This window comes from Phoca vitulina, unplaced genomic scaffold (assembly GCF_004348235.1).
Source record: "Phoca vitulina isolate PV1807 unplaced genomic scaffold, GSC_HSeal_1.0 scaffold2, whole genome shotgun sequence".
Taxonomy (NCBI): Eukaryota; Metazoa; Chordata; class Mammalia; order Carnivora; family Phocidae; genus Phoca; species Phoca vitulina.
In genome coordinates this window covers 77,595,732-77,723,915 of record NW_022589705.1, presented here as the reverse complement: position 1 = coordinate 77,723,915, position 128,184 = coordinate 77,595,732, and the positions used below count along the sequence as shown (strand labels likewise).

Genomic DNA, 128,184 nt, shown 5'->3' with positions numbered 1-128,184 from the left:
CTGGATCTCATTGCTCAAGAGATTTTATAGAGTTCAGTCCACAGGGCCTCCTCAACCAGGTCTTCCCACTTGATCTTAGCCAAAAGGCCGAGAAGCGATCTCAACCAGGTCTTCCCAGAGATGAGTGCGAGCAGCTGAAAGTTTCCCCTCTTATCACTTGGTCTGTCTGGTGACCAGCCCCATCCTGAGTCTGTTGGGAGTCCCATCCTAAGGTCCCCTCCTAAGTCCCCTCATTAGAAAAAATGTAGATGTGATCCAAGGGGACTCAGAAATAACAAAAGGCAATCCTATCACTGAGGCAATTCCAGGAGTTTTAGGAAATCTCAGAAATGGAGACAAAGACCAAATATATTTTATATGATATCACAATAGCTTACGTCTCTTAAGCATTCTGGGTCCTGTTCTGAGTGATTTTCTCTGCAGTAACTCATCAAACCTCCCAACACACCTTTAAGGTAGGTGCTATCATCATCATCATCCCCTTTTTCCAGATGGGGAAACTGAGGCTCAGAGAGGTTGGAGCACTTGTCCAGGGTCACACACACAACAGGGACATGACAGAATCAAGATTTGTCCCCAGGCAGAACTACTAGACCTGTAATATTCCTGTTTCGTTCCTTGCGTTTTTCAAGCTTTTCTTTTTTACAGAACCTGTTCTTCCAAAGAAATCATACATTTCTAAAACAACAAAGTGGAACTGCTCTGGTGTGTTTGGGGAAAGAGAATCAGCAGCCTGCTCTGTCGGTCTGTCCTCACATCCTGCGAAGGCCTCCAAATCAGCACCTCAATCCAAGGTCTCTCAGGGACAACGTGGGAAGACTGCTGGCCTGGATGAGCTTCGAGGGGCTTTTTTGGAAGAGGGGAGAGACAAAGAAGGGGAGAACCTGAAGGGCAGAGGGGTTGTGTGAATTCTGTTAAGCCACACAGCACATTAAGAGAGCTGGATCTCAAGACCTCTGGGTCAGGTCCATGACTGTGCCAGGCAGTGCCCTAGGAGCTCTGGAATTGAAAATGAAGAGGATAGGTGCCCCCAAGAATCCTCGGGATAAAGGTGTGGGGGTTAAGTTAGCACACTGGCCAACAGTGTGGCATCGTCTGCTGCTTCTTCTCTTTCTTCTTCTTTTTTTCTTAAGTAATCTCTACCCCCAACATGGGGCTCGAACTCACAACCCTGAGATCAAGAGTCAGGTGCTCCACCGACTGAGCCAGCCAGGCACCCCCTCTGCCTATCTTCTTAAACCCGGTGGTTTTGTCCACCTGCCTTCCCTCTCTGGCCCCTGACGGCACCTGAGTTTGTGACTCTTGGGCCTGTGGGGGAGGCAGGACAGACAAGCAGGTAGTTACTAGCGATGCGTAGAGCGGCAGAGCGCCTACAAGGTACAGAGACAGAATGGTGGAGAGAGTGGTTAACTCTGCTTGCGATTAGGTAGTGATAAAAAACGTCAGAGAAAGGATGGTGCTGACTCAGGTTTAGGCTGCCAGGCAGAAAAAGAAGTGCAGACACACAAGCGCCGAACAGCGAGGTGTGTTTCAGGAGCTATGACCCTTTCTTTTTTTTTTAACTTCTGCACATACTTTTGACCTCCTCTTGCCTCCTTACTGCCACCACTCCTCTCCAACCAACTGGCTTCAAAATCTCAGTTTTTCGAGCAACTCTTTTTTTTTTTAGAGCAACTCTTAAAAGGAAAAAAAAAAATCTCTGCTAAGAAGGGATGGTTGAGAGAAAAAGGAAGAGGATGGAACAAGGTGTCCGTGAACCGGCAGGGTATAGGTCAGGAGACCCCAAACAGCTCGTAGAAAGTGTCCTCTCCTTGTCTGGGGCAGTGGGGGTCCAGAACCCCTAGCACGGCCTCTGTGGACAGCCAAGACAGATCTCCCTTTCCACTAGCCCCTGGTAGCCACGTGGGCTTCTAGTTAAAGTCTGCCCTCGGGCCATCTGAGCTGGGGACAAGGCATGGCGAGATGGCCCCTCCAATCACCCCGTACTTCGTACTTCGCTGGGCCTTCAAGATGCTGTGCTGGAGGGGCGCCTGGGTGGCTCAGTCGTTAAGCATCTGCCTTCGGCTCAGGTCATGATCCCAGGGTTCTGAGATCGAGCCCCGCATCAGGCTCCTGCTTGGCGGGAAGCCTGCTTCTCCCTCTCCCACTCCCCCTGCTTGTGTTCCCTCTCTCGCTGTGTCTCTCTCTGCCAAATAAAGAAATAAAATCTTTAAAAAAAAAAAAAAAGATGCCGTGCTGGAGGCTGCACTTGTCCAGGGGCCCCCCGGGATAGCAAGACGGCAGGGTTAGCTCAGGCCTCCCGACCCCAGGCCCTAAGAGGATTCCCAGTCCCCTGCTGGCTCCCCACCCCTCACCCAGGCATCCTTTCACAACAAATGATGCACTGAACCCTAAAATTACCATCTTAGGGTCTGAGGCAAGGGCATCTACAATCATAGAACAGTGGAGCTGGAAAAGGGGTCTCTAATGGCGTGGCTCCCAGTGTTAGTGGGCAGACACCTGCACCTGGACCAGGGCCCCACACCAGCCCGGGCTCAGCCCCAGTCTCTGCAGCAGGACCTGCTTACAGGTACTTTGTCATAGACTCCCCAGAGACTCTATGAGCCGCTCGAGCCCTCTAAATCATTACAACACAGACATTTCTGAAATGGTCACCCAGCTTCTGCCTGCACACCTCCAGAGGGGAGGAACTCTGAATGGTGCCATCCGTGGGCAGCTCTGACTCAGTTGCTTTCTTTGTTGTGTGCGAATCTGCCTTCTTTTAGTCCACTTCGTCTGGGCTCTGTACTCTTGAAGCCTCCCAGAGTAAGAGCCTTTTCTCTTTTCCAGCGTGGCCATCTGATGTATGAAGACAGTGACCTGTCTTCCCTGGCTCCCACAACTGTTCCTCACAATGATCTTCTGAGAGGGTACCCAGAACAGGAAGCAAAGCCTCGTCAGGTATGGTCGTCCTCCTGTGCAGAGTAGGGAGAAACCTCAGCTGGCCCCCTTTCCGCAAAACCAGCCCAGAGCTGCCACCCTGACTTTCGTGACCCTTTGCAATCTGGCTCCAATTCTTTCCAAGGTTCCTACTCATCTGCCTGCCTGCCCCCTCGCCCCCGCAACATGCTATTACGGCCTTGTGCCGTGTGTCATTTTTGAACACAACCGATTTGTGGTTCCCACCATCTAGGCTGTACTTCCGGGCTCCCGGCTCCCTCCCCACGTTCTGATCCTCAGTAAAACTTACTCTAACTCCTCAGGCACTGCCTCCTGGCTTGTGGGTATGCCTCTGACAGTATGGATTAGATTCTATTTGAGTTGCTTATTTATATCTCTTCCTAAAACGAGGGCATGAGATGACACAAAGCGCAGATAAATGTGGTACCTTTTCCTGGAGTGTCAATTTTACTTGGTGCTCAGTCATTTAAAACATTTATTAATGTAAAACAAGCACAGCTACATTAGGAAGCGGCACACAAAACCACGTACATTTAAATAGTCAATTTCACTAGGAAAAAGGTAGGGGGACTGCTCTGAGTTAAGAGACACTAGAGAGACAGGATAGCCAGACACATGAAACCTGATTGATTCCAGATTGAAAAAATAGCTACAAAAGACATTTTTTAAAAAAAGATTTTATTTATTTGACAGAGAGAGACACAGCGAGAGAAGGAACACAAGCAGGGGGAGTGGGAGGAGAAGCAGGCTTCCCATGGAGCAGGGAGCCCGATGCGGGGCTCGATCCCAGGACCCTGGGATCATGACCCGAGCTGAAGGCAGACGCTTAACGACTGAGCCACCCAGATGCCGCTATAAAAGACATTTTTGATATGGAAGAAATTTTAATATGATCATTAGATGGTATTATGGAACTGCTGCTAATTTTCGTAGGTATGTTACTGTGGTTATGGAAAAAAATTCTTAGGAGATGCTTGCTGAAGTATTTGGGAATATTTGGGAGTGAAGAATTATGATGTCTCTTACTCTCAATAGTCATTGAAAGTGGTATATACATGTGTGTGACAGAGATAGAGATTATTGAGTTATTGAATATAGGTGGGACATATAGATTTTCACTATATTAATCTTTCAATTTTTGTTTGAAAATTTCAAAATAATAAGTTGATGGGGGGTCTTACATTTTAGATTTAAGGTAACATTTCAAAGTTATTTATTTTTATTTTATTTATTTTAAAGATTTTATTTATTTATTTGACAGAGAGAGACACAGCGAGAGAGGGAACACAAGCAGGGGGAGTGGGAGAGGGAGAAGCAGGCTTCCCGCGGAGCAGGGAGCCCGACGGGGGGCTCGATCCCAGGACCCTGGGATCATGACCTGAGCTGAAGGCAGCCGCTTAACGACTGAGCCACCCAGGTGCCCCCATTTCAAAGTTATTAATTTCAACTCTCTCCTTCTGCCCCAGTTCATTCTCTGCTGTTAAGGACACTGAAGGGGAAAAATTTGAGAGGCCCTGGCTTTTGTTTTTCTCCCCACCACTCTGCCCTGGGAACTCTCAAAGAAACTATTTCTGGGGTGCCTGGGTGGCTTCGGCTCAGGTTGTGGTCCTAGGGTCCTGGGATTGGGTCCCGCATCGGGCTCCTTGCTCCACGGGAAGCCTGCTTCTCCCTCTCCCACTCCCCCCTGCTTGTGTTCCCTCTCTGGCTGTGTCTCTCTGTCAAATAAATAAAATCTTAAAAAAAAAAAAAAACTGTATTTCTGTCATTTCTGTATTCTCAGAGCCTAGCACAGTGCCTGTCACAGAGGGGTGTTAAATAACTCCTTCCTGAGTGAGCAAAACCCCTGACTTAATAATATGCCCGTGATCTTGGGAAACCTGTACCTCCTCTCAGTTTTCCGTCCTATAAGTTGAGGTTGGACCTGATGACCTAAGCACCTGGAAGGCCCTTTATAGCTCTAGCACCTTTGGATGCTATCCCTGGGGTTCTGAAGGGAAGTCACAGGTCTTTTTTTCCTAAACAAAGCCCCAGGTTGTTAGGCAGAGATGATCACTGATTACAGTGGATCAACCTCTGCTCTCTGGCCAAGATCCAAAGTTTTAGCTCAGCCATGGGCTTGGGAGAAGTGGGTGTAAGCGCACACAGACCACATGTCCGAGCAGAGGTTTCCTGGAGAGCCAAGGGATGGCAGGGGAAGTCAATTTGGCTTTATGCTGCCCTCCTGGCTATTGCTGTAGCCATGGCTAATGCTAATGTCCTTAACCTTGATTTTATATTGCAATCACCTAAGGAACCTTTAAAAAATACTCATGCTCACCCCGGAGATTCTGATTTAACTGGCCTGGGGTATGATCTAAGCATCTGGAGTTTTAAAGACTCCCCAGCTGATTCTAATGTGCATTCAAGGTTAAAAGCCACTAAGGTTACCTTGTGGTGATGGGTAAGACCTTGAGCTAGGTTGACATTCTGGCTTTGCTACTTACTAGCTGGCTAATCTTGGGTGTTAATCTTGAACCTGTTGCCCCGTTTGTGACAATCAAATGAGATCATGCATGTAACAGCACTAAGCCAGAAAGAACCGCTAAACAAACACTTAGGGGCAGCTGTTAATGAGTAAACAGAAGTCTCTGTGGCTCTCCTAGGAAAGATTAAAACTCTCTGAGCCCGTGGAGCAGTGGCTTGCCAGCTTGCATCAGAAACACTTGCAGGGCTTGTGAAAACAAATTGCTGAAGACTTCCTTCCCCCTAAATTTCCGGTTCAGTGGGTCTCAGGTGGGGCTCTAGAATGTGCATTTCTAGCATGTTCTCAGGTGCTGCTGCTGCTGTCCCAGACAGCATGCTTCGAGAATCACTGTTCTGGAGCAGGGTTTTTCAAGAGCATCACTGACATTGCGGAGCACCTAATTCTTTGAGCAATTCTGGCCCCTACCCACTAGATGTGCATAGCATCCCTCCGCTTGTGATAATCAGAAGTCTCCAGACATTGCCAAATGTCCGTTGCGGGGAGGGGGGGGGTGGCAAAATTGCTGAGTTGAGAACTACTGATCTAGAGGATAAAAGTTAAAGATCTAAGAGTTTAGGCGGGTGTCAGAGGCAAGGGAGGAAAAGAAGTTGAAGCCTAGAAGAAAGGAAGAGAGTTTGGAATAGCTCAGGGCTTGATGCAGAGAGGGTGGGTCTGGGATACTGAGACAATTGAGCAGAGGGCAGAGGGCAGGCTCAGAGTTCAGACTTGGTTTCATTTAGTCCCACAGGAATAGGGGCTGTCTTTTAAGTCTGGCCCCTCCCTTTGTCCTGGGACACAGCTGTCAAGCCCTAAAGTCTCTCGGAAGGAGCAATTCTGTCCTAACTCAAATGGCCTAATGGCCTTTCCCTACGCCTCCACTGCCTGCAGCCCCAAATTGCTCAGCTCTCTCTCACACCTCAGTTTCCCGTCCCCGCACTGAGATATTAACAAGCAGCAGACTCCAGGTCTATCAGTGAGAAACGAATAACTGGAGTTTTGCTGTGAAGAAGCAACTCTGATAAGATTCCTGACCTGTTCAAATCCACCTCCCTCAGAGCTCAGCCCACAAAACTCAACCACCCAGCGGAAAAGACTTGGTTCTTTAAGTGCCAATGGTATTGAATGCGAGAGACTGTGGAAGTCATAAAGGGAAATTAACTGAAAACCAGAGATGCCATTACTCATTCGGGAGCAATCTATCTCCCCCAAAGTGAGAATACAATTTGCACCCTCTGGGGATGTTTTATACTCAAATCTTTATTCCCCAGGCTAGGGCTGCTATTCCCTTCAAATTCTAAATGGTGCTGCTATTTCCTGCTAATGGCTTCTATCCAGCCTTTGAAGAAGGCACTTGGGAGGGGCAAAGAGGCTGAGGTTAGAGGAAAGCCCTTGCAGTCTCCAGGGCCTTGGTTCCTCCTAGTCACAGCCAACTTCTCAAGGGACTGGTAGGCTTTGAAAGTGCAGTGTTAAGGTTCAAGTCTTGTTCTCCCCTAAGCCAAGAGAGAGACAGAGGATGGGGGAGGGGCCTGGTGCTTGAGAGGGATTTGGGAGTAAAGTCTGAGAGTGCTAGAGGTGTGAAGACTAGCTTGCAAACCATTTTTAGCCAAATCTGTTCTGGTTAAAGGCATAACCTTCTGTATAATTATTGCTCACGCCTGAAATCTGAGTCACCATTCCCTGTGAAGATCCCTCTATAGTTTGGTTGGGTTTTTTTTTTTTTTAGTATTTATTTGACAGAGAGAGAGAGCACAAGCAGGGGGAGTGGTAGGCAGAGGGAGAGGGAGAAGCAAGCTCCTCACTGAGCAAGGAGCCTGACGTGGGACTCAATCCCAGGACCCTGGGATCATGACCTGAGCCGAAGGCTGATGCTTAATCGACTGAGCCACCCAGGCGCCCCTTGAGTTTGTGTTTTAAAGGCTCTGAATAGTACTGCAGTAAAGCTGATTGCACTTTATTTAACCCAGTTCCCCCCCAAACTTATCTGAACATGGGATCTTTATGTCCTAATGTCCCTAACATATCGGGGAAACTGTTCTGTGGAATACACTTTAGGAAACCTTATCCTATAGGATCTAGTACATGAAGGACAAACTCTCCAGGACTTGGCTCCAACTTAACTCTGCAACTTTCCTGTCCCCACCTCTGACCAAGCTGAAGTTCTTTTGGTTCAGGAAATGCACAAAGCTTTCAAGCTTGTGCCTGTACTTTCTTGGAACACACATGTTCTTTGTCCACCTGGCAAGACCCCTACCCATTCTCTAAGTCCCAATCTGAGCATGATCCCATCACCTGTGAGACTTCCTGAACTCTGGCAGGCACAATAAATTACTTTGTTTCCAGTACACTTTATTCAAATTTCATTCACTCTATTAAAAGTAATTGGTTTGACAGCTTTACCATCCCGTTGGTTCCTTCATTAATGACTTAAATACATCCTGGATGTGTGCTCACTTAAAACTATCCTCTCTCTTACAACTTGAGATAAACAGATGACTCAGGTTTGGGAGCTATATGTATAAAACCAAACATGTTCCAAACAGGCGGCAGGTGTGAAGACCTCTGCGTTGAGACAGGAGGTTCTGAGAAGACACACACCACACCCCCATGCCAGATGGGATTCATCAGTGCCAGTGTGTGTGCTGGGCACAGTCAACCAGTGATCCAGGGAGGTAGTAACCTGTTTTGAGGGTAGAAAGCAACTAATAGCATTTCTTAATGTCCCTGTCAGTTTAGGAAAGACAGAAAAGGAAGCAGAAGCACAAAAAAGTCTCAGACGCTGTCATGGTCCAGTGACACCACAACTTCATCATATTCCTTCTGAGTTGACTTTGATGCAGCGTTCCAGCCGGCCACTCCTATTGGCTGAGGCTGCCCCCAATCTAATGCCCACTTCAGGGACCCTGACTGTAGGGCCCGCTGCTCAGAATAGTACTTTTGGCAGGAGGTAAAGTAGAAACAGACCCTGTTCATTAAAGATCATGTCAAAGTATACAAAAACTAGGTTCTTTTTTTTTAATCCTTTTTTTTTTTTTTAAGATTTTGTTTATTTATTTGACAGAGAGAGACACAGCGAGAGAGGGAACACAAGCAGGAGGAGTGGGAGAGGGAGAAGCAGGCTTCCCGCCGAGCAGGGAGCCCGATGCGGGGCTCGATCCCAGGACCCTGGGATCATGACCTGAGCCGAAGGCAGACGCTTAACGACTGAGCCACCTAGGCGCCCCACATCTTGGGAGTTTAAATGGATTGTATCCCCCTGGCCCCATCATGCCCAGCTCAGATTTACAACGATCAAGCTTCAAAGAAAAGACAGCAATAAATCCAATCCACATGGCTCTTGTAAAAAGGCATCTACTTGGTTTTTAATACAAAATGACTCAGAGAAACACAGAAAGAAAAATATACAAGCCAGTTATTGAATTAAAAAAAAAAGTCCCCAACAAACATATTTCAGTCACATTCCCTGTTTTTGGCCTGGATTAGGAAACAGGAAACTACAAACCAATCCATGTCTGTCTCTTTGAAGAAATCTTCCTTAAAAAAAAAAAGAGGAAAAAACCCAAACAGTCCCTGAAATCTGGCCGGTGGTTTTTAGAGGCTATTGTCAGCTTGCCTTATCATCCTGGTGGAATAGGATACCAGTGGTTGCTGGGATATGGCCACCTCCTCCTCGCTTTTTGCTAGGAATGATCTTCATCTGAGGGAGGCTGCTGGCCTGGGCACCGTTGGATGCCACTTATGCCACCTGAGGTCTCAGGGTCAAGCAGCCAGCGGGTCTTCCATTCCGTGTCTTCACTGAATCTCCCCCATATACAGTCTCTTGTCGCTGGATGCTGAGAGAACTGAGGTGAAGAGAATGGAGAAGATAACTGGAACTAATGAAGGCTCAAGGAGACTTGGTGCTCAAGGGCTCTTGTGTCAAGAGCCAATTTTGGTATAAAAGAGCAATTGGATTTAGCTTTTAAATTCCCCTCCTCTTCAACACTACTCACAGGAAACTGTAGCCTGGCTTTTCAATCCAAGTCCTCTTGAAACCACAAGGGTGGACTGTGCTATGGGAAATGCATTATCAGGGTCTAAACCCTGATGTCCCATGTCAGCCAAACCCTTTGAAAAAGACCTTCTCAGCCATTCTAGGGAAGAATCAATGTCTGTGCCAGTCATTTTATAAATGTATTTCTGCTTGTTATAGTTAGCCCTGGAGAAAGTTACATTCTCTCCTTAAATTCAAGGCCCATTGTTTAATTAGCTAGCCAATAAAATGTTAAGTTGTAATTTATAGCTGAATATTAAGAAATATTACTTATCCAAATACGTCACGGAAACACAGACTTGAAAGCATGTAAACTTAAGAGAACTAGAAATAGATTAACCAGGCTCCCTTTGAGATTAAGAAGAAGATGGAACATGTTCTTCCCGTCACCATTTAAAACCATGGCGAGACTGTCAATGGACAGCCATAAAGGCTACATGGAAATTCACATACAACAGATATCCACCTCTGCCTTTGTATTTTCAGGGCTCCTTTAGGGAGATTCCCACAGTTTCCCTTTCCCCAAAGTCAGGACAGACTTACTGATGGGCTCATCAGGGTGGAAAGCCACTTCATTGATGGAGCCAGCGTGTCCAGGCAGCTTATACAAAATCCTCCGGCTTGTGGTATCCCACACATACACGAACCTGCAAGGTATCATAAGGAGCAATGCTAAAGCTTCCTAGAGCTGAGGGGAGGGTAAAGGCATGGCTTTTTAAGAGAAATGGATGCAAAGATTTACTTATATACCCATATTTACTGAACTGTGTTCTGGCATTTGGAAACTAGAAATATAGATTCTGAATAAGGGATGGATCCTACCCCTGAATAACTGAACAGAGATATAGGAATAACTAAAACTATAAGCATTACTGGTATTTCAAACATAAGCTTTTTTTTTTTTTTTTAAGATTTTATTTATTTATTTGACAGAGAGAGAGACAGCAGGAAAGGGAACACAAGCAGGGGGAGTGGGAGAGGGAGAAGCAAGCTTCCTGCTGAGCAGGGAGCCCAACGTGGGGCTCAATCCCAGCACCTTGGGATCATGACTTGAGCCGAAGGCAGAAGCCCAACGACTGAGGCACCCAGGCGCTCCTCCAACATAAGCTTTTGAGATAGGAAAGAACATGGAGAAGAAAGACAGTTTTCCTACGGTCCCCACGCAGAAATCTTCAAAGAGCACCTGATACTCATCCAGGAGGTCTTTTTTTTTCTTTTTTTAAAGATTTTAATTATTCATTTGAGAGAGAGACAGAGACAGAGAGAGCACAGGCAGGGGGAGAGGGAGAAGCAGACTCCCTGCTGAGCTGGGAACCCAACATGGGGCTCGATCCCAGGACCTGGAGATCATGACCTAAGCTGAAGGCAGACGCTTAACCACCTGAGCCACCTAGGTGCCCCCGTCCAGGAGGTCTTACAGGTAATCCAACTTACGGCAGGCTGGGAGCCTAGGTTGCAGATCCACTGGAGCTTCTCAGTACTGCATTCAAATCACAGAGCCCAGAGAAGGGACAGAAAATTTCTGCGATATAAAACCACCCAAATATATACTTGACCCAATCTTGCACTGAACTCATGGGAATCCCATGACTAGACCAGCTAGTCTAAACTCATTTTACAGATAAGAAAGCTAAGGTGACACAGTTCATCAGTGGCTCAGTGGCAGAACTAAAACGAGAACTTTTAATATATTCCAGTATTCTCCTTTCTCCTACTACCCTCAAACATCTTCTATTTCCCCTGACCCCTCGGAAGTTCTTTTGACCTTCAACCTTGCTTGGGTCATTTTTGGCTGAAGGGTAAAATAAAGAGACATGATCTTCATATGACCATGCAAAAATAATCTGTTGGTAAATTTATTTATTTTTTTAAAAAGATTTTATTTATTTATTTTGACAGAGACACAGCGAGAGAGGGAACACAAGCAGGGGGAGTGGGAAAGGGAGAAGCAGGCTCCCCGTGGAGCAGGGAGCCCGATGTGGGGCTCGATCCCACGACCCTGGGATCATGACCTGAGCCGAAGGCAGACGCTTAACGACTGAGCCACCCAGGCTCAGTTGGTCTATCTATTGGTTGGTAAATTTAAAGGGCTGGTGGTTTTCGAGCAGGTTATAAACATTATTTACATATTTGTTTTGTTCAGTCAACACCTAAAAGGGTACAGTTACCAGTACTTGATTATAAAATGCCTGGTGCTGATGTGACATTACACTTTGGGTCTAAAATACAACTTAATATGAGCTTCTTATTTGCAATGTTTAGCTCTCAAGGACTAGACTCAATAGGAACTAAATAAAAGTTCCAAGCAAGATGGGAGGGAAACAGGAAGCCCATCTGTCTCCAGACTCCTTGGCTCTGATGTTCGTGCTCTCCCTACGGTCTTCCTTCTTGCTACACGCAAATAATGCCCTCATGAACCCAGCCCAGGATGATACAGCAGAGTAACAAAGTCTGAGCTCAGGAGTCCGAAAGACCCGGGCTCAAGTCTCATGCACCCATTTACTCATTAAGTAACCTTAGACAAGTATTTAACTTCTCTGAGCTCCTCTCTCCTTAACTGTGATGACGGAGACTACACTGATCCCGTAGCTTGGTTGAGAGAAATGATGAGATGATGAATGCGAAGCATTTGGGACAAGAACAACAGCTGTTGTTATGACGAATACATTCATCATCACAGGAGACGAACATGAAGACAATAGGCTAACTCACTCATGGCAGACAGACTGGCCAGTCTTCCCACAGTCCTGGATAGGAACTGTTGAAGGGTTTTGATTTTGAACATGAAGAGGGAGGTGATTTGCAAGTAGAGAGGAAACTTGCCAAATCCAGGCCAAGTTGAAAGGCAATTTTCTTTTCTTTCTTTTTTTAAGATTTTATTTATTTATTTGACAGAGAGAGACACAGTGAGAGAGGGACCACAAGCAGGGGGAGTGGGAGAGGGAGAAGCAGGCTTCCCACTGAGCAGGGAGCCCGATGCGGGGCTCGATCCCAGGACCCTGGAATCATGACCCGAGCCGAAGGCAGACGCTTAACAGCTGAGCCACCCAGGCGCCCCTGAAAAGCAATTTTCTGAAGATACATTTCCCAGGCACATAAAAGCCAGCAGAACCCCAGATCTCCAAGGGTTTACTTGAAGGCCTCACTCTCCATGGCCACCAATTAGATGCTAAATTTAGAGGGGTTCCTTGTCCTCCCCTTACTTTGGCACGGCCACATTCGGCAGGAACCAGGTTCCTTATATAACAGAGCTGCTTGTTGACTTGGGGCTAATTGGCAGGGTGGCCTGTGAAACGTGGCCAACCCCAGCAGGGAGACATACAGCCTGTGCCCAGGCCAGAGCCATGAGGCACACATGTAAGGTTTAAAGGAACAGCGGGGAGGGGAAGAGGACACTGAAAGAAAGGGCCAATGGCAGCAACAAACTGCTCAGAAGAAAAGCTTAGGCAAATATCACTTAAAAGCTTAACTACATAAAAAAAGAGATCTTTTCTGAAAACGATGTAAAAACACTTAGAATGGTTCTTACTCTGTCAGAATGCACTTTAGGCTGTGGGCCTGTTTCTTAAGGTCTTCCTTATCAACGTGACTACTGAAAATCCCTTAGATTCCCTCTGCAAGGCAGCTTTCTACACCACCAGGATGCAAACCATCAATGTGGCACTGTTTGACCTGGACCCTTGACCCCTAGAAAACACCCCACTACTTGACCTTTTATCTCAGCATTCAGAGTGCCTGAGGAAAAAAAAAAAAGTGGACTCTGGAATCTTCAGGTATGTTCAGCATTGTTCACAGGCAACAGGGTGTGGGAACAGACCAAGGTGAGGCTTCTCTATGGCTGCGCTAGGGCCCCAAATACAGGAGAAAATTCTGAGAGTCCAAGCTAGCCCAGGGAAGGCCTCATGTTTATAAGATGGTGCCTGTTTTAGAAGGGTAGTAAGGTAGTAGGAAAATCTCTAAACGGAGAGAAAGATGGGGTTAAGCTAAAAAGGGTTAAGACATCGCCCAACGGAAGCTAAACCCGGAGTCCGCCATCAGAGGGCCCTCTCATTCTTCGCCATTCTGCACCTGTGGGCCAACAGCCTAGGCATGGGCACCCGCATCTCCACCTCTGACTCCCTCCCAAGGACATAACACCATAGATAGACCAAATGCAGCAGCATTGGACAGAAGAATTCTCTCCCTTCTCTTTCTCTCTTTTTTTTAAAGATTTTATTTATTTATTTGAGAGAGAGCATGACAGAGACAGAGAGAGAGCATGAGCAGAGGGGAGGGGCAGAGGGAGAGGGAGAAGTAGACTCCCCACTGAGCAGGGAGCCTGATATGGGGCTGGATCCCAGGACCCTGGGATCACGACCCGAGCCGAAGGCAGACGCTTAATCGACTGAGCCATGTAGGTGCCTCATCTCCCTTCTCTTTCTAATTCATCACTGAATGGCTGAGCCAGTTTAAACTGACAGCTAGGAAAGTCTCATAGTCTCTGAATTCAGCCTGGGGTTGGAAAATACTTAGCTCACATGCTGACACAACGGGCATCTAGCAATCGTGGCACTTTTCCTATTGTACCCGCACCCTGCTCTGAATCCTCCTCGACACGGGCAGCCATTACCAATAGCCGAGTTGATATGTAGGCTAAGATTTGAGTGCTGTCCTTGAGTTAGGAATTCATTCATGTAATATTCACTAAGTGCTTAGAATAGGTCAAATACCGCTCTGGGTTCCAGATGACTAAGACTCATTCCCTGACCTCTGGGAGCAAATAATTTAGTGATGGTGCCCCACTCTGTTTGTCTTAGTGTTAGATGTAATGAATGCTGATAAAGGTTAGATGTGTAAGGTGTGACGACAGTGCAGAGTAGGGAGTGATTAGTGCTACCCCAAAGGAAAAGGAGAAACAGGGCCGGGGAAAGTTTATAGACAGAACACAGAGGTGATTTCGAGAGAGTTAAAGAAGTCTAGAGAACAGAGGAGAGGGGACAGGAGAGAGAAGCCTGGAGGCACAGGGGTGTTAGGACAGGGAAAGTTCCATGTGAGTGAAGCACTGTCGCAATGGTGGGGGAAGTGAGTACAACACGTATTTGAATGAACTGAAGCATAGGAGAAGAATCTGATGAGGGAAACTGGAGCCAGATTAGGAGCCTAGATTTTACTTTGATAGCAAAGGGAATCCAACAGAAGTAAAGAAAGTGTTTACCCTCCAGGTCAAAAATGAATCCACAGAGTGGAAATGATGTGCTTGTCTGATGTGATCTTCAGGCCCCTCACAATGCACACGGCTTCCTCTCTGAGGACAGCTATAACTCTATGTCTGCTCCAGCCTGGTATCTGCACTTAATGGATTACACACGACAAGGTACCTGCAGAGATCCATCATTCTTCACCTCACACCCAGTAATCCTTACCTGTCAGCTGAACCAGCTGCTATCTTGCTTCCATCAGGTGACCAAGAGCATCTCAGAAGATTCTATAAAGATGAATAAGCAGGAATTCAATGAATACAGTAATGTACCAAACCCCTCTTTATTAGACTATAAAATCACTGAAAGACTTTAAATTTCTTTCTTTTTTTCTTTTTTGAGGGGAGATGGGAAGAGGGAGAGAGAGCATCTTAAGCAGGCTCCACACGTAGTGCGGGGCCCAATGTGGGGCTTGATCCCACAACCCTGAGATCATCACCTGAGTCGAAATCAAGAGTTGGACGCTTAACCCACTGAACCACCCAGGCGCCCTGAGACTTTAAATTGCAATTACCTTATAGTCTGTGGCCTAAGACTGCATACTTTATTTCATATAACATACAAACGAACTGTAGAAAATGCTTAATTTACAGTAAATTAAGAGTGGACCTGGCAACAAAATTTTATTCTGCCTATAAATGGAGGTTCCCTTTGCTCCATTTATTTTGATCCTCAATTTTATCTTGAAGGAAAATAAAAATAAAACCAAATTCAACAAAAAATAAGATTTGATTTATTAAAAAAATTTTTTTTTAGATTTTATTTATTTATTTGGGAGACAGAGTGAGAGAGAGCGAGAGAACAAGTGGGGGGAGGGGCAGAGAGAGAAGCAGACTCCCTGCAGAGCAGGGAGTCTGATGTGGGGCTCGATGCCAGGACCCTGGGATCGTGACCTGAGCCAAAGGCAGATGCTTAACTGACTGAGCTACCCAGGCACCCTAAGATTTGATTTATAAAGTGAAACTGAATCAAATAGATTCTCAAAAGAAAAACATATGTCTCTATTAACAAATTATCTGGAGGAAAAGCTGCTATCAAGAGCTGACCTAGGACATGAGTACAGAAAAAATTTCTCTCAAACTTCGGGCCATGGTCCTTACTGAGGAGAGGGATGTAGTCTCAGGGCCCTAAGAGCTGGTCACTGGGAAGGTGAGGGAAGCCACCTGGGTAATAGCCAGGAAGTCTGGGTTCCATATGGAACACTGACCCGAGGGTCAAAGTTTCCAAGGAACTAAAAGGATAAGACTATCTTGTTGAAGTCAGAAATCTTAAGTTAATCTTAAAAACTTAAAAAAAGGGGATCCCATCACTACCTACCTATGTGACTGCCTTCCTCCCTATGCTTCCATTAGTTTTATTTCTGGCAAGAACAGTTTTGATGAAGAACAGTGTTAACTGGAATGCAACCCCTTCTTAGTAGAGCTACTGCCCTCTATCCTTAGCACCACTCCCCCTTTTCCCCCCTGAATCGAGATATAATTGACATAGAACATTGTTTTAGTTTTAGGTGTACAACATAATGATTTGATGTATGTAAATATTGGTCTCAGCACCATCTTAAATATATTTTTGACTCAAATGGACAGTAAAGCTCTTTTGCCATGCAGAACTCACCTTCTCAAAGTTGTGCACATTTCCTTGAAATATCTTCACACACCTCTCTTTAGGAGCAAATGGCCGGACATCCCAGACCCGCACTGCAAACAGAGCAAAACAGTTATGGGCCAGAGGCCTCCTTAGAACCCAGCTGGAATCAGTGTCATGTCAATGACAGATGCTGTTTCCTGGGTGAAGGAAAGCCAACATGGTATATTATAAGGTACATGGTGAGGCTCATTTTTTTTTTCTAACAGACATAAAATGCATTCAAATTCCATTAACAGTGTCTAAGGGCAAAGTGGAAAGCAGAGGGGAAAGGAAGGGGAAATGCCAAACACATTGCTGGGGGTCTGCAACAGAAAGTAGCTGGGTGTGACATTAATTTCAAAAAACATTGGCAAATGATTCCTCTGCCAACCCAAAAAAGCCATATTTAACAAAGCTTTGATATGACAATCTAAATACCACTGACTACTGTGACAATCAATCTATGAAAACCAAACTCAGGACTAATTTTGCTCATAGGGACACCTGACAATCTAAACTTGAGCAAGGTAAAATATATTGAGAGTATTATACTAATAATTAGAAAAAGTGAACTCTGATTCTCATTCTAGCTCTGTTATATATATATATATATGGGTGGTATCAGGTAAACAGTGAGGTGGTGATTTGGTCTCCTCTGTAAAATGAGAATACCACTTTTTCTTTTTCTTTTTTACAACAGTACTTTAAGGATCAAATAAGATAATACATGTGACAGGGCTTTAAAAGAGTAGAGGCAATAGACAAAAATTAGGATTTTGTCATTTTATTATATAGCCATAACAAAAAATTCTTTTTCTTTTTATTTTTTTCTTTTATTTTTTTTTAAAAAGATTTTATTTATTTATTTGAGAGAGAGAGAATGAGAGAGAACACATAAGAGGGGATAAGGTCAGAGGGCAAAGCAGACTCCCTGCCGAGCAGGGAGCCCGATGCGGGACTCGATCCAGGGACTCCAGGATCATGACCTGAGCCGAAGGCAGTCGCTTAACCAACTGAGCCACCCAGGCGCCCAAAATTCTTTTTATTTTAATAACCATTTAAGGAACCTTATCTTTTCTTACTGTGAGCAATGCTAGAATTAGTCAATGGTAAATACATCAAAATCAGGATATAAACACACATGATAAGCAGTGGCTACAGCTGTTAACAAATGCTGTATCAATACTGGAATTCAAGTGATGTCATTTTAACTGAGTGTAAGAAACATAACAATCCTAGGGTTCAGATAGGCATAGAAAGTGAAGGTAGGTGTGAAAGTTTGCTATTGAGCTGAGAATACAGTCAGAAAGTAAGGGTGTTCATTCATTCCAGAACTACTTATTCAGCACCCCCTGAGTGCTAAGCACTGTTTTCATTACAAAATGTCAGTGAAAGCATTTCAGTTTCTGACAAGCCTATGAACTTGTACACCAGAGGGGGGCCATCTCTAAGCTCTCTCCATACTAAGCATATAATCCACTTTCCTTTTTGCTATAGTAAACCCATCCTCCCATGTAGCAACTCAAAAACAAGCAGAGAAGAGTCTGTTTGTGTGAATGCAGAATGTCGCAATGTTTTACTGGGCACTTCCCATCCCATCAGTGTTTTGGACTGGGGAGGGAGGACACACTGGCGGAAAGAGTGCAACTCTACCAACAGCTTACTGGTCATTCAAGTTTGGTTCTCTCTACAATGCTCGAGAACTGCTTTGGCTGAATCTCAACAAACTAATAATCACCAAGAGTTTCTCGTACACTGCATGGCTCCACAGCATACCAGAGCTGAAACAGGTCTTAAAGGCTATATGCAAAGTTGCCTGGGGATTAGATGGCAGATCTGAGACTAGAATCCTGGCTTCTTGACCATCTTCTAAAGCTTTTTCTTTTTTTTTTAAAGATTTTATTTGTTTGACAGAGACACAGCGAGAGAGGGAACACAAGCAGGGGGAGAGGGAGAAGCAGGCTTCCCACTGAGCAGGGAGCCTGGTGTGGGGCTCGATCCCAGGACCCTGGGACCATGACCTGAGCCGAAGGCAGACGCTTAACGACTAAGCCACCCAGGCGCCCCTAAAGCTTTTTCTATTACAATGTGTTCTCCCAATTGCCCTGGCAGAAACATGCGAACCACCCTTGACTCTTTCCTTGTATCCACATTTATCCCAGTACACATTTCTAGCATCCAATGCCCACTTTCCTTGAGGTCCACAGTGTCTGCGCCCTTGGAGAGCTTTCCTTTCCATAGTTACCTGTATTGTCCATTGCATTGGACAAGAGATAAGAGCCTTCAGAACTTAAACTCAGGCCAGTCACTGAATCTGCATGGCCTCTCATGGTGTAGGTTAGCTTGTTTTGGCGCAAGTCCCAGACCTATAAAAACAAAAAGCTGTTCCCAGAAATCAAATGGAGAATAGCAAAGAAACATAGTTACTAAAGAGTCAACTGGTATGCCTTCTCAGTCTGGCTGTGGGCCCAGTATTTAGCACAAAATAGAGGATTTCTGTCAAGAGGAAAAAAACTCTTCTCTTTTTTAAAATATTTTTTTTTTTAGAGAGAGAGCACGAGCAGGGGTGGGGGTAGGGGCAGAGGGAGAGGGAAAGAGAGAATCTTTTTTTTTTTTTAAAGATTTTATTTATTTTTGAGAGAGCAAGCGCAAGCAGGGGGTGCGGCAGGCAGAGGGGAGAGGGAGAAGCAGGTTCCCCGCCGAGCAGGGAGCCCGAAGCAGGACTCTATCCCAGGACCCTGAGTTCATGACCTGAGCCAAAGGCAGATGCTCAACCGACTGAGCCACCTAGGTGCCCTGGAAAGAGAATCTTAAGCAGACTCCATACCCAGCACGGAGCTGGAGCCTGATGTGGGGCTCAATCTCACGACCCTGAGATCACGATCTGAGCCGAAATCAAGAGTCGGGGATGCTTAACTGAGCCACCCAGGCACCCCTCTTGTCTTTCTAAAAAGGGAATCAAACTTACTATGTCTGACTAAAGGGCTATAAACTTATATAACTTTTATATATATATATATAAAACATATAGTTTATATATTTAACTACATATAAATTATATATAATAAATGTATTTATTATATATAACATATTTATAATATAATAAAGTTTAACAAAAATTAAGAATTTGCAAGGGTTATTCTTAAATCATAACAAAATGTATTAGGAAGTAAAAAACTAAGTAGCATTTCAAATGCTTAAACTATGATTCTCATTCTAAGTAAACTATTAGAACTACAGAAAAACAAGTGAACACATCATTTGAAAAGGGCATTATGAGGGGCACCTGGGTGGCTCAGTCGTTAAGCGTCTGCCTTTGGGTCAGGTCATGATCCCAGGGTCCTGGGATCGAGCCCCACATCGGGCTCCTTGCTCGCAGGAAGCCTGCTTCTCCCTCCCCCACTCCCCCTGCTTGTGTTCCCTCTCTCACTGTATCTCTCTCTTTCAAATAAATAAATAAAATCTAAAAAAAAAAAAAAAGGCATTATGATTACATGGAAATATATATAAGAAGGTAATACACAGAAATACAACTGCTTAAAATTTTTCATTTAATGTCATTATATGTATACATATACACACATACACACACTATGGAAAAGCATATTTATTAAAAAGAAAGATAAATTATAGATTCATTGTTATCTGGGTGGGAAAGGTAAAAAAACAGTTTGGCTAAAAATAACCTAATGTCAAACAGGGAAAATAAATGGTTCATTAAGTTATGGCCCATAAACATACTGCAACACTATGGGATCTCATGCTAGAGATAGTAGAGCATGGGCACCTGGGTGGCTCAGTCAGTTAAGCGTCTGCCTTTGGCTCAGGTCATGAACCGAGGGTCCTGGGATGGAGTCCCCCTTCGGGCTCCCAGCTTGGTGGGGAGCCTGCTTCTCCCTCTCCCCTCTGCCTACCGCAACCTCTGCTTGTGCTCGCTCTCTCTCTCAAAAATAAATAAAATTTTTTTAAAAAAGAAAAAGATAGTAGAGCAGAGAAGAAAGAGTGAGGATTTAGGGTCAGACTGACCATGTCCTAAGAGTTATTCGGCCACTAACCCTCTCTAAGCCTGTTTCTGGTCTGTAAGATGGGGATAACAACATTTACTTCCTATGGCTGTTGGGAAGATTAGAAATAGAATGCTTAGCAGATGCCTGGTACACAGCAGGCCCTCAATAATTGGTAGCTATTATTAAGCAACTCCTAAAAATAACTCTGAAGACCAAATGTAAAAATGTTCCAAAAATAAGCTATTAAGCTAATAGGAAAATGCAAAACAGTATTTATGTTTACATAGACTGCAACTCTGTAAAAAAAAAAAAAATTAAAGCCAATAGGAATGGTCTGGAATGTCATACGGAAAAAGAACAGCAATTTTGTTAAGGTCATTGGTATAATACAGAATTTCCTCCAAATTTGATTTAATACTGCCATGTAGTTTTTCTTTTTTTTTCTTTTTTTCTTTTTAAAAGATTTTATTTATTTGACAGAGAGAGACACAGCGAGAGAGGGAACACAAGCAGGGGGAGTGGGAGAGGGAGAAGCAGGCTTCCCACGGAGCAGGGAGCCCGATGTGCGGCTCGATCCCAGGACTCTGGGATCATGATCTGAGCCGAAGGCAGACGCTTAACCGACTGAGCCACCCAGGCGCCCCGTGCCATGTAGTTTTTCTAAGTGAATTTTTTTTTTGCTGCCTGTTTAAGTAAGGCACTTTTCTTATCTAGAAATGAGTTTGGTGTTGTATGTCAAAGCAATACATAAGGCAGACAACTCCACTTTCCCCATCAATAACTCACTCATGTGTGGAACCCAACACACTTTATATACAATCATTTTTGTGTCAGGATGTTTGCTGCCTCAATAATCAGGAAAGCTTGAAATGGCTGACGTTTTTTGTTCAAGCTATTGTTCCTCCTCTTCAGAGAAGGCATTGTTGAAGTCTTTAGCTTTTTTAGGAGAGAATGCAATGTGCCATCCCTTACAGCACTTGGGCACCATTTCCAGACCTTCTTTCTTGAGGCCTGCACACACTGTTTGTGCACAGTCGATGTGTATCTGAGATTTGTGGCAGAAGAACTAATTTAAGCAAGGTATTTTGCAAGTGCCCAAATCAGTTTTCAGTGAATGTTTGGGCATCTGGTTAGTGGGCATCAACACTATGAGTTTTCATGCTAGAAACAGTATAGCAGAGTAGAAAGTTTTCCCAAGTTTTTGGAGTACTGTGTACATTCTAAAAAAAAAAAAAAATTTCCAGGGTGCCTGGGTGGCTCAGTAGGTTGAGCGTCTGCCTTTGGTTCAGGTCATGATCTCAGGGTCCTGGGATCGAGCCCTGCATAGGGCTCTCTGCTCAGCAAGGAGTCTGCTTCTCCCTCTCACTCTGCTCTCGCTCCCTCCCTCTCAAATAAATAAATAAAATCTTTAAAATTAGGGAAAAAAAAATTCCTGAAAACAAAGCACTGGCAGAAAAATTTGAGTATTTGTAGACGGAACAGACTTTATTTACTCATTTGCTTATTTATTTTCTTTTGAGAGAGAGATCGAATGCACACATGTGCGCACACAGGAGCTTGGGGGAGTGGTGGGGGTAGCAGATTCCCCACTGAGCAGGGAGACTGACTTGGGGCTCAATCCCAGGACCCTGGGACCATGACCAGAGATGAAGGCCAACACTTAACTGAGTCACCCAGGCGTCCTGCATGTGACTCTTGACCTAGGGGTCATGAGTTTGAGCCCTACATTGTATGTAGAGATTACAAAGAAATAAATAAACTTAAAAAAAAGAAAAAAGAAAAAAACAACATATAGGGTAAGTAGGAACTAATTCACCAAATTATACAGAACTAGAATCAGGGAACTTCTGAAAGAAATATGAAGGTCATTCATTCATTCATTTTCTAAGTAGGCTCCGCACCCAACATGGAGTCCAAAGCGGGGCTTGGACTCATGACACTGAGATCAAGACCTGAGCTGGGATCAGGAGTCAGATGCTCAACTGACTGAGCCACCCAGGTGCCCCTGAAGGACAACCTCTTAGAAAAAAGCTAGTGATATACGTAATTACTGTACTTATAGAACTCTACTTACACATTCTCTGTGAGAGAAATTTGGCTTTCAGAACAAAGCTGAGATTAGCTATCTGCAGAAATCACCTACCCTGAGAGGTGTAACATACAGTGTGTCTGAGAGGACATGGAAAACCTTCAAATCCTAAAAAGGGATCGGGTACACCTTAAGGACTATAGCATAATTAAATATATCTGTTTAGAGAAGTCTAGGATAAAGAACGTGGAATAAGCCACACTATATGTCATAAGAAGGCCTTCCCAGCACTAGAGTATTCTTTTTTTTTTTTTTAAAGATTATTTATTTATTTGACAGAGAGACAGCGAGAGAGGGAACACAAGCAGGGGGAGTGGGAGAGGGAGAAGCAGGATTCCCACGGAGCACGGAGCCCGATGTGGGGCTTGATCCCAGGACCCTGGGATCATGACCTGAGCCGAAGGCAGATGCTCAATGACTGAGCCACCCAGGCGCCCAACAAGAGTATTATTCTTAAGCTAGTCTATCCCCACAGCGGAGATGAGGGCATCACATTCTCAGACCTTAAATAAAAGAAGCAGTCTCAAAAGGTTACATACTGTATGATTCCATTTGTATGATATTCTAGAAAAAGGAACTATATAGAACAAAGAACAGATCAATGGTTGGAATGAGTTAGGAATGGAAAGAGGGTTTGACACAAGTGAACATTACAAAATTTTGGGGGTGATGGGAACTGTTCTATACCTTGTTTGTGGTAGCTACACAAATCTATGCAAGCATAAACATTCATAAAACTGTACACTAAGCAAAATTTATTTTGCCATATGTAAACTTTAATAATTATTTTACTATTTTTTTTTAAAGGGAATTCTTTTTTTTTTCTTTAATGTAACCTCTATGTCCAATGTTGGGGGCTTGAACTCATGACTCCGAGATCAAGAGTCGCATGCTCTACCAACTGAGCCAGCCAGGCATCCCTAATAATATATATATATTTATATATATATATATATATATATATATATATTTTTTTTTTTTTTTTTTTTTTTTTAAGATTTTATTTATTTATTTGACAGAGAGAGACACAGCCAGAGAGGGAACACAAGCAGGGGGAGTGGGAGAGGGAGAAGCAGGCTTCCCGTGGAGTAAGGAGCCCATTGTGGGACTCGATCCCAGGACCCTGGGATCATGACCTGAGCCGAAGGCAGACGTTTAACGACTGAGCCACCCAGGCGCCCCCTAATAATAATTTTAAAAGTATGAAAACTATAATAGCTTAATGACACTAACCTACTATCATGTGTATAAGATGCCCTCTAGTGATTCTAAAGCTAATGGGCTCCCAAACTTCTCTCTGGGAAATACTGCATTAGCTATTAAGATGATCTAATTAAGTTCCTATGCCCTGATTCAACATTCTCCATACAGTTATAAGGTAGAAAAGGGATGGGAAGTTAACTTTTGGAAATGGTCAATTTTCAAGTATTATGGGACATCCAAGTGGGGGAATGCCGAGAGGCTGGTTGTATACAGGGGTCTGGAGCTGAAGATCTGGGCCAGAAATATAGAATCAGCATAGAGATGTCAAAGTCACGGAATCAGATGAGAACTGTCCAGGGAAAAGGTATATATGAGAAGCACCTAGGAAAAGACCTTAGGGAATATAATGACATTTAAGGTATGTATAGAGAGAATGGCTCACAGAGGTATTTGAGAACGATATGCCAGAGAGGTAGGAGATTATGTTGTCACAACTATTAAAAGAAAAGAAAAGACTAAAAGGATCTACCGAATTTAGGAACAGGGAGGAGGATCACTGGTGACCTTGAAGAGAAGGGTCAATGAAATAACAGAGGCAGAAGCCAGACTGCTGAGGAGTGATCAGGAGACATGAGAGTGGAAGAATGAAATGGGGTGAGGAAATGAAGACAGCGAGTGTACAACAATCATCAGGGGGCATTTCTCATAGGTATTAAGAGCAGGACTCTGAAACCCGAGTCTGGGTTTTGCTGGGCTTCTCTTAATTCAGTTCCTTCGTCTGTAAAATGGCACTAATAGCATTTATTTCATAGGGTGCTGTGAAGCTTAAATGAGTAAGAGAAAGCTCAAAGAACAACGCCTGACACTGACAGTAAGTGTCCGATGGTAATGATAACATTATTATTGTCATCACCACAAAAGAAGTCTGGCTGTGAAGAGGAAGATGGACAGGGCAACAAGACGAAGCAGAATGAAAGGAAGACTCCCCCACCCCAACGCCAAGACCTGAGCATGATGGAGTGCTGATGAGAAGACAGCAGAAGAGCAGGTTGAAAACAAAGGATCTGGGAAAACAGATGGCATGAGGGCCCAGACAGGAAAAGGAGTTGAAATCCTTCCACTGAAGGGACTACCTTTAGACAAAAGCAAGGACATTTCATCCATAGTAGCAGCAAAGGAAGCAGGGAGGGAAGGGCACACAGCACAATTTTTAGGTAGGGACAGCAGGAAGCTGAATATTTATCCACCAGTTATTACTCTAAAGGTAAAACAGAAGGTAAGGTCAAAATCTTTGTAACACTTAAGGAAGCCAATATGTAAAGACAGACACAAATTGTGTAGCCCCCAAGACACTTCCCATCCACTGGCATTTGCTATGTCCAGAAACTCTGTTACGTGCTCTAATGCATTAGGTTCATTTAATCCCCACTACAACCCCATGAGGTAGACGTTATTGTGGTTATTAAGAGGCTGTTAAAGAACTTGCTTGCAGTACTAAGAAACCAGAAAATGACAGACTGGGATTAGAATCCAAGTCAATTAATCAAAAGCATGAGCTATGCTGTGCTGCTGTGTGGACCGCTGCCAACTCTCACAACACCGCCACCTTCCCTCTCTCTTGGTTGTGGACTCTCCAAAACTTCCTTTCCACAGTCTCAAAGAGAAAGACACACTGAGAGATCAGAGTTGAGAATCACAAGTTGATTCAATGCTATCTCAGCAGGCCAACAGAGTGAGGAAAAAAAAAAAGGTTGCAAATGTCTTTAGGCAGGGAACGCACTCTTCAGGTTCACAGACTCCACACATGGGGCCTCACACTTCACATGAACTGTCTGGTCCCTGACGGCATTTATATGAGCCATAATGCAACCCTTGACTTAGAAGTCAATGAGGATAGGACAGAAAGAAAACAAGATTTAAGTTACTATCTTCCTTGTAGTTGGTATAAAGTGCAAAGCTATCACAATCTCAGAAGTTTGAAAAGACTACCTCTGTGAGTGGAGACAGGTCAAAGGGAGATATAACACAAATACTAAACATACCTTGATATCGTTGTCTATTCCACCAGAAATAATCTGATCACTTGTATCATTGAAGGTCACAGCTAACACCTGGTAGGTGTTCTGAAATGTCTGGATGGCTGCTTTCTTCCGGATGTCCCACAGCTGAAGCAGAGGAATAGGAGGGTCTATAGTCAAACATCATTGTAAGTAATTGCATAGTATATCTTGAAGTCTAAGGACTTTGTGCAGGTAAATACATTTTTAACAAGGATCCCGTTCAGAAACTTGTCTGGATATTCTAGTAACATGGTGAGAAGTGACTATAATTTTGCCAACGTATCTGAAAGTTGGGAGAACAAATCACTTTGGTCGTATTTTCAGACTTCTTTGTTAAAGTATGAATAATCATAGTTCATCAACATGCCCTTAGGATGGAAATCCTCTACTTGCTTAGTTCATATGCTCTTCCCACAGCAAGGATGTTAGACCAGTGTTTTCAAACTGTAGATCCTAGCTCATTAATGGGCCATGGCTTACATTAGAAAATATACAGGGAGAGGTTACATCAGCAAAAATGGCAGAGTAGGGAATGCTAAAAGGTTGTACCTCTACAAAAGCAGAGAATTATGTGGCAAAAAAACTGGCAGAATCAACTTTATCAGAACTCTAGAAACTAATCAAAACTTTGTAGCAACCAGGCAAATGCTTAATGAGGAAAAAAACCCTCCTGAGTCTTAGTAAGAGAGTCTTGTAGTGTTTTAACTTACCCTGTCTCCATCTCCTGCTCAGCAAGAGCTTTGAGGACAATGGCCTATATTCCCAGTATAGGTTCCTAGTATCAGAGGGAGTAGAATGGACCTTATCCTCAAAGAATTGTGGTTGTTTTTAACTGTCTGGAGGCTCCCTGAAGGATAAACTTTAAGGGTTTGACTTTATTTTGCCTAACTTGGAACTCTGCCAGGGCAGAGGCATTTGTCTAAAACATTTAAAGGCAAATGCATTAGCCTCTGTTGTCTGTGGCCAGGGATGACAGTTGGGGCAAACCGTAGACAAACCAAAAAGCTTGGGAGGAAAGATGGGGAATGACACCATTTGGAGAAAAAGGGCTTTGAAAAGCTGACGTATTCCTAGGACTCTAGAAGGCCATTTGCATGCCCGTGTCTGGCACACGCTCAGAAAAGACCTGAGAAGGCCCTAAGCTCTACTCTCGCTGACCTGCACGGGCCGTGCACAAGCAGGAACTGAAGGCTAACACAAAGCTGTAAATTGCCTGGTAAAGGCAGACCTACGACACACACAGAGTGAATCTGCAAAGACTGGGGAGAGGTTTTTTTTTTTTTTCCTACAAGTGATTAAGAAAATCTGTCAAATCATTAGTGAGCCACCAAGCTAATAAAACAGAGATTTCAGTGGCTACACATGGCAAATAATTCAGACTTTACAAAATTAGTTCAGAAAATTCACTTATTAGGGGTGCCTGGGTGGCTCAGTTGGTTGTGTGGCTGACTCCTGGTTTCGGCTCGGGACATGGTCTCAGGGTCCTGGGATTGAGCCTCCTGTCGGGCTCTGCGCTTAGCGGGGAGTCTGCTTGAGATTCTCTCTCTTCTTTCTCTGCCTCTCCCCCTGCTCATGCTTTCTCTAATAATAAATAAATCTTAAAAAAAAAAAAGAAAAAGAGGGCGCCTGGGTGGCTCAGTCGTTAAGCGTCTGCCTTCGGCTCAGGTCATGATCCTGGGGTCCCGGGATCGAGTCCCACATCGGGCTCCCTGCTCGGCAGGAAGCCTGCTTCTCCCTCTCCCACTCCCCCTGCTTGTGTTCCTACTCTCGCTATCTCTCTCTGTCAAATAAATAAAATCTTTAAAAAAAAAAAAAAAGAAAAAGAAAATTCACTGAACAGCTACACCACCAATGCAGCAACAACAAACCCTTGGGGAGAATCTAATTTCCACAGTTACCACATTATAATATTCAAATGTCCAGTTTTCAAAGAGAAATTATGACATATGAAAAGAGGCAAAAAAGTATGGCCCATACAGAAGAATAAAACAGAAAAAAAAAGAAATTAAGTCTTTTCAAAAAACGATGATGGGACACCTGGATAACCAGAAAAATGAAGGCAGACCTTTATTTCATACCATATGGAAAAATGTACTCCATGTGGATCAAAGACCTAAATGTAAAAGTTAAAACTATGAAATTCTTAGAAGAAAACACAGGGGTAAATCTTCATAGCCTTGGATTTGGCAATGAATTACTAGATATGACACCAAAAGCACAAGTGACCAAAGAAAAAATAGATAAACTGATCTTCATAAAAATTAGAAACTTTTGTACGTCAAAGGATAGTGTCAAGAAAATGAGATGGGGGCGCCTGGGTGGCTCAGATGGTTACGCGTCTGCCTTCAGCTCAGGTCATGATCCTGGGGTCCTGGGATCGAGCCCCGCATCGGGCTCCTGGCTCGGCGGGGAGCCTGCTTCTCCCTCTCCCTCTGCCTCTCTCCCTGCTCATGCTCTCTCTCTCTCTCTCTATCTCTGTGTCTCAAATGAATAAAAAAAAAAAAAAAAAAAGAAAAAGAAAATGAGATGAGAAGATAACCAACAGTGGGAGAAATACTTGCAAATCACGTACCTGCTAAAGATCTAGTATCCAGAATAAAAAACCCATAGTTCAACAACAATGTTACAAATAGCCCAATAAATGGGCAAAGGCCCTGATAAAACATTCTTTTCAGGAGGTATAAGCATGAGAAAAGATGCTCAGCATCATAAATCATTTGGGAAATGCAAATCAAAACAATGATTTGAGATTGCTTCACACTCACTAGGATGGTTATAATTACCAAAAAAACCGAAACAAAAAAGGAACCAGAAACTAACGAATGATGGTGAGGAAAAATTGGAACCCTTGAACATCACTGGTAGGAATATAAAATGATGTGGCTGCTGTGGAAAAGCCTGATGTTCCCCAAAAAGTTAAAGTAGAATTACCATCTGACCCAGCAATCCTGCTCCTAGATATATACCCAAGAGAAATGAAACAAAAACTTGTGCACCAATTTTTGTAGCAGTGTTAAAAAGGAATGAAACATTAATACGTATTACAACAAGGGTGAAGCCTGAAAACATTAAGCTGAGTGAAAGAAACTGAACACAAAAAGGCCACTTATTATATGATTCTATTTATATGAAACGTCCAGGGGCTGGAAGGTAGGGAAAAAATACTGACTGCTAAATGCGTATGGGGTTTCTTTTTTGCCCTCCTTACCTTTGTCAGTCCCCATCTCCCTACAATGGGCTGCTCCCATCTTTTTCTAATTTTTATGGGGGGTTCTGTGGTATTGGATCATGGTGATGAGCACAAACAGTGAATGTGCTCATCTGTGAATGTACTAAAAGCCACTGACTTGTACACCTTTTAAAATGGTTAAAATGGTAAAATTTATTAAATTTTATGTTATGTGAATTTTACCCCAATTAAAAAAAAATATAGAAGAAAATGTCCCATACAGAAAGGGTTGGTTCATAAACACCGATGTACTGAGGGGAGTATATTCTGGGTCATAGTATAAAATGCATTGCTTAATGCAAATTGTGATTTAAAAAATGTTTAAAAGTTACTACGTTTAGGCCATCTAGTTTAATCCCAACTTTTATGGATGAACAAACTAAAGTGCAAAGCCGGAACTAACTTGATGAAAAACACCCAGCAGGTCAACAGCAAAACAATGACTAGAATTTAGTACTGTCTGATTCCATTACATTCATGTTGAATTTACTAAAATGTGTGTTAATTTCTTATAATTACTAAATATATGCTTGTTTTAAAAAATTAACATTTATTTTCAATGGCTGATTTATTAACAATAGAAGATAAAGATTAGGTACAACAACTCTAGAACCCTATACTCTAAACAATTAGGCTCTATTTAAAAAAAACTAAACTTATATAACATGGATCTACATTAAAAAAAAATTTTTTTTAAGTTTATTTTTAGTAATCTCTACACCCAACATGGGGCTCAAACTCACAACCCTGAGATCAAGATTTGCACAAGATGTGCAAGAGTCCCATGCTCTCACGATTGAGCCAGCCATGTGCCCCTAAAAGATTTTATTTTTAAGTAATCTCTATACCCAATGTGGGGCTTGAACTTACAACCCCGAGATCAGGAGTTGCATGCTCCACTGACTAAGCCAGCCAGGCACCCCCGAGTCAAATATTTTAGAATATTAGTTCCAGACAACCATCATTTTTGAAAGATTATTTTACTTTGAAATACAAAAAAGTTGGAAGTAAAAGAGAACATTTTTGTTGCCTGAATCATTTGAGAATTGCTGACCTAATACTCCATCATTCCTAAATACTTGAGTGTGCTTGTCCTATAAAGATATATATATTAGGGGTGCCTGGGTGGCTCAGTTGCTTAAGCGTCTACCTCTGGCTCCAGTCATGATCTTGGGGTCATGGGATCAAACCCCGCATCGGGCTCCCTGCTCAGTGGGGAGTCTGCTTCTCCTTCTCCCTCTGCCGCTCCCCCTCTCCCCAGCCCAGCTCATGAGCTCTCTCTCTCAAATAAGTAAATAAAATCTTTGGGGCGCCTGGGTGGCTCAGTTGGTTAAGTGACTGCCTTCGGCTCAGGTCATGGTTCCAGGGTCCTGGGATTGAGTCCCATATTGGGCTCCCTGCTCAGCGGGAAGCCTGCTTCTCCCTCGTCCTCTGCGCTTCCACCCCACTCATGCTCTCTCTCGCTATCTCTCTCTCAAAAAATAAACAAAATCTTAAAATAATCCTATATAATCTTAACCAATCAGAATGAAGAAATTAACACCAACACATTACTACCATCCAATCCTCAGATCCCATTCAAGTTTCACCACTTGAACCAGTACGTCTTTTATTGCAAAGAGATTCAGTTCAGATCATGTGTTGAATTTACGAGTCATGTTTCTTTAGCCTCCTTCAGCCTGGAAGAGTGTCTCAGACCTTTCCTGACCTTGATGCTTCTCAAAATTACAGAACAGTTATTTTGTAGAATGTCCCTCAGTTTGGGTTTGTCTGATGTTTCCTCATGATTAGAATCAAGTTATGCCTCTTTGGCAGGAATCTCACTGGAGTGATGCTGCATTTTCATTGTATTTTATTGAGTGGCTCAGGATTTTGATTTGTCCCATCATGGATAATGTTCAGTTTGAGCATTTGATTAAGATGTTCTTTTGACAAGCATTCTTGCACAAGATGTTCCAGGTTCATCTTGTACTTTCCCTGCCCAGTCCTAAAATAAGGAGTCCTGGTTTCTTTAGTGGAAAATGGTGTTTAAAGACCAAGATGTGCACAGGAGATGTGCTCATTGCTATTGGGGTATTGTTCCTAAACCCTCTCAGTGGACAGTTGCCAATATATGCACACACACATCTGTAAGCATACATTTATATCTATTGTTTTTTCTATACCTACCTGTTTATATGTTGAATGTCATGCATTCACACTGACACTTCCAGTTCAAAGCCAACAACACAAGATGCATTTTAGTTCTCTCTCCTGTATTGGTAACTCCTTTCTCTGCCTCCCGTTATACTTATTATACTTACCTGATCAAGCTTCCTGTATGTAATCATCTCCCACATCCTTTTCTACCCTTCTCCTGCATGGATGTCTTCCTTTCCCTGTTTGAACTGTGATCCCCATTCCCTATGTGGACCCCTTCCTCACCTCATTTGGGTTATCCCTTTGTATGAATGCCCCCTTCACTCTGCTCTGGCTCTAATATCCCTCTCCAGGCTGCCTTTCCTCAGGAATGCTAGCCTCAGACTCCCTACCTAAATTGTTCCCACCCCATGTGGACACTCTCAGCTCAAGCTCTGACACCCATACTTTCTCCCCCACCAATGTGTAGATGACCCTTTTACCCTGCTAGGGCATTGACTCTTCATGTTGGCCTGCTCCCCCCTCCAAATCCCCATACTGGACTACCTACTCTGTGTCATATGGATGCCATCCTTACCCTTGTCAGTCCCCATCTCCCTACAGTGGACTGCTCCCATCCTGCATGGATGCTCTCCTCACCTCACTTGGGCCCTGACACTCCACTTTGGGCCACGATGGGTTGTGTGTTCGAGCCCCAGGGTGGGTATAGAGATTACTTAAATAAATAAATAAATATTAAAAAAAAAAAGACTGGGGCACCTGGGTGGCTCAGTCGTTAGGTGTCTGCCTTCAGCTCGGGTCATGATCTCAGGGTCCTGGGATCGAGCCCCGCATCGGGCTCTTTGCTCAGCAGGAAGCCTGCTTCTCCCTCTCCCACTCCCCCTGCTTGTGTTCCCTCTCTATCTGTGTCTCTCTCTGTCAAATAAATAAATAAAATCTTTAAAAAAAAAAATTAAAAAAAAAAAAAGACTTACTATAAAGCTATAATAATCAAGACAGTGTGGTATTGGAGAAAGAATACATCAATGGAAGAGAATAGAGCCCAGAAATAGACCCCCATAAATACAGTCAACTGATCTTTGACAAAGGAGCAAAGGCAATGGAACAAATGAATTTCTTCAACCAATGGCACTGGAACAACCGGACACCCACAGGCAAAAAACATGCATCTAGACACAGATCTTGCACCTTTCACAAAAATTCCAAACTCAAAATGGATCACACACCTAAATGTTAAGTACAACTTCTAGAAGGTAACAGAAGAAAACACAGATGACCTTGGGTACGGCAATGACTTTTTAGATACAACACCAAAGGCACAATCCATGAAAGAAATAAATGATAAACTGGACTTCATTAAAACTAAAAACTTCTGCCTGCAAAAGACATTGTCAAGAGAATGAGAAGATAAACCACAAGACAGGGAGAAAATATTTGTGTATCTGATAAGGGACTATTATCCAAAATGTACAAAGAACTCTTAAAACTCAACAATAAGAAAACAAACAACATGATTAAAAAATGAGCTAAAGGGACGCCTGGGTGGTTCAGTCAGTTAAGCGTCTGCCTTCGGCTCGGGTTGTGATCTCAGGGTCCTGGGATCAAACCCCATGTTGGGCTCCCTGCTCAGTGGGGAGCCTGCTTCTCCCTCTCCCTCTGCCTGCTGCTCCCTCTGCTTGTGCTCTCTCCCTCTTCCTCTGACAAATAAATAAATAAATAAAATCTTAAAAAAAAAAAAAGAGCTAAAGATCTTAAGACACCTCACCAAAGAAGATACATAGATGACAAAAAGCATATGAAGAGATGCTTCACATCATATGTCATCAGGAAAATGTAAGTTAAACGTACAGTGAGGTACTACTACATACCTATTAGAGAAGCCAAAATCTGAAGCACTGACACCACCAAATGAGGATGTGCAGTAACAGGGATTCTCATTCATTGCTGGTGGGAATGCAAAATGGTACAGCTACTTTGGAAGACTCGTGGTTTCTTTTTTCTTTAAGATTTTATTTTTAAGTAATCACTACACCCAACGCGGGGCTCAAACTTACAACCCCAAGGGGTGCCTGGGAGGCTCAGTCAGTTAAGCAGCTGCCTTCAGCTCAGGTCATGATCTCAGGGTCCTGGGATCTAGCCCCACATCAGGCTTTCTGCTCAGCGGGGAGTCTGCTTCTCCCTCCCTCCCTGCTTATTCTCTGTCTCAAATAAATAAATATAATCTTTAAAAACAAACAAAAAAACCAAAAAACTTACAACCCCGGGATCAAGAGTTGCATACTCCATCAACTGAGCCAGCCAGGCACCCAGATCGGTGGTTTCTAAAAACTAAATATGCTCTTACCATATGATCTAGCAATCGTAGTCCTCAGTATTTACTCAAGAGAGTTGAAAAACTTAGGTCCACACAAAACTCCCACATGGATGTTTATAGCAACTTTATTCATAATTGCCAACTCTGGGAAGCAACCGAGATGTCCTTTAGTAGTGAATGGATAAATAAACTGTGGTACATCCAGACGATGGAATATTACTTGGCACTAAAAACAAATGAGCTGCCAAGCCACGGAAAGACGTGGAAGAATCTTTTTTTTTTTTTTTTTTTAAAGGAGATAGGAGTTTATTGAATACACTGCAAGGTAACTGTGGGCAGGACAGCAGAGGAGAGGCTGTCTGCAAGACATGAAAGAATCTTAAAATGCATATCACTAAGTAAAAGAAACCAATCTTAAAAGGCAAAACTATGGAGACAGTTAAAAAGATCAGTGGTTGTCAGGGGTGGGAGGGATGAATAGAAGGAGCACAGAGGATTTTTAGGGCAGCAAAAATACTCTGTATGATACCACTGTGATGGATACATGTCATTATATGTTTGTCCCAAACCACAGAATGTATAACATTAAATGTGAACCCTAATATAAACTATGGACTTGGGTGATTATGATGTGTCAATGTAGGTTTATCAACTGTAAAAGAATATACCACTCTGGTGGGGGATCATGGGATAGGCTGTGCATGTGTGGGGGCAGTGGGTATATGGGAAATCTCTGTATTTTCCCCTCAATTTTGCTGTGAACCTAAAACTGCTCTAAAAAAAAAAAGTCTTAATTTAAAAACAAAAATTCTCATTCTAGACCTACTGAACTAGAATCTGGGTATTTTTTTTTTTTAAAGATTTTATTTATTTGTCAGAGAGACAGAGAGCATAAGCAGGGGGAGCGGCAGGCAGAGGGAGAAGCAGGCTCCCTGCTGAGCAAGGAGCATGATGCGGGACTCGATCCCAGGACCTTGGGATCATGACCTGAGCTGAAGGCAGATGCTTAACCGACTGAGTCACCCAGGCATCCCGAATCTGGGTATTTTTTTTTTTTTAAAGATTTTATTTATTTATTTGACACAGAGAGAGAGAGAGAGAGAGAGACAACAAGAGAGGGAACACAAGCAGGCTTCCCGTGGAGCTTGGAGCCTGATGTGGGGCTCAATCCCAGGACCCTGGGATCATGACCTGAGCCAAAGGCAGACGCTTAATGACTGAGCCACCCAGGTGCCCCAAATCTGGGTATTTTTAACGGGTTCTTCAGGTAGTCTGACATGAAGACAAGTTGGAAATCACTGGACTAAATGACCCTGTTACTAAACCATATACTGATCTTTTCATATAGTGACTATACTTTTACAACAGCTTTGTAAGACATGTATATTACTGTCACTGTTCTAAAGACTGAGAAACAGGATCAGAAAAGTGAACTGCCTGAGATCACATAATTACGTTAACAGCTCAGTCAAGAATCCAACTCAGCTGGTCCATTTCATTCCAAGTCACAATGGTTCAACATGGTTCTAACATTCTACAAGATACTTAAAAATACTGTTATTTAAAAAGACCTCATTTTTTGGGGGTGCCTGGGTGGCCCAGTTGGTTGAGTGTCTGACTCTTGGTTTCGGCTCAGGTCATGATCTCAGGGTTATGAGACTGAGCCCTGCATTGGGCTCCACATGCAGCATGGAGTCTGCTTGTCTCTCTCCCTCCCAATCTTCCCCCCCCCCCCCCCCCCCCCCCCCCCGCTCGCCCCTAAAAAAAAAAAAAAAAAAAAAAGACCTCTGTTTTGGGAAATGACTGTTAAAACAAAGTTGTGGAGAGGAGGTTACACCATAGGTGGAAGGCAAAATAAGTTCACGTTATGGAACCTCAGAAACTGCAACATACAGACGGACAACACCCACCTTAACTGTCCCGTCATCGCTGCCAGTGCAGACAAGCTGGGGGCCCCTCCTGGCCGGATAACAGGAATTCACAAAGGAAGTGTGTCCTTTCAGCCTTTTAACCCTCTCGCCTGTTTCACTATCCCACACTGCCACAGTTTTATCTGTGGATGCGGAGAAGAGCATACTACAAGAAGAAGAACAAAAAACAAGTAAGTGAAGATGAACAATAACCATCCATCCTCCCCACTTGCCAAAATGTGCCAAACTCTTTAAGGCCACTGACGCGTTGTACTCTTGACAGTCTGACACATGATGTGGGCATGCCTCACCCTACCTACCCAAATCCTACTGGTTCTCTGCACCGGGTTACGAGGTCTACCCCATGAAAATGTAAAAAAAAGTCCTTCTGTCAGTCCCCATGATATATTCCAACCTAATACAGTAGTTTTGTCAATATCTTCCTCCTTGATAGACAACGCTTTAGACACTTTCCCATCTGGAAATGTTTAATCACTCCCTGCTACAGAGGGAAGACAGACTGTGGCAATTCCTGACCCAGTGACTCAGTAACTTTAACCCTTTCTCTAAAATTCAAAGTTTTTATTTCATCTCTGAAAATGATTTTTTTTTAAGTTTTATTATTTAAGTAATGTCTACACCCAACAAGGGGCTTAAACTCATGACCCTGAGCTCAAGAATCACATGCGCCTAGGACTGAGCCAGCTGGGCGCCCCTGACAATGATTTCTAAGTTATAATTGATTTTATAAGGCTATCTTTACTCAAATATTAACAGGAAAAATGTATACAAGGCTATGTACCAGTTGATTCAGGGACCTTATCATTTTAGAGATCAGAGGTATAAAATAATGAATGTTTACTGAAATACCTACTAGGACTAATTAACTTTGTATAATCACATTTCTATATTACATATAGTTACTGTAATTCATTATGCGATCATTAAAATGTTTATGATAAATGTATGTTATAATAAACGATATAGTAGGTGAATGTTAAAGGAAAAAAGCAGCAGAAAAGATCATACGTGAGCCTCTAATGTACATGTAAAACCAAACAGCTTTAAGTAGGAAAAAAACTTGAGAAAAATGTATCAAAATATTAACAGTGATTATCTTTGGAATGGTAGGAATATGGGTTATTTTTTTATTTATATGTTTTTGAGTTTCTCAAAATAAATATTTTATTGCTTGTATAGTAAAAATAGCTGATTTCTGCATATAAAATTACATTTTGTTTTATGTCTTAAAGAAACAAATTTGCCTGGCTGCTGATGTTAGATGATAGAGATGTATTTACAAATGCATACGTGGAACAAGAAATTGGGTTGACAGTGATAGGATAATAAAGTAGCTGCCCAAAATGCGGTAGTGTTTGACAGCAATGTCTCCTGAGAGAAAACTTAAGGATGAAATGTGAAAGGATGCCAAGAAAAATTAGTATGAGAAGCAGCTGTCATTCCATTATTCAGCCTACTTACTCACCTGCCATCAGTGTTATAATGCAGCTCCATCACTGCCCCACTGTGTCCCTTCAACGTAGCATAGTTATCACAGTCACCATAGACATTCCACAACACTGTTAGGAAGACAGGGGTTCTGTGATCATTACTACACAAAAGAAAACTCATCATCAGCCATAGAAAAGGTACTTAAAAATTTACCACAACAGTTTTGAGATTACACTCCCTTGGAACACTATTGGCTCTACTGACTGGACCAATTTTCCTGACACTAAAAATAAAAATAGTGCAATATTTTCATATTTCGTAAGGCTGAAAAAATTAGTTAATAGATATAATTTTGGGGGGTGCCTGGGTAGCTCAGTCAGCTAAGCATCTGCCTTTTACTCAGTTCATGATCCTGGGGTCCTGGGATTAAAACCCACGTCGGGTTCCCCACTCAGTGGGGAGTCTGCTTCTCCCTCTGCCCTTCCCCATCCGTGCTCTCTCTCTCTCAAATAATAAAAGCTTTAAAAAAAATAGATATATTTTTTTAAATCTTAAGATTTTTGCTGTAATGTTAAAAAAGTTGGTACTCACTACTACATGTTGGTTGAGTATAAAGAGACTGCAAAATGACAGCACTTACAGAAAACCCAGGAAGCTGGAACTGACTTGAAGGTCACATGGCAATGACTTTATACTACATTTACTCATTCCACATGTACCATATACCTATAACATGCCAGGTGCTAGGATAAAATGGGATAAATGAATAGACACAGTTTCTGTCCCCAGGGAACCTGGTCTAGCAAGCAATGAACTTTTATGAGTGTTACTAAGGAGCACCTCTATACATAATAAGGTACAGAAACATAGTAATTATTTTTCAGTTGATAAACTGTTTTTTGTTTGATGAAATAAGCTTATTGATTCAAGGATGTTCTGCAAAGACTGCAAGTCTTCCAGATGCTTGGCCACTGTTAAGCTTAAGGATCACAGAACTAGAACACCTAAATCAAGACAGCAAAGACAACTATCATCCACCCTGAGGTCCAGACTTACAAGCAAACAGCTAAATGACTCACTTCATTTCACAATGCAACAAACGATGCCAGAATAAAAGGCAGTCAGATGCTCCTGATATCTTTTCTCTTGCTTTTTCTCACGACTCTTCTAAAATAATTTTTTTTTCAATTTATTTCTCAAAAGTGGGTATTGCCAACTAGCAGCTGAGAATCGGGATGCAGATCTTTTTTTTTTTTTTTTAAGATTTTATTTTTAAGTAATCTCTACACCCAACATGGGGCTTGAACCCACAACCCCAAGATCAAGAGTTGTATGCTCTACTGACTGAGCCAGCCAGGCACCACTTGGATACAGATCCTAATGATCTACAAGTAAATTATCCAAGTGAGTTGCCACTTTATGGTCCTCCCCACCCTTCTTTCCCATATGCTAGGATTCTATAAGTGTATCAAGATGAAGGCCTCACATCTTTGGGAAAAGGAAAAGCTATTTCTCTCCTCATTATTCCATTAACCCAGTATGCCTAGATCTCCTGTCTGGCTACATCAGCTCAAGATTTGTCTCCATCAGGGGGAGGGGGGTGGGAGGATGGGTTAGCCTGGTGATGGGTATTGAGGAGGGCACGTTCTGCATGGAGCACTGGGTGTTATGCACAAACAATGAATCATGGAACACTATATCTAAAACTAATGATGTAATGTATGGGGATTAACATAACAATAAAAAAATTAAAAAAAAAAAAAGATTTGTCTCCATGAGGAAGATATTCTCAAAGTACGGCAACTCACTTTCCAACTAGTAACATAATCCCTTCTGTATTTACCACATGGACCTTGAGGTCTATATCCAAGATCATTCAACATTCTTATTATACTCTTTTAGCATGTTAGCTATGTAGCTTGTGATATGACCAATTCAGACTGGTACCTTCTGTGGCATTAAAGGTTTTTTAGCAGAGAGCAATTACTCCAACTTCAAAAACCCATCTCTTACATATCAGTCGATCAAATCCTGCAGATGCTAGGGTGGATCCATTGGGGTGAAACTTGCAGCAGTACACTTCCCCTTCATGTCCTGAGAGCAGCATGATTGGGGCTTGAAGGGAGGAACACCTTGGAGGTCCCTAAATAAAAGACAGAAGTACAGGGTAGTCACTACACACAGGCAAAGGAGGATGCAAAAGACATGGGAAACAATAACTGAGTGTACTTCTCCTGATTTAGAGAATGGCAACTCTTCTCATATTAACTTATGCCTCTAATTTAATCCCCTCCTGCTGAAGTGTCCAGTGTCTACCTGTTTACTAACTACTCCCTCACTTTCCTCCTGTCCCATATCCAACATTTTTTTTTTTTTTTTTTTTTTAAAGATTTTATTTATTTCCTTGACAGAGAGAGACACAGCGAGAGAGGGAACACAAGCAGGGGGAGTGGGAGAGGGAGAAGCAGGCTTCCTGCCGAGCAGGGAGCCCGATGTGAGGCTCGATCCCAGGACCTTGAGATCATGACCTGAGCCGAAGGCAGACGCTTAACGACTGAGCCACCCAGGCGCCCCTCCAACATTTTTTTTTTAAAGATTTTATTTATTTAATTGAGAGAGAGAACACGAGAGGCGGGAAGGGTCAGAGGGAGAAGGAGACTCCCTGCTGAGCAAGGAGCCCGATAGAGGACTCAATCCTGGGACTCCAGGATCATGACCTGAGCCGAAGGCAGCTGCTTAACCAACTGAGCCACCCAGGCGCCCCCCACGCCAGCCAACTCTGAATTGCTCAAACATGTTAAGCTCATTTCTGTCTGAGGATCTTTACATTTGTTGTTGCTCCTGACCAGAATCCTCTTCCCTTGATCTTCCCGTGTTTAGCTCCTTCCAATGTTTCCTCTTCAGAAAGTCTTTCCTTGATCACTCAAACTCAAGCAGCACCACACCTCCCCTCTGTATTCCATTAATCCTACTGTACTTCTTCATAGTACTTACCACTACCTGAAATTACCTTCCTTATGTATTTGTTTACACATTTTGTTCTTTTTCCCTGGTAGAAAAGCAGCCTTGTGAATGCAGGGACTCTGCTTGTGTCATTCAACACTGTTTTCCCAGTCTCTAGCTCATTTAATGAATGACTGAACTGTGCTTCCCACACCCTGCAGGGTACATATTACCCAGGAAAGTAGTTTTGATTATGGTCTCGATACTAAGCCTAGGCTTGGACAATTCAAAAAAACCCAGGCTGATATTCTTTTCAGAGAGAAGGACTGGTACACTATCAATAGTCCCCAAATGTCTTTAGTAGTTTCCAGTTTACTCATTTATTTAAAAAAATATTATGTGCCAGGCACTGTTCTAGGCACTGGAAAAATAGTACTGAACAAAATAAACAATGGAGTTTGTGTTCTAGTGGAAAGGAGGAAGAGGAGAGAGGGAGAAAGAAAACAAATAAAACATACAGTGGGTGGTAGGTGCTATAGAGAAAAAAAAGCAATGTGGATTAATGCATACGGGGTATTGCAACTTAAAACAGGGTAGTCAGGAAAGCCCTCACTGAAAAAATGATATCTGAACAAAGATTTGGAGGAGCTGAGTGTGTAAACCATGTGGATATTTTGAAGAAGAGCATTCTGGTAGAATGCAGCAAATGCAAAGGCTTTGAGGCAAGAGCATGGAAGCCAGGGTTAGCAGAGACTAGAGCAGGGTTAGCAATGGAAAATAGGTAGATCTGAGAGGTAAAGGGAAAACAAGCAAAAGATTGTAAGGATTTTGGTTTAACTCTGGGTGAAGTGGAAAGCCATCAAAAGTTTTCAGCAGAGGGTAACATGATCTGACCTTTAGCAAGATTCTCTGGCCGCTGGACTGAGAAAAGACTGATCACACAAGAGCAGAAACAGGACTACCAGTTAGGACCTCACTATAATAATGCCAGATGAGAAAACAATGGCTTAGACCAGGAGTTAGTGATGGAGGTGGCACAAGGGGTAGCAATTTGGTATATATTTTGAGGACAGTGCCAGCAGGATTTGCTCACCGGCTGGTGGAAAGGTTGAGAGAGGAGACACATGTATTTCTTGATCTGAGCCTAATAGCACAGGAAGAGAGATGTGATCATCACCTCCATCTTACAAGAAAAGCAGTTAAGAGCATGGATTCGGGGTTTAAAATATCTTTCTATCATTTATCAGGAAGAGTTTACAAAACACTACACTCAGAGTTCCTAACTCTTAGGCTGTTACCAAGATTAATGGAGTTTTCATACACAAAGCCCTTAGTACAGGGACTCAATGAATGTTAGCAATTGTTCGGTTGTTGTTAATAACAGTACTAGGGCTGAGAAAAAAAGGGGAGAGCAACTTGTCCAAAGTCCCAAAGCGAGCGGGTCTCATTCATTTCCTTCCGCCCCTCATTCATTCATTCTTTCATTCATTCATCCATCCGTTCTACAGACTTTTCTGAATGTTTATTCTACGCGCGATCCCTGTGGAAGATTAAGTATGAAAAAGCCCTGTTACCAGTTTTGAGTTCAAGGTCTTTAACTTCAATTCTAACGCCACCTCACAGGGTGGTCGAGACGCTGAAAACGGGCGTCCTACCGGGGAACGAATGGGGCATCCGCGGGGGTGTCGACCGCTTTCACAGTACTTCCCTACTTTAACTGCAGGTAGCTATTCGCGTTCCCTCTCCGCAGTGTGGGATCACCGGGTGCTAGGCTCTCAGAGAGGAAGATGAGCCGAGGGCCGAAAGCCGCCTGCTACTTCACTTACCGCTTGCAGCAAAGCGCCCGGCGCCGTCTGCTGCTGCCCCGCTCCGGGGCCCGACCCCGCCGCTCCCAACAGCAACTCATGCCGCTGCCGCTTGACTGGGACCAGTGGCAACTCTGGGCCTTTGCGCTTTTGCTGCTCTATCATGGCGGCAACCGCTCTCCTCGGCGCCGCCACTGACCGCGCCGACACCCTCAGGCAGCGCGCGATTGGTTCCAAATTAGTTCTTCCCCTAGTACTTCCGGCTTGGAGAAACCAATCGTTTTCCAGTAGTCCCCTCTGAACCGCCCCCTGAGTGCTCTTCTTTTATTGGTCAGCTCTTTTAGCGTCACGAGAGTACTGTGCCAGGATTGGTGGGTGGAGCCGGAGGCCCACCTAGGCGCGCTGTGTCTTGTGGGTGGGATCGCTGTCTGGTTTTGGCGTTTCGCGCAATGCTGCGGCGGGGAGACCCGGAGCTGACACAGAGTAAGTGGAGGGAAGGTCGGGGGTGGGTGGCTGCGGCATCTGGAGGCAGCGCCTTGGTTGTGTGGCCTGAGCCTGGCCCTTCTCAGTTGAAGGTTTTCAGGGGGCAAAGGCGGGCCCCGAGGTCCCAGCGCCGGCACGTAGCAGCCTAGGGTCCCCTTCTCGGCTGGAGCAGAGCGTTGGGGTCTCTGCGGCCGTCTGAGGCCCTCGACCGCTGACTTGTTCGTCCAGCATCTGCCGTGTCCAGCCCTGTGCCTTTGCCGGACGCCCCCAGGGAGGAAAGTCTTGGCTCCCAGCTCCACCAGGCTCCCCTCTGGCTGAGGAGGCCGACTTGTTTCTGCCACTGATGGTGCAGCCTTTTACTAGGGCCTGCTCTGTGCCTCGGAGAGAGAGCTGAGAGGAATATCCGACTCCTGCTTCTCCAGAGCACGGTCTTTTGAGAAATTTGGATTCATACTTGGGAACTAGGTCTTCTCCTTAATCGTCCAACTGGTATTTATTGGAAAGAGCCTTGAGGATACATTGTGAACCAAAGATGGTCCGTGACCTCAGGGGTTTGAGTCCGGGAGGGCAAACATGTTACACGGTGATCTCAAAGAACTGTAAAATACGTGCTGCCTAGGAGAGGTGCCTGATGCTATGAGTGCCTGAAATAAGCAGAAAGGCATCTGTGAGGAAAAGATGCCTGAATTGATACCTGAAGGAAGAATTCTAATTACTTGGGTCAAGGGAGGAAGGCAGAATATTCCATATAGAACAGCATGTGCAGGGGCCCTGTGGCAAATGGGAAGAAAATGACTAAAAGGCAAAAAGAGGCCACTGTGGCCAGTGCAGAGGGAATGAAGGAGAGTCTGGTACAGTTTGCAGCTGGAGGTGGGTAGAGGTGCAGGACTTCTACTTCAAGACTGATGAGAAACCACTGGGTTTTTTTGTTGTTGTTGGGGAAAAGAGCTGTGTGGGGGGAGAGATGGCTGTTCAGTCTCAGTAGCATGAACAGATTGGAGGAGAGATAGATGCAGATAGACCACTTAGGTGAGAGATATTAGCAATGAGGACTGAGGTATTGGTACAACTGCAGAGAACTGGACAGATTCTAGAGATAAGGAGGTAAAATCAGTAGAACTTAGTGGTGGATTGGATTCAGGGAGTGAAAGAGAAATCAAACATAACTCCTAGGTTTCTGGCTATGGGGTAGTTCTTTTTTTGGAAGGGGAAGGGAGAGGTCATTCATGACATCCAGGAGGCAGTTTGAAATACAGCTTTGGAACTCAGAGATGTTTTGGACAATATTTAGTTGGGCGTAATTTGCATGTAGGGGATAATTGAGCCATAGGTGTGGGTAAGATCAACTAAGAGAACCTTGAGTGGTCCCAACATGTATTGGCCAAGAACAGGAGCAGGAGTCCACAAGAGAAACAGAAGAGCTGGAGTGGAGGACCAGAGGAATGTTGTCTCAGCAGCAGGAAATGGTCTGTGTTAGAAAATCCTGGAATTTAAATATCATGAGAATTGAAAAATGTCTCTCGGCTTTATCTTCGTGGAGCTTATGGTGTCCTTCATGAGAATTGGTGTGGTGGGACCAGAAGCCAGATATAAGGCAAAGATTCAGAGAAGGAAATGGATGGAGGCAGTGAATCTAGAGTATTTTTCATACATATGATTGTAAAGGAGAGGAGAGGATGTGGAAGCTGAAGGAGATGAGAGGTCACCAAGGACTCAGTTGAGAGGGTGATGGAGAAATTGAAAACATAAGAGAGAAATTGGGTCATTGCTGAGAACATGGGAATGGATGGGGATCCAAACTACAGTTAGAACAATCTTAGGAAGATGGAAATGAAGGAAGTTTCTCCAGTTAATAGAAAGGAAGAATAAAATGAAGGCAATAGATACAGGTTGTTTGTGTGTTTTGTACTGGTAAAATGAGTTCCTTTCTCATGGCTTTTATTTTTTCTGGAAAGTATGTGATGGGATCATATACTTAGAATAAGAGGAGGTCAGAGATTTGAGAAGATTGTAGAAAGTGTGAAAGTCATTGTAGATTGTTGGAGAATGAGTAGACCAGAGAAATGTAGAATTGTCTTGCAGAATTAAGGGCCCATTTGAGGTTGGAGAGCATTTTTTTTTTTTTTTTTCTAGCAACATCAGGATGTTCAGTGTAGGCACGGAGAAAACATATCCAGGTATGGTGAGGACTGGGGATTTGACTTGCTCAGCACACTTTTCCACCTCTTAATGTGCCTTCTCTTACTGAAAAGTTTGGAATGCTAAAAATGATTTCCTAGGCTCCTTTGCACCTAAGGTGAGAATTGAATTTGAACTGAGTTAGATGTGGAGACAAAGAGGGTGAGAGCCATCCAGTTTTGCTGGCAAGTATCATAGCAGAGGCAGTGGATTTCTTTAGTCATCAACTTGCTGGTTAAGTGACTTTCTGCAATGATAGCCATAACTTTCTTGATCATGGGAAAGACTTATTTTGTGGGTTAAGACTTGTTCCTGTAAGTTCCAAGAGAGCCTTCTCCTGTAGCCTTTCAAGTAATTTTGTAAGCCATATAATACTTGGCAATAACTCTCTTTCTGCTTAACTTAGCTAGCATAGGTTCTGTTGTCTGCAGCTATACTCCATTCATGCCAGAAAGGTGAGATGTAAACACACGGGGTTAAAGGGAGGCCAGGGTATTATTGAAATGATGGGCTATGGAATCCAAGCTGGAGAGGGCTAATAGGTTGGAAGAAAGTAGAGTTCAATAGATTAGGGTTCTAATGAGGTCAAAGCACAGTATTCTCTGCTACAGGACTTCCATTTATCCTTAAAGTCATCCTATTCGGTTGTCACCTCTTAAACTTCCCTGTGTCCTCCAAATCCTTGCTCTCTCTTGTTTTCTCAGCACTTGAACCTAGCCACTATTTTAGTACTGATAACACTGCATTGTAATTGGTTACCATTATCCCTACCAGAGTAGAAAGTCTTTGAGAGATAGGGACTGTATTGAAAGAGGTGGTTTAGTGGCATGTGTGTGGCCCTCGGAATGGCCTAATATTTGTCTCTTTCTAGCTATGAGTTTTGGGCAAGTTACTTCATTTCCGTAAACAGGGGTATCTACTTCATAGAGTTGTTTTAAGGATTGAAAGGTTTATGAAGTGCCTAGCACGGGACCTGGCATAAGCATCAGTAAATGTGCTGAATTGATGAGTTAACTAACATTTTAAGACAGGATAAAATGAAGTACTTCAGTATCTGGTTATAAATTACAGTGTGCCTTATGCTGTGCTAGACGCTGGAGATTTGGGGAGGAGGGATATGATAATGTGTAACAAGTACATGCTTAGAAGAATTTCACAATCTAGAAAGGGAAGAAAAAATGTTCATTGGATTTGAATCTCATCTCCATCATTCATAGTTTTGTAATCTTAAGCAAATTACTTAGCTTCTCTCATGTCTTAGTTTCTTCATCTATAGAATGGCAATGATGATTGCTTATCTTGTAGCATGGTCAAAAAAAGAATTAGTTAAACAAACCATAAGAGACTCTTAATGTCAGGAAACAAACTGAGCGTTGCTGGAGTGGAGGGGGGTGGGATGGGGTGGCTGGGTGATGGACATTGGGGAGGGTATGTGCTATGGTGAGCGCTGTGAATTGTGTAAGACTGATGAATTACAGACCTGCATCCCTGAAACAAATAATACATTATATGTTAATAATAAAAAAAGAGGGGTGCCTGGGTGGCTCAGTCGTTAAGCGTCTGCCTTCGGCTCAGGTCATGATCCCAGGGTTCTGGGATCGAGCCCCACATCGGGCTCCCTCTCGGCAGGAAGTCTGCTTCTCTCTCTCCCTCTGCCCCTGCTTGTGTTCCCTTTCTCGCTGTGTCTCTCTCTGTCAAATAAATAAAATCTTTTAATAAAAAATAAATTTAAAAAATTAAAAAAATGAATTAGTTAAGACAAGTAAAGCTTTTAGGTTAACGCATGGCCAATAAACACTCAAATACTAGCTGTTGTTATCAGAGGTCTTGGAGAGGACCTCCAGGATTATTGATTTTAACAACAGTATGGGATAGGAGAGTACTGGTCATGGGGTCTAGTGCCAACATGGTTAACTATAAGCAGCCTTTGTCAAGTCACTTGACCTCTGTTAGCCTCATTTTCAGTTAGATAAAAGTAATGGGCTAAGTGAACTCCATTAATTCCTTTTCAGCTTTCACATTTTATGAGACCATTTTTGTGTGTGGTGTGGGGTTTTGTTTTTTGTTTTTTTCATTTTACTATTCTTTCTTTTTCCTGCTTTTGGACATTTTCTCAATTGATCCATGACTGAAGTTCAAAAGGAACAATCATCTATCTAAGATAGTCATTCTAGTAATTTGGTGGGAAGGAGGAAGTTTGGCTACTAGTCTCCCACCTTCTGATCTGACCAATATATTGGGCAGAACTCATTTCCTCTGCATTCTTTCGGCCAGAATGCTTTCTCCCTTTTTTCTCTACCTGTGTTTGGCACATAGTGAGGCTCTATTCACTCATTCAAAACAAAACAAAACAAAATAAAAAACAACTTTGAGTACCTACTGTATACCAGACACTGGGAACAGAAAACCAAATAAGAAATGGTCCTTGGTTACATGTTTGGATGAATGAATCCAGGCCCAGCTCATTACCTCCTCCATGAATGATGCCCTTAAGATGATGACTCCTCATTGGAATCTCAAATGTTGGGACTTAGTTTGTGTTAGAAATTCTTAAAAGATTTAGATATGCACTGCAAATTCTTTTTGAGGCAGTGTAGAATAGTGGTTGAGAATGCAGCCTCTGGAGTCATTATTCTTTTTTTTTTTTCTTTTAAAGATTTTATTTATTTATTTGACAGAGAGAGATAGCGAGAGCAGGAACACAGGCAGGGGGAGTGGGAGAGGGAGAAGCAGGCTTCCCGCCGAGCAGGGAGCCCAACGTGGGGCTCCATCCCAGGACCCTGGGATCATGACCTGAGCCGAAGGCAGATGCTTAATGACTGAGCCACCCAGGTGCCCCTGGAGTCATTATTCTGTCTTTGCTCATATCCCAGTATTTTTTCTTTTCAATGGATTCTCCTCGCAATTCTTATACACAGGTTAAAGATAAATTAGAATTCTTTTAACTCTCAGCGTTCTATCCAGTTAGTATTTTTCTGTAGCAACCACAACAAATCTAAATCCAAACAAGCTTAAATACAACGACAAAAACCATGGCCAGATCAGTAAGGTGACACATGAAATGAAGTTCCAAAAGTGCTTTAAGTATCTTACCAATTTAATATTGTTCTATGGACTTCTCATTGCTTGAGAGAAGGGAGAGCAGGGGTTTTGTTTTTGTTTTTGTTTTTTTCTTTTTCAGTTGCATGCATATTAAAAACAGCTTTGAAGCAATCACAAAATTGTGGAGGTACAGTACAAATAACATTTTTTTATGAATCATTTGAGACTTAAGTTGTTGACTGGATGCCCCATCATCCCTAAATACTTTAGTTTTCCTGTAAACGAGGACATTCTCTTATACAATCACAATATAACTAGTATAATCAGAAAGTTAACATTGCATTACTACCTCTAGTCTCCAGGCCCTGCTTCTCCATTCTTGGGCACTGATTCATCATTCTGGACAGCCCAATATATAGATGCCATCATTACCCTGCTCCTTTCTACACTGGGTTGCTTTTCTTTGCAAATTTTCTCCTCACCCAACATAGGCTCTGACCTCACTATGGGTCACCATTCCTCTGCTACACCTCTCATTCCCACAGTATACTTTTCTTGCTCTGTCCCTTGCTTTGGGAAGTGGGTGGCTAGTAACTGGGTCCGTGTTGCCTCCCTGCCTATTCTGTTGTTGTTTAAAACAGTCAAGGAAAACGAAGCACTTAAGGAATTTATTCTGTTTCTAGAATTATTGCAAAGCAACTCCAAATGATGTACCTCAATCCTTGTCAGTTTACTTGCCCTTTGAAGTCTACAGATGTGGTTCTATTTGACTGGACTTTATCTTTATCTATCTCAATGTTTTATAAACTTTTTAAAACAGCAGGACTCTTCTTTCCAAATGAACTCTTACACAGAAGCTTAATAGGTAAATTGGATCAAAACAGAATACATTGTTATTGAAAGTAGGCCCTCCTCCTATAACCTCCACTCCTCTTTGCTACCATGGCCCACCCTAAGGCTGGGAAGGCAGGTGGGAATCTGCAATAATTAATCACTACTTAATTACTGAAGAGAGGCTGCTAGCTTCACAACTGCTCTGGGCGGGACCTCCCTCGACTCTGATTTCTTTGGGAATGTTCTCCCCCTACCTTTGGTATGGAGTCTCACCTCTGGTTTGTTGGCCTCACGCCCTACTTCTTTGGCCTTCTTGAACCCTGTGGTCCCTAGATATTTCAGAATTGAATGTTTAAAAATAAACTCGCGGCGGGGGCACCTGGGTGGCTCAGTCAGTTAAGCATCCAACTCTTGGTTTCAGCTCAGGTCATGATCTCATGGGTCATGAGATGGAGTCCTGCTTCCAGGCTCCGAGCTCAGCAGGGAGTCTGCTTGAAGATTCTCTCCCTCTGCCCCTCCCCCTCCACGTGCACGTGCTTTCTCTCTCAAATAAATAAATATTTAAAAAAACCAAACTCGGGTTAACTGAGGAGCTTCTGAATAACCACCATAGAACTCTAGGATTCTTTTTTTTCCCCTAAGATTTTATTTATTAGAGTGAGAAAGAGCAAGAGCCATGAGCACACACAGCGAGGGAGTGAGAGAAGCAGACTCCCAACTGAGCAGGGAGCCTGATGCGGGGCTTGATCCCAGGACTCTGGGATCATGACCTGACCCAAAGGCAGACACTTACCCAACGAGCCACCCAGGTGCCCCCAGAACTCTAGGTTTCTACAGAACATAATTTGAAAGAAAATTTTAAGTTCCATTTTTTAAAATGGCAACCCTCTACTTTCCTGAAATTGTAAACCTGTTACTGTTATATTTTAGGATTTCCCTCAACAATGCATACCGCTTTCCTTCCTGAAGAATTGCATAGGGTTTGTCAGGGTACTGTTCTATGGAAGGAGCCAATAAGAGAGCTTTAAGTTAGTGGTCATACACTTACCAGAGCAGAAATCTGTAAGAATCAGCTTAAGATTGTTCTGCTTTTATTGCTCTTTCCATGACCTTTGTGTAGAAGGAACAGATGATAGACTTAGGTGTCCCAATTTAGGTGTCCCAGCTGCTGTAGCCTGTATGGATTCTATACCTCACTAGTGTAGTGTTCCAAGAGCTGGAGGAATTAAGGTCTCTTGATAGAGCCACTGGCCTCAGGTCAATAACCTTTGTTCTAGGATGTGAGGTGGGAAATGCTAGTCAGAGGGAGGGAAAGATTGGAGATGAGCCTGCATAGCTGGGAAGTGGAAGAGGCAGGATCTAACCAGGCTGTGATACTTGAATTTAACCTCTTTATCAGCCATTTCTCGAGAACTGACCAATCTGCCTCCATTCTATGTACTATTAGTAAAGTAAGAAGAACCACCTGTGGCTGATCTAAGCTGAAAAGCGCAAGTTTATTTTAAGGATATGAAGTTGTCTTACAGAACTCAAGGACAAGGATGTAGGAACCTGGGGATGATACTAGAACCAGGATTTGGAAGACTGATAGGATTTTCTCTCATTTCTGTTTTAAGTGAGGCAGTTCAGTTAATGGATGGTCCTGTAGATCAGGAAGACTTTCCAAAACTAGGACCTGAAGTCGTCATATGAAGGTGAGGGGGTTGAGTAGAGAAGAAAGTATTTGGTTATGAAAATCTAAGGAAAACAGAGTTTCAGATCTTACTGCCGGAAAGTGTAATTGGGAGGAAAAAGAGAACTGAGGGCAGAACCATTAGATTTATCTTTATGTAGCAGTGATTTATCCAGCAGAGTAAAGTGGCATGGTTAAGAGCCACTAGACTGCTAGTTCCCTCTGTTTAAAACAGGAGACTGAGGGGCGCCTGGGTGGCTCAGTTGGTTAAGCGACTGACTTCTGCTCAGGTCGTGATCCTGGAGTCCTGGGATTGAACCGCACATTGGGCTCCCTGCTCAGCAGGGAGTCTGCTTCTCCCTCTGACCCTCCCCCCTCTGATGCTCTCTCTCTCTCATTCTCTCTCTCTCAAATAAATAAATAAAATCTTCAAACAAACAAAAAAAACCACGAGACTGAGCAAGAGTATCTGTAAGGTCTCTTCCAACTCCAAAGCTGTAAAGACTTGCTACTCAGGCAAGCATCAGCATCATCCAGGAGGGAGCTTGTGGAAATGTACAATCTCAGGCACCACCTCAGACTTACTGAATTATGGTCTGCATTTTAATATGATTCATAAATAGTTGAGTAAATTTGGTGCATCCAAGAATGGATTATTATGTGGGCATTAAGAAAAAGAGGTGTAGAGGCATCTGGGTGGTGCATTTGGTTAAGCGTCCAACTCTTGGTTTCGACTCAGGTTGTAATCTCAGGGTCATGAGATTGAGCCCCACATTGGGCTCCACACTCATTGTGGAGTCTGCTTAAGACTCTCTCCTCTCGGGGCGCCTGGGTGGCTCAGTCGGTTAAGCGTCTGCCTTCAGCTCAGGTCATTATCCCAGGGTCCTGGGATCGAGTCCCACATCGGGCTCCCTGCTCCCCTTCTCCCTCTGCCTGCTGCCACCCCTGCTTGTGCTCTCTATCTCTGTGTCAAATAAATAAAAAATCTTAAAAAAAAAAAAAAGACTCCTCTCTCTCTGTCCCTCCCCCTTGTGTGCACATGTGCCCTCTCTCCTCTAAAATTAAATAAATCTTAAAAAAAAGGTGTATGTGTATGAATTATTAAAATATATAAGAAAATGGCTGTTAAATAATGATTAATAATTTTATGATTCTGTTAAAACTGTATGTGAAAAAGTTTTAAAGAATATAAATAAAATTGAATTATGGATGATATTTTCTTTATTATGGATGTATTGTCTGAACTTTTAAAATGAGCATGTGTGTTTTTAATTTTATAAGGAAAAAAGTAAGCTATTCTCTCTTTTTGAAGTTACTTCAGATTAACACCTAGCATAGTGGTTAAAAGCAGGGACTCTGGTGTCAGCCAGAGTTTGACTCCACTATTTCCTAGCTTTTTGACATATGTCTAGAATTTGACCTCTGGAAGCCTTGGTTTTCTCATTTATATAAGAATACAATCTATATCTTAAGAGTTTGAGGTTTAAATGAGATACTGGCTGTCTGGTGTTTAGCACAGTATCTGGACATAGTAAATTCTTTTTTTTTTTTTTAATGTTTTATTTATTTATTCATGAGAGAGAGAGGCAGAGGCAGAGGGAGAAGCAGGCTCCCCGGGACTCTATCCCAGGACCCTGGGATCATGATCTGAGCCGAAGGCAGATGCTTAACCATCTGAGCCAGCCCGGCGCCCCAGGACATAGTAAATTCTTGATAAATGTTAGCTCTTATTACTATTATTATTCCCTTTTTAAAAATTCAGTTTCACACACACATCTCAAAAGCCTTCCTTTGACAAAAGAGTAGTAACAGTAGCAATTAGAAAAGAAAAAACAAAACAGACGAATGGCCTTGGGTAAGTATCAAATTGAAAAAAAAAAAAAAGATCAAAGTTTCCACAACTCATGATCACAGTGGGCAAAAGAGATGTGGATAAAAGTGCATGGTGTTAAATCTAATGCTATTATTCTGTAGAGATTAGCTGTGGATTATGTGCACATTTCTTCTTTAATGCAGATGTCTTTCATATTGTTGTCTGTCTTATTTCTTTGTGATAGGACACTTGAATTAGCTTCAGCAGAAGAGAAATGGAGGAGCCATAGAACGTTAACGATGAATTCAGGAAGACCCGAGACCATGGAGAACTTGCCTGCTCTCTATACTATTTTCCAAGGAGAGGTATACTCTTTTGGACTTAAAAACTTACCATTTGTGTTAAGAATAGTTGGGGGGTGAAAAGCAGCTGGGTTTGGAGCTCCTGTCCACTTGAGAATATGTGGAGCATCACAGTTCAAACAGGAAGGACTAGTGGAGCATCTGGCTACTATTTGTACCTCCTCTAAGCTCCAGACTCCTAACTGCATACTTGACATCTTCATTTGGGTACCTCACAGCATGTCTAATTTATGTTTTAAATATTTTATTTATTTATTTGACAGAGAGAGAACACAAGCAGGGGGAGTGGGGGAAGGAGAAGCAGGCTTCCTGCCGAGCGGGGAACCCGATGCAGGGCTCGATCCCAGGACCCCGGGATCATGACCTGAGCCGAAGGCAGCCGCTTAACCGACTGAGCCACCCAGGCACCCCTCTAATTTATGTTTTAAACTGAATTTTTTCTTTGCTTTCCTTTTTTTTTTCCCAAGAAATTTATTTTTAAAGTAATGTCTACACCTAACGTGGGGCTGGGGCTCAGACTCATGACCCCGAGATCAAGAGTCAGATGCTACACTGCCTGAGCCAGCAGGCGCCCCTGAATTTTTTATTTTCTAACCAAATCTGTTCTTTTAGTCTTTCCCATCTTAGCAGATGGAACCACTATCCTTCCAGGTACCCATGCTAAATGTCTGGGCATCATCCTTCATTTCTCCTCTTGATTTGATCTTGATTTTCCCTCTCCCTCCAGTCCATCAGCAAGTTGTACTATTGCTACGTCCCAGATATATCTCTTGAATGTATACTTCTTTATCCCTGTGGCACTCCATTAATTCAAGCTCTCCATTTCTTGCTTGGCCACTGGAGTCTCTATGTCTATTGTAATCCCTCTTCAATCTGTTCTTTCTATTGCAGCCAGAATAACATCTAAAAAACAGATTGAACATGTTGCTTTCTCACAGTTCTTCTAGGCTTTTCATTATACTTGAATTCATTCAAACTCGTTTTCATGAGCTCTACATGACTTGGCTTCTGCCTATCCAGACTGTATGGTTTTGTTCTATTCTACTCGCACACCAGCCAACACTAGCTTCCCTACCACCCTGAGCATTCTCAGCTTGCTTCCTTCTCAGGACTTTTGTACATGCTGTGTCTAACTGCCCCACTCTCCCACTACCTTCTCTTCATGTTTTAGGTCTTGACCCTAATGTCTCCTCAGGAATCGTTTCCCCAACATGAATAAATAGGCTTACCCTGTATTTGTGTACTTGTGTAATGTCTTTCTTTCTCACAGACACTAAGCTCTGTGAGGGCAGAGCCCTGTGTGTTTTGTTTGTGGTTGTAGATCTCAGTCCCAGGTAGGTGGGTAGAAAATAATAGGTGCCCATTACGTCTTTGGCGACTGAATGATCAGCCTTTGAGGAAGAAGGCATTGTATTTGGAGAGCAGACAAAACCTGGATTCCTGTCCTGGTGCTTTTACTTATTGTGTGATTCTTGACACTGTGACTTACTCTCTTTGAGTCTTGGGTTTCTCACTTGTTAAATGGAGAAAATAATTTCTTCCATAGGATTGCCATGATGGTTAAATAAGCTATCATCTATAAAAACAATGCCTGAGATAGAGTAGGAATTCATTAACATTATCTTCCTCCTCTCAGAGCAAAAGTAAAGCCAAAAAATTGTTTTCAGTGTCCTATGAGTGCCTGTAGTATTTAACAGTATCGTTCTTACTTGCTTTATGGTTGTTCATATTTGCGTTATGGTTGACAAAAGTTTCATCTTCTAATAATGGGAGGTCTTTGAGGGCAGACTTTGTGTCTGTCAGTTGGTTATAGATAATTGTGGCTCTTCACTTCTGTTAAGTCAGTCCCAACTTGTAATATAAAGTCAGTATACAAAGGATAATAAGTTCTAGCAAAGAGTAAACAATTCTGCTGTTCAGAGCCTTTGTCCTTTTTCTTTAAGGCCTGTGATGTTCCCAAAGATCAGTGAGGTACCAGGGCTCAGAAAAGGAAATGGGTAGCACTAGAGATGAAATTGATTTTTCTGATGATGAAGTTCGTTTGTCAGGTGTTGCACAGAAGGCAGAGAAGAGTGCTGTGCCCTTCACAAACTGACTCAGATTTCTGAAGTGGCTCCTGCCTGACAGCTGCTTAAAAGAGGTGGGACTTGAATTAGTGTAGGTTTTATATGTTACTGTTAAGGATGGATGGGCTAGGGTAATGTTTGGGGAGAACTTAGTAGTTCTAGCTTAGGATTTCAGGAGCACATTTTGAATAATGATGGTTTAGATATGACTGGAATTAGGGAGAGAGAAGTTGCTTGATAAATCAGAAAGAAGAAGCTGTTTTTCAGAATAGTCATCCACAAACATTTAATGAGTACCTAATATTTCAAAGAAGACTCAGTTACATTAAAATTCAAAAAAATTTGTAAGCCTAACATATGTGAGCGCTTTTACACATTCTGTGTCATTGACTCTCCAAAAAGTTGTTACCCTCTTTTATGGATAAGGGAGCTCCTCTCAAAAGTTAATTAATTGCCCAATGGTTAATAAGTAGCAAAACTGGGATTTTATTTTATTTATTTTTTAAAAAGATGTCTGTATTTATTTTGGAGAGATAGAAAGTACGAGAGTGGGAGGAGGGGCAGAGGGAGAGGGAGAGGGGAAGCAGACTCCCTTCTGAGTGCAGAGCCCCACGCTTGCTGATCTCACAACCCTGAGATCATGACCTGAGCTGAAACCAAGAGCTGGATGCCCAACCTCCTGAGCCACCCAGGTGCTCCAAACTGGGATTTTAAATCAAGTCCTCTTTCCAAGTCTACTTTCTGCTAAACTGCTCCTAGGGTTGTCCAGCTGTACGTAAGTGCATGGAGGAACCAAAAGAACTTTAAGAGAACTCTTTTAACTGAGAGGTATAGAAGGAGGGTAGATGGTAAATCTAGTTGTTCCACAGTCATTTGGTTCTCAATAACAGCATTTATCACAGTCTGTCTTGTATGATTGTTACTTGTGTATGTGTTTGTCTCCTCCACTAGAGTATGAGTTACTGGAGAGGAAGGGCCATGGTTGTCTCATATATCTTGGTAACTACTTCAAATTTATTTTAAAATAGGCTGGACATTTTTTTTAAGTGTTTTTATTTCGCAGTACCTAACATGGTATCTTGCAGGTAAGTGCTCAGCAAATGTTTGAATAAAATTGAACCCAAGCCTCTTAGGACCAATCTGCCCTGAAGAAACTGGTGGTATAGCCCATAACCTAGCAGTTCTTCTCTTAGCAGGTTCAGCAGGGCTGGGGAGCTCAGTGACTGAGTAAGTGAGAAGCCAATATTCATCCTTCTCTCATCCTCTGAGAGGTTATCTTGGTGCTGGAGTCAGTGAAGCATGGTAGCAGGTATAAGCGTAGCAGTGGGAGTTGGGATTTGGCTCAGCCCAGCCATAGCCAAAGAAATGCTGAGGGGAGATTGGTGTTGGTGAGGTGGAAATGGCATTGAACTAGAAGTAAAAAGACTTCTGTTCTTGCTACTTTCTACCTTTGTAACTTTGGACAAGTAACTTAGGTCTCTGAGCCTCCAGTTGCTCATTCACATTATGGGGATAACTAGTTTCAAGGCCAATGCAACCTCTACTCTGAAGATGGTAAATTCATTTTACCTAAGCTCTGAGTTCAGTTGAGATAATTACTGAATTTTTCCCCCTGAGTTATTTGACTAATTATTCTTGGGACACTAGGCAGACTGTGTGATCATCTACAGCAGGTGCCATTCTGTTAATTTCAACTCTGACTGCACCCTAGGAGACACAGTGATGGAAACACCTGGTACTGGAAATAGGCAAGAATGCCTTTTCCTGACTGAACAGTTGAGTGCATCCATTCTGGAGCACATTAACTTTTCCTTTTGGGAGGGGCCAAATTAAGGTCTGTTAATGGTATTTCCTCAAAAGATCATAATGTGACACTGGAGTTTCAGGATTGAAAAGTGAGATGGTCTTAATTTATAGCAGCAAGGCGAGTTGGGCTCCAAATTCCAGATGCTTCTTTTAAGTTTGTTAGATAACTATGCCCTTAATAATGTTGTTATGCAGTATGAAACACCTTAGCCGTCTAGAACTGTGAAACAAAAGTCAGTTACTAAATTAAAGCAAAAGCTGAGGCACCTGGGTGGCTCGGTCAGTTGGGTGTCCGACTTTCAGCTCAGGTCATGGTCTCAGGGTCGTGGGATCTAGCCCCGATTGGGCTCTGTGCTGGGGGTGGAGCCCGCTTGGGATTCTCTCTCTCCCTCTGCCCCTCCCCACTCCTTGCTTGCGTGCATGCACGTGCACGTTCTCTCTCTCTTTTTCTCTCTCTTAAAAAAAAAAAAGTTTAAAAGCAAAAGCCTTTAGTTGGTCCAGAAAGAAGGGATTTGCTTTTATTGTAATTAAAAATTTACAGTCTTACAACTTGCTTTGTGAACTTGGGTAAGCACTTTGTGTCTCTGGTCTTCACTTTTCCTTATTTGAAACACGATAGGATTGCACCAGCTAATCTCTGACATCCTTCCTCCAGTTCCACCTTACCTTGATTTTAAGTACTAGTATCTGCCTCATTGTACTGTTTCTTTGGGACTGTCTGGTCCCTGTCCCACTACAGCATATTCATCAGTATAAAAGAGGACTTTAGAACTTTGGTTCTTGGGGCACCTGGGTGGCTCAGTCGGTTAGGCATCTAACTTTAGCTCAGGTCATGAACTCAGGGTCCTGGGATCGAGTCCCTCTCCTGGCTCTGTGCTCAGCAGGGAGTTGGCTTCTCCCTCTCCTTCCACCCCCCCGCCATGTGTACTCTCTCAAATAAATAAATAAAATCTTAAAAAAAAGCTTTTGGTTCTTAACCCATTAATGCTGCATCATAGTTATTTCAAGTGTCCATTTAAAAATATGAGGCAAATGGAAGTTTTTGTCTCTTTCCATCCTAACATTGAGGTAATGATATTTGGTGGAGTAAGAGGCACTGGACTAGGCTTCAAGGGATCTAGGTTCTGTGCCTTGTGTCTAAATTAGTTGTGTTTCCATTAGTCACTAACTTTTGTGCATCAGTGTCTTACTAAAAAGCCACAATTTACTGAATATACATTAGGTGCCAGATATCACTGCAAGGCACTTTGTGTACATCATTTGTTATCTGCAGGAGGAAAGTGACTATACTTAGAAATTTAGGCCCTGAAAGGCAAGTTGTGTTCAATATCCCACAGCTAAGGAGTGGCAGAGCTGAGATTAGAAGCCACATCTTTCACTCCAAAGTCTGTGCTCTTTCAATACCTGTACTATTCCACCTCATCTGCAGCATGGGGGCCTACCATGTATACGTCTGAAGGTCATTCCCAGGAGCAGATAAAATGTCAAATGTCACATTGCCCCTGCATTAGAATTTTATAGTTCAAGGGAACTTGAGCAGTTCTGGTATAGTTAAGACTCACTGGGTTCAAATCCCAGCTCTGCTGCTTACTAGCTTTGAACATTGGGTAAGTTACTTAGTCTGTCCTTCAGCTTGTCATCAAATGAGAATAGTAAGAGTACCAATATCATATGGTATCACGAGGAGTATGTAAAGCACTTTGAATAGTGTTTTACACGTAGTGAGTAGTCAGTATATATTAGTGAATAGCAGTGCAGCACGGCTTGCCCTATTCACTCCTCTTCTCTTAGTTATGGTGAGGCTGAAACAGTGAGTACCCAAGATGAAACAACTAATTAAAGTCACTGAAAAAATAAAGCTTATTCTGTAAGATTATATTGAATACTTTATAAATAATAATGAATTTAGTGATAAATATGGAATGTAGTGACAGTTTTAATCCCAATCTACGGGTTGGAGGGTGGACCAGAGGATGGATGGGAGGCAGAGATAGAGTTTGGGATAATGGTTTGTTGCTGTTGTTGTTGTTTTTAATTTTAATTTTGATTTATTTATTTTTAATTAACATATAATGTATTATTTGTTTCAGGGGTACAGGTCTGTGATTCATCAGTCTTACACAATTCGCAGCGCTCACCATAGTACATACTCTCCCCAATGTCCATCACCCAGGCACCCCATCCCTCCCACCCCCCTCCACTCCAGCAACCCTCAGTTTGTTTCCTGAGATTAAGAGTCTCTTATGATTTGTCTCCCTCTCTGGTTTCGTCTTGTTTCATTTTTCCTTCCCTTCCCCTATGATCCTCTGTCTTGCTTCTCAAATTCCTCATATCAGTGAGGTCATATGATACTTGTCTTTCTCTGATTGACTTATTTTGCTTAGCATAATACCCTCTAGTTCCATCCACGTTGTTGCAAATGGCAAGGTTTCATTTTTTTTTAAATTTTTTTATTGTTATGTTAATCCCCATACATTACATCATTAGTTTTAGATATAGTGTTCCATGATTCATTGTTTGTGCACAACACCCAGTGCTCCATGCAGAACGTGCCCTCCTCAATACCCATCACCAGGCTAACCCATCCTCCCACCCCCCTCCCCTCTAGAACCCTCAGTTTGTTTTTCAGAGTCCATCGTCTCTCATGGTTCTTCTCCCCCTCCGATTTCCCCCCCTTCATTCTTCCCCTCCCGCTACATTCTTCTTCTTCTTTTTTTCTTTCTTAACATATATTGCATTATTTGTTTCAGAGGTACAGATCTGAGATTCAACAGTCTTGCACAATTCACTGCACTTACCAGAACACATACCCTCCCCAGTGTCCATCACCCAGTCACCCCATCCCTCCCACCCCACCCCACCCCCCACTCCAGCAACCCTCAGTTTGTTTCCTGAGATTAAGAATTCCTCATATCAGTGAGGTCATATGATACATGTCTTTCTCTGTTTGACTTATTTCGCTCAGCATAATACCCTCCAGTTCTATCCATGTCGTTGCAAATGGCAAGATCTCATTCCTTTTGATGGCCGCATAATATTCCATTGTGTATATATACCACATCTTCTTTATCCATTCATCTGTTGATGGACATCTTGGCTCTTTCCACAGTTTGGCTATTGTGGACATTGCTGCTATAAACATCGGGGTGCACGTACCCTTTCGGGTCCCTACTTTTGTATCTTTGGGGTAAATACCCAGGAGTGCAATTGCTGGATCATATGGTAGCTCTATTTTCAACTTTTTGAGGAACCTCCATACTGTTTTCCAGAGTGGCTGCACCAGCTTGCATTCCCACCAACAGTGTAGGAGGGTTCCCCTTTCTCCGCATCCCCGCCAACATCTGTCATTTCCTGACTTGTTAATTTTAGCCATTCTGACTGGTGTGAGGTGGTATCTCATTGAGGTTTTGATTTGGATTTCCCTGATGCCGAGCGATATTGAACACTTTTTCATGTGTCTGTTGGCCGTTTGGATGTCTTCTTTGGAAAAATGTCTGTTCATGTCTTCTGCCCATTTCTTGATTGGATTCTTTGTTCTTTTGGTGTTGAGTTTGATGAGTTCTTTATAGATTTTGGATACTAGCCCTTTATCTGATATGTCATTTGCAAATATCTTCTCCCATTCTGTCAGTTGTCTTTTGGTTTTGTTGACTGTTTCCTTTGCTTTGCAAAAGCTTTTTATCTTGATGAAGTCCCAATAGTTCATTTTTGCCCTTGCTTCCCTTGCCTTTGGCGATGTTTCTAGGAAGAAGTTGCTGCGGCTGAGGTCGAAGAGGTTGCTGCCTGTGTTCTCCTTTAGGATTTTGATGGACTCCTGTCTCACATTGAGGTCTTTCAACCATTTGGAGTCTATTTTTGTGTGTGGTGTAAGGAAATGGTCCAGTTTCATTCTTCTGCATGTGGCTGTCCAATTTTCCCAACACCATTTGTTGAAGAGACTGTCTTTTTTCCATTGGACATTCTTTCCTGCTTTGTCAAAGATTAGTTGACCATAGAGTTGAGGGTCCATTTCTGGGCTCTCTATTCTGTTCCATTGATCTATGTGTCTGTTTTTGTGCCAGTACCATACTGTCTTGATGATGACAGCTTTGTAGTAGAGCTGGAAGTCCGGAATTGTGATGCCGCCAGCTTTGCTTTTCTTTTTCAACATTCCTCTGGCTATGCGGGGTCTTTTCTGGTTCCATACAAATTTTAGGATTATTTGTTCCATTTCTTTGAAAAAAGTGGATGGTATTTTGATGGGGATTGCATTGAATGTGTAGATTGCTCTAGGTAGCATTGACATCTTCACAATATTTGTTCTTCCAATCCATGAGCATGGAACGTTTTTCCGTTTCTTTGTGTCTTCCTCAATTTCTTACATGAGTATTTTATAGTTTTCTGAGTACAGATTCTTTGCCTCTTTGGTTATATTTATTTCTAAGTATCTTTTGGTTTTGGGTGCAATTGTAAATGGGATCGACTCCTTAATTTCTCTTTCTTCTGTCTTGTTGTTGGTGTATAGGAATGCCACTGATTTCTGTGCATTGATTTTATATCCTGCCACTTTACTGAATTTCTGTATGAGTTCTAGCAGTTTTCTGGTGGAGTCTTTGGGTTTTCCACATAAAGTATCATATCATCTGCAGAGAGTGAGAGTTTGACTCCTTCTTTGCCAATTCGGATGCCTTTTATTTCTTTTTGTTGTCTGATTGCTGAGGCTAGGACTTCTAGTACTATATTGAATAACAGTGGTGATAGGGGACATCCCTGCCATGTTCCTGACCTTAGGGGGAAAGCTCTCAGTTTTTCCCCATTGAGAATGATATTCGCTGTGGGTTTTTCATAGATGGCTTTTATGATATTGAGGTATGTACCCTCTATCCCTACACTGTGAAGAGTTTTAATCAAGAAAGGATGCTATACTTTGTCAAATGTTTTTTCTGCATCTATTGAGAGGATCATATGGTTCTTGTTCTTTCTTTTATTAATGTATTGTATCGGGGCGCCTGGGTGGCTCAGTCGTTAAGCGTCTGCCTTCGGCTCGGGTCATGATCCCGGGGTCGTGGGTTCGAGCCCCACATTGGGCTCCCTGCTCAGCGGGAAGCCTGCTTCTCCCTCTCCCACTCCCCCTGCTTGTGTTCCCTCTCTCGCTGTCTCTCTCTCTGTCAAATAAATAAATAAAATCTTAAAAAAAAAATGTATCACATTGATTGATTTGCGGATATTGAACCAAACTTGCAGCCCAGGAATAAATCCCACTTGGTCGTGGTGAATAATCCTTTTAATGTACTGTTGGATCCTATTGGCTAGTATTTTGGTGAGAATTTTTGCATCCATGTTCATCAGGGATATTGGTCTGTAGTTCTTTTTGATGGGGTCTTTTCTGGTTTTGGGATCAAGGTAATGCTGGCCGCATAAAATGAGTTTGGAAGTTTTCCTTCCATTTCTATTTTTTGGAACAGTTTCAGAAGAATAGGTATTAATTCTTTAAATGTTTGTTAGAATTCCCCTGGGAAGCCATCTGGCCCTGGGCTCTTATTTATTGGGAGATTTTTGATTACTGCTTCTATTTCCTTACTGGTTATGGGTCTCTTCAGGTTTTCTTCCTGGTTCAGTTTTGGTAGTTTATACGTCTCTAGGAATGCATCTGTTTCTTCCAGATTGTCTAATTTGCTGGCATATAGTTGCTCATAATATGTTCTTATAATTGTATTCCTTTGGTGTTGGTTGTGATCTCTCCTCTTCATTCATGATTTTATTTATTTGGGTCCTTTCTCTTTTTATTTTTGGTAAGTCTGGCCAGGGGTTTATCAATCTTATTAATTCTTTCAAAGAACCAGCTCCTAGTTTCGTTCATCTGTTCTACTGTTCTTTTGGTTTGTATTTCATTGATTTCTGCTCTGATTTTTATTATTTCTCTTCTCCTGCTGGGTTTAAGCTTTATTTGCTGTTCTTTCTCCAGCTCCTTTAGGTGTAGTGTTAGGTTGTGTATGTGAGACCTTTCTTGTTTCTTGAGAAAAGCTTGTATTGCTATATACTTTCCTCTTAGGACCGCCTTTGCTGCATCCCAAAGATATTGAATAGTTGTGTTTCCCTTTTCATTTGTTTCCATGAATTTTTTTTTATTCTTTTTAATGTTCTGGTTGAGCCATTCATTCTTTAGTAGGATGCTCTTTAGCCTCCATGTATTTGAGGTCTTTCCAACTTTCCTCTTGTGATTGAGTTCTAGTTTCAAAGCACTGTGGTCCTAAAATATGCAGGGAATAATCCCAATCTTTTGGTACCGGTTGAGACCTGATTTTGTGACCCAGGATGTGATCTATTCTAGAGAATGTTCCATGTGCACTAGAGAAGAATGTGTATTCTATTGCTTTGGGATGGAATGTTCTGAATATATCTGTGAAGTCCATCTGGTCCAGTGTGTCATTTAAAGCCTTTATTTCCTTGTTGATCTTTTGCTTAGATGATCTGTCCATTTCAGTGGGGGGGGGGTGTTAAAAGTCCCCTACTATTATTGTATTATGGTCGATGTGTTTCTTGATTTCGTTATTAATTGGCTTATATAATTGGCTGCTCTCATGTTAGGGGCATAGATATTTAAAATTGTTAGATCTTCTTGTTGGATAGACCCTTTAAGTATGATGTAGTGTTCTTCCTTATCTCTTATTACAGTCTTTGGTTTAAAATCTAATTTGTCTGATGTAAGGATTGCCACCCAGCCTTCTTTTGATGTCCATTAGCATGGTAAATGGTTTTCCACACCTTACTTTAAATCTGGAGGTGTCTTTAGGTTTAAAATGAGTCTCTTGCAGACAGCATATCGATCGGTCTTGTTTTTTTATCCAATCTGATACCCTGTGTCTTTTGATTGGGGCATTTAGCCCATTTACATTCAGGGTAACTATTGAAAGATATGAATTTAGTGCCATTGTATTGCCTGTAAGGTGACTGTTACTGTATATTGTCTCTGTTCCTTTCTTGTCAATGTTACTTTTAGGCTCTTTCTTTGCTTGGAGGACCCCTTTCAGTATTTCTTGTAGGGCTGGTTTGATGTTTGCAAACTCTTAGTTTTTGTTTGTCCTGGAAGCTTTTTATCTCTCCTTCTATTTTCAATGACAGCCTAGCTGGATATAGTATTCTTGGCTGCATGTTTTTCTCGTTTAGTGCTCTGAATACATCATGCCAGTCCTTTCTGGCCTGCCAGGTCTCTGTGGATATGTCTGCTGCCAATTTAATGTTTCCACCATTGTAGGTTACAGACCTCTTGTCCAGAGCTGCTTTTTAGGATTTTCTCTTTGTCTCTGAGACTCGTAAGTTTTACTATTAGATGTCAGGGTGTTGACCTGTTTTTATTGATTTTGAGGCGGGTTCTCTGTGCCTCCTGGATTTTGATGCTTGTTTCCTTTCCCAAATTAGGGAAATTCTCTGCTATAATTTGCTCCTATATACCTTCTGCTCCCCTCTCTCTCTTCTTCTGGGATCACAATTATTCTGTTTCGCTTTATGGTATCACTTATCTCTCGAATTCTCCCTTCGTGATCCAGTAGTTGTTTAATCTCTCATTTTTTCAGCTTCTTTATTCTCCATCATTGAGTCTTTTATATCACTAATTCTCTCTTGTACCTCATTTATCCTAGCATTTAGAGCCTCCATTTTTGATTGCACCTCATTAATAGCCTTTTTGATTTCGACTTGGTTAGATTTTAGTTCTTTTATTCCTCCAGAAGGGGATTCTCTAGTATCTTCTATGCTTTTTTCAAGCCCAGCTAGTATCTTTATAATCGTCATTCTGAACTCTAGTTCCGATGTCTGTATTGATTAGGTCCCTGGCGGTCGGTACTGCCTGCCTCTTGTTCTTTTATTTGAAGTGAGTTTTTCCATCTTATCATTTTGTCCAGAGGAGAATAGATGAATGAGAGAACAAAATGCTAGAAGGATAGCAACAACCCCAGAAAAATATATACTTTCAGAAAGTGGTCGCTTTTCTGTTCATAGAATTGCTGCTATTCTTTTCTTTGATCTCCTGTTGAGTTTGTAGGTGTTCTGAATGATTTGATAACTGTCTAGCTGAATTCCTGGGACCAGACGAAATTTAGGTCTCCTACTCCTCTGCCATCTTGCTCCAGTTCCTGGGATAATGTTTTTCTGGCAGGGGTTCCGGGCCTTTCATTACTATTACCTATTACATAGACTCATCAAGCCTGTAACTTCTCCGTCTTTGGTCACCTCCACAAAAGACTCAGGGACAACTCTTTTTCTCTCTGATTACAGCTTTTTAGGTTCTGTCAGTTTTCTGTGTATTGTTTTTTTCTGTAGTTGTCTTATAAAACCTAAGACTGGTTTGGAGTTAAATAGAGCAGGCCATATCATCTGTTTTGACTTGAAGTTTAGGGAAAAGGGATGTCCTATATAATCCATCCCAAAATATTAAAGTTCTCTGTTTTGGTATTGGGGGCCTCAGTCCCAGCTAATAAGAAGTGTAACTTTATTACCAGATTTTCTGCTGTGTGTTCCGTTTCTTCAAATATCTCCTTTGCGGATTTCAGTAGGTGTAAGATTTGGACATCCCTAGATTCTGTCATACCATCTGACAACACTCCAGCCTCACCAGTGTTTTTAATATGTTCACACATACCTGCCAGTCTAAATTTCAAAAAGAACAGAAAGAATATTTGACAGAACATAACTTTTAGGGAGCTTTGCAGCATTCAGTGCCAAGTGGAAATTCAGGGAGAGTAGGTTAAATGCTATGGAAGAGAGATTCTCATTTGTGTGACATTGATTTTTTTCTTTTTTTTTTCTTTTTTCGGTCTTTATAGGTGGCTATGGTGACAGACTATGGAGCCTTCATCAAAATCCCAGGCTGTCGGAAGCAAGGTGGTAACCTGTCACTTGAAATTCAGCCCTTCTGTTCTACTGTTTTCTGTCACCCCACCACATCCTGATTATAGACTCTCTTTTTCAAACAGTAGTTTTGTTTTTGTCTTTAGTGTAGAGATAGGAATATAGATAAATGATGACAGTCCATGTTTTCGTAGGTCTTAACTCAGAAGAATGATGCTCTCTGAGTTGGTGGGGGGCTGGGTGTAGCTATTTAGGTTCACTTCTGGAACCAGCTCTTGTCTAAATTTCACCTGTGACCCTAGGCAAGACACTTGACCTCTTTGGTCTTAGGATTTGGGGTAGGGCAAGCTATTTCCTCTCTGAGGCTGATGTGAATTTTCTAGTATACGGCACATGGAATGGGAATAGTGTTGTAACCAGTACGAATATATTATATATATTATGCTTTAATTTTTCTTTTTAAAATTATAGGCATTTGTTGGACATTTCTTGAGAATTGCCTTAATATCTATAATCTTATTTGTTTCTTAAAATAATTGTGTTACATAGAAAAGACAAGTTCTACAGACTGGTGGCCTGCTCAGAGTGATTTAGCTAGGTAATGGCACAGCTAGGTCTAGAACCTGAGCCTCCTAATTCCTAGCCTAGTGAGTTTTTTACCATATCACAGTGCTAGTAGATCCAAAAACTCAACTTGCTAATTCCTCGTACTATAATAAATTAAGGAATTATCAAAAATTTTAGTGTAAAAAAATTTAATTACAAGGATATTATTAGAAAAAATATAGAATGATACTTGACTTCATAGAAGTAAACAAATTTATTTCAAAAATCATAAGCAAAGTTAAGTTGTGAAAAAGAATTTGTAGGACACATGATAAAAGACTAATAAAAAAAGGGAATGTAGGAAAAGGGGCCAAGAATATGGAAAGAATTCACAGGAGAAAGAATAGCAGTTGATCGATAAATGTCTTAAAAGATGCTCATTCTCCGGATTGATTTAAAACTAACTTAAGGGGTGCCTGGGTGGCTCAGTTGGTTAGGCAGCTGACTCTTAGTTTTGGCTTGGGTCATGAGATCAGGATTGTGGAATTGAGCCCCGTGTCCAGCTCCGTGCTCAGGGTGGAGCCTGCTCGGGATTCTCTCTCGCTCCCTTTCCCCTCCCCCCTTTGTGTGAGCTCTCTCTCTCACTCTCCAAAATAAATAAATCTTAAAAAAAAAAAAAGAACTACCTTAAATTGTGGCACATCTGTGCAATGAATACTACTTGGCAGTAAAGAAGAATGAGAATGAAGTATGGATGTATGCAACAATCTGGCTCAATCTCGGGCGCCTGGGTGGCTCAGTTGTTGAGTGTCTGCCTTCGGCTCAGATCATGATCCCAGGGTCCTGGGATCGGGCCCCGCATTGGGCTCCCTGCTCAGTGGGAAGCCTGCTTCTCCCTTTCCCACTCCCCCTGCTTGTGTTCCCTCTCTCACTGTGTCTCTCTCTGTCAAATAAATAAAATCTTTAAAAAAAAAATAAAAAAAAATCTGGCTCAATCTCCAGAGAATTATGTTGAGTGAAAAAAGGTAATCCCAAAAGGTTGCATATCTTTTTTTTTTTTTAAGATTTTATTTTATTTTTTTATTTTTTAAAGATTTTATTTATTTATTTGACAGAGAAAGAGAGAGAGAGTTCACAAGCGGGGGAGAGGCAGAGGAAGAGGGAAAAGCAGGCTCCCAGCTGAGTAGGGAGCCCTATGCGGGGCTCGATCCCAGGACCCTGGGATCATGACCTGAGCCGAAGGCAGCCACTTAACCGACTGAGCCACCCAGGTGCCCCAAGACTTTATTTTTTGACAGAGAGAGACACAGCAAGAGAGGGAACACAAGCAGGGGAGTGGGGGAGGGAGAAGCAGGTTTCCCATGGAGCAGGGAGCCCGACGTGGGGCTTGATCCCAGGACCCTGGGATCATGACCTGAGCCGAAGGCAGACGCTTAACAACTGAGCCACCCAGATGCCCCAGGGTTGCATATCTTGTAATTCCTTTTGTGTAACATCCTTTTTTTTTTTTTTTTGGCAGTTTTATTGAGAAGTAATTCTTATACCGTGCATTTCACCCAAATGTACAATTCAGTGTTTTTGGTTGTTATTTTTTTTTATATTCACAGTTTTGCAGCCATCACTACAATCTAATGTGAGAACATTTTCATGACCCCCAAAGAGAAACTTTGTACCTATTAGCAGTCACTCCAAATTACCATCCTGCCTGCCCGAGTCTTAGGCAGCCACTAGTCTACCTTCTGTCTTTATTTGTTTGCCTTGTCTGGACATTTCTTATTAAGTGGAATCATACAACATGGGGTCTTTTGTGACCGGCTTCTTTCACTCAGCATGTTTTCTAGGGTCTTCCATGCTGTGGCATGTGTCAGTACTGCAGTTGTTTATTGCCATTGCAGAATGTGGCATGCAGTTAACCAGCTCTCCAATTCTCTGATTCTTGACACCAGCTGGATATCCTACAGTTCAGTTCAGTCCTGACACTAACTGCCGAGGTAGCACCCAACTCTGCAGACTTCAGGGCTGTGTTCCACAAGACTGCCCTCACTTCAGACGCCAGGTACAAGCATCGAGTCCCCAGGTTATCCACACTTCTGGCAGACTTGGCTACACATTTCAGTGTTCCCACACCATCCCCGACCCCAGTTTCGATAATTTTGCTAGAATAACTCAGAGAACACCAGAAATGCTATACTTACTATTACAGTTAAGAAACTGGGTAAAGGGTACCCAGGTTTTCTCTGCATATTTCTTGTGACTACATGTGAATCTAAAATTATCTCAAAATAGTTTTTTAAAGTGATTTAAAACACTCATAAGATTTTTGAGATTAACAAATATTAAAGACATTGCTGTTATCCTGTATGTTAACTAACTGGAATTTAAATAAAAACTTAAAAAATTGCTATTAATGACCAATTTTGGAAATGGGTATTTCCAATAATAGTTTTACTTCCTGTTGAGAGTATAAATTGTTATAGATTTTGGCAATGCCTATTCACATTTTTAATGTGCTTCCCCTTTAATCCAGCAGTCCTTTAGTGGATTTAGTTTGTAGCATAGACTTAGATAAATTATGTACATTTGTGCAGTGGACTATGCAGATGATAAGAAGCATGATACTTTGATGCTGGTGCCTTCTTCGTTTCACCAGGAAGGATCTGTGCAAAGTTTTGATACAACTACCCCCACACTGATGCCTGACTGAAAGCCTTTGTAAGATAGCACTGGTTCTAGGAAGCATTCTTATTTCAGAGATGGTAAAGTGAGGGCAGGAAAGTGCCTCTTAGAATTGATGAAATGGGTACGTCCCAATTTACTGAAATGGAAAGATGTCCAAGGTAACACGAAAAAGCATGTTGCAGCAGAGTTTGAAGAGCATGACCCTCCCTGCCTACATTTAAAAAAAATTTTTTTAAGATTTTATTTATTTATTTATTTATTTATTTATTTATTTATTTGTCAGAGAGAGAGAGAGAGCACAAGCAGGGGGAGAGGCAGGCAGGGAGAGAAGCAGGCTCCTTGCCGAGCAAGGAGCCCGATGCAGGACTTGATCCCCGGACCCTGGGATCATGACCTGAGCTGAAGGCAGATGCTTAACCCACTGAGCCACCCAGGCATCCCATCCCTACCTACATTTTAAAGCATGTGTACATTAGCCTATGTAGTTTTTTGAATTATTGCATATGTTTAGAAGAAAGCCTAGAAGCTTACTCAACAAACTGTTAACAGGGGTCACCTCTGGAGGGTTCAGTTTGCTATGGGAGACATGGACATGGAATAGGGACTTTTTCTTTGTGCAGTTTTTTAAAACAAAATTTTTCTTTAAAAATAAATCCAACAGCTGATCTTTGGATAATAAAGCCATGCTTCTAGCCTTGGAGACTGCTGTGCCACAAATTGCATCTTGGAATTAGAAAGGGCTCACCAGTAGTTTCCAAGCTAGCAGTCAGCAATCTGTTATAAAGTTTCTCACTTTATGTTGTCTAGGATTTAATGTGAGGGAACCCATCCCGGTCCCTATAGGCAAGCATCTCTTTTGGTCTGAAGACAGATTTTCATGGTGTACTTGCCATCGCTCCCAGTACTTGAAAGTCCCATCCTTACTTGAGCCTTTATGTGGCACTTTGGGGACTGTGTGGAGATGAAAGGCCTGCCATCTCTCAGCAGTCAGTCTTCAACTCATTCGTGTCCATGCCCTGTCAGGGGATGCCTCTGATTATGGCTTCCTGCTTACATGTGATCTGTTAGTCTGACAGCTGGCGAGACAAGCCTCAGAGGGAGAGCTCAGGAAGCCAAGTAATTAGGTGGGAACTCTCTAATCCCGGTCTTTTCTGTGGGTTTACTGCATAACTCGAACAGTTGTATTTTAGCTTCTCTGCTCTCAAAGGGGGAAGATCATTAAGTCCCATGCCAAAAGGACTGAGCTATAAAATAATTCTGCTCTCCAGACTTTAACATTTTGATTCGGGAAGGGAGACTCTTGAGTTGTTTTTCTCAGCCTCCTATTCTCAGAATTTTTACCACTACTTAGTTGAAGACCCCTTCCTAGTGTTCAGATCTAAACTAGATTTTCCCCCATCTCATAGTGGTGCCTAATAAAACTCTGTGTGATGAGGAAAATGTTCTGTATCTGTTCCAGTGTGTTTTCTGACACTAACCTGTTCTCCAGCTTCCAACAGGAGGCGTCTTAATTCACTTCTGACACTATCTACCTGGAGCAGGTGTCAGATCCCACAGGTTAGAGGGGCTCAGACTCACAAGACTTCCCCTACTTCAGATGCCAGTCATAAGTCCTGAGCCACCTGGACTTCTGACTGGTGGGCTACGAAGCAAGGGTTCCCACAACCCCCTCCTCAAGTTTGATAATTTGCTAGAATGGCAAGGTATGGGTGGGGGGTGTACTCCGAGCTTACATGTCTTCTCTGGCATACCACCCTCCCAGCAAGCTGATGTGTTTACTAACCTGGAAGCTGTCTGAATCTCACCGTTCAAGAGTTTTTATAGAACTTACTCTCTAGCCCCTCCCCCTCTTTCCTGGAGACCAGTGAGGCTGAAAGTTCCAACCCTCTCATCATTTGATCTTCTGGAGACTTGGCCCATCCAGAGACCTCTAGGAGCCCTATGCTAAGTCACCTCATTAGCACAAACTCTGGTGTGATCAGAAGGGGCTTATGAATAACAAAAGACTCTCCTATCACTGGAGAGATGCCAAGAGTTATAGGAGTTCTGTGCAGGGTGTCTAGGAACCAGGGACAAAGACCAAATATATTTTTGCATTATAGCACATCTTTGCTGTCCAATAATGTAGCCACTGACTTTTAACTTTGTTTATTTTAATTTAAATTTAAACTTAAAACAGCAACATGGCTAGTGACTGTCATAGTGTCAATGCAGTTTTTTTATGAAGTTCTTTTTTTTTGCTCCACTATCCTCTACCCCACCAGCACATGAAATTTTGGGATCAGAGATTGTTCAATGTTATACTTTTAAAATGTCTTGCTTATGGTAGAAGCACAAATAATTTTACTTCGTGGAGCCCAACACAAGGGCTTGAACTCATGACCCTGATATCAAGCCCTGAGCTGAGATCAAGAGTCAGACACTTAACCGACTGAGCCACCCAGGCACCCTGAAGCTCAAATGTTTTTAGCAGTGTATTCAGTTTAGCAAATAATTATTGAATTTTATTATCTGGTCACTATGTTAGGTGGGAACAGAGAGATAAGAAAACAGTCCCTGCTGCTCTCAGATTGTTCATAGTCTAGAGATATGAACAAATTACAATGTGGTGTAATAATATAAGTGAAGTTGTAGTTATCCACTGAGCTGTGAAATGTTGGGGCCTAGAACAGTACCTGAGGAATAGTGGGTGTTAAGTACATTTTATTAAATGAATAAATTCTAGTCCCAGCTCTGCCATTTATTGGCTTTTGACTTCCAGTTGCTTTGAGTCTTTGAGTAAGACTTGAGCCTTAGTTTCCTTATCTGTGAAATGGGAATGATGTGCATATTTTTGAGATTCTTGATTGGCAGGATCATGTCTTACTTCTCCTTGAATCCATTTTTGCCTATAATATTGTGGATATTTAGTAACTTTTGAATGAATCTATAATCCCAACAAGATAAAGGGTGTGAAAGCACTTTAATTTGTGGATTTAGATTATTGTCATACACCATTGATTGGTGATAACTTATTTGAAAATTCTAGAAAGGGAATTCAGATCCCCCAAAGATAAAGGGGACCTTTTATTTTGACATTTTTGGGCTGTAGCTGTCCTCTAGTGGTTTATAATTTTCACCTCTTTATGGTCAGTGGGAGTTGTAAAAGAAATTAAGGTTGAACAGCACATTTGGGAGAGTATTTTTAAGGGAACAATAATAGGCTACCTCTGTTTGTTTGTGTTTTATATATGGTGATTGAGATGCTAGCTCTTTCCAAGTTATCACAATTTATTTTCTTCTTTTACTAGCAGACACTTGGATGGGATTCAGTCCGTTTAAGTGTCCTGTTGGGTTTACTGAATGTGATGATGGACTTAATATGCCCTTTGGTCATTTATGGCTTCATGTCAGAAATCCAGGCACAAACTGCTCTGAAGAGCTCCCTTCCATGTAGATGGACAAGCAAAGCATTTTCATTATTTCTGTTCATTTTGGAGCATATGCTGGAGCAGAATTAGATGTGTTTCTACTACTTGTAGATGAGACCATCTTTCTTTTTTTTTTTTTAATTTTTTTTAAAGATTTTATTTCTTTGATAGAGAGAGACACAGCGAGAGAGGGAACACAAGCAGGGGGAGTGGGAGAGGGAGAAGCAGGCTTCCCGCTGAGCAGGGAGCCCAATGCGGGGCTCGATCCCAGGACCCTGGGATCACGACCTGAGCCAAAGGCAGATGCTTAATGACTGAGCCACCCAGGCGCCCCTTTCTTTTTTTTTTAATTGAAAAGATAACACAGATCAATAATAAAATTGGAGAAATATCAGTATGTTGTAGAAGACCCTACAGACTCATATTTGAATTGCAGTTCTTTATTAGCTTTGTGATCTTGCACAATGTATTTATCATCTACTGTATTTCCTCATGTGAACCTACATCACAGGGTTGATATAAAGATTAAATGAATGGGTGGATGTACTGTATTTAGTGAGGTATCCAGCACAGAGTGAGGGGGCCTCAAATGTGTTATTTGGTGCCCTCTACCTTATTCACTTAATCCAACTGTGGGTAGTTTATGTGGGTAGCAGTGAAATACCTTCCAAGAATATAGACTGTCCGAGAATGCAACTGGTGATAAATCCCCCATACAGAGTATGGGATTAGCCATAGATAGAAATATACCAGATAATCGCCTGTAACTCTGTGACTAAAGAGATGAGAGCACTCTTGAGACGGTAACAAGCTAATCTGGGTGTGATTCCAGAGAAAAGGGATTGGAATGAAATTATAATTTAGGAGACTGAAATCTAATTGACTGTATCATTCTATCTAGGGGGAGATTATGTGAACAGGGTGGGTTGTCAGGCTGGAACATAGTAAAAGAAAGCCTGAGAATCTGAAGTTGGCAGTGTTTGTCTTGCCTTTATTGAGAGCAGAAATGAATCTGATGCTAGGAACTAGAGAGAGATGGATTCTTTTATGAGGAAGTGATAGTCCATTAAACCTGTGGACTGGAAACTTATTTTAAATCATGTGTCTCCATTTTGTTCTGATTCTGTGTTGAAGCAATTTCTGATCACTTACCCAATTTTTTAGGTATTTGATACCTAAAAACAGTGAGTAGTCTATTAGGCAAGGACTGGGAATTTTAAAAAGTATCCTTGGGATGCCTGGGTGGCTCAGTTGGTTAAGCGTCTGCCTTTGGCTCACATCATGATCCCAGGGTTCTAGGATCGATTCCCACATCATGCTCCTTGCTCGGCAAGGAGCCTGCTTCTCCCTCTGCCTGCCACTCCCTCTTCTTGTGTGTGTGCGTGCACTCTCTCTCACAAAGAAATAAATAAATCTTTAAAAAAAAAAGTATATTCTCTGTCGTAAATTAATAAATTGGTGAATTGTGTCTGTCCCTGTACCAATCACTATATTGACCATCAGGTTAATATATTTTATTTTATTTATTTATTTTAAAAGATTTTATTTATTTGAGAGAGAGTGCGTATGCATGTGAGAGCACAAATGGAAGGGGGAGGGGCAGAGGTAGAGGGAGAAGCAGACTCCCCGCTGAGCAGGGAGCCCCACACAGGCTCGATCCCAGGACCCTGGGATCATGACCTGAGCTGAAGGCAGATGCCTGACCCACTGAGCCACCCAGGTGCCCCTGGTTAATGTATTTTAGTATGTAAGTTTACATTTGCAGACTCCTACATATATTTGTATCTTCAGTTCATATGCCTCCTCTGAGCTATGGACTTAAATATCCAACTGCCCACCTGACATTTGCCTTCAAGGCTGAGGGCTAGACCATTTCCCTTATTTAATTCACCGTGTAAGCTAAGGTCTTTTGGTAATAAGCCATTAATGTCTCAGCTATAAAAATCTTGCACCCTGGCATAACTATTTTTATATTCTCTTTTGGTCTGTTCTATATGAGACATAGTTTTACAACTCAGTTGTAGTGTACATATCATTTTCTATTTCGCTTTTAAGATACTGTTATGATTAAAAATATTGCATGCATATTATAGAAAAATAAGGGGAAAGATTCCAAAGGAATTATATGATACTACTACCACACAGATAGGCGCTATCAACATTTTGGTATATTTTTTATAAGTCACATGTACATAAAACTTAACGTTGAGTTTAAGTTTATACTCTCTATATATGTATTTTATAGTTTTTTACACTTAATGAGCCTTAAACATTTCTCCATCTTTTCACATACTTTTGTAAACATTTAAACATTTGTCTATCATCAGTTGTACCACATGATCATTTTAAAGTTCCAGTTTTTCACTACTAATAATGCCATATTGAACCAGGAATGATGCCCAGACCAAAGAATATCCTACTTTGAGATCAGGTGGGAGGACAAATGGTTAATGCCATTATTTCCTTGTTTGTGGTACAGACCTTTTGTTTCAGGATAGAAAAGAAATTCAAGTATTATTAGATTCAACGTTAATTTCCTTCATAACTTTCATTAGCAATAGAGGAAAGAAGTGAATTTTTGAATGAGAGGACAGTTGCAGCCAAAAAATGCCAAAGTGCAAGGTTTCCCTTTCCTTTAGGGCATCTGAATTTCCTCTTTAAACTTTTAGGCTGCTCTGCCCGTTACACCATCCTGGGGGCGGGGGCGGGGGTGCCCACAGCTTCGCAGGTTTTATCCAATTTGGAGATTACGTGATGTGGTCTAAGATTAAAAACACAGGTTTTATGATGTATATAACACATTTTGGAGGCCCCAGAGTTATTCATAGAGATAGGCTGTCAACCTCCAGAATGAGCTGCAGTAGGTATGTGAGCCCCAGTGACCCTGGTCAGAGCAAGCAGTGACTTCCAACAGGAGCTCCAACAGAGGGCAGATACTTCTCATCACAGATACGTGCCTGCTGTGCCGATGTCCTTGTGGATGCACGCATGTGAGAGCGAGCTTGAGAGAGAATACAGGCTCATCATTCCCCCACGCAATTTAAGGGAGGGCAGGTATTTTAGATGTAACTCTTTGACTTAATCGTTTTTCTCTAGTTTACATTCCTGGTTTATGTTCATTCAAAATAATTGTATGTTGTATTTATTTTCCCCAGAATAGAGATAATTTTCTCTATTATTGAAACACTTGAAAATAAAAAAATTAACGTGTAATCCTGTACCCTAGGATAACCATTGTTACAGCATTTTGGATCATTCTTTCTGATTTTTAAAGTCTTTTTTTAAAATTTAAATTCAATTAGCCAACATACAGTACATCATTAGTTTCAGATGTAGAGTTCAGTAATTCATCTGTTGCATATAACACCCAGTGCTCTTCACATCAAGTGCCCTCCTTAATGCCTGTCACTCAGTTACCTCAACCCCCACCCACCTCCCCTAAAGTCTTTTTTAAGCATTTGTAATCATACTGTATACAATTTTTTTGTAAAGATTTTATTTATTAGACAGAACATGAGGGTGGGGGGAGAGGGGGAGAGGGAGAAGCAGACTCCCCACTGAGCAGGGAGGATGACACAGGGCTCAGTCCCAAGACCCTGGGATCATGACCTGAGTGGAAGGCAGACACTCAACCAACTGAGCCACCCAGGCCCCCCCGCCTTTTTTTAAAGATTTTATTGAGAGAGAGAGGGAGAGAGAGAGAACGTGGGGGGGGAGGGGCAGAGGGAGAGGGATACCGCATATAATTTTCTGTTGTACTTTTGTTATTTACATGAGAAAATGCTGGTTGTCTTCAGTGCTTGACACAGAGTAGGCAGTCAAATATTTACTAAAGAATGAATTATGGACATATTCTTATATAATCTTTTGAGCATCGTTTTTTAAAAAATTCTTTAGAAGATTTTATTTGAGAGAGCGGGCAAGAGAGAGCACGAGTGGGGTGGGTGGGTGGGGCGGCGGGCGGCAGAGGGAGAAGCAGACTCCCCGCTGAGCAGGGAGCCCAACTTGGGGTTCAGTCCCAGGACCCTGAGATCATGACCTGAGCTGAAGGCAGATGCATAACGGAGTGAGCCACCCAGGTGCCCTTAGTTTGTTTCTAATTTTTTCTGTCTTCAAAAATACATTGAAGGGGACAGAAACACAATTGAGAAATGTTTTGGCTATTCTCACTGTGGGGTGCAGGAAAATCTAGCTTCCCCAGGGCTATATCAGGTGCTCAGATTACACCCTCAGGGCTTTGTGTCTTACCTCTGGCCAACTCTTGCCACCTGGTGGTAAAGATGGGCATTGGTAAGTTTTTGTAGTTTATTATCCTGACAAATATCTTGAAAAAGATGAATTGATTTAGCTAATCACTCAATGGGATGAAGTATCTTGATTGATTAAGATTGTGTCATGTGCCCACAGTTGGGGGTTATGTCAGCTTCAACCAAATCACATGGACCAGATTTATTTTAGAAAGTAGGGAAGGTGGGGCACCTGGGTGGCTCAGTCGTTAAGCATCTGCCTTCTGCTAAGGTCATAATCCCAGAGTCCTGGGATCGAGCCCCGCATCGGGCTCCCTGCTGGGCGGGAAGCCTGCTTCACCCTCTCCCACTTTCCCTGCTTGTGTTCCTGCTCTCTCTCTCTCTCTCTCTCTCTCTCTCTGTCAAATAAATAAATAAATAAATCTTTAAAAAAAAAAAAAAAGAAAGAAAATAGGGAAGGTGATGTTGATTAATACTTTAATAATTTTATTCATAAAAATCCGAAATTATCTATTAAAAAAAAGGGAAGGTGGTTCTCCCAGGAAAGGACTTTGGACAGACAGGAAAAGGACATCTATTATAAATATTTTAAAAATTATTTAATAACTAATCTATCATTTAACTTTTAATTAATTTTATTAAATATTTTTACCACTCTTGTTAGTGATTGCTAAATGATTTCTAAAATTTTATACTAGCCTTAGCAATATTTATTTTACTATGCTCTCACCCATGCATATTATTTTCTAACCATGTTGTTAATAGATTAAAAATGGCACCTTGTTTAGATTTTCTCTTTTCACTTAACATTTATCATAATTATTTTCTGTAATTGTAATTTAATTGGCTGCTTACTCTTCCATTTGATTGATTTACCATAGTTTACCAAGCTAATTTTCCAATTATTGGTCATTTAGATTGCTTATAGTTTTTTTTTAAACCTTTGTAGGTAATAATACTACAAGATTTTTATATACCCATAGGTTTTTGGGTTTTGCCTCTGTTAAGTTTTTTCTTTTGGAAAAATTCTAATGATATTCTTGCATCAAGGGTATAAATATCTTGGGGCGCCTGGGTGGCTCAGTCGTTGAGCATCTGCCTGTGGCTCAGGTCATGATCCCAGGGTCCTGGGATCGAGCCCCGCATCAGGCTCCCTGCTCAGCGGGAAGCCTGCTTCTCCCTCTCCCACTCTCCCTGCTTGTGTTCCCTCTCTCGCTCTCTCTCTCTCTCTCTGTCAAATAAATAAATAAAATCTTTTTTTTAAAAAAAGGTATAAATATCTTGATGCCCTTGCTTTTAAAGACTTTCACTGACTTGTGTTTTTACTAATGTGTTGTTCTTGTATCACATGTTTGCTAACATTGAGCATTATTTTTATTTATTTTTTTATTTTTTATTTTTTAAAGATTTTATTTATTTATTTGAGAGAATGAGAGAGAGAGAGCATGAGAGGGGGGAGAGTCAGAGGGAGAAGCAGACTCCCTGCCGAGCAGGGAGCCCGATGCGGGACTCGATCCTGTGACTCCAGGGTCATGACCTGAGCCGAAGGCAGTCGCTTAACCAACTGAGCCACCCAGGCACCCGAGCATTATTTTTAAAGAATATGTGTTGATTAAGTACAAAAAGTGATCTCAAATTGTCTTAATTTACAGTTTTATTTATTTATTTTTATTTTTTTTTTTTTTTAAAGATTTTATTTATTTATTTGACAGAGAGAGACAGCGAGAGAGGGAACACAAGCAGGGGGAGTGGGAGAAGGAGAAGCAGGCTTCCCGCTGAGCAGGGAGCCCGATGCGGGGCTCGATCCCAGGACGCCGGGATCATGACCTGAGCCGAAGGCAGACGCTTAACCGACTGAGCCACCCAGGCGCCCCTGTCTTAATTTACAGTTTTAAATTAACAGACATTTTTCAGTGAATCCTCAACTCCCATCTTTTCCTTACCTCATTATTTAGAGTATAAATGCCAGATATACCCTTTGCTTTATTTCATTTCTTCTTGTACCCAGGTCTGGTCCATCGAACTCACATGTCATCCTGTCGTGTGGATAAGCCCTCTGAGATAGTAGATGTCGGAGACAAAGTGTGGGTGAAGCTTATTGGTCGAGAGGTAAGGTTCTGTACAACTTTCATGTTGTTAGAAAGACTGAGGAAAAGCTGGGGGGGCAGTGTTGGTATTTTATGGTGGCGAATGTGTATATGTTGTTAACTGTGGCTGATGATCTTATTTTTGAATCCTGCCACTGTATTCTGTCCTGAATTGAAACCTTCTGGCCAGCTGTCCTGTAAACTCAGAAGGGATGTGGTGTAAACTATAATAAGTGCGGTGCAATAAGTACATGTTTATAGAACTTTCCTCCGTGAAGTTTATGTTTCCAAATTTTATGAAGTTTCCAAGTGGTAGGTGGAAAAAAAAAAAAGAACCAAAAAGAGAGAAGAAAACTTAATTTATGGGACTAGTCTTAATCATAAATTTCAAAGAATAGCTGCCCGGTACATTTCAGTTTGGACCAAAACAATAAAAAGACAGAGTTTATCGTTATTGCTCCTAATACCTGGCACCATGCAGTGTGAGGCAAGTGAGAGAGGTTTGAAGGATGCTCTTAACAGCATCTCACTTGAGGGCATGAGGGTTGTAGATGTGGGCAGCCTGTTCTTGTACCAGAGACTGGCAGGGGAGACAGGTCTGAAAGAGATACTATTTGAGTGCTTAATATGTACTAGTCTGAGGGATATAAGAGTGAGCCAGACCTAGGTGACCTCAGCTGTTATGGAGCTTATATAGAATGTAACTGGACAAGACAAATATAAAAGTAAGCAAACATACGTATAAAATAATTGTGATTGTAATTATAATTGTAAATTGTAATAAGTGCCATAATGGGCTCAAGCAGTATCAGCGGTAGATTTAGATGAAGTGGTCAGGAATAGGCTCTCTGTGGAAATGATTTGTGAGCTGAGACCTAAAGGAAAAGGCACTGGTCATGTGAAAAGTTAGGATAAGCATATTCCAAGCAGGGAGAATAACTAATGCAGAGACCCTGAAGTGGAAACGGGCGTCAGATGTTGGAGGAAGCAAAAGACCAACATGGCTAACAATTGCCTTCATGTTTAAAAATGCACTAGATCAAGTCCAAAAGGGGATCTAGTCTAGTCTGGAATGTTTGGGAAACACATTCTGGGCTCATGGATCTCTGAACCCATCATTATGCTGAACTTACATGGAAAAAACAGCTTTTATTTTCTGCCTGGTTACCTCCACAGGCCTTGAATTTCTGACAACCATTTCTGCCTTTCCTCCCCAGAAGGACAAGAATGAGATAAAAACAATTTCCTGAAGTTATTCTGCCACAAGATCTATTTATAATGCTCATTAGTACCCCCAGTGTTCCTAGTACAGGACCTCAGCCATTAGAGAAGCTCAGTGTTTGTTATGATGATAAAAGCTTTGATGCTTAGTTAGATAATTTTACACCAGCAGTCTAAATGGTGTACTCTTAGCTGTTGGTGACTTTGCTTTTGTCTTTACAGATGAAAAATGATAGGATAAAAGTGTCCCTCTCCATGAAAGTTGTCAACCAAGGGACTGGGAAAGACCTCGACCCTAACAACGTTATCATTGAGTAGGTAAAAGGTTTGGAAAGGCTACAATCCTACTTCTCAAACCACAGAATGCTGTAGTGAATCAGACTGACCTAGGAACTCTACCATTTATAGTCTGATATAGATGAGTTATGTAGCCCTTGTGATCCTTGGATTTCGATAACACCATACTGCATAGAGTTCTAAGATTGGATGCTCACATGCAAAGCATAGAAATGCTCCATCAGTGGTTTTGTTTCCTTCCCCTTATTCTTTGTCTGCCCTTTAACTAGTTAGCCAACAGGCATTCATGAAGCACCTGCTACTTGTCTCTCTCCTAGCACAGGGGCTCAAAAAAAGACCATGTGGAAGAGTAGGGTAATTTAGAAGCAACTCCAGTAGGGTTTAATGCATCTTGGGATAACTGTGTTCTGAATATGACATCTTACTTTCATTGGCTCTTCTGACCTTTCATTTAGGAATGGAAGATTAGCTATACATGTAGGCTAATATCTGGTGATATAAGGAATTTGCTGTCTGTCTCAAAGTCTTTCTTGAATTTATGCCAGTGATTTCTGATCAGGGGTTCCTAGCTCCCTAAGGTTCCGTGAAGGGTTTCTGAACTGTTTCTAGTGTTTCAGAAAACCAACCAAAATCATGCATTTACCTTCAGGTTAACCGTGACTTTATTGTATTGCTTTTGATGTTAAAATATCACATTGTTTATCTCATGCTAATCAGGTGCTCTCAGTGGCAGTCACGTTATTGATTATTTTGTTTTTTTAAAGATTTTATTTATTTATTTGAGAGAGAGAGAGAGCATGAGAGGGGGGAGAGGGGGTCAGAGGGAGAAGCAGACTCCCTGCTGAGCAGAGCCTGATGGCAGGGGTCATGACCTGAGCCGAAGGCAGACGCTTAACCGACTGAGCCACTCAGGTGCCTCAGTTATTGATCAATTTAAAAAACAAGAAAAAAATAAATGTTTGAGTGGGATCTTGGTGGGGAAAAGTTTGGAAACCCTTATGTTTATAGTTCTAAGCAAAATCACTGTGGATACAAAGTAATTTTACCTAAAAGGGAGGGCATTGATATTGGATACATACTTTGTGCCAGGCATTATGCAAGGCAGTTTATGTACATTTGTGTGTCTGATTCTCATAACCTCCAAAGTGGGTATTATCTCCATTTTACTTTATATTCTTAGTTTCTTTCTTTCTTTTCTTTTTTTTAAAGATTTTATTTTTTTGACAGAGCACAAGCAGGGGAAGTGACAGGCAGAGGGAGAAGCAGGCTCCCCACTGAGCAGGGAGCCCGATGCAAGGCTCAATCCCAGGACCCTAGGATCATGACCTCAGCCAAAGGCAGATGCTTAATCGACTGAGCCACCCAGGCACCCCCCCACCCCTTTTTTTCCTAAAGATTTTATTTTTGGGCACCTGAGTGGCTCAGTCGGTCGAGCATCTGACTCTGATTTCAGCTCAGGTCATGATCTCAGGGTCCTGAGATCCACCCCCATGTTGGGCTTCCTACTCAGGGTGGTGTCTGCTTGTCTCCCTTTCCCCCTCTCCCTCTGCCTCTCCCCATGTGTGTACTCTTTCTTTTTCTCTCTCTTTCTCTCTAAAATAAGTAAATAAATCTTAAAAAAAAAAAAAAAGATTTTATTTTTAAGCAATCTCCACACCCAATGTGGGGCTTGAGCCCACAGCTCCAAGATCAAGAGTTGCATGCTTCACTGACTGAGCCAGCCAGACATCCCTATATTCCTAGTTTCTTTTTTTTTTTTTTAAAGATTTTATTTATTCATTTGAGACACAGAGATACAGAGAGAGAGAGAGAAAGCATCAGCAGGGAGAGAGGCAGAGGGAGAGGGAGAAGCAGGCTCCTCGCTGAGCCAGGAGCCCGATGTGGGGCTCGATCCCAGGACCCTGGGATCATGACCTGAGTTGAAGGCAGATGCTTAACCATCTGAGCCACCCAGGCGCCCCTATATTCCTAGTTTCTATCTTGATGCTTGGTGATAAGTAATTTCCCTGTGGTTAATGACAAATTATAGTGGGTCAAGGATCTGAACTAAGACATTGAAGCTAGGGCCCTTTTTACCACATGAGGCTTCTAGCTGTTGCATGTGACTTAGAGTTTTTCCATATTTCTGTAGTTTCATCTCTAAATATTGACATGTTTGTAAATCTGATTATTGACAAAACACCTTTCAGTTATAGTAGAAATGTTTTATAACTCAGAGCTCAGTAATATTATTTAAGTCTGGCATTTACTGATTATATTATAATAAATTGCTTCTGCTCCAAAGAATCCTGTGCTATGTACATATGACTCATTAAAAAGCAATGGAATTTCCCAAAGTCACCCTTGTAGGGGTAAAATGTAAAACAAGTAAAATAAAAGCTTCTTCTCTGTCTCAAAACAAGGGTAGAGAAGGGAAAAGGCTCCCTGGTTTTGGGCCGTATAGGTCTCTATGTATAGGCTATTTCTAGTAATAACCAAGTGGCCAAACAGTAACTTTTGTTGTAAACTATTTCTAGAGCTGCATCCAGGAAAGAAGCACGATATAGTGGAATGATGAGAGGTTTTAGAGTTAGATGTAAATCAGAAAGAGTCCTAGTTCTGCTGAAAACTAGTATATGACCTTGAGCAGACGCCTCTTCTCTGACTCCTCCCTCAGCTTCTTACTATCAGTTGGAGGGTATGATGCCTATATCTCAGAAATGATGGAATGATTTAAATACAGGCTTGTTTGTAAAGAGCCAGATTAGTGTCTAGTCTATAGTAGAATCTTAGTGTATGGTAGCTACTTGTAGTTACTGTTTTAAAAGATCTCTTTGTTTTTCTTCTGTGATTATCACATCTTTTCTTTTGAAAGAATATATAAGACCTGGGAGAACAAGGGGACACAGCTCTTTCTTATCTCCCAGAGTGCCTGATGTGTAACAGTTGTTAGTTTGTGCTTTCATTTACTCATTTATTCAACAAATATTTTTTTCGGTTCATATTCCATATTAGGTTCAATGGCAATACCAAGTTTTCTGTTTAAGGGCCTTACTGCCTAGTGTAATGAGATAATTATGCAGATCACTTTAATATAAGGCAAATGTAATAAATGCTAAAAGAGTAGGTTAAAGAAAGGGTTCTAGGAATTAGCTTGAAGAGGATGAGTTGATTTCAGGCCCCGATGGCTAGAAGAGAGGTGGCATTTGAGCTAGTTCTAGAAGAATGGATAAGATTTTGTCAGGCAGCAGGGGAAGGAATGGTATTCCCAACAGAAGAGTGATTTAAGGAAAGGCACTAGGCAGGAAAGCCCAGGGCACATTTAGGAGTCCTGTTTTAGGAAAGAGGAGGGTACAGTCAAGTACTAGAATGTAAGACTTGAAAGGTGGTATGTTGGAGTGAGATTGTGGAGAGCTTTGACTTTGACTGTCAGTCAAAGAGCGTTAATTTTTTAAAAGCCCTGGGGCACCTGGGTGGCTCAGTCAGTTAAGCATTTGCCTTCAGTTCAGGTCATGATCCCAGGGTTCTGGGATCAAGCCCATCGGGCTCCCTGCTCAGCGGGGAGTCTGCTTTTCCCTCCTCCCCGCTTGTGCTCCCTCTCGCTCTCTCTCTCAAATAAATAAATAAAATATTTTTTAAAAAAAATTTTTAAAGCCCTTGAGGGGGGAGAGACTCCTGATCAGATTAATCTCTCCTTGTACACCATTCTCTGACCTCACCCTGTTATGCTCAGTGTCTTAGTGCTGTCTCCAGCTATCCACAGTTTGTCAGCTGCCTTTCATTTTCCATCAATATCTGTCTTACATTTCATCCCCCCAGTCCCAGAGTATTAAAGGGAATCTGTAAATGGAAAGGGGAAAAGGCAGTTTCCAGGTCGGTTTAGCCAGCATAGCATAGTCTTTTAGAAGAGTGTTTGTGGTTCACCACTATAATTATTCATCTGTATGTCTCCCTCCACTGCTAGACTGTAAGCTCCTTGAGAAGGACCGAGTTCTGCCTTTTTGACACACTTACTCATCACTGGTACTGGTGCTTGCAAGTAAGAGTTGAACTGAACAAAAGAAAGGTTAATTCAACTATGTGCCCTGGATGGATTGGAGGAGAAAACTTGGTACTATGTAGACGCAAAGTAGTGAGGCCTAAACCAGCATGGCAGTGAGCACAGAAAAGGGAGACAGGCAAGTGACACATTTGTTGAGCTGAGTATCGGGTGGGAGTTATGATGTGGCTTGTCACATGTTAGAACCCACAGAATATTGGAATTGATTATAATGAGGGCTTGTTTAAGCTGTAACTCATAGCCACTTGAAACTCAGCTCCACAGATAAGGATATCTGAAAGCCATGGAGTTTGAGACTTGCTCAAGTTATATCCCCAAGATCCTGCCGTGGTTTTTATTTTTTTATTTATTTTTTAAAGATTTTATTTATTTATTTGAGGGAGAGAGAGAGTGAGTACACAGAGGGAGAAGAGAAGCAGATTCCCTGCTGAGCAGGGAGCCCAATGTGGGACCCAATCCCAGGACTCTGAGACCATGACCCAAGCTGAAGGCAGATGCTTAACCGATTTGAGCCACACAGGTGCCCCTTCTCTACTTTTTTTTAAAAATTATTTTATTGTGGTGAGAACACCCAACATGGGATCTACCCTCTTAACAAATTTTTAAGTGTACAATATAGTATTGTTGACTAGGTACAATGTTGTATAGCACAGCTCTAAAATTAATTCTTCTTGTTTAACTGAAACTTTATGCCTGTTGATAAGTAACTCCCATTTCCCTCTCTACCCACCCCCCACCTTGGTTTTTCTTACTCAAGCTTTATTTTTTGAAAGGACCCTCTCCCATGACCCATACCAGACAGTTGACCCCCTGTCCTTTGAATAAGATTATGCTAGGGCAAAACCTGGGGATTTGAGCAGACATTTTCAAAACTTAAATCATATGCTTGTCTGCACTGTCCCACTGGGTAGCCACTAAGTTACATATGGTTACATATGGTCATTATTACTATTTTTTAAAATTTTTATTCAGGGGCGCCTGGGTGGCTCAGTCATTGAGCATCTGCCTTTGGCTCAGGTCATGGTCCTAGGGGCCTGGGATCAAGCCCCGCATCAGCCTCCCTGCTCAGCGGAAGCCTGCTTCTCCCTTTCCCCCTGCTTGTGTTCCCTCTCTCCCTGTGTCTCTCTCTGTCAGAAAAATAAATCAAATCTTAAAAAAAAAAAAAGATTTTATTCATTTATTTGTTAGAGAGCGAGAGAGAGAGACAAGCACGGGGAGTGGCAGGCAGAGGGAGAAGAAGACTCCCCACCAAGCAAGGAGCCCGATGCGGGGCTTGATCCCAGGAACCCGGGATCACGACCCAAAAGGCAGACGCCTAACTGACTGAGCCACCCAGACATCCCTACATATGGTTATTTAAATGTAAATGAAAATTAAATAAAATTTAATCCAATTCCTCAGTTACACTAACCACATTTTAAGTGCTCAGTAGCCACAGACCTAAATATTAGTCAACAGTACAGACATAAATTTATAGAACTTGTCCATCATTGTATTCTGTTGGACATTGGTATGCTAGATGGCTTGCGTACTGCTCAGATACAGAAAAAAAATAAGACATAGACTTTATTATCTTTTTTTTTTAAGATATAATTTATTTGAGCGAGAGAGCATGAGCAGGGGGAGGGGCAGAGGGAGAGGGAGAGAGAATCTCAAGCAGACTCTGTACTGAGCTTGGAGCCCGATATGGGGCCTGATCCCAAGACCCTGGGATCATGACCTGAGCCAAAATCAAGAGTTGAATGCTTAACCGACTGAGCCACCCAGGCACCCCAGACATAGTCCTTATCTTTGAAGGCCTGTTCATGGTACAGCGGGTGAGCCAAAATGTAAACAAATCTAACAAAATGACGAGAGAGTAAAATGCTGTGGGAACACAAAAGAGTAATTAACTCTGCCTCTGGTGGCAGGGAACACTTTAGAGAAGATGCAGTGTGTGAGCTGAACTGAAGAGGGACCAGGACAGAATATGGAGTATCTTGGTCTTTTGTGTTTCCTCTCTTAAACCAGTGTATCCCATGAAACTGGTGGCTAAAATACGTGAGATGGGTAGTTCTGTTCTGCGTTGATGTCATCCTGCATTTCTCTGGGTACTGTGGCTTTTTTGGCAAAATAGTTCTGTTTTTGCTGGACTCTATAGAGACTTGGTGAATAGTTGGAAAAGCTTAGGTGAAGTCAGAGTTCAAAGTTAAAGAGGTTCAGGTAAAGAAAAAATATTTGGGGTCAAGAGCACAGAATTTTTTTTTTATAAAGATTTATTTATTTGAGAGAGAGAAAGAGAGAGTGAGTGGAAGGGGCAGAGGGACAGAGAGTATCAAGCAGAGTCCCTGCTGAATGCAGAGCCCAATGCAGGGCTCGATCCCATCGCCCCGAGATCATGATCTGAGCCAAAACCAAGAGTTGGATGCTCAACCGACTGAGCCACCCAGAAGCCCCAAGAGCATAGAAATTTCAACAAACATTTATTTATTTATTTATCCTAACTAATTAATTAATTAATTTATAAAGATTTTATTTATTTGACAGAAAGAGAGCACAAGCAGGGGGAACAGCAGGCAGAGGAAGAAGCAGGCTCCCCATTGAGCAGGGAGCCCGATGTGGGACTTGATCCCAGGACTCTTTGATCATGACCTGAGCCAAAGGCAGATGCTTAACTGACTGAGCCCCCCAGGCATCCCTCAACAAATATTTATTGATGCCGTTGCTTGCCAAGCTTTGAGCTAAGGTGTGGGGAAACAAACACCAGTAAGATAGTGTAAAAAGGGCTCACGATCTAGAGAAGAAACAATGTATCAGGCAATAAAGTGTGATATGTGTTAGGACTGCAGTGTGTATAGACTACAGTTGGAGTTTGAAAAAAAGAGTAATTGAGGGTGATACTCTTCGATCAAACATTTCTGAGTCCCTACTCTGTGCAGGTACCGTGTGTTACAGTAAAGGTTAGAGAAAGAGCCATGACAACTGGGGGGCTTAGGCTCTGCTGCTGGCAGGAGAGTAATTGGTAAACACTACAGAAGACTGGCTGGCAGAGTCTGCTGTAGCTGATGGTTACAACCCAGTACACTGTTCCACTCCTACCTGGAACAAGGCATTTCCCAACAGAAATGCATAAATATATCTGTCACCAAAAGACATGCTAGAAAGTTCACAGAAGCACTGTTCATAGTAGAAACTACTCAGATAACCATCAACAGCAAAATACCTTGTGGCAATGAGAATCAGTGATCCACAACTGCACACAGCAGTATGGATGGATCTCACAAATAAGTGAAAGAAGCCAGACACGGAAGGGTCCATACTGTATGATTCCATTTACATAATTTGCAAAACCCGATACAACTAATCTATGCTGTTAGAAATCAGCATAGCGGTTACCCTTGGGAGAGGCCTGGTGACTAGAGGGGCCTCGGAGGTGCTGGCAATGTTCTGTTTCCTTATCGGAGTGATGGTTTCCTGGGTATGTTCAAATTGTGAAAACCATTTAAGCTGTATGCTTATGAACACTTTTCTGTACCTATATTATACTTTAGTAATAAGTTTAGAATTTTTAAGAAATGCTCCAGGAATGTGAACAAAGAGATGAATTCTGGCTGAGTGGCTCAGGAGAAGACTTGATAGAAGGAGAGGTGGTGACTGAGCTGAGCCTTGAAATGTTTGGAGGTGGTGAGGTGGGAGGTGAGAGGGAAAGCAGCATTTCAGAGAGAGGGAACTGTGTGAGCAAGGGCAGTGAACCATCTGGAGAAGGTCAACTAGTCCTGTTTGGCTAGCACATCTCATGCAAGTAAAGTTGGGGCTGGAGAAGCAGGTTAGAGACAGACCGTGGAAGGCCTTGAGTACCAAAGTAAGGAATTTGAACTTTATGTTCTAGGAAGTCTTTGAAGGTCTTTTAAACCCGTGGGTGACCCCGTCAGGGTTACAGGGGCTTAGCGAGGTTGAGTAATTATATCTTCATCCTCTGTGCATTGGTGAGCTGAAGTCATCTCATTCATAATTATTAATTCAGAGCCTGTCCTGAATGAAAAAATATGTTTCATGTTGCTGCTTTCACTGCTTGTCTCCCCATGCACAACGCTTTTTTTCTTTCTCCCTTCTACCTGCCAAAGACAGAACAAAAACCCAGCATACTGCATTACCTTCTAGTATCTCTGGCCACATCTCTTAGGAGGGCCAACAGTCAGTATCCTTTTCGTTACAGGCAAGAAGAGAGGCGGCGGCGGTCCTTCCAGGATTACACTGGGCAGAAGATCACCCTCGAGGCTGTCCTGAACACCACCTGCAAGAAGTGTGGATGTAAAGGTAAGGTGAAGCCTCCGCCAGGCTTGTGATGGACCCTTACTAGGTGGGGGAAGCCACCTGGTTTGGGTGTGGCTCACCCAGCTTTTTAGTCAGTGATGGCCTCATCTGCTCATGCTGTTACTCCTCCTAGACTCTTATCAGAGTTCATGCCCTTTCTGTGTCCTCTTCTGAATGCTGGCCCTTCCAAATACTCTACTGTCATCCCACCCCCTTCGTGGTTGATGCCCTGTGTGGGCAGGATCCCCATGTACTGCACCAGGAGGGGTGAGAGTGTTGGATTATGGTTAGCTCTGTAAATTTTTATTTCCAAGGACCACTACTATTCTGCAAAAATGAAGTGACTTGGAAATATATTCCTCAAGGATCCAAGTCAAACCCTTTCTTGCTCTTCTTTGTCTAACTTCAGACCTCTGAATACGGTGTCCTTTTAGTAGTAAAGAACACAGGCTAGCCACTTGCTCAGGTTTCTTCTGGTCCTACTCAGGTGTTAAGAGCACTCTCAGCCTGACTTCCCTTCTTGGAGCTATCATGAGAGGGATTGCTAGCGTCTCATTTTCAAAGTGACCTCAATTTGTCACCCCTTCTCCCTTGCCTTCCATTTACCCTGTTCGCTTGATTTTTCTACAACAGTTGGTAGCAGATTTGTGCCCTGATTGATGTTGTGGGGGTTAAGCCTCCACTTACCATTAATGTAGAGGGAGGCAGGGAAAAAAAAATTGAAAGAATACCTCCTCACAGGAATCGTGGGAACATTCCAGATATTTGGAAAACTGTATGCTGTATTCCCCTTCCAGACACCATCTAGCTTCTGGATTCAGAGTTGTAAAGCAATTTACACATAGCTTTTTGATGATCTCATGGGATCGTCTGTGCCCCTGAAATAGGGTCTACATAAGCTTGGACAAAACCAGCTCTGTAGTAGCTGTTAAACGGCCCCTTGATAGCACTAAAGGTTCAGGGAGGGTGGGGTCCTCTTACCTTCAGCTTACGTCCACCAGGTGTTACATGAGGCAGAGAAGAATAATGAGAGATGGAATTTGGCCTAATCAGCAAAGGTGAGGCCCAAGGTGGTTGATTTTGGTGCAGCAGGAAGAGCACAGAGCAGGGAAGCATGAGAGCTGGAGTAAGTTTTCACTCTGCTGCTCTCTTTGTGACCTTGAGCTACTTCTCTACTCTGAGCCTTTATATCTACACATGCAGTGTTGGATTTGATGATCTCTAAGGCCCTTGCCAGACCTGACAGTCTGAGTGTTGAGTGCCCCTAGGTGGACTGCCTGTCTCTCAGTGTGTTAGCTTGGATGTGAATGCCACCTTCCTGCCAGCTTCCTAAGAGCTATCTTCCTGTAGGGCTTGGCCTGCCACTCGGCTCCCTCTGCTAAGCATTCTGCTCTCTGGAGCAGCCTTTCAGTGTCAGGAGTAAGTTCCAAACAGATCTTTAAAAATTACTAAGCCCCATTGCTAATAGAAGGCAGCACAAGCCTGCTTCCTCTGCCATTTCCAGAGCAGTGCCAGTGTTTCCTACAGCTCTAGGACCAGCTGCTGGTCTGGCTCTGGTTGAGTGGGCAATGCCATCTTGAGGTGACAGAAAATCTGCTCAGAATCCAGCAGCTGCTCTGAATGAACTCAGTAATACTTCTTCAACCAGCTAGCCCCTTTCGGAGCCTCTGGGGAAGATCCACCTGCCAAGAGGAGAGGCTGCTTCTCCCCTCCCTACCTTTTCTACCTCTCTTCTGCAGGCCACTTTGCAAAGGATTGTTTTATGCAACCAGGAGGGACCAAATATTCTCTGATACCTGATGAGGAAGAGGAGAAGGAAGAGGCAAAGTCAGCAGAGTTTGAGAAGCCTGACCCCACGAGGAATTCTTCTAGAAAAAGAAAGAAGGTGAGTGCTGTCTTGCTTTTATTTATCATATATTTTTTTAGTTTTAAAATAAAAGTGTACTTTTTGCAGAAATTTTAGAAATCCTGAAAAACATAAAGAATATTAGGATCTCCTGTAATCTTTCCATCCAAAGAGACTTACAATATTTTTGGTCATTCCAATCTTTTTGCTAGGTAATGATAATAGATAGCTACATCTACATTTAAACACAAAATTATGGTTGTACTAGGTCTAGTTTATATTTTATTTTTTTCATTATACTTATCAAAATAATTTTCTAGTGTTTTTAAGTGTTCAAAACCTTGATTTAAGAGCAATGTAAGTATTCTACCCTATGGCTGTATGTGGTTTATTTAATAATTTTTCTATTGTTGGATATTTTTATTACTTCCAAACTAAATCTTTGGCCACAACTCTTACTGTTTTCTTTGGATAAATCCCTAAATAAGGTTACTGAGTTAGGGCTTTAAGGCTCTTGATACATTTTATCAAATTGTCTTTCCAGAAAGTACTTATCTGTGCCCAGTGGTGGATAAGAGTGCCTGTCTCGCAGAGTTTGGTCTCCTATGCACTGCTTACAGCAGAACAGTTCACAAAACAGACATATTGTGGTGCAGAAAAAGACAGGGCGTTTGTTGCATGCCACCCAGAGAGGGAATAGAAGAAAACTATGCTGTAGTTTGGTCAGGAAATAGTTGTTCTCATATTGCGTAGTATTTTTCTAATTGTGTCCAGTTACTGGGTTTTTGTTTCATTTTGTTTTTTAAAAGCTTCAGCAGTCTTTTGTTGAGTGGTCTTTTCATTCCAGGTAGCGCAACCCTAGGAATACAAAAACTGTGATCAGGTCCTTGCCCTCAGTGGGCATTCCCTACAAATTAAGCATTCCTTCATTTTATAGGGGAGGAAAAGGCCCATTGTACCATTATAAGAATTAGCTAAGATTGTGAATAATAATTTATTGATCTGTATATTCTCTCCCTGGGTGATCACATCCCTCCTAAGACTTTAACTGCCTTGATGACTCCCACATCCCTAACTAGTATCCCACGGGTACCTCAAACTTTGGCTCAGAGTCCATCAGACCTAGGTTTGAGGCCCTCTGTGCTGTAGACCACCAGTGTAACTTTGGGCCCTCCTTAATTTTCAAAGTAGGATTGTTGTGGTCTTTGATAACAGTATTCCTTGTGAGGGCATGCCCAGGTCCCCAAGATAGATAGAAAACACTGACAAATAAGTGCTTAATTAATGTTGGCTGTCATGACTACCATTCTGTCTTCTTCAGCCCTCCTCCCTACACACACACACACACACACACACACACACACACACACACCCCACTATAAAAACAACACCAAAGCCCTTGTTTCTAACCTTCTATCTTGTATTACTTGTTTTAATGACAATAATAACCTACCAGAAGGAAACCAGCATGTCATTTATTTTCCTCTCCTTTCCATCCCACATCTAGTCAGTCACTGAGTCTTGTTAGTGGCACCTTCTAAGTACTCGTTTTTTCTCCTTCTTCCCACTCCTTCTACTGTGTATTGCACTGCCTCCTCTCTCTGACTCACAGACTATTGAACTAGACCTGGGACATTTTATTTGCCTTTCACCTCTTAGTTCCAAGTTCCCAGGAGTTAGGTCTAGGCACCTGATTTTTTTTTTTTAATTTTATTTATTTATTTGAGAGAGAGAGAGCACAAGCAGGGGGAGGGGCAGAGGGAGAAGCAGGCTCCCCACTGAGCAGGGAGCCTGATGTGGGGCTCGATCCCAGGACCTTGGGATCATGATCTCAGCCGAAGGCAGACGCTTAACCGACTGAGCCACCCAGGCGCCCCATGATTTTTTTTTTTTTAAAGCATCTCCTTTATCTCACTGCTTGATTCTCTTCATTATTATGATTTTTTTTGCCCTCTACTTTAATTCTGAATGTTGGGCTGCTCCAAGGCTGTCTTGTTACTCCCTTCTGTTCTCTAACTACCTCCTCTCTAGGTAATCTCATCCTGTCCTATGGTTTTGAATGCTACTTACATGCTATAATAATCCCCAGATTAAGTATTTGTATCCTTATTTTTATCCGAATCTGTAATTCTATCCCTGACTTTTTCTTTGGCACTCAAATTTAGAAATCCAGCTGCCTACTTGACATCTTCATCTAATTGTCAAGTTTGCATCAAGCTTAACACACCCCAAAACTCTTTAATTTTTCTATCCAAAGCTGCTCCTTCCACATTTTGCCCTATCTCAGTGGATAGATCACCATTCACTGAGTTGCTCAAGCAAAAATCTATAGGCTTTGGGTTTGGTGTTACTGTTGTTTTCTTTAAACTGTGGTAAAATATCCATAATTAAATTTTACCATCTTAACCACTTAAAAAATTTTTAAGTTTATTTATTTAAATAATCTCTACACCCAACGTGGGGCTCAAACTCATGGCCCCAAGATCAAGAGTCATGTGCTCTTCCAACTGAGCCAACCAGGTGCCCACCATCTTAAGCATTCTTTTTTTAAAGATTTTATTTTATTTGAGAGAGAAAGAGAGCAGACGCACATGTGTGCATGTGTGGGGGGGCAGAGGGAGTAAATCTGAAGCAGACTCCCTGCTGAGCGAGGAGCTGGATACAGGGGCTCGATCTCACCACCCTGCGATCATGACCTGAGCCGAAATCAAGAGTCGATGCTTAACCAACTGAACTACCCAGGCACCCACCATCTTAACCTTTTTTAAAAAAGATTTATTTATTTTAAAGAGAGAGAGAGAGAGAGAGAGCATGAGTAGGAGGGGCAGAGGGAGAGAGAATCCCAAGTAGACTCCTCGCTGAACACAGAGCCCCACGTGGGGCTTAATCTCACGACTCTGAGATCACCACCCGAACTGAAACCAAGAGTTGGTGCTCAACTGACTGTACCCCCCAGGCTCCCCTTAACCATTTTTAAGTGTGCAGTTCTTTGGCATTAAGTAAATTCAGATTGTTGTGCAATCATCACCACCATCCATCTTTAGAACTCTTCCTTTTGCAAAACAGACTCTGTCCCCATTAAACACTAACTCCTCATTCTCCCTCCCTAGCACCTGGGAACCACCATTCTACCATCAACTGAGAAAAGAAGGTGAAACTGAAAAAGAACAAAGGCCTTTATTTGGGGTCTCAGAATTGCAATTGGGGATCACAGATTTTTCTCACTCATTTAGGGAAAGCCAAGCGTTTTTCTGAGAGAGAAGGAAAGGGGTAATTACATGATTTAGATGAAGAAGAACAGAACAGACCCTGCTAGTTTGGTGCTGACTAGCTGAGCCACTTCTGATGCCTGTCTTCTTGATTATTTTATCATTGCTATCAAGTGAAACTGTTGCTGGTATGTAATAATTACCTTCACTGTCCTCATGTGATCCAAATACCAGTTGCTCTGTTGGAATGTTACGAGCAGCTGCTTGTACAACAATTGCTGCTTCTGTCCCAGTTCAAGAGCCCATCAGTTTGGAAAGGAAAATGGAGTCTCTTACATCCAGCAATTTTAGACAGTTCCACATGACTTTCTGTCTCTATGATTCAGACTACCTAGGTATCTCCTATAAGTGGAATAACACAGTGTTTGTCTTCTTTTTTTTTTTTTTTAAAGATTTTATTTATTTATTTGAGAGAGAGAGAATGAGAGAGAGTGAGTACATGAGAGGGGGGAGGGTCAGAGGGAGAAGCAGACTCCCCGCCGAGCAGGGAGCCCGATGCAGGACTTGATCCAGGGACTCCAGGATCATGACCTGAGCCGAAGGCAGTCGCTTAACCAACTGAGCCACCCAGGCGCCCGTTTATGTCTTCTTTTTTTTTTTTTTTTAAATATTTGTCAGAGAGAGAGAGAGAGCACAGCAGGGGGAGTAGCAGGCAGAGGGAGAAGCTGGCTCCCTGCTCAGCACGAAGCCCGATGTGGGACTCAATCCCAGGGCCCTGGGACCATGACCTGAGCCAAAGGCAGACGCTTAACTGACTGAGCCACCCAGGCGCCCCAGTATTTGTCTTTTTATGACTGGCTTATTTGACTTAGTAAACTATCCTGAGGGGTCATCCATGTTATAGCATATAGTCATTTTCCTTCCCTTTTAAGACTGAATAATATTTCATTACGTGTACACACTACATTTTGCTTATCCATTCATTTGTTGTTGGCCCTTGGGTTGCTTCCACCTTTTGGCTATTGTGAATAATGCTGCTATGAACATAGTATAGATATTTCTTCAAGACCTGCTTTCAGTTCCTTTGGGTATATACCCAGAATTGGAGTTGCAGGATTATGTGGTAATTCTGTTATGATTTTTTTTTTTTTTTTTTGAGGAACTACTGTACTGCGTTTCACAGTGACTACGTCATTTCACATTCCTACCAGTAGCACACAGGGTTCCATTAGGGTGTAGTGTTTGCTAATTGTCATTTAGGTAAAAGTAGATAATGATGTTGTTCAGTTCTTCTGTGTCTTTTCTAATTTTTAAAAAAAATTTCCAAGAGAGGGTTGTTAAGATATCCAATCAGACCACATGTTTTCGTATTTAAAATCCTTCAGTGATTTTCCACTGTACTTAAAATAAAATCCAAACTGCCTCCTGTGAGAACAAACTGTCTAACCCCACCAACTACTGCTTTTAGCAGGCAGTAAATTATATATAGCCAAAGCATTGTTTTGGGTTTTTTTATATATTTATTTCTATAGTTACCTTCTACTTAAAGCATGGGATTCAGGCTTTCTATTTCTAGTTGTTATAAAGTTTCCCTTTTAAGTAAAACTTTTTTGTTGTTTTTTTAAAGTAAAACTTCTTTTTTTTTTTTTTTAAAGATTTTATTTATTTGACAGAGAGAGACACAGCGAGAGAGGGAACACAAGCAGGGGGAGTGGGAGAGGGAGAAGCAGGCTTCCCGCGGAGCAGGGAGCCCGATGTGGGGCTCGATCCCAGGACCCTGGGACCATGACCTGAGCCAAAGGCAGACGCTTAACGACTGAGCCACCCAGGTGCCCCAAAGTAAAACTTCTTAAAGTAAAAAGAAATCAAATTTTAAGAAAAATTTTAAGGGGCGCCTGGGTGGCTCAGTCAGTTAAGCATCTGACTCTTGATTTCGGCTCAGGTCATGATCTCAGGGTTGTGGGATTGAGCCCTGTGTCGGGCTCCTCACTCAGTGGAGAGTCTGCTCAAGATTCTCTCTTTCCCTCTCCCTCTGCCCCTCCCCCCCCACTGTGTGTCGTCTTTCTCTCTCAAAATAAATACATAAATCTTTTTTTTTTAAGATTTTATTTATTTATTTAATTGACAGAGAGAGAGAGAGACACCGAGAGCAGGAACACAAGCAGAGGGAGTGGGAGAGGGAGAAGCAGGTTTCCCGCTGAGCAGGGAGCCCGATGCAGGGCTTGATCCCAGGATCCTGGGATCATGACCTGAGCCGAAGGCAGTAGCTTAACCAACTGAGCCACCCAGGCGCCCCCATAAATCTTTTTTTTTTAAAAAAGAAAAAAATTTTTTTTTTTTTTTTTAATAATTTTATTTATTTGACAGAGAGAGACAGAGTGAGAGAGGGAACACAAGCAGGGGGAGTGGGAGAGGGAGAAGCAGGCTTCCCGCTGAGCAGGGAGCCCGATGCGGGGCTCGATCCCAGAACTCTGGGATCATGACCTGAGCCGAAGGCAGACGCTTAACGACTGAGCCACCCAGGCGCCCCAAGAAAAATTTTAAGTAAAAAATTAGTTTGTAAACACATGGAGTAAAAATTGTGGCAATATTATAGGAATGGCACTTGGAAAACACTGATTTAGAGCAGTGGGGATATTATTTTAGTTTGGTACTATTCTCCTGTGAACCAAAGAAATAAAAATTTATAAAAGCCCCTATCTACTTCAGGCACTGCCTTCCAGAGGCCTTTGCAAACCTTCAACATTGCCGGATTTAGCCCAGCTCCCACACAGAGGCAACCCCAGAGGATTGCTTATTTTTGAACACAGGGCTTGAACATACCTTTATTTTTCATGCTAGTGTTTCTAGAGCCTTCTTCACAGAGGTCTGAGGACTGATTTAAAGAGGGAAAAGGGAAGTTTCCACTATTTATAACCTCATTATTGAAATGTACAACAAAAGAGAGGCAGCCCATAACCTCACTATTTTACCAGGATCTGTACTGTTGGGGCACGTTTTCTCTACCAGCTGTTTTCAGATGCACGTTTTACCTAGATACAATAAAAATGTATGTACTGTTTTGTTTTCTGCTTTTTTTACTTTGTCATGAGCAACTTTCCATGTTTGCCATACAGTCGTGTAGTTCTTATTTGCAGTGCTCTGTAGTATTATGTCAGGTGGATGTGGAAGGATTTGGGGAGACAGTAGAGAGTGGTACTTCCGAACCTGGGCTGTCAGAAACATTGCCTGGGTTCTCTCAGCTCAGCCACCTCCTTGCTGTGGAACTTAGTCTAATTACTAACTTCTCTGAATCTGTTTCCCTGTTGCTAAAATGGGAATAATAAGCATCTACTTCGTAAGGTTGTTAGGATGAAGTGATGCATAGAAAACTCTGAGCCCTGCGGTGGCATACAGCACAGCCCAGTGCATGTCAGCTACAAGTAGCTGATGCTTAAGAACAGAGGTTTTGTGGTCAGAGACGGGGTGTAAGTAGACACTACGTTCAAGGAGTTTGTTATATATTCTAGATATCAATCCCTGATTAGATATGTGACTTCTTGGGCGCCTGGGTGGCTCAGTCGTTAAGCGTCTGCCTTCGGCTCAGGTCATGGTCCCGGGGTCCTGGGATCGAGCCCCGCATCGGGCTCCCTGCTCGGCGGGAAGCCTGCTTCTCCCTCTCCCACTCCCCCTGCTTGTGTTTCTGCTGTCACTATCTCTCTCTGTCAAATAAATAAATAAAATCTTTAAAAAAAAAATATGTGACTTCTTGCAAATATTTTCTTCCATTTTGTGAATTGCCTTACTCTGTTGATAGTGTCCTGTTTTTATTCCAGATTTACATTTTTAAAAAACACACCTAAAACTTACCATGTTAGCCACTTTTAAGTGACTTTTCATGGTAGTGTTAAGTACATTCTTGTGATCGTGTGTTTTGATGCACAAAAATTTTAATCTTGTTGAAGTCCAACTTACCTGTTTTTTCCTTTTGTTTCCCGTGTTTTTGGTGTCATACTCAAGAAACCATTGTCAAATCCAGTGTCATGAAGCTTCCCCCTCTGTTTTCTTCTAAGAGTTTTATAGTTTTAACTCGTACACTTAAGTCTTTGATCCATTTTGAGGGTGTTTTTGGTATATGGTGTGGCTCCAACTTCCATTTTTTTTTTGCATGTGGATCTTCAGCTTTCCTAGCACCAGATTTTCAAAAGAACTGTCCTTTCCCTACTGACTGGTCTTGGCATCACTGTTGAAAATCATTTAACCATATTTGTGAGGTTTTAGTTCTGGCTGTCTACTCTTTTCCATTGGTCTGTACATCTGTCTTTATGCTCGTGCCACACTATTTTGATTACTCTAACTTTGTAGTAAGTTTTGGAATCAGGAAAGGTCAGTCCCCTAACTTTGTTCTTCTTTTTCAAGATTATTTTGACTATTTGTGGCCCCTTGAGATTCCAGATGAATTTTAGGATGGATTATTTTGTTTTTACAAAAAATGTTACTGAGATTTTGATAGGGTTGCATCGGATCTGTAGATTGCTTTGTGTGGTATTGGCATCTAAACCATATTAAGTCTCCCAATCCATGAACATGGGTATTTTTCCATTTATTTGTGTTATTCTTAATTTCTTCCAGCAGCGTTTTGCAGTGTTCAGTGTACAAGTCTTTTTGCCTCCTTGGTTAAGTTTATTCTTTTTTGGGGGCACCTGGGTGGCTCAGTCGTTAAGCATCTGCCTTCCGCTCAGGTCATGATCCCAGAGTCCTGGGATCGAGCCCTGCATCGGGCTCCCTGCTCCGCGGGAAGCCTGCTTCTCCCTCTCCCACTCCCCCTGCTTGTGTTCCCTCTCTCACTGTGTCTCTCTCTGTCAAATAAATAAAATCTTTAAAAAAAAAAAAAGTTTATTCTTTTTGATGCTATCGTCAGTGGAATCGTTCTCTTTATTTCCTTTTTGGATTGCTCATTGTTAGTGTATAGAAATGCAACTGATTTGGGGGTGTTGATTTTGTATCCTGCAACTTTGCTGAATTCACTTAGCGGTTCTAACAGTTGTTTTATGGAGTCTTTAGGATTTTCTGCATTTAAGATCATGTCTGCAAACAGGTAATTTGACTTTTTAATAGAGCTAGATATTTAACACCTATTCTATTTGTATGTTCCAAGGATTGTTCTTTCTCTTAACCTTTTAGTGAGTAAACGATATTTGTCAGATTCCTAAAGCAGTTCTGTGGATATTTCACTTCTGTGGGTCTTTGGTTAAGTTGGTTTGCACTGCTTAATACATATGGTGCAATTAGTTATTGCTTTGTTTCTAAAGCTGCTTTGAAATATGTATTTCAGGGGTGCCTGGGTGGCTCAGTCGTTAAGTGTCTGCCTTCAGCTCAGGTCATGATCCCGGGGTCTTGGGATGGAGCCCCTCATTGGGCTCCCTGCTCAGCGGGGGGCCTGCTTCTCCCACTCCCCCTGCTTGTGTTCCCTCACTCACTGTCTCTCTCTCTGTCAAAAAATAAATAAAATCTTAAAAAAAAAAGAAATATGTATTTCATTTCACCAAAATAATTATTAAGGATCTGCTAGGTATGAGGCTCTTTATTAGCTGCTTAGTCAACCTGTTATCCTACCCCCATCGCTCTTCACTTAGTAGAGGAATGGTCTGATGAACCGTGGCAGTAATAATCATCAGACCTTATTATTTTCTAAAGTACCTTTGTGTATTTGAACTTCTAACTCATGAGTTGTCTTTGATTAAAAAATGCTCTAGGGAGTTGAAACATTTAAAACTTCCCCCTTGATCCCCTCCGCCCCTCGTTTCTACCAAGATCTCATCTAGCATCATTGTCTTTTCACCTCATTGTTAATCCCTTCATGATCTTTGATGCCTTGTATTTGTTTAATGCTGATGGTTTATAAAATATCTTCATGTTTTTTATTTTGTTTTATCCTTATCCACTTCTATGAAGTAACCAGAGTAGGTGTTAATTGTTCCATTTTACATATTAGGAAAATGGAGAGGAAGAGAAATTATCTCACCTGAAGCTACCACACAACTACCAGAGATAGAGTTAAAATAAGAACCCAGGCCTTCAGATTGCTAACCCTGTGTTCTTTTATATACTGCACTTCAACCATTAATTCACAGTGCTCCAATTATTTACTCAACAAATATGTATTGAGTACTTCATACATGTCTATTGTGCATTGTTAGGTGCTTGACTTATCAGGACTCCTAAGGTCAGTTTTGCTCTGTTGCCAGCTACCCTTAATGACCATTTGATGTTATCTGTTGATCTATTTCTTTTTTTTTTTTTCAATGGATCCATTTCTGTTCACAACCATAAATCAAGATTCTAGGCCTCCTATCTGTTTCCTTTTACCCTCTAAATTTTTTTTTTCCCCTTTTTATTTCCTTAAGTAATCTCTAAGACCAATGTCGGGCTCAAACTCATGACTCTGAGATCAAAAGTTGCATGCTCTTCTGACTGAGCCAGACAGGTGCCGCCTACCTTCTAAATCTTTGATTCCAATAGGAGATTGAGTTTCCTTACCCGTGGAAACTTCTACTGGAAATGGATGTTTTGGGGTATGTGAGAGTGGCAGATTCAGATACCTGTTCCAGCACTAGTTGGCTCTGGGAACCACATGTGGAACTGAGTAGGTTCATCTGAAGGGAAATGCCTTCAGCAGTCCATGTTGCCAAATAAATTAGTGGGTAGCAGGAATGCCTAGTGTGTGTAAGGCCTATGTGATAGGTAAGTCACATGAATTAAAGGTTATACACAACACCTACACTCATGCAACTAATAGCATAAGGAGAAAGATGAGCACCCAAGGTATTTCTGGGGGCACAGGACAGACACCCACTCCAAGGGGGTTATTGGATCACATAGAAATCCAGCAACAGGAAATGAAGTGTGGTTGGGCTACTCAGAACTGGGACCAGAAAGTCAGAAATGGGCTATTGGGTTCTCATCTCTGCTTCTTTATTAGACTGTTTCATTGTCCCACTTTTTTTTGCAGTCTGGTGAAGAGAATGTCTAATGTAAAGGAGAAGGTGCTAATGCATGTTGGGAAACCAGGAAATGACCCAAGATAAAGAAAGGATGTCACCTGTTCCACATAATGCCTGGCACATAATAGGCATGCGCCAGCTACCTTTGAATAGACAGCAGCCAGAAGCTCTGCTCTCTGTAGCTCCTTAGGTTCCTTCACTCAGTGAGACCTGCCCTCAGTTGGGAGAGTAACAGAGACTGACTCCTGTTGCTGCGGGAAGGTAATAATGAAGGGAACAGGGGAAGGAGCATGGGATCCTCGTAGCCCTGAGGCCCCTATCTCTTTTTATCGAACATACACGTAGTGAATGCACGTATTGTCCAGATACCAAATATGCATTGGTTTGGTCCTATATACCCACTCAGTACCATGACAGTTTTTGTCCAGGTGTCTGAAAATTGTAAGTCATTTTTGTTGGGCATAATTAAAACAAGAGGAAACTATGTGTTGAAAATGGAAATTGGATATGAAGTGGTTGGCAAAATAGGAATAGAGGTTTTTGTAGTGAAGCCCTGGGTAATCTTTCCATGAATCTGTGGTCTCTGTTTTGCTGGCTTCTTTCTTTCATTTATCATCTGCCATCATGGATCTTTCTGAATCAGTGCTATGTTATGAGAAAGCATGTGCGTTGAGGATCAGGCTGCCTACTAATTATAGTGAAATTTAGCTATACTTGATCCAGAATATAATTTTCTTCTTCTGATGTGGCTCCTGTATTTACTCTCTGCTATACTATATATAGAAGACCAGATCTCGGAATGTCATCCCTTGGCTGCAGTGCTGGCTTTGTCCTCTTGTCCAGAGAACTCTTCAGGTGCTGTCTGAGAGAGAGGTTGCCAGTCCTGGGCCCGTTCTGATAGAACACAGAGTTGTCCAGGGTAGTCTGCTCAAAAGCCTTTCATGATTCCCCTTCTATGGAATAAAGTCTGAGTTCCTTGAAGATTCTTCAAAATCCCAGCATCTTCTCTGACCAATTCCTTCCCACACACAACTGTTCTTTAACCTCACTTGTCACATTAGAGTGAAAGTGCCATGAAGATAGGGACTCTACCTGTTTTGTTCGCTACTGTACCTGCAGTGACTAGACTTCCCTTCTTCCATCAGCACTACCACCACCATTCCACCGGCCAAGACCATATTCATGCTTCAGAAGCATAACACCTTACGTATCTTTCATGAAGCCAGCCTCAGATTCCTCAGACATGATAGATTTTTCCCTTGTGTGTTACTGGCATGGTTTTTGTACTTCTCTTACATTACTGCCATGGACTCCCTAGTATCTTAATTAGTTTTTATCTTTGATTAGATAATTTGTTTCTTGAAGGCTCATTATCCCTGATTTCTGACCTCACTCAACTATTTTAAGAGAGATGAATAGATACTCCTGGCTCTTAAGAGGTACTCAATAAATATTTGTTGAATGAATGTACTATATAGTTACAAGGAGTTATTCTTTCCCTGGTTTGATGAGGTTGGCTCAGGTTTGGAGGAAAGGTGCCAGGCTCCACTACTCAGTGGCGTAGTAGATACTCTGAATTCTCTTAAAAATTGGTGTGTTCTCCTTATCTCCTAAGCAACACTGTATGCAACTATGGCTCTCTAAAGTGCTTTGTAGGTAGTAAAATTAAATACATATTTGTGAGTTGACTGATAAACCTTTTTCTTCTGATCTTACCCTTTCCAAGCTACGGTAAACTAACTGGTGCATTATAGGTAAATTCTATCCAGGCATTACACTCTATCTTACTTCCCGGAAGTTTACCCCAGTGAACATCTCAGTTTGAGAATCAATCATTTCTCAAGAGTAATTCTTAAGAATAAAGCATAAATGCTTGCTTGATTGATTTTGGGCCAAAATCAGTGCCTTTTGGTTGGGAGGTGCTGTTAGATGCTGCCTGTAATACAGACAGGGCTAAAAGGAACATCCACTTTGGGACCCAGCTTGAGTCAGATCCAGGTTCTACCACGTGGGCAAGTCATTTCGTCTCAGTCAGCCTCTCTGAACTTACTGTTTTCCTTCCTGAAAATACAGGGGTAATTATGCCCACCGAATAGATTGTTGTGAAGGGTAGACGAGGTATGTGTGCAAAGTGCCCAGCTCAGCATCTGGAAAATTAGGTACTTAATAAATGTTAGCTGCTGTTATTCCCCTTTCCCAGTTTTTGTTTTTGTTTTTGTTTTTCTCATGCTGGGCTGCTGCTGATGTGGTGCTATCACCGGACATGGGCTTTTCCTGGAGAGCAGTTCTGAGCCGTGGCTTCTTTCCCATGCCCCTCCTGGCACGTCTGCCAGCGGCTCACGCCCAGGGTCATTTTTTTACCCTTTATCTTCTGTTCTACTTCCCCCTTGAATGAAGTCAAGGGTCCAGAAGCTAGTGTCACCTCTGGTACTCCATATTCTTGCCCCCCCCCCGCCCCCCCCAATGCCCCACAACTCCCAGCCGCTGAAGCGATTGACGCCACCTGCTGGAGGACTAGATTTTCTTTGTTCAGAGATTGAGGTCTAGAAGGCCATCCCCCCGCCCCCCCTCCTTATTCTAGCTGGAGTCCACGTTACAGCCTATGACTTCTTTTCCTCTTTCCTCCTCTTGAGCCTGCATCTTTGAGAGGGAGGAAAGTGAAATAATGCCAGACTCTGAGTTAGAAAGCATACTGTTCTTGTCACCTGAGCCTTGGTCACCTCACTTTACTTCTCTGAGTTGTAGTTTCCTTATCTGTAGAATGGGAATAATAATTCCTGAATTTTGGCCTTCCCAGATTATTATTATAAGATAAAGGATGCAGAAAGCTTGATAAACTAAAGTGCTATTTGGACGTCAAAAGGTATTCCTACTCTCCTACCTCATTTATTTATCCAGGCCGGGCCAGGCTTGGAGCGGAGGGGAGCCAGACTCCATGTGTGCTTCCTCACTTTCCCAGGACCCTGCCCTACCTCAGGGGCAGAATCTGGTAAGGCTCCCCAGCCCTTATATCCTGTGATGGGCTTCCATGATCTTGTCATCTGGAAGGTGCAGCACCATAAGCCAAACCAGCTGTTTGCCAGCTCTCACCTGCCCCCAGCCATGGTTCCTACTGCTTGGTAATAGGGGTCTGGGAAGCTTTGTTCCCCTCTCCCTATTCCACTGGAGACTTTAAGAAAGAATTTTGGTCTAATCTCTCAAAACTTTGACTCACCTGCTGTGGATACATGGCTAGACTGTCAGAACATTCTGGGAGTTCTCTGAAATGACAGAATAATACTTGTAGCTACTGCAGAGTGCCTGGCACTTAGTGCCTGGTAATTAGTATTTATCTTGTTTAATCCTCATAGCATCCTTTGAAGTAAGTATTTATTATTTCCAGTTTACTGAAAAGAAAACTGAGGTTCAAAAAAGTTAAGTTTCTGTTCCAAGTTACACAGCTATTAAGTGGCAGCTGGAATTTGAACTTTATTCTGTCTTCTTCCAAAATCGTTGGCGCTGACCACTGTACCACGAGGCCTGCCACTGATCTGTAGAGGAGGGGCCGGCCATGTGCTTCAGAGGAAAGTTCAGGAGATTTCCAGTCATCCAATCTGCGTGCAAACCCCAGCCCTGCCTGTGTGATCTGGGGCAAGCGGCTTTCAGCTTCTGGAGCCGCAGATACTGCCTCCTTACATCCTCACCGGGGACATGCGACATACGTGTTCTTCTCATCTCCATTTTACATGCGAGGGGAATATGCCTCATGAGATAAAGTGACTCCCCCTAAGTTACAGAACAGTAATCGGAAGTGGCAGAGCCAGAACTCTAGTCTGGGTCTAACGCCTGGTTCGGTGTTCCGTCCCTTCTTTCTCACGGCCCGCTCCTAAGACCTGGTGTAGCACTTGGGCCAGCCAACGGCTCCGGCGTGCTGGTTGGGAGCCTGCATGGGGAGGCAGCAGCCGTGCCTCTTCAACGCCGTCTCGTTCTTCTCCCTTAATCTCTCCTTCTTAGAAACCTTACTGAGGCAGTATAAACATTTGAAATTCAAGGAAAAGGTTATGCGTTGCTTAAAAACTGCTTGAAGCCCCACACAGAAGCCTAGGAAATCTGCTGCCCATCTTTTGTGTGAGTTTGTGTTACTACTTTGGCAGCACGGTGTGGTGGTTATAGCTTGGAGAAAGTTCTTTCTGGGCTTTTCTCCTTATCATTTTAATCTTACAAGGTTGTTGTGTTGGAGTTGATACATACCAAGGGCAGCAGCTGGAGCCGTGCTAATTGATGGCAGCAGTTTTCCCTGGCAGCGGCCTCTGCTAGAAACCAGAGCAGGAGTCCAGGGTCCTGGAGCTCTCACCCCCTTATTCTGTGACCTCGGGCATGTGAGGCACTGTCTTCAGGTAGACTGGGTGACCTCTCAGGACTCCTTTCACCTTTAATATCCTGTGCTTTTTAAAAATAAAAGGATGCTTGGGTTTTGTTTTTTTTTTAATCTAACTGGACAGAATTATATGAAGTAAAAAGTAAAAGACTGCATTCTTTCCCCCATTCATTCATTCCTGAGGTAACGTGTTGCCAGTTTGTGTCCTTTCCATTGTTTTCTGTATATATATATTATACAGAATGTGTATATATATATTATACGTATTATATGTGTATATAGATTATATATACACATATATAAATACATATATTTAATATACACAATATATGTGTTATACGCACTATATACAGAATGTGTATATATATATTATACGCATGTGTATATATATATTGCGTATATATTATACGCACACATTATACAGTATGGTAAGCACCCCAGAATCTAGAATACATACTATATTATGACTTGGTCCTTTCACCCATTTGGGGCATTTTGTCTTGTTATTACTTGAAGACTTATTCTTTTTTTTTTTTTTTTTTTAAGATTTTTATTTATTTATTTGACAGAGACAGTGAGAGCAGGAACACAAGCAGGGTGAGTGGGAGAGGGAGAAGCAGGCTTCCTGTGGAGCAGGGAGCCCAATGCGGGGCTCGATCCCAGGACCCTGGGACCATGACCTGAGCCGAAGGCAGACACTTAACGACTGAGCCACCCAGGCGCCCCTTAACTTATTCTTTTTAATTAATGCTTTATAATTTATTAAATGGTCCCCTATTGATTATATGTCATGATACTTTAAAGCAAATGTACACATGCAACATTGCTTTTAAATTTTCTTTTCAGGAAAAGAAGAAAAAAAAACATAGAGACAGGAAGTCGTCTGACTCTGACAGCTCAGACTCTGAGAGTGACACAGGCAAGAGGGCAAGGCACACATCAAAAGACAGCAAGGCAGCAAAGAAGAAGAAGAAGAAGAAGAAGCACAAGAAGAAACACAAGGAGTGAGAGTGGAAAGAGTAGAGGGGGTGGTTGAGAGAAGGAGGAACCAGGGGCCTTGTGTCTTTAAGCCCTGGCTTCCTGAAAGACTCAGTAGTGCGAGTATGGCCTCCCACCCCACTGACTTCTCACCCATGGGAGATGGCTTCCCCTAATGCAGCAGGCAGGTTTGGGAGTTAGATGTCAAAGCATCTGCCTGAATGAGTTGTTAACTTATCATTCCTGGTCCCTTTGCAAGTGACCCCTGCAGCTCACCCATTCATTCACACAACTTCCTTCATTCGGCAGGAGGTCCTATTACCCTCTCCAGCTGCCACTGCCAGAGCCAGATTCCTGCACAGGAGTCCAGGCTGCAGCCACAGGTCCAGCTGTGGAGGCAAGTCTGGCTGTAGTTGGAGAACAGGGATGGGCCTTCCCTGTTGGGTCTGCCCTGGGCTGATTGGTGAGCGATCCCTGCGGCGTCCAACACAGGGGCCAAGGGAGACGGGCAGGATGAGGGAGAACATGGTAAGAAGTGGTGCTCACTTTTTCCATTCCCCCAACATGATTCCACCGTGCTACAAGTGACAGCCAGAAAACCATTGTTTGCAGTGACTGAGCTTGTGTGTGACATTCTGCCAGACCACTGAACCAGATAGCTCAAGCCAAGATCATTGCTTTACTTTGTATTTACTACTGTGTGAGTCAGTTGGTTTCACTTCAGGTCTCTGCTTAAATTCCTGGCACTAAATGGAAGTGTGTTTGGTTTTAAACTTGCTGAATGTTCTTATTGCTATAATCCCTCTTCCTGGGTAATTTACAGACTTGCAATCACTGAGTCTGCCATTAGTTGACAGAAAAACATTTAATATATTACTTCAGACCTTGGAGAGAGGCCCAGCTGAGGTACAGAGCCAGAGGCACCAACAGGTCACGGCCTTCTTAGGAGATCACTTATAAGCCCTCTCTTCTGTAATGATTAGATGATCTCTTACCCCAGAGCTGATGAGAGAACCAGTAGAATTTGTAACCATGAATGGGCCAGGGCATAGGCGGGAGCTTAGCAGTCATCTTGGCCAGTGGGCATTGGTTCCCACCACCAAGGCACCAGCCTGCATCCTGTGTCCTGAGCCTACATTCTGGAAAGACAGACCACAGCATCCCACAAAGAGCAGCTTTCCAAACCCAAGGGCCTGCAGTGCAGGATGGGCCTGAGGTGACAGTTTAGTAGCCGAACCTGGGGAAGCCCTGCCACTGATTGATTATTCCACGTTGGACTAGCTCCTATGGCCGTGTGGAGGAGCAGTGTAGAGGCAAGGTGTAGGAACAGCTGTTTTATTACTGAGCGTGTCAGGTGACCAGCTACCGCTGCCCCTGAGACTGTCCGTTTCAGTCTCTCGTCCAGGGCTGCCTCTGAGTGACCTTCAGGCAGTCGTTTCTGCCCGCTGTCTGACACACAGGGAAACCGAGACTCCCAGAGTCATGTCACCAAAGGCAAAAAGGCAATTTGGTGACCTTGGCTCTGCTTTATTGACCTTAGAGCACCCTTTGTATGCAGTTAAAAAAACAAACATAACACAATGGGAGCCGGAAGTGGACCCAGGCTGGTGCCACCTGACCCCAGAAGAAATTTCCCCAACCCAACCAAGGTGGATTTATATAAAATGCTGGAGGAAAAAATGAGGCAATCCGGTGCTGAGTCCAGGGCTAGCTGACTGGCAGAGGAGCAGACAGTGAAGGAGTGGGCAGGTCATGCCTCTTTCTCATAAGTACGAGTGCAAACTGTACTTCCATGGGTAAGTGTCTGGAAGGAAAGACAGAACCAGATTAGGGCAGGGGTGAGGGCACCGAAGGTACCGGGGCAGTCTCCATTCCGATGGGGAAAGCCTCTCTATCCCAGTAGTCTTCATTTACCGACCCCCTACTATGTGCCAGGTACTTTACATGTATTTTTTTTCTAATACTTACACCAAGCTTTTCATTTAGTTAGGCACTTAATTCCTCTGTTAGAGTTTTGGGAAAATGAGCTGTGAGAGGGGAAGTGACTTGGTCAGCATCCCAGGCTGTCTGTCTCTCTCGCTTGCACCATTCCTCTAGTGCCTAAGATGGTGTGTGGCACGTCGTAGACAAATAGGTGAACAAGAATGTCCAGAGACTCTTGGGGAAGGGCTGTCCTAGGCTACCAGCTCTCCATCCTTCCCTGACTTAGGCTGGTGCCGGAGCCAGAGGCTTGAGCTATCATCTGTCTAGTCTGGCATTGCGGAGCCAGGCCCATGGCCTCACCAGAGTCCCACTGCCCAGTGAGTATCTGGTCCTGCAGTTCACATGCCCACCAAAGCTAGACACCTCATTCTTAACTCTGCACGGACCCCTGCTCATGGTGGTGCAAGAATACAGGGAGCAGGGTACAGTGACCCAAGAAGGTCTACAGTGAGATGCTGGGGTGAAAACCTGAGGTCCTACAGAGTTAGGAGACAGAGACCACAGGGGTTGCTACCTCTGCCCCGGATCTGGGGCTGTTCAGTCATGGCTACATTCTTCTAGTGAAGTCCCCAAGTCCCTAAACAGACTGATGTGCCAGCCTGGTTGTCCCTTCCTACCCAGGCTGTCACTAGTGCAGTAGGTCCGGCATGCTAGACACTGAGAGGCAGTGGGGCTGGAATGAGGCGGAAGGGACTGGACTGTCATTGCCCCACCATCACCAGCCTGTCCCTGCCCAGAGGCTTTCTAGGTGGCAGCGCAGTCCCAGGGAGGAGAGGGGATTAGGAGCCTAGGATCCAGTTTGCCCTGCTTTCCACCTCTCCCGGGGTGGGGCAAGGTGGCAACACAGAGGAAGAGACTAAGGCTGTGAAGCACCTGTGGTAGCCCTCTCCCTCGCCTCTATGATGCTCGGTGCTCTGCATCACGGTCTCCTGCCACCCTAGCAGCCCATAAGGTTGGTGGTGGTCATGCCCATTTCACAGTGGGAGTTGGAAGAAGGTTACTTGTCTGAAGGCATGTAGCCTGTAAGCTGAGATTTGAAACCAGGCCTGTGTGAGGCCAAAGCTACCACACAGAAAATTCCCACCTAATACCACCCCAGCCCTGCCTCTACCCTCCACTGATCCCAGGGGAAGACCCTGGCTTTCACAACAGGCTTGACTGAAGGGGCAGTAATGGGAACCAGCTGGGTGAGGCTCCAAAGTTGTCTGTCTTACCAGGATGAGTTTCCCATCAACTAGCTCCCGCACAAGTGTTGTCTCTTGCCCGTCCCACTTCTGTACGTGGACAAGTTTGCCTCCATGCAGCATCACGGTGGACTGTGGAAAGAGGGTAGAGGCCTGAGCTGTGATCTGAGCCAGGATTGAGGTACAAGATGATGTCTGGTCATTGGGGCCACAGAGGACACCGCCTCTGCCCCAAACTAATGATGGTGCCAGGACCAGAGCTCAGGTGGCCTACTTCCAACCTCACCCCGCAGGCTGTCTCATTTACCTCCAGCCTCTACTCCATGATTGCCTGGCTGGGGCCTTCAGGTGTTAGGCAAGTAGGGAGAGGCAGGCGGTATGGTGAGCCAGACAGGCTGACTCTGAGAAGTGCCACTAGCCTTCAGAATGGGCACTTATCCTATCCTCTACATGATACCCACAGCCCTAGCGCCCCTAAGAGATAGGGGCATGTACCATCCTACATCCCTGGGGAATATTGAGGAGGAGGAGTCCTCAGACTCTCCAGCCTAGTGGTGATCACACATAATGTCTAACAGACCTTGGGGATGGAAGGTATTGGAAAATGAGACTTCCCACTTTGTAGTCCTACCTCTTCTTGGTCCACATCATGTGGCCCCTTCAGCTGACAAGTAGACAGCAACTGCCAGGTCCAGGGACCAGGTGCCCTTGGAGTGTTCCAAAGCCCTGGTCAGATGCCCACTCAGTCTTCTGGGCTCTGCCAGCCTGCATCAGCTGGTTCTCATTTGGCAGCTCTCCCGGATCTCTTTTCTTTAGGAATTTGGGGGCTCTAGGTCAGGCTAGGGGACCCTGGCTGAGCAGGGTTGAGTAGGAGAATGTGAGAAGGCTGCGTTTATGTTTGGGGCAGCATGAGGAGTGGGTGTGCATCCTTGCTACCACTTTATTCTTCATGCCCATCCCCCAAGCTTTTTGCCCACTCAGATTATTTTTAGCTTAGGCATCCCAGAGCTCTACTATTTAATTAGGGTTCTTGTCCCTCAAAAAGGTGGTCTAAGTCAAGGAGGCAGACACATGTGATATGGCAGCCACCTGTCTCTAAGGTAGGATGACATCTTTGGGCACCAACCCAGCTCTGCCGCCAGTTTCCTCCACAAGGAGACCAGACCCTATCCTGTCTGTCCTGGGGCAGTTGTGAGGAAGCAGAAACAGCTCAGGGGCAAACTGATAGGGTCTGCTGGAGGATACTGCTACAGGGACCCTCTTTAGTGGTCAAAGTCCCTTAGTTCTGTCTCTGCCATGCCTGGCCCAGGGGCTAGGAGGCCTGAGGCAAGTAGCAAACACAGAGCCACCACAGGGTGACAAGCCCTGAGACTGGAGGTAGATGTCCCTTCCCTCCTTGGGAGGAGAGGGGCTAAGGCTTGGTGAGAAGACGTACAAACACACCGTAGACGATGCCCTATCCAGAACATAGCTTTTCCTGCCTGCGGGCTGGTAGAATTGGAAATAGTTCCTCAGGCTTACTGGCCAAGCCTGGGAGGTGGAAGCTGGAGAAAAGGAAGCATCTGAGTAGGTCGCCACCTCTTGTCTCTAGCTGCCTCCTTTGCTGCTGGAGGCCAGCATGACCTACTCACTCAGGGAAGAGCTCTGAATTCTCCTGGGCATTGTTCCTAAAGTACTTGAGGTCACAGCCATGGCCACATAACTCTCCCGTCTATGGATTGGAAAGAAACCCAGAGCTCTTAAATGCCATGCACAACGTCACCCAGCTGGAGCTGGAGTCGACACTGAGGTCAGAAGAACATCCTGACTCTGTGTTGCCCACTCCCAGAGGCACCAGATAGTCCCCTAGGAGGCAGGGAGGAAAGCATGAGGACAGGGCTAGCGTGCTCCTCGCATAGCACCTGGGACATCCCCGTACTGCACAGGCTTTATGCACCTTTTTCATTTCAATCCCCCCCAAATCACCTGCCCCTCAGGGTGCCAATAATAGGGTGCCAAGTCTCAAAGGTCTCGTAATCTCCAGACCCCCTTGTATGACTCACCTTGACCTTCCTGTCGTCTGCTGTTGTCTCATCGAACTCCACCCCTAGCTTGAAGCTGATCTCTGTGTTCTTGAAGGTGCTCTGTGTTTTTATGATGATAGTGTCCCCATTCATTTCGATGACTGTGGTAGGCTTGGTCATGTTGGCCACCTGCCTGGTAGCAAAGCCCACACCTGAGGGCAGGGGGAGGGTTATTAGCATGAGTAGAGTGGAAAGACGGTACGAGGACCTCAGTGAACAACCCTCAGGCCTGGATGTGGGGCAGAGCGAAGAGGAGTATGAGAACTTTCAGAGACTCTGGCTGTTTTTTAAATTGTTTTCTTGTTAGCTCTGTGCAGCGAAGAGACACTTGATTTCACTGGGCAGATGGGAAGTTTAAGGGACAGGCATGCCACAGCAAGTCGTGGCAGATCGAGGTTAGAACAAGCTACTTTCTGTGTGGTAAGAACTGAACGTGTCTTATCTCATTCAGCCCTTCATTCTCCCTGCAGGCCATGATGCTATTATCTCTACTTCACAGATGTAAAAACTGAGGGTTCAGGCCCAGGCTCACAAGTCTGGAATTGGAACGCAGAACCGTTTGACTGAAGAGCTCATGGAACTGCTCAGCTGTACTGTCTCCCAAGGCTGGAGCACAGGGCTCCCTCCCAGGGCACCTGAGCAGCTTTCCAGCCACAGGCTGAGGAAAGAAGAGAAATGTGGACTTCGCCTTCCAAAGCCTGAGGGACAGGCGTTTCCCACCTTTGGGAGTTTTTGCCCTGAAACCCACTGGTGCACCTGTCCCCTCTGTATGGCAGCAAGATATTTTCAAACCCCCTTCTCCATGACCTAGGTAGGAGGTAGGCAGAAGGGAGTGTGTGTCCCAGTGTACAGATTTAGGAGAGGCCTGAGTGCTAGTGCTGTCAGGACTCCAATCCAGGTCTCCTGGCTCCTGGTCTGAGGCCCTATGGGTACTCCCCGACTGACCAAAGCACGGCTTCCCTGGGTGCTGGGCAAAGCCTTCCCTGAGTGTCCTGCAAGAGTGTGTAACAACTCCTCCAGCAAAGCCTTAACCCCTTCAGGTTACAGCCTCCAACCTCCCATCACGACGGCCTGCCCTTCTGCCCACAGCAGCAGTGGTGAGCTGTCTTGCAGGGCAAAGGCGAGGCAGGAATAGCCTAGTGTGGGGAGGTGGTGTGCCAGCCGACACTCCACTTGCTGGAAGTGAGGTGTGGCCTGTTCGGGTTGTTTCACTTAATGCTCCTAACACCTAACAGCCCTGAACAGTAGGTCTTATTACCCTCACTTTACAAATTAGGCTTGGAGAGAAGTGACTTGCCCAAAGTCAAAGAGTGAGTGATAGACCTGGATACGAATCTAGGCTCCAAAACTTGTTCACTCTTCCTCCTGGGCCATTCTCCGGGCGTGTACTTCCTCCCGCACCGAGGCCACCAGGTGTGCCTGTGCTCACTGGTACTAACTAGGCTGCGTCTGTCTGCCCCCTGAGGACCCTTGGTCTAAAACTAGAGGGGTGAGGGCAGCTTCTGCCCTGCCCGGTCAGTAAGGGACCTGGCCTTAGCCCCTGTGAGTCAGGCTGATCCCACTCCCCAGAAGAGAGCAGGGCCTTGTCACCATGCAAGGAGCTCTGTTTGCTTAGGACCTACCCAGAGGTGTGGTGTGTTTGAGAAAGGAAACCACTGTGGGGTGAGTGAGGGACTGAGCCAAGAGAAACTGAGACCAAAAATGGGGCTGATGATTTTGGAGGCTCAGAAAGAGCTGGGTTCTACTTAAAAATGAAGTGGAAGCTATTTACAGAGCTGAGGATGGTCTTTTCTCCCCTATGGACCTCTCATCCTTTCCATCTGTGTATGGAGAAAAGCAGGATGATACATTCTCAGCCCTGTAGCCCAAATGTGCCCCTTATTTGGGGCAAAATAAGGGAACAAGTGTGGTAAGGATGTTGCAGCTCACTTCAGGGACACAGGTCTTCAGTTGGAATGTCAGCTACGGGAGGCTTGGGGGGAGGGGCTAACTCTGGGCATCCCAACTTCCCAACAGCTGCCCAGGGCCCACTGCTCCAAGAGTGGCTACTTTCCTGGAGTCAGTGGGCATAGTACCCAGCATACTATGGTGGGGCATGAGAGCTTTGACCTCAAGAGCCAACACTTGTCCCTATTTCAGGAAAGGGTTAGGAATAGAGGGGAGAGATGGGTCCCCCACCTCTTATTTGGGTACCTGCCAGAATCAGCCCCCCTTCCCTGGTAGGAAGGCATGGAATGTAGCTCAGCTATGAACAATATTCTGGTTTCCCTGTCTCAGCCTGGGAGGCTGGGATAATCTCATAGCTGGGGATTTAAGAGAAAGGGTATCCACCTTCTCCATCTAAGCCCGTAGTAGGAGGGAAGGGCTGAGGTCAATCATTAGCTAAGCAGTTCCTACCACTCCCACCCCCAAGGTCCATAGTGGAAACTATTCTGGGTTACACATCTAGAAATCTAGGTTTTCATATTAGCTCTGCTGTGGGATTGATCTGACTAGTTTCTACTCTCTCTGGGTCTCAGTCTCCCCATCTGTCAAACTAGGCAAGGCATGGGGGATCTCCAAGGACCTCAAGGTATAAGGACTCGAATCTTTATTCTTCCCCATTGTTGGAATGGAAGAACCCTTTAACAGATCTTGGCCTTGCACCAGGACCCTGCTGCACCCGGGAAGTCTAGTGGTTTTCTCCACCAGACGGCTCCCCAACAAGTGGCTGAGCCAGCAAGTGATGGGTCCTCCCACCCCGCCCTACTACTAGGCTTACTGACAGTGATTAAAGCCTGGTTACACACCACTGCAGGACGACGTCAGAGACGGCATGGTGAAAGGGCATCCTCCGGCAACCATCCTTTCTCTAGTTCAACATGGAGGGGCAGGGGTTGTTGCTAACTGTGCGGGGCCCCTATCTCGCCTTCTCCTCATATCTCATTCCCCCGCTGTTCCCCTCTCTTCCCATCTCCCTCCTCCTAGGAGTTTCTGCTTCTTTATGCCATAGTACACTCCCCATCCGCCCCATTCCCTTTCTGTATTCACACTTTCCAATCCCTAAACCACCCATGTTCCTGCTTTTTTCCTCCTCCAGCTAGCCTCCCACCTTCTGCAATGGATGTTCCCTTTTTACAAAACCCACCTCTCTCCAGATACTATGTATACCCCTCTTCCTCGAAAGTGCCTCCGTGCCCCAACATCGACCGTGCCCCAACATCGACCTGCACATCTTGCCTCCTTGCGCCTGCCGACCTGGGAATCCCTCTAGCCAGGTTCAGACCAGAAAGCCCCCTTCCAACAGGCCTCGCGTGCCCTAGCCCAGGCTGCCACCTTCTCCGCGTCCCCTTGCTCCCCCACCTTGAGCAGGAGGGATGCAGCAGCCGCACGGGGTACTAGCCAGCGCCCGAACGCTGTGCAGGGCTGCGCACGCGGCCAGGCCCTCTCCAGCCCAGTATCCCCGAGACGCGCTCACCAATTGACTTCATGTAGTCATCGAAATTCTTGCTGTCCACTAGCTTCCAGGTGCCCACGAAGGCGTCCACCATGGTGAGGCTGGGCTAGGCGAAGAAAGAGGCGACAGAACCGGCGTGCAAGGACTCTGGGACCCACGGTTCCCAGCCCGCGCTGCCGCTTTAAATAGCCCTTGTATCACGTGGTGAGGCGTGGCCCACACCCCCAGCTCCCGAAATAGGAAGCCTCGGGCTGGCGCTCACCAGCCCCGAGCTGGCTGCCCATCCCCCCCGACCCGCCGAGGGGGAGGGGGCAGCCAGTGGCGCCGAGCTCGCCTGCGTCAGCGCGGGGGCCCGGCCTCCGAGTCCCTGCCCCGCGCTGGCAGGACCTGCTCCCTTCCCTGGCCTCAAGGCGCTCTTCGCCATCTGAGAAGGAAGCAACTGGGGGCACGGTGCCCGCGAGGTGGGGCGCGCGCCACCAACACCTTCGTCCCCCAGTGTATCCCCGAGCTTGGGGTTAGAGCAGAGATGAAAGACAAGGAGAAAGGAAACGTCCTTGGGCTGATGCCCACGCCGGGAGAGCTGTGGCTGACTCTTCGTGGCGCAGGCATTGGTCCTCATTCTGCAGGTGAGGAGTCCAAAGCTCAGCGGGGAACTTACAAGGTCGCAGGAAATAAGGCGAGGGTTCACTGGAGCCCAGATTGCAAGTCTGGTCTAGGTGGCCTTGGAAGCCGAGCTCTCCCGCCACTCCCCGCTTGCCGGTGACCGGAAGAGTCACCAGGGGCAACGTGGGCAGCTGAGCTACCCCTGTGCCCTCCGCCTGCGTGGGGCGAGAGCGTGACCCATCCCGCCGTGCCCTTCCCGCCCCGCACGTGCTCGCCCCTCCCTGTGGAATGTCTCCTGCGCTCGCCTTTCCGCCTGCAGTGCCCCTCCCCGTCCACCTTGCCAACGCTTCGGGCTCCTCTGACCTCTACGCGGAGCATTTCATCAGGTCATTTCCCCCCTCCCCTCCTTCAGAAATTCTGGCCCTCCAGCCAGCTCTTCCAGGCCCCGGGGGGCGACTCCCCACCTGCCGCCCTTCTCTGACCTCTACACACCTGCAAGCAGCTTGCACTTTCACGGAATGTCACTCTCCTCCAGAGACCTCCCGTGTGGTTGACGCTTTTCAAAGCGCTTTTAATAGTAAGATCACCTTGTATTGGTATTTATTTCATGCTGAGGGCTTTAAGTACATTTTCGCATTGAACTTGCGGAACAAAGTCCACGAAGTAGGTTTTATAACTACTGTTTTACAGATGAGCAAACGGAAGCTTGGAGGAGCCCATTCATTTCTTAATCCAGCAATTATTGAAGCACCTACTTTTTGCCAGGCCTTGGGCTGGGCTGAGGAGAGACAACCATGAATGAGACACACACTCACATCGCTCACTTTTGGGTAGACAGACACAAAACTAGTGTGAATCTGAGGGAAGGCCTGTCCTGATCTAGCAGCTCAGGGGAGACTTCCCAGAGGAATGAGGGGTAAGCGAATGCCTAACAGATAGGAGGCTCTGCATAAGGGTGTCGTGCCCAAGAGAACCTCAGCCAGCAGAGGTCCACGGTTGCGGGGGGGTGCATCTAGGAGCCACAGGCTCACTAGCCCTGGGGTCCTGCCAGCTCATTATCCCACTGACCCTCCTTCTTGGGCCTCTGTTTCTCCCCTATCTCTGAGTTTCTGGGAAGAAGCCAGAGAGGAAGAGCCCTCTCTTGCCCAAGGTCCTGGTTCTTTGGGGCAGGTCCACTTGCCAGAATACCGGGGCCTATTTCTGCCAAAGCTGCAGGGACAGGCCTTAGGGCTGGGCATGGAGCCCTGGTGACCTCATTGAGGGAGCAGGTGCAAGGGAGGGTTGGGGGAGAGAGTGGGATGGTTCCTAAGTCAAGGTCACAACCTTTAGACACTGAAACTCCTCTCTTAAGGACTGAGTAGCTGGAGACCCAGGGGCCAGAGCTGTTTCCCTCCATGGTCCTCACGATGCCACCGGGGAGAGCTGGGGCTGGGGTGGGTAGCTGCGGGCAGGTAGATCTGTGTGCCAGTTCTGATTCCCTGGGGTACTTGCTTTGTGGCTGTGGGCGATTCCCTTAAGCCACGGTGAGTCTCTGTTTCATCTTGAAAATGGAGGTAATGACAGTATTTACCCCTTAGAGGGGTATGTTTGGAGATCAAATGAGATAATGCATTTTAAAATGCTGAGCATCGTGGACCTCATGCTCACTGCCGCTGCTGTTACTGTTCCCCTTATCCACGGACAGTGCAGGGGTCTCAGACCTGCTCTCAGCCCTGCCCCTCACCTGCTGGGCCCCCCACAGCAGATTGCTTGGCTTCTCTAATCCTCAGTTTTCTTACTTCCAAGACAAGATTAGAACCTGCTGCAATGGTGAGGAAGGGACTGCAAAAATCTTTGGGAGGGTTGAGGGGGACACTGCTAGAGAGTCCTTGTGACCCCTCTCTCGGGCTCTGCTTCCGGGGAGCAGCATGGAGACAAAGCCCAGACCCACTAGCCTTGCTGCCCTACCCTCATCCCCCCACCACGCCCAGACCTGGGTCACTGAAGGTGACTCCTAAGCCACACCCTATCTGCTTTCTACTGAGCTTTCATTCTTCTCCCTCCCAAGTGTGCACAGCTTCTCATCCCTCTCATTACCTGCATCCTCCTTGCCCTGTTCTCCTCACCGCCTTTGGGGAACGAGGGGCAAGGGGAGGGAACTCGAGCCCTTCCCTTTTCCTGCCTCTCTCTCTCGCACGCGCGTTCTCTCTTTCTCACACCCTTGGCAGATCCAGATGTGAATACATCTGGCAGGCAGCAGGACCAGTCCCTGCCAAGAGCCAAGAGCAGCATCTCCCCAGCCCTCGCCCTGTGGTGATGTCACTGTTCTGTGTTTCCACGGCAACCACAGGCTGGGAAGATGGAGAAGAGGAGAGCTGAGTAACCATGAGAGAGCCAATGAGAGGGGCCAGCGGCACCGGGTGATCCGTGGGGCCATGGGGCGGGGTGGCGGGGGGGAGCACGAGGAGGCCTACTCAGCATCTCCAGCTCTTCCCTGGACCCTCCCTGCCATCTGGACGCCTCCAATAGGGGATGTGCTGCTGGCATGGGGAGAAATGTGGGAGGTAGAGGCCAAAGAGGCTGAGCTGGAGCCTCCACTGACCCAGGGACATAGAGCCCCCCCCCCTTTGCCCCTTCAGGGCCTAAGTCTGTGGATGCTGACTGTCCACACCCCACTCCACCCCCAGTACCTGCATCTGGAAATTTTTTCTTTGGATGGTAGTGGTGGTGCGGTTCTCTGCCATGGAATGAAGTTCTTAACCCTTCCCTCCACACCCCCCACACCCTCCCCTGGTGCATGATTGGTTCAGAAGCAGCATCTTTGGAAAGAAGCCTGGTTCTACGTCCCAAACCAAGTGAGTCTCACTCCAGAGCCCTTAAAGCTAGAGAGGAGACAGATTCACTCACTCATTCACTCATTCATTTATTCATTCAATATTTCATATACTCATTCATTCATTCAATAATCCATATACTCACTAGCCACTTACTAGCTAGAGACTAGGAGCCAGTCCCTTCCCCTTCCTCTCCTTTCCTCCCAAATGGAGGGAGGCCATCTACTCTCAGGGTTGACATGCGGATTAAAAGAGGTAACATATGGAAGCCTAACATACACAAATACTCAATGAAGGGTGATTCCTTTCTCCCTCTCTCCCTCTGGGTCTCACCAGGGCAGTTGTCCCAGAGATACACCTGAATGAGCCAAGGTCCTTTGAGACATTGAACGAATGGCAAAGGATCTAAGTCTATCTCTGTCTCCTCACTTAGGTCACTGAGTGCCTATAGAGACCTCAGAGAAGTTTCCACATCTCTCCCTTTCTCTCTCTTTAAATAATCCATCCATTTTACCAATCTTAATTGAGCACCTCCTGTGCCCAGACACTGCTGGGCTCAGTGGGGACCCAGGGGAGAGCCACAGCCCCCGCCCTCCCTGAGCTCACTGTGTAGGGGGATTGCAGCCACTGTGGCAGGAATGCAGTGTTCTTTCTGCCACTAGGAAATCACTTCCTCTTTCCCCAAGAGTTCCAGCTACTCCGAGGCCGAGGGAACAAATGATGGTAAAAGATAGGGTTTACTCAACACCAGTTTGCTTCTGAGAAGCTGCTGCCTGTGGCACCTGCTCCCTGGAAGGAGAACAATGGCTCTCTCTGCCCAGGGAGGAGAGGGGCCAGCTCAGAGTGGTGGGCAGGCACCTCTGCTTTCCCAGAAACCAGCTGTCCTCCCTGCTGGCAGAGTAAAGGCCAAACTCTTCCGCCTTGCTCCATCTGTTTCATTAGTCGAATATTACTGAAATCCTGTTCCAAGAATAGTGGCTGGCAGATAGTAGGAGTTAATGAATAAATATTGAATGAATGAATGAATGAGTGAATGAACGAGTATATGGAATACTGGATGACTGAGTATATGGATTATTGAATGAATGAATGAATGAATGAGTGAATGAGTATATGGAATATTGAACGAATAGATGAATGAGTGAATGAGTGAGTGAGTGAATCTATCTCCTCTCTAGCTTTAGGGGCTCTGGGGTGAGACTCACTTGGCTTCCCATCCTGCGCCTTAATTATAGACCAGCAGTGTGACCTTGGGCAAGTCACCATCTCTCTGGGTCTGTATTTCTTTATCTGAAAAAAAAGCACATCACAATTCCCACCCAGCTGGCCTCCCAAGGACTCTAGGAAGATAAGGTAGGATAAGCTTGGGAATGCAGTACAAAGATTAATTGTTTTTCTTCTCAGCCTCCTTCCCAGGAGGCACCTGACCCTCCAGAGCCCCCAGGCTCTGGCCCCCACCCCGCCTGCCTCTGCGAGCCCTCCACACTGCAGCCGCTCTTCCCTTTTGTATCTCAGGCGGGTGCCATGTTTGTGTCTTGTGTTCGCCTAGAGTACTCTTCCTCCCTAGCTGCTACTCCTTTAGTTACTCCTACTCATGCTTCAGCTTAAGAAGCCCCATGCTCCCTATCAGAGCCCTGACCCTGCTTTCATGTGGTCCACTCAGCTCTGAGTCTGCCTTTCCTATTACACTGGAAGCCCTGCGAGGGCTGGGACCCTGTTGGTGTGGCCATCTGCCATGTCCAGAGAGCCTAGTACAGGGCCTGGCACGGATCTGGGAAGTGGACAGTCTCTCCAGAGCAAAGGAAACCACCTGTCCTCTTCAGTGTTCTCTGTTGAAAATTCTGTCCCTGGCCCCCCTTTCCTATGACTCTTAACTTTTCTCCTGCCGAAGTATCCTGTCTTGTATCCTCTTTTTCACTCCATCCCTGAGGGTCATGAGACTGGGTCATTTCCAGTGGGTGGTGGGGCTCCAAGTGCTCCCAGCTGAGAACTGCCCTTCTGGGCACATAGGTGTAGCCAGAATCTCAACTGGAGCTCTCTTTATTTATTTTAAAATTATTATTATTATTATTATTTTAAGTAAGCTCTACCCCCAATGTGGGGCTTGAACTCACAACCCCAAAATCAAGAGTTGCATGCTCTACCGACTGAGCCAGCCAGCTAGGTGCCCCTCGCTTTAGGGACAGCTCCATTCCCAGGAAATAATCAAACCAGATCCCAGACTTGGGGCTGCCCCTGGCTACTTCCCCACCGCTCCTCTATCAAATGAAAAATTTGCCTCTGCAAAACTACAAGTAATGTTAAAGTATAATTAGACAGGGAAACCTAATGCTCATAAAACAGCACCGCACACCACCCTGAGGTGTGGGTGTGTTCATGTACCATGTGACCTGGCACCAAACAGATGGTTCAATGGTCACTCCCCAGAGTTCACTTTATTCAGGAACAGCTTGCTCAAGATTCTGGAAAGATGCAGGCAGCTCCAGGAGACCTGATGAGCCTGGGTGGTGTGGAGAGCTGACCACTGTGTGTCCTTAGGTGAGGAGAGCTGGTTGGCAAGCCCTGGCAGGGGGCCTGGCAGAGAATGGATCTTGGACTCGGGAGTCTGGGGCCAGGTGTGTTTCAGAAAGCAGGTACACAGTCAAGGCTGTCAGCCTGGCTTTGGCTTTTTTCTTTTTTTTTTTTTTTTTTGGATTTGGGATCTTGGGGTTGGTTGGGGCCAGTGGGGGGCAGCATCTGTGGGCTCTGTAGTAAACAAAGACGCTAGATAGGAAAAGGAAGGAAGAACTGGGTGGACTTGGGGATGACCAGGACTGGAGCCTATGGTGAGAGAGTTGCCCTCCTAGAGGTAGGAGGTGGGAAAACCAGGAGATTAGAAGGATGGGACCAGGGTCAGGTTTGATGTCAGATGGGCAATGGGGTTGTTCTGTGCCAGGGTAAGAAGAGCCCAGGGTGGTGTCAGGAGCCAAGGTCACTCTCTCTACTTGATGAGTCACTGGATGAGCTGTCAGGAGCCAGGAGGAGGAGGTGGGAAGACTGCAGGGCAGTTGGGAGACATGACACCAGCTGTGAGAACTTGACCGGTCCATCTCTCTGTGCCTGTTTCCTTTTCTGCATGATGGAGGTAGTAATGTCTGCCTTGCAGGGTTGGAGGAAGGAGCCCATGAGATCGTGGGGGTAGGGCCTTCACGTGCTGTGCAGTGTGGTGCAGAAACTGCTTGCTGTCTTGCAAAGTGCTGGGCACTGGGTTCAGCAGCTTGCAGCCTTGAATGCTTCTAATTCCGACAGTATCCCAGTGATGCAGGTACTTTCGTTCCCATCTCCTGTTTACAGATGAGAGCCAGGAATTGGACCCAGGACCCTGGCCCTAGATCTTATTCCACACTGCCCTTCCCCGCGGTAATCTTTGCCCTGCCTTGCTCTGTGACCTTGGGCCAGTCTCTTCCTTGCAGTGACCCCAGCTCCATGGCAGGGGGTTGGGCCAGATGAGCCCTTTAATCCTTCAAGCTCTGGCACTTGGTGCTTCAGGAAGGGAACTTCCAAGTCGGGGAGAGGGTGAGGTGGGGCAAGAACCAGGAGAGGACAAACTTTTCCAGCATCCCCGCTCCAATCCTGTCGCCTCCTCAGTGGGTAGGCTGGCAGGCTCCCCTTTGCCCTACAAGCTGTGGGGCCAAGGGAGCAGGTGATGCTCAGCCCTAGCCTGAAATACTCACTGGGCACTGAGGGTCACTGAGGTCTAAGTGCCAGGACTGTCCACTAATAGGCAGGGCCCATCTGCCTTGGCTAGCTAACCCCAGAGGTCAGTAGGGCTGCCTGAGTCATAGCCCTTGGTCTCCACCCACCCCCCACCTCCTCACTCAGCGTCAGTTTATCTGGGGGCCAGGCCTGGTCTGGACCCAGGGATGTGGCTATTTCTAGATGCCCTCCCTGTCTCCTTGGCCTGGGCCTCCAGCCAGCTCAGGACATGCACACACATACATTCTCTCTCTTCCTCTTTCTCTCATTGAACTTGACTGCCACTGGCTTGGTGCCCGCACCCATGGTGGGTACTGACAATCAGCAGATGGCCCAAACTTGGTTCCCACCCTTACAGAGAGAGGGGAGAGGTGGACGTGTTTACAGATGATGACAGTACAGAAAGGCTGTCATTGTCCCACATGCAGACGGCACATGGACCGAGGAAGGCCAGAGGAGGGAGCCACCCACTCAGCCAGGATAGTCAGGAAAGGCTTCACATAAGAGGTACCCTTTGGACTGGGTCTTGAAGGATACGTAGAGTCTGCCAGGTGTGGGCTGAGAAATTGGGAAGGCAGAGGAAGAGACAGTTAAGGAAGGATGAGATTTTCCTGGTGTTTGATCTGGGATGAGGGCAGAGGATAAAAGCGGCAAGTGATAAGATGGGAAGATAGTTTCGGGCCGGACAGGAAGAGGCCTTGCCCACCGTCAAGGAGGCTGGCCTTTCTTCCAAAGGCCCTGGGGAGTCATTGAGGGCTTAGGCAGGGGAGCCTGAGGATCTGACTGGGATTATACTAAGAGTTCTCTGGCTGTTGTTTGGGGGCTGGACTGGACACTGGTCAATTAGGAGGCTGGGGCAGCCATCCCAGGCTCTCACCCACACCAGCAGCCAGCAGGCGGGGGGAGGAGGGTGGACACACCTCTCCTAATTAAAGGCATGACCTGGAAGCTGCACACATCTCTTCTCTCGGCCAGAAATTAGGCACAGGGCCACAGCTAGCTGCAAGTGAGATGGGGAATCATGGTCATTATTCCGGCCTGCCTGCAAGTCTGGAAAATGGGGAGGACAGCATTCAGGGGCTGGGAGGTCCCTGACATGGTGGTTAAAAGTAGCTCTCTGAAATCAGGTTTCCTGAGCTGAAGTCCCACCTTACCACTTACCAGCTTCGTGGGCAGATTCCGTACCCTCTCCGGGCCTCCGTCACCTGGTTGAGGTACAGTGAGCTGACGTGCCAAGTCTTAGAGTAAGTAGAGCCTGTTCATAGTGAGGTCCGGAGCTGTCTTTAGGTTCTGAGAAAAGGGGATGTTCTGGGGACAAATTCTGCCCGAGTCCCCTGGTAGAGCCAAGGTGCCCATATGGGGGCTGATGTATGGCTGGGGCAGCTGGGACTATCCAGCCGCCATCCCTGACATGAGTGGTTTAGCTGAGGCAGAGGATGCTGGGAGCAGGACAGGGGGGTCCCGGGAAGAGAAAGGTTGATTTCAGGAGGGAATTCACGAACAGGTGGCCCAAGGAGATATACCCCTTGGACTCAGGAGTTTCAGAGGCAGCCCAACCCAGAGCTCCTCACAGGACAACAGATCCCCCCAGAACCAGGAGGCGGTGGTTAGCTTTGAGTCAAGGGCACTTGAAGCAGGGCTCAGACTCATAGCTGCTGTGTGGCCCTGGGCCTCCAGCCACCATCCCCCGACTCTGGGCCAGGGTCTTCCCACCAAGAAGCGGGAGATCATTTATCCCTGCTTCCTGCCATGTGGCTGTGAAGATTAGACATTAGTCCTGGCTCTGAAATTGGGCTGCACCTGCAGGGCTAAATGCCCAGGAGGGATGGGTCGTAGAAGGTGACCGTGTGACCCCTCCCAGGAAGGGGGAGCATGGCAGCTCTGTCGTGCTGAGCCACTTGACTGTCCTCCCTTCTCCCTCATTTGGCCTATGTTCCTCTTCCCAGGTTACCGCAGGCTGTAGAACAGGGTGGGACCAGAGAGCTAATGTGGCAGGGGGAGGCAAAGAGCCCAGAGGGCTGGGGGGTAGATAGAACAACTTTAGGGGAAAGGCAGAGTGATAAGATTGAGGGAAGATGAGGAGCTTAAAGTGAGGGGTGAGGTGTCTAGAGCTGGCTTTGGAAGGACCCATTCTCATTCTCCCCATAGTGAGGCCCAGAGGAGGAGCTTGCTGAGGACAGACTCTGTGCCTGAGGCATTTCTCTGTCCCCCACAGGGCAGCACCTAGCCCCCCTCCGAAAACCCCAGACTGAGCCCCCAGCCCCAGGCCTACATGAAGCAACACGCCCCCAGGCCCCGCTTAGGGGAAGATCTGAAAGGCAACCTTGAGGAGGGGAGGAGAAGCAGCTGGGCCCCAGGCAAGGCTCCCTCATCTCACTGCCTTGCTCTGTGACCTGGGACAAATCACTTGCCCTCTGAGTAATGGGGGGGCGGGGAATGGGCAGGCAAGTGAGCTACTTTTACACCAGAAAGTCCTGTCTTCAAGCAAACTTTTAGAGGAAGTCCAGGAGATAAAAGAAATGAGAGGGAGCTGTTGTACGGGTGGGAGCTGAGAGGGGGCCTTGCCCCTGCTTGTGTGGACCTGGGGGCCAGCAGGACCAGTGTGAAGAGTGCCAGGTGGATCTCTGGGCCTCAGTGGGCCCGGCTGCCCCACCCCTGCCTGATCTTGCTGCAGCCTGGGGGCAGGGGTGCAGGAGGGGTGGGGATGGGGTGGGGACGGGGGTCCAGCAACTGTGGCAAACAGCAGGCAGAGCCCCACCCCAGGTTGCTCTTCTATCCCGGGGAGCTGGCATCACCCACGAACACACTTTGGGTCCCTGGGCTGGAGGGGGGGGGGCCCAGAGAGAGCCCTCAGGTGCTGGAGCCTCTGGATGCTTGGTAGGCTTTCAAGTGCTGAGGAGAGGAGAAAGGAGGGGGAACCACGAGACTTGGGGTCAGAAAGCTCCCGGTGCCACCTGGTTAAGTGATCTGGAGCAGCCACCGTACCTATCCGGGTCTCAGTTTCCCCATCTGAACAATAAGGGATGAGTGCGATGATGTGGGTGTCCTCGGACACGTTCTCATTTGTGGCCGGACAGAAGATGGGGGCGGGTGGAGGCTGGGCTGTGGGTGCTGAGCTTCCCAAGAGAGACGGAGAGCTGCCTGTAGTTCAGAGGCGTGGAGGGGTTCAGGGGTGGGGTCAGGGTTGGCAGGAAGACAGTCTGAGCTTGGGCTCTGCCACTAAGTTGGTGTGTGTTGTCCCCTCTCAGTGCGACACTATCTCCATCGGTCTAAGGGGACCAGATACTCCAGATCCAGGAGTCACTGACTGTCTGGAGTCAGAGACTGGGGCAGGGGTCTGGAACTGCCCCCGGGCCAGGGTCCCATTGTGCAGAGCCAGAAGTGGCCGTCACAGGCAGGGTGGATACTGAGGGTCAGGTAGGATGCAAGTGTGGAGGGGAACTTCGGGGTTACAACTTCTTTGGTTTACAGATGGGGAAACTGAGGCCTAAGAAGGACAACCAGTTGTCCAAAGTCCCAGAATGGGTTGGGGGCAGAGCCAGGACCAGAAGCAGGACTTGTGACTACCCATTTCAGCTTCTCTTCACAGGAAGCCCTGATCAGGAGGTGCAGGAAATAGCTTCGTCTGGGCAGTGGGGAGACTGACACCTCCCTGACCCTGGGGGTGGGAGAGGGCAGAAATGACATGATGACACCTGCTGAAGATTGTGGTGCGCAGCGTGAACCCCGCCAGATGGGCTCACCTTCCTCTCCTCTCCCTGCCCTCTCCCCAGGGCTGGTGATTTTGTTATTCTTCCCATCTTCCCACAGGGGCAGGGCTAGAGGTGTGGGGCATTAGGATTTTGCAGAGACAGTGGGGTCGTGAGGTTACGCTGGGGGATGCAGGGAGGAACTGAGGCCAGAGGCTTTCCCCTGTGTCTTGGGTGGGGTGGGGTAGGTTTTTCCCACAGAGAACAGCATTCTGGTCCCCAAGTCCAGAGGAAGACACATCCCAGACATGCTCATGCAAGCACACACATACACACACACACATAAAACCCTGTGTGACCTCACACACACCCAGACACGTACACACATATCCCCTACCCCTGCTTGGTTGGCTAATTGGCAGGCCCACTGCAAAACGAAAATATGGGCCCCTTGTTAAAAAAAAATTATTAGAATTTCAAGATGGTGACAGCCGAGCATTAGACGAAGAGCAGAACCTTTCTGAGCAGAGGGCACTATCAGGCTGCACATCCCTGAAGTTGGTCTCATCCCCAGCACATTCAAGCCACTCCCTTGGGGACCCACAGTCCCACGGACATCTAGCCGGAGACACACCCACCCACAGACAGACATTCCCACCCCAGACGCCCCTGCACCAGCCCCTGTGCTGCTGGAGCCTTCCACTGGGCCAGAGCCTCTCCCCGCTGGCCAGGTCCAGCCACCCCCAGGCCCTTACACTCACCCCTTACCTGGGCTGCCCGCTCTCTCCTACCCTCTACCCCCTACACACACCAGCCTGCCTGCTGGCTTGGGAGTGGATGACAGAGAGGGAGTGCTGGCCCGTCTGGCCACTCTGCATACCGGTCTGCAGGGGTGCCGCTGAGAGTGGAATGCTAATAATAACCATATAATAATAATAATACTTAAGATATGAACATTTACCATGTGCTAGGTACTGTTCTAACACTATAAATACAAACTCATTCAATCCTCACAAGCATATGTGGTAGATGCAGTGATTTATCTCCGTTTGACAGATGAGGAAACGGAGGCACAGAAAAGTTGTCACTTGTCTGACATCTCAGCTAGTAAGGAAGCCGGGATTCGAACCCAGGCCAACAGCTCCAGAGAGCCTGCTCTGTCGGCTGCTGCTGTGGTTCTGTACCACGGGTGTGTCAGCCCTGGGGACCTGGTGGTTCTGTGGCCCACCCCTGGGAGCACAGGACCTCTTGCGAAATGAAGGAAAAGTGCCTACGATGCAGCATCACCTTGACCGGGACCATGGGCAGCCCTGGGAGCTGCAGGATGGTCACCAGACTGCAGAAACGGGGATGAGTATCTTCTATTACATCTCAGTATTTAGAAGATGTCTGAGGGCAAGACATACACCTGTGTCACCTCTTTACAGACAAAAGTGTCAATTTATTTTAGAAAGAGAAAGGGTGGGGAGAGGGAGAGAGAGAGAGAACCTAAAGCAGACCCCATGCTGAGCCTGGAGCCTCGACTGGGGGGCTGGATCCCAGGACCCTGAGATCATGACCTGAGCTGAAACCAAGAGTGGGAGGTTTAACCGACTGAGCCACCAGGGCACCCCAATGATGTAAATAAGGCATTTTTCAGTGACAACAGTGTAGGTGGTGGGGTAGTGGACAGTGCACGTGGTGGCCTGTTATCCAGAAGACTTTCTCACTGACGGGAATGAAGAGAAATCCGCCCAGCCGGGGAGTCCTGGACATCCGCCTGGCCTCACGTGTGACCTCCTTTGATACCCGAGCTGCAAAGCGCCTGCCCAGTTCACGCCCCACCCGCCTCCTCCCCAGAGTTGCCCCTCCCCAGTCGGTGGCACTGCCCACTGAGGCCAGGCTGCCTCCTGTGACCCTGCCACGCCCATGGCCACGACGGATTGGTCCAGGAGTGCCTACCTGATCCAAGCGGGCCAATCAGGTCCTTTGGGGATTATGGATCGGCACAACTGGCTGGGGCCGTCCCTGACCCAAGAACAGGTAAACTTGTTGACTGTAAAGCAAATGCCTTTACCCTCACTGCTGTTTGCACAAGAGAAAAGAAGCAGGAAGCTGTGTACAGGCAAGGGAGGGGTGAAGCATTGATGAGGATTTACAGAGGCGCACTCTCCACTCTGCATCCCCTACACGGACACTTGAGGTAATTCCTGCTTTGTTTCAGTGAGCCTGAAAAATGGTTGTTACATGTAGTCAAATGGTCTTATTTAAGGCACTTAAGTTGGAAAAGGTAAGAAAACAAAGTACCACAAAGCCCCTGAATGTGTTGGTTTTTTTGTCATGGTTGACAATGGCGGACCCCCAAGTCCCAGCACTACCTGTGTCGGGGTCAGTGTCCATAATGGAAGCATGAGATCGTCTGTCTCTTCGTCCTGAAATTACTTCCCAGAGTATCTACCTCATTTCTTCCCCAAGAGGAAATCTGCTTTAAGAAGGACTTTATTAAATTTGGATTTGGATTTGTTCAGTGGTGTGCTGGCAAATGTTTGACAACGGGTTCTTCAGAAATCCAAAGGCATGCGTTATATATGTATGTACGTTTACTATAAATTTCACTGATATAAAGGATGTGTAGCACACAATTTACAAATTACAACACGCTGCATGAACTCTTGACTGTAAGTTCCATATAGTCAATTGATTTCACAGGATGCTTTTGTTAATTGTTGCCAAAGTCTTGTATCTCTAGTCTGTCTATGGTTGAAACTCAATCAAAATTTGCAGTGGGGTTGCATTTCAGTCTACTAACTGTTCCCAATAAATTATTGTTATTAAATCTGATACATGAGCTACTGTGAGTTACACTATCTCTTACTTTCCTATGAATGTATTCATTGAACTGAAACCTCTTCGAGCGTCAGCCCTTCAGTGTCTTCTGTGCTATTAACATTTTGTGCATCAGTTTCTTTCGTCTAGAAAGTCAAAACAGCAAATCAAGCCCTGATGTGCAGCATTTACCAATTCCCCGGTGGCAAATAATCCTGCCTTGGCCAATTTCAAGTTACCAATGTGATATCACCGAACACAGAGCTGGGAAGAGATGTGCAGAAGCACACCGTTAGGTCAAGCTTCCCTTAGACAGATACCACGGATATGGACAACCTCAAGAGACTAGATAATGGTAAAATGTAAAATCATGAGGAAGTGAAGAGTTTTGAGTATTATCTTTATTTTAATAAAATGTGTTTGATGTAAATGTAGGTAATTTAAATTTTAACGATGACTGTCCAGCAATCGGTTCGAAAAATTCCTGAACCCCCAGCAACTGGCCCTTGTGAGCTGGTAAGACGGCTCTGGCGCCCTGCGGACATGTCTCCACCCAAAGGCATCCCATGGGACGCTGTCAACAAGAGAGACCCCACGGCTGGAAGGACCACGGTGAAGCCATTTTCCCTGGGAAAGTCTGAGCTGATTTGTGTCTTGGAGCAGAGGAAGAAACTTGGAAGAGATTTAAGGGCAAATTTCAAGGCAGGACACACCATCCACATGGCCGGTCCATTATGGCCATTTTCATTCCTCCACACTGAAATGTGAGATTATTGTTTTTTATTTATTATTCATTTCTTTATTTTCTTAAAGATTTTATTTGTTGGAGAGAGAGAGAGAGCACAAGCAAGGGGAGTGGCATGCAGAGGGAGAAGCAGGCTCCCTGCTGAGCAGGGAGCCCGATGCAGGACTCGATCCCAGGACCCTAGGATCATGACCTGAGCCGAAGGCAGATGTTTAACCCACTGAGCCACCCAGACATCCCGATTGTTATTTTTTATTAGTAAGTGCTCAGTGGATATCTCTGACCTTGGTCTCAGCCCATCTCCGCACCCCACCCTGTGTCTCAAACTCACCTCACTCATCATGATCGACAGTTGCCTGTTCTCACC

At 44.3% G+C, this 128,184-nt stretch overlaps 3 protein-coding genes across 3 annotated transcripts; 1 reads left to right on the top strand and 2 right to left on the bottom strand.

Annotated features, from left to right (window-relative positions):
* Positions 1–8,620: 8,620 nt before the first annotated feature.
* Positions 8,621–41,776, bottom strand: SNRNP40 (small nuclear ribonucleoprotein U5 subunit 40). The gene is made up of 10 exons (XM_032389367.1): positions 41,509–41,776; positions 38,753–38,882; positions 36,774–36,867; positions 35,288–35,453; positions 25,678–25,800; positions 18,582–18,702; positions 16,325–16,407; positions 14,876–14,937; positions 10,017–10,120; positions 8,621–9,282 (listed from the first exon to the last, which is right to left on the bottom strand). Exons 1-10 carry the CDS (start codon positions 41,650–41,652, stop codon positions 9,233–9,235), a joined length of 1,077 nt encoding a protein of 358 aa, XP_032245258.1. The 5' UTR covers positions 41,653–41,776; the 3' UTR covers positions 8,621–9,232.
* Positions 41,777–41,871: 95 nt separating this feature from the next.
* On the top strand, positions 41,872–105,532 carry ZCCHC17 (zinc finger CCHC-type containing 17). Its single transcript, XM_032389341.1, has 8 exons — positions 41,872–41,970; positions 51,754–51,874; positions 64,545–64,602; positions 77,460–77,560; positions 78,982–79,073; positions 87,291–87,391; positions 89,128–89,273; positions 104,630–105,532. Exons 2-8 carry the CDS (start codon positions 51,809–51,811, stop codon positions 104,789–104,791), a joined length of 726 nt encoding a protein of 241 aa, XP_032245232.1. The 5' UTR covers positions 41,872–41,970; positions 51,754–51,808; the 3' UTR covers positions 104,792–105,532.
* A 694-nt stretch (positions 105,533–106,226) lies between these two features.
* FABP3 (fatty acid binding protein 3) lies at positions 106,227–113,623 on the bottom strand. Its single transcript, XM_032389353.1, has 4 exons — positions 113,449–113,623; positions 109,971–110,143; positions 107,959–108,060; positions 106,227–106,565 (listed from the first exon to the last, which is right to left on the bottom strand). Exons 1-4 carry the CDS (start codon positions 113,519–113,521, stop codon positions 106,512–106,514), a joined length of 402 nt encoding a protein of 133 aa, XP_032245244.1. The 5' UTR covers positions 113,522–113,623; the 3' UTR covers positions 106,227–106,511.
* Positions 113,624–128,184: the final 14,561 nt, after the last annotated feature.

Excerpts from the sequence above, each read along its gene's own strand:
- ZCCHC17 (XM_032389341.1), top strand. The coding sequence starts at position 51,809 with ATGAATTCAGGAAGACCCGAGACCATGGAGAACTTGCCTGCTCTCTAT. Across the intron at positions 51,875-64,544 it reads ATACTATTTTCCAAGGAGAG|GTGGCTATGGTGACAGACTA; the intron begins GTATACTCTTTT and ends CGGTCTTTATAG. Across the intron at positions 79,074-87,290 it reads CCTAACAACGTTATCATTGA|GCAAGAAGAGAGGCGGCGGC; the intron begins GTAGGTAAAAGG and ends TTTTCGTTACAG.
- FABP3 (XM_032389353.1), bottom strand. The coding sequence starts at position 113,521 with ATGGTGGACGCCTTCGTGGGCACCTGGAAGCTAGTGGACAGCAAGAAT. Across the intron at positions 108,061-109,970 it reads CAGACGACAGGAAGGTCAAG|TCCACCGTGATGCTGCATGG; the intron begins GTGAGTCATACA and ends CTCTTTCCACAG. Across the intron at positions 106,566-107,958 it reads TTGATGGGAAACTCATCCTG|ACACTTACCCATGGAAGTAC; the intron begins GTAAGACAGACA and ends CTTTCCTTCCAG.
- SNRNP40 (XM_032389367.1), bottom strand. The coding sequence starts at position 41,652 with ATGATAGAGCAGCAAAAGCGCAAAGGCCCAGAGTTGCCACTGGTCCCA. Across the intron at positions 16,408-18,581 it reads CAATGCAATGGACAATACAG|TGCGGGTCTGGGATGTCCGG; the intron begins GTAACTATGGAA and ends CTCTGTTTGCAG. Across the intron at positions 14,938-16,324 it reads ATGTGCACAACTTTGAGAAG|AATCTTCTGAGATGCTCTTG; the intron begins GTGAGTTCTGCA and ends TCATCTTTATAG.